General features: G+C 38.3%; 11 protein-coding genes and 1 pseudogene across 11 annotated transcripts; 4 read left to right on the forward strand and 8 right to left on the reverse strand.

Annotated features, from left to right (window-relative positions):
* Positions 1-13,165: 13,165 nt before the first annotated feature.
* Positions 13,166-14,622, reverse strand: LOC126785778 (GDSL esterase/lipase At1g29660-like). The gene is made up of 4 exons (XM_050511416.1): positions 14,619-14,622; positions 13,988-14,176; positions 13,541-13,665; positions 13,166-13,450 (listed from the first exon to the last, which is right to left on the reverse strand). Exons 1-4 carry the CDS (start codon positions 14,620-14,622, stop codon positions 13,166-13,168), a joined length of 603 nt encoding a protein of 200 aa, XP_050367373.1.
* A 15,544-nt stretch (positions 14,623-30,166) lies between these two features.
* Positions 30,167-32,439, reverse strand: LOC126788595 (GDSL esterase/lipase At4g18970-like). The gene is made up of 5 exons (XM_050514602.1): positions 32,162-32,439; positions 31,214-31,338; positions 30,878-31,123; positions 30,552-30,795; positions 30,167-30,452 (listed from the first exon to the last, which is right to left on the reverse strand). The coding sequence occupies exons 1-5, from the start codon at positions 32,409-32,411 to the stop codon at positions 30,211-30,213; spliced, it is 1,107 nt and encodes a 368-aa protein (XP_050370559.1). The 5' UTR covers positions 32,412-32,439; the 3' UTR covers positions 30,167-30,210.
* A 5,916-nt stretch (positions 32,440-38,355) lies between these two features.
* On the reverse strand, positions 38,356-45,110 carry LOC126785782 (GDSL esterase/lipase At1g29670-like; annotated as a pseudogene).
* Positions 45,111-49,104: 3,994 nt separating this feature from the next.
* On the reverse strand, positions 49,105-51,597 carry LOC126785785 (GDSL esterase/lipase At1g29670-like). The gene is made up of 5 exons (XM_050511425.1): positions 51,336-51,597; positions 50,294-50,418; positions 49,897-50,187; positions 49,547-49,790; positions 49,105-49,346 (listed from the first exon to the last, which is right to left on the reverse strand). Exons 1-5 carry the CDS (start codon positions 51,595-51,597, stop codon positions 49,105-49,107), a joined length of 1,164 nt encoding a protein of 387 aa, XP_050367382.1.
* Positions 51,598-52,861: 1,264 nt separating this feature from the next.
* LOC126788611 (GDSL esterase/lipase At5g45670-like) lies at positions 52,862-55,493 on the reverse strand. Its single transcript, XM_050514620.1, has 5 exons — positions 55,250-55,493; positions 54,276-54,400; positions 53,812-54,057; positions 53,358-53,613; positions 52,862-53,150 (listed from the first exon to the last, which is right to left on the reverse strand). Exons 1-5 carry the CDS (start codon positions 55,488-55,490, stop codon positions 52,927-52,929), a joined length of 1,092 nt encoding a protein of 363 aa, XP_050370577.1. The 5' UTR covers positions 55,491-55,493; the 3' UTR covers positions 52,862-52,926.
* Positions 55,494-58,886: 3,393 nt separating this feature from the next.
* On the reverse strand, positions 58,887-60,230 carry LOC126788608 (uncharacterized). The gene is made up of 2 exons (XM_050514618.1): positions 59,755-60,230; positions 58,887-59,244 (listed from the first exon to the last, which is right to left on the reverse strand). Exons 1-2 carry the CDS (start codon positions 60,223-60,225, stop codon positions 59,074-59,076), a joined length of 642 nt encoding a protein of 213 aa, XP_050370575.1. The 5' UTR covers positions 60,226-60,230; the 3' UTR covers positions 58,887-59,073.
* A 4,601-nt stretch (positions 60,231-64,831) lies between these two features.
* Positions 64,832-73,697, forward strand: LOC126788587 (alpha,alpha-trehalose-phosphate synthase [UDP-forming] 1-like). Its single transcript, XM_050514591.1, has 18 exons — positions 64,832-64,955; positions 65,646-66,033; positions 66,268-66,365; positions 66,591-66,979; positions 67,312-67,426; positions 67,556-67,657; positions 68,284-68,434; positions 68,783-68,871; positions 69,493-69,541; positions 70,012-70,112; positions 70,593-70,780; positions 71,169-71,286; positions 71,606-71,782; positions 71,863-71,985; positions 72,064-72,151; positions 72,285-72,415; positions 72,506-72,604; positions 72,955-73,697. Exons 2-18 carry the CDS (start codon positions 65,667-65,669, stop codon positions 73,501-73,503), a joined length of 2,934 nt encoding a protein of 977 aa, XP_050370548.1. The 5' UTR covers positions 64,832-64,955; positions 65,646-65,666; the 3' UTR covers positions 73,504-73,697.
* A 4,501-nt stretch (positions 73,698-78,198) lies between these two features.
* Positions 78,199-84,279, forward strand: LOC126788589 (subtilisin-like protease SBT5.6). The gene is made up of 9 exons (XM_050514593.1): positions 78,199-78,431; positions 78,530-78,722; positions 78,809-79,000; positions 79,408-79,519; positions 81,797-82,358; positions 82,450-82,550; positions 82,666-83,023; positions 83,153-83,366; positions 83,595-84,279. Exons 1-9 carry the CDS (start codon positions 78,360-78,362, stop codon positions 84,131-84,133), a joined length of 2,343 nt encoding a protein of 780 aa, XP_050370550.1. The 5' UTR covers positions 78,199-78,359; the 3' UTR covers positions 84,134-84,279.
* Positions 84,280-84,485: 206 nt separating this feature from the next.
* LOC126788602 (pentatricopeptide repeat-containing protein At4g18975, chloroplastic) lies at positions 84,486-87,355 on the reverse strand. Its single transcript, XM_050514608.1, is given in 8 exon segments — positions 84,486-84,939; positions 85,077-85,289; positions 85,782-85,925; positions 86,088-86,102; positions 86,104-86,185; positions 86,377-86,498; positions 86,602-86,673; positions 86,761-87,355. Coding segments are annotated over 8 exon segments (900 nt in total). The 5' UTR covers positions 86,812-87,355; the 3' UTR covers positions 84,486-84,738.
* A 290-nt stretch (positions 87,356-87,645) lies between these two features.
* Positions 87,646-91,446, forward strand: LOC126788597 (SH3 domain-containing protein 3). The gene is made up of 10 exons (XM_050514604.1): positions 87,646-87,838; positions 87,997-88,119; positions 88,578-88,647; positions 88,774-88,919; positions 89,352-89,453; positions 89,527-89,724; positions 89,817-89,879; positions 89,968-90,057; positions 90,560-90,634; positions 91,074-91,446. The coding sequence occupies exons 1-10, from the start codon at positions 87,779-87,781 to the stop codon at positions 91,194-91,196; spliced, it is 1,050 nt and encodes a 349-aa protein (XP_050370561.1). The 5' UTR covers positions 87,646-87,778; the 3' UTR covers positions 91,197-91,446.
* Positions 91,447-99,325: 7,879 nt separating this feature from the next.
* LOC126785810 (alpha,alpha-trehalose-phosphate synthase [UDP-forming] 1-like) lies at positions 99,326-107,612 on the forward strand. The gene is made up of 19 exons (XM_050511461.1): positions 99,326-100,075; positions 100,142-100,461; positions 100,841-101,088; positions 101,223-101,320; positions 101,539-101,921; positions 102,382-102,496; positions 102,627-102,728; positions 103,222-103,372; positions 103,726-103,814; positions 104,184-104,232; positions 104,756-104,856; positions 105,337-105,524; positions 105,703-105,820; positions 105,954-106,130; positions 106,210-106,332; positions 106,406-106,493; positions 106,642-106,748; positions 106,850-106,945; positions 107,332-107,612. The coding sequence occupies exons 1-19, from the start codon at positions 99,326-99,328 to the stop codon at positions 107,446-107,448; spliced, it is 3,420 nt and encodes a 1,139-aa protein (XP_050367418.1). The 3' UTR covers positions 107,449-107,612.
* Positions 107,613-108,453: 841 nt separating this feature from the next.
* LOC126785813 (uncharacterized J domain-containing protein C17A3.05c-like) lies at positions 108,454-109,205 on the reverse strand. Its single transcript, XM_050511464.1, has 2 exons — positions 108,585-109,205; positions 108,454-108,471 (listed from the first exon to the last, which is right to left on the reverse strand). The coding sequence occupies exons 1-2, from the start codon at positions 109,203-109,205 to the stop codon at positions 108,454-108,456; spliced, it is 639 nt and encodes a 212-aa protein (XP_050367421.1).
* Positions 109,206-117,514: the final 8,309 nt, after the last annotated feature.

The raw sequence follows: 117,514 nt of genomic DNA on the forward strand, positions 1-117,514 counted from the left end.
GCGGTTTCCGGCCGACTTTAGACGAGCTGTGTCACGACCCCAAAATTTCGAATATGAAACTCAAATTTCGAAGTCATGAAATGTAACGACCCCAAAATTTCAAGCATAAAAACTCAAAATTTCAAAGTCGTGAAACACTAAAACAATCTCAATGAATCGAAATCATTTTAAATGCCACAGCGGATCATTACTGAGTTCACAATACAACTCAAACAAACCAATTATCACAAACCAAATTTATAATCCAACATTACATAAAAATAGAAATGTAATAATCCTCACAATCTCACACAAAACCCACAAATAAATCCTCACAAGTTCTCACACAAATCCACAATAAAAACCTCACCACAAGCAGGATAATGAACAACTTCGAGTCTTCAGAGTTATCCCTCGATTTCCACTAATCAACACCTGCAGAATTATCCCCTACACCATTGAATTGGTGCACCGGGATTGTAAACACAAACCCGGTAAGCTTTACAGCTCGTATGAGTAAAATGAAGATATAACTCACATATCAATATATACGAAAATCCACCAATCAACAAATATAAATGCACTAATGAGTCAATGGACGACCCATCTGTTTGTCCCAAAAATATATGAAAATGAAAGTGCTCATGAAAAATTGGGCAACCCATCTGTTTACCCAAATACATTTATAATACGGGTACTAACGAACGCTGGTACACCTCTGTTACCCCTCACGTAGTACACCGCCGATATTGGGCAACCTCCTGCTACCCAACATCCAAAAATCTGAGTACTCATGAGCCGATAACACATCTGTTATCTCACATGCAGTACTCCGGCATACAGACTAGAGCTCTAACTGTATCGTAACTTTCGCCCGGCCAAAGGCTAGATTCCGACATGCCAAACACGTCCAAAGACTGGTCCGAAGACATAAACACGTCCGAAGACAAAAACTCGTCTGAAGACAAAACGTTTTAACAAACACCATGTTAAAATCACATACAATAATCATCACCTCATATTGTACAAATCAAATCACATGCTCGATATATAAATCTCGTGATCAAACTATATATATATGTACCTATTTACCATTTATACAATATATATATAACCCACTATATCATATACATGTCATATTCCATTCTTAAAAATTCTGCAAAAATCTTGAATCTCTGCAAGGGTAGATTCGTAAATATGTGAGATTTTACTCACCTTATCAACTCGAGTGTAATTCCACAATTTCTGAAGATAATTCATTTCCTTGATTTATCGATCACCTTGAAAAGATAAGAAAAGAATTTAGAATCGTTTCGTAAACCTTAAATGCCGAAACAGTAATAATAAGTTATTGTTCAGCAATTTCTGGTTTTACGGATTTACTGTTCACGGGGTTACAGATACACATCAATTAAGTATCCATGTATGTGTATATAATGTTTACGTATTTTTATACGTACGAATACTATTTAAATGTAAATATTGTCTCAGTAAATAATAATTACTGAATTACTCTTCTGAATTTACTTTTTATATTTATTGAAAGTAATTTACATTTACATTTATCGTACGTAAATAAAATTTACATTTACCGACGTAAATTCACATTTTTATATTCACCGTCGTAAAAATAAAATTTTCAATTTACTGTTTGAAATTAATGTTCACGCGCCGCCGCACGTGGCGGCGCGTGGGGTGCACGCGCCACCTATGGCAGGCAGCGCGTGACGCTCATTGTGGCAGCGCATGGGGCACACGCGCCGAGCCTAGGGCCGGCGCGTAGCACGCCACCGCCGCCCCCAAAACCTTCCTCTCCTCCTCCTCTTCCTTCCCACGGCCTCACGCCGCCCTAGCCTCCTCCATGCTACCTTACGCGCCGCCTAAGGCGGCGACATCTCCCCTAAACACTCCTCCGATCTCCTCCAATACGAATCAAATAACCACAAAAATCACATCAAAGCATCACAACAATCAACCTAGGCTAACCCTCACCTCAAACAAGCTTTTGGACCGTCGGATCGTCGCCGGAGAGCTTGAGATGTCGTCGGTGAAATTGCAGAACCTTGGCGTCGTTGGTGGAGCTCCGTTCCTGCGTGCGAGGGTGCGTCGACCTAGGGGTCGACTGAGGAGGGCCGCGCGGTGCTTCCTGGGCCGGCGGTGCGCAACACGACGGGCTGGAGGCGGAGATCGCCAGTGAGGAAGTGAGATCGGGGAGGGAGAGGGGAAAAGAGAGAGAGAGAGGCGCACGGGGTGAAGAGAGAGAGAGAGTGAGTGAGGGGTTTCCAATTTTGGAAACCCTAAACTGATAAAATTCCTTTATATACTCGTTTCTAAAATCGGAAACTAACTTCCGACGTTAATAATTTTCATGTCCGACGTCCGATTAGAATGCGTGACATGTTCACAAACTCGTATCGACGAGCTCTACAACTTTTGTGAAGAAAGTTTTCGCAACCGAGCGACGGAATAAAAGTCGATATATACGTTGCGGAAACGTAACGTTTTTTCTAAATAAACGTTCCGAAAACGTTTTCGTTCTAGTTTCGTAATGTTGCAGGCAATCCAAATTTCATTTTAATGAATTTCACAACTTTATAGAAATTAAACAAACCAAAAATCGTTCCGAAAAATCGGGTTATTACATGCCCATTATCAGTCGGTGTACTGCATGAGGGTTAACAGATGAGTACCTGAGTCTCATAAGTACCCGTATTTAAAATGTAATTGGGTAAACAGAAAGGTTGCCCAATGTGTCATGTGTACTTATATTTTCAGATGTTATTAGATAACCAGATTGGCCGTCCAATGTTTTTCGAGTACATTTATTTTTAAATGTCATTGGTATTTTCTTTACCATGTGATGTGCGTTATACTATTGATTTACTCATACGAGCTGTAAAGCTTACCGGGTTTGTGTTTACAATCCCGGTGCCCTTATTCGATAGTGTAGGGAATAGTTCTGCAGGTGCGGATTAGCAGAATTGGAGGGCTTTCTCTGAAGATTGTCGAAGTTTATTTATTCTATTTGTGGTGAGGATTGAAAGGATGTTACATTTCCATTTGTTATAATACTTGAATTATAAACTGGTTTTGTAATAATCAAATCGATTGAGTCGTACTTTGAACTCAGTTTCGATACACTGTGACTATACGATGATTTCAATACATTTGAGATTGTTTTAGAGTTTTTCATTGTTTTGATTTTGAATTTTATCACTTGAAATTTCGGGGTTGTGAGAATTATATATTAAGCTGAACTAGGTGACTGACATCCATAGGATAATTATAGGTGGGTTCGATACTGGTGTATGTTCTGATTGCAGTGATTCGGTTCAATGCCTCAGTAGGGTGGAACGAGTCCCAGAACACATACTCACTCCTATTTTGGCATGGAGTTCCGGAACGAACACATTGTCCAACAATATTCACCGGACAACACCCAACGTTCAAAACCCTGAATCCTGTGATCATGGACATGAAGAAATAAGTAACAAGCTAGCTAGAAAGGGAGTTATCTGAAATAGAAGCACTTAAGGGTTTGTTTGGTAATAATGTTAATTAAAAGCTAGGGTTTAGCAAACAAAAGGTGCTAGTCGTGCTACTAGTTATAAAAGTGATTTGTAGAAAAGTGTTTTCTAAAACTCTAAGAGCCCCTCCAAAATGCCCTGAATCATGATAGAATGAGGATATTTGCTTGAGAATATATGTTCTTACCAGCAGAAGTAGGATCCCCTGAAGCCATTCCAGTACTGTTAACATAGATGAATTTTGCATTAGTCAACTTAGTGTTGAGCTGATCAACAAGATTTACAAGCTTTTGGTTTAAAAGCTGCGCCGCACTGTTCATCTGATCGACACATCCTGTGCCATTAGATTTTGAAATTGCATCAGGAGTGCAGCCTATTAGTCCCAGTCCAACCAAGGCAACCTTCCTAGCTCCATACTTGTTGTACAAAGTCTTCAAAAACAATACCAATCCAACAATCAGGATCTACAAATTTAAATACTAGTTTTCTAGTCTTGAAAAAGTGGATTATGGAAAGTTGAATTGCTAACCAGAATTTGGCGAGTATATTGGTCAATAATGTCACAACCCTAAAATTTCGAGCTTAAAAACTCAAAATTTTAAAATCGTTAAACACAAAATAATCTCAATGATGATGAAATCATTTCAATGTCACAGCGGATCACCTCTGAGTTTAAAATATAACTCAGTCAAGCCGATTATTACAAACCAAATGATTATTCAACATATAACAAATGAAATTGTATAATCCTCTCAACAACCTCACAAATAAAATCACACCAAATCTCACACACAATGCACGCTGGAACCTCACCACGACTGGATGCGATCGACTTCGAGTCTTCGGAGTCGTCACCCGATCACCACTACTCAGCACCTGTGGAAGTATCCCCTACACCATTGATATTGGTGCACCGGGATTGCAACACAAACCCGGTAAGCTTTACAGCTCGTATGAGTAAAATATTAAAATAACTCTCGTCTCATAAAAGACACAACTCCACATCAACACAGTATAATGAAAATCATGAGAAAACGAGCAACCCATCTGGTTACTCTAATACTTTCACAAAATGGTAACTAATGAGCGCTGGTACACATCTGTTACCCCTCACTTAGTATACCGCTGATGTTGGGTAACCACCCGCCACCCAACATCCACAACAAGCTGAGTACCCATGAGCAGATAACCACCCGTTACCTTCATGCAGTACTATGGCAGACAGACTAGAGCTCTAACTGTATCGTAACTTTCGCCCGGCCAAAGGCTAGGTTCCGACTTGCCTCACATGTAAAATAATCTCACATCATATTGTACCACACATCACGTCCGAAGACAAATCACAATATTTCACATTTTCCGTGATAAAATCATGTACAATAATCACTCATCATATTGTACTTTTTAAAACTTTCACAATATATCATAATAAAAATCATAACAGTATATTATATAGCAAACTATATATATTCGTATTTATTTACCATTTATACAATATATACATAGTCCACTATATCATATACATGTCATATTTCATAAACACCTGAAAAATTACGTACGATAATCTCACATCATATCGTACCATTAAAATCACACATGCACAATTTTTCTGTCACCGAAATGACTATTTTTAATGAATTAATAACAGTATGTAATTTAATGAACTATATATATATATATGTATTTATTACCATTATACTATATATATACGTAGTCCACTAAGTTATATACATGTTGTAATTCATTAAATAAACACACTTGCAAAAATGTTGAATCACCACGAGGGTAGATTCGTAATTCAGTGAGATTTTACTCACCTTAAAATCCGACTGCGTCTTCCACACACTTGTGAAGAATCACCGCCACTCCCACCACACCAAAACCGCCAAGTACCTAATCATACCGAGATCACAACTCAATATCCCTTGTAGTGAAAATAAAGAATAAGGTTTTTCACCCCAAATGTCGTTAAACTCGAGTTAAACCTCCCAAATGTACTTAACTGAATACATTAACGTCATTAGGTCAGGGAGTGAATCGACTGAGTATCGAAACTGCTCACTGACCATAACAATTTAAACTCTGTAACGCTACTGTTTCCGTAATAATGACTCAATCGTGATAAGTACATGATAATTGGCGTTCGCAATATTCTCATGGCACTACTAAGACTCGATACCACGTGTGATGACACATCGCTGCCTAAAATTACACATCCTAGGCATTTCACAACAACTACCCATCAACAATGTACAAAAATAGCTATTGATACCTTAGGCCACAACATCTTGATCGGAACTGCCATTACAAGGTGCACTCTCACTTCTACCATACAAGGCTCAATCTCCAGGGACGCATTGCTTAGCCAAAGTGACAGGCAAATTCGAATCAAGTCCACCACTGCTCAAATGCACTGCTCAGCCATGGTGAGGTCGAATTGGACTGCTTCACTGCCATTGGAAGGTTTATTGGGAGGGGGAGGACATCATGGACCTACTGCCACACCAATGAAGGCCGGGAATCAAGTCAGAAGGCTGCCAAAATCGCCGAAACTCCCTGCAGCAACCAAACCGATTCCAAGGTAACATCAATTCTTCCGAGCTTCGATTCTCTCAATCCGACATGAAATGGCACAAGCCAACGCCACAGCAAGTCTCGCACGACGGTGAAGAAGAGAACGTGACCGGTGAAGGAGCTTGAATCGCCGGGAATGAAACCGGGTTGAAACCGGGTCATCGGGTCACTGTCAAGCCTTCGGTTCGCACCACCTGAAGCGGAGCGATACCAACCATCACCACGAGGCGCGGCGCACAGGCGAGACGAGACGATCTGGGTTGGTCGCGCGGTCGGGGGACGCCGGACGGCACCAGAAATCTCGGGTCGGGTTGGCTCGGGTCCGGGTCGGGTCAGTCTTCAGACTTTGACTCTGAAGGAGGCGCGCGCGAGGGGAAGGAGAGAGACTAAGTGTGTTTAGCCATTTAATGAAACCCTAACAGGAAAGTTTCTATTTATACATCCCCATTTTCGGAACTCAAACTTCCCTTGAACGTAACTTCCTCATGCGATCTTCAAATAATGCATACCGCGTGTCTACGAACTCGTATTGACGAGCTCTACGACTTTCATGAAAGAGGTTTTCACAAACGAGCGACAGAGTAAAAGTTGATTTTTACGACGCGGAAACGTAACGTTTTTCTAAATAAACGTTTCGATAACGTTTCCGTTTTCGATTTACCGCTTCGCTAAGCAAACAAAAATTAGTTTAAATAAATTTCACAAATTCATGAACTTAAAAACAATCCAACATTCGCTCCGAAAAATCGGGTTATTACATTCTACCCCCCTTAAAGGAATTTCGTCCCGAAATTCAAGTTCACTCGACAACCACTGTGGATATCTTGTCTTCCTATTCGACTCTAGCTCCAAGGTTGCATCACCTTCATCATGATGGCTCACTAACACCTTGACTAGTTCTACTTCCTTCCCACGAAGCTTCTTTGTGGATCTACCCAGAACACGATCCGGCTCAATAACAAAAGTGATATTTCCCTTCACCTCAATGGTGCTATGAACGATCACATGCGACTCATATGGTCCCTACTTTCCCAACATAGAAATGTGGAAAGCGTTGTGAATTCCCGACATGATAGTTGGCAAGGCTAGTCGGTATGCTAGTTTTCCCCCTCCTCGAGAATCTCAAAGGCCCATCATACATAGGAGCCCACTTTTCTTTCTTGCCAAATCTCACTACACCTAACTTCGGTTCAACAGATAGGTGATCGACATGGTCTACCTTAAGAGTCTCATAAGGTGCCATACCGATGCTGGAACAGTAACTGTTGTTGTAAGCAACTCAATCGATTCCCAAATGATCTTCCCAGCTACCTATAATATACAGCCTATAAGCTCTCAGCATATCCTCAATTGCCTCAACTTTCTTCCAAACAAACAGTCTGTCACGTGTTCTAACATTAACAGCCACATGTGAGTCACCAAACTATAATGATGTTCTCGGTAGAGATGTCAACATACCCCTTTGTCTAATTCACCACTCTCTTGCGGTTATCAGACAATTCTCGAGTCATGAGCTTGCCCCTCACCACTAAGCATGGTCAAAAACTCTCGACATCTAACACGAGTCTAAATCAATGTTTAACACATGCTTACTACTTGCATCACACACATCGGTTTTCAAGGTAATCATACTTTTACCCACAACAGTACCGTTATGACTTCACCTCAACGCATAGCTAGGACCATGAACCTACCATTCCTTTCAAACCACAAAACAATCTGCTTCCATAATCGTCTTATTAAAACCATCAAAAGTTGTCGTGCATGATACCCACCTAAGTACCATATTTGTATCGGCTACACGGTAAAGAAGTCTTAACTCATCAAGTCCACGACCACCACAGAACACCACCTTGGACTAAGAATTACTCTCGATCAGTACACCAGAGTATAGATTAACATACTCACATGGCAGTAGAGAACCTCTACCGCCACTCCAAGAGTGATGCGTCATGCATCCTACCACCCTCATCAAAACTTACCGTCGAAAATTTATTTCAGCTTCTTGCTTCTATGAGTGGTGTGCCACAATTTACGAGTCAGACTAAGGAGGTATTTATCCCCCAACGGTGGGACATGAAAATTAAGTGAATTTACAGTGCAAAATCCAATAAGACACAACCGAGATATACTTTACCCCCTGGTTCATACCTGCCTCAAATTCCTGACATACGGTCCCACGCAAACGCCCCAGTGGCATCATCTAACGTATTGGTTTCCCCCACCGTTGTAGTACTAATAAGTTCTGAAATTAATTCAACAACAGAAGCCGGTTATTGGGTCCACTGTCTCCTCAAAATCAACCCAAAAATGGTTGCTACATCACCACTCTAAACAGTTGTTTCTTTACTTTCATTAAGAACTCTCATGGCCAACACATTCGGCCAACATACTTCTCTGCAAGCAGCAATATAATTGATTACTCTTTTTTGTAAAATTTATCCCTTGTTGAACACTTAAATCAACTTCGCCTTATCAAACAATAAACAATCGGATGCATAGAGGGAAAAGAACCTCTAAGTCTCCAACACTAACACCACTTGCACTTGAAAAGAAAATTTGATTCTCCACTATTTCTTTACCAGTTGGAAGGTGCTTGTCACGAAAAATTCGTCAAAACACCATTAAGCTAAGGTCATCTCATACCTTACCTTCAATAGAGTTACTTCATCGCCATTGCGTCTCATTTGTACTTGTGGTATTGTGAAGTTCCAATCCCCAACACCACAATAATTAAATCCTGGAAGATCAGTGTTCTCATTTAAATGCTCATCTAGCAAATAATTAATTCATATCGCCACATTGAGATTTCTCCATCACCTTATATTTCTTGCTCACCCAAGAACAATGCGTAACATCAATTATCTATAGCCGAACCAAAACAAGTTTGGAATGTCACATCAACAAAATGTGAATCTCATTTCAATAATTGTATTACCACTTATGGACGTATCATACGCCCTACCACTCTGTTACCAATATCGTTAGAGATGCTAGTCACGAAAATTTTCGTTAACCAACTCCAACCTATGATCTACACATCTTTTACGTGAACATAATATATCAACCTTGTTAGGCTTCAACTTAGATTAGTTGCATAACTAAAACCTAGTCCTCAACATTTAAACACTGAACATCCCTCAACATAGGGTCAACGCTCTCTATCAAGACTCCTTGACAGTTCTCTGCCCTGATAGGAAACTATATACTCAAACCTGTTAGCATTCCAGTATCTGGATCGCATATCAAACTCAGAGAGTATTGTAGCCTCTCTAAACTGATCGCACCAGTCATTAAGTCTTTGAATTCATTTGTCCCATCCATACGACGTCTTCGTTATAGGTGCTATAACACAGTATCTCCGGAAACGTCTCACTTTACTCAGACATCACAACGATGTCTGTGATAGCTACTTCAGATCCACATACTCAACATATGCTATGACTTAAGCTCTCATGGCATTATCCGACTCGAGTCAGAGATACGAAACTCTGGTTTCCTGGGTCTACGAAAGAACCCACCATGTCAAAACAATCAATCACCGCGTACTGCGGCCTCAACCAATCGATTCCTCAGATCACATCATAGTGTGGTCCGGAATCACTATCAAATAAGCAGAGAACTCTCTACTTCCAATCACAATAGGATAAGCCTTTCATTGTCTCCAATTCGAGGAACACTCCAAACGCGAAGTGACACATAATGAGTTTCTCATAGATGTAGGAATCAATCCTAACATCTCCTCTACCGAACTAACAATAAAAGAGTGTTGATATCATCTTCTTCTCTTTCTCAAAGTACTCAATCATCTCAAAGTAGATTCCAATGTTCTCGATCTAGTGGTCCGCTACCACATGATCCAAGCCTCCACAAAATAACGGCGATGACAGACTATTAAAATCCTTGATCAACTTAACACACGACTATCGTCGTCTCTAACGACAGCAGCAGGGTCAACCTGTTCTGCCCGTGGAGCAGCTTCCTGGTAAAGGTTCTCCATATTGCGGACTCGGCATGCAACCCTACCTCGGCCGCGACCTCTCGTCCGTCCTCGGCCCTGTTCACGGCCCTTTTTTCCAAATTCATCACCATTCAACAATTAACACTCAATCATACATGTGAAGTCTCGAATTCGACAAAATAGATCCAACCAATATCAATCATGAAATTTCAGAAGAAGGTAAATCATCGGAGTATCGTCACAATACTCTCTACAGGACCAAACCATAAGGTATGGCTCCTAACACTCTTGCGTACCCGACGACATATCAATACCGAGGAGCATGTGATGGGTGCCCGCCTGCAGTCGGATCATCGCTCCCGGATGGTATAGATAATCGCCAAATACGCAACTAGGCTCTGATACAAACTGTCACAACCCTAAAATTTCGAGCTTAAAAACTCAAAAATTTAGAATCGTTAAACACAAAATAATCTCAATGATGATGAAATCATTTCAATGTCACAGCGGATCACCTCTGAGTTTAAAATATAACTCAGTCAAGCCGATTATTACAAACCAAATGATTATTCAACATATAACAAATGAAATTGTATAATCCTCTCAACAACCTCACAAATAAAATCACACCAAATCTCACACACAATGCACGCTGGAACCTCACCACGACTGGATGCGATCGACTTCGAGTCTTCGGAGTCGTCACCCGATCACCACTACTCAGCACCTGTGGAAGTATCCCCTACACCATTGATATTGGTGCACCGGATTGCAACACAAACCCGGTAAGCTTTACAGCTCGTATGAGTAAAATATTAAAATAACTCTCGTCTCATAAAAGACACAACTCCACATCAACACAGGTATAATGAAAATCATGAGAAAACGAGCAACCCATCTGGTTACTCTAATACTTTCACAAAATGGTAACTAATGAGCGCTGGTACACATCTGTTACCCCTCACTTAGTATACCGCTGATGTTGGGTAACCACCCGCCACCCAACATCCACAACAAGCTGAGTACCCATGAGCAGATAACCACCCGTTACCTTCATGCAGTACTATGGCAGACAGACTAGAGCTCTAACTGTATCGTAACTTTCGCCCGGCCAAAGGCTAGGTTCCGACTTGCCTCACATGTAAAATAATCTCACATCATATTGTACCACACATCACGTCCGAAGACAAATCACAATATTTCACATTTTCCGTGATAAAATCATGTACAATAATCACTCATCATATTGTACTTTTTAAAACTTTCACAATATATCATAATAAAAATCATAACAGTATATTATATAGCAAACTATATATATTCGTATTTATTTACCATTTATACAATATATACATAGTCCACTATATCATATACATGTCATATTTCATAAACACCTGAAAAATTACGTACGATAATCTCACATCATATCGTACCATTAAAATCACACATGCACAATTTTTCTGTCACCGAAATGACTATTTTTAATGAATTAATAACAGTATGTAATTTAATGAACTATATATATATATATGTATTTATTACCATTATACTATATATATACGTAGTCCACTAAGTTATATACATGTTGTAATTCATTAAATAAACACACTTGCAAAAATGTTGAATCACCACGAGGGTAGATTCGTAATTCAGTGAGATTTTACTCACCTTAAAATCCGACTGCGTCTTCCACACACTTGTGAAGAATCACCGCCACTCCCACCACACCAAAACCGCCAAGTACCTAATCATACCGAGATCACAACTCAATATCCCTTGTAGTGAAAATAAAGAATAAGGTTTTTCACCCCAAATGTCGTTAAACTCGAGTTAAACCTCCCAAATGTACTTAACTGAATACATTAACGTCATTAGGTCAGGGAGTGAATCGACTGAGTATCGAAACTGCTCACTGACCATAACAATTTAAACTCTGTAACGCTACTGTTTCCGTAATAATGACTCAATCGTGATAAGTACATGATAATTGGCGTTCGCAATATTCTCATGGCACTACTAAGACTCGATACCACGTGTGATGACACATCGCTGCCTAAAATTACACATCCTAGGCATTTCACAACAACTACCCATCAACAATGTACAAAAATAGCTATTGATACCTTAGGCCACAACATCTTGATCGGAACTGCCATTACAAGGTGCACTCTCACTTCTACCATACAAGGCTCAATCTCCAGGGACGCATTGCTTAGCCAAAGTGACAGGCAAATTCGAATCAAGTCCACCACTGCTCAAATGCACTGCTCAGCCATGGTGAGGTCGAATTGGACTGCTTCACTGCCATTGGAAGGTTTATTGGGAGGGGGAGGACATCATGGACCTACTGCCACACCAATGAAGGCCGGGAATCAAGTCAGAAGGCTGCCAAAATCGCCGAAACTCCCTGCAGCAACCAAACCGATTCCAAGGTAACATCAATTCTTCCGAGCTTCGATTCTCTCAATCCGACATGAAATGGCACAAGCCAACGCCACAGCAAGTCTCGCACGACGGTGAAGAAGAGAACGTGACCGGTGAAGGAGCTTGAATCGCCGGGAATGAAACCGGGTTGAAACCGGGTCATCGGGTCACTGTCAAGCCTTCGGTTCGCACCACCTGAAGCGGAGCGATACCAACCATCACCACGAGGCGCGGCGCACAGGCGAGACGAGACGATCTGGGTTGGTCGCGCGGTCGGGGGACGCCGGACGGCACCAGAAATCTCGGGTCGGGTTGGCTCGGGTCCGGGTCGGGTCAGTCTTCAGACTTTGACTCTGAAGGAGGCGCGCGCGAGGGGAAGGAGAGAGACTAAGTGTGTTTAGCCATTTAATGAAACCCTAACAGGAAAGTTTCTATTTATACATCCCCATTTTCGGAACTCAAACTTCCCTTGAACGTAACTTCCTCATGCGATCTTCAAATAATGCATACCGCGTGTCTACGAACTCGTATTGACGAGCTCTACGACTTTCATGAAAGAGGTTTTCACAAACGAGCGACAGAGTAAAAGTTGATTTTTACGACGCGGAAACGTAACGTTTTTCTAAATAAACGTTTCGATAACGTTTCCGTTTTCGATTTACCGCTTCGCTAAGCAAACAAAAATTAGTTTAAATAAATTTCACAAATTTATGAACTTAAAAACAATCCAACATTCGCTCCGAAAAATCGGGTTATTACAAATAAGAACTGAAGCATACTGTTCAGGGGTATATCTTCTACTGGTGGGATAAAACTGAGGCATGAAGTAATTGTTAATGTAATCATTGTTGCCCATTCCGACTGAGTATAGGCATTTGTTCAAGTACTGCATTGTTTGCTGTTTATTTGTTCGAAGTATCGAAGCGATGCGCAAGATTGTGATTTGGTGATTACGTAACTGCTGATCCAAGCTGATGTGACCACCCTACAAGCACAGAACAATATTACTGTAGTAACTATCAAGTGCAATATCGATCTGCATATGTAACTAAGTCTTGTACGTGGGAATAATTACCACAATGTAGCCAGTTTCTGCACGAATCCCTGCGGCCCCGGATGCATAATTGAGACCTTCAACAATGTCCCGTCCTTTGGTAGTTGCAAATGGTAGAATGGGAGTCTCAAAACCTAGGAATTCAGCTGCAACATACACGCATGTTTTGATAAATTAGCCTCGCATTTTGCATGTCTTGCAAACAAATCAACTATAAATTAAATTATATAAATAGTAGTATATAAGATGTATACACATATACATCTCCATTACTATAACTAGAATATATGATAATATAGCTATCAGTCTATATAGATCAACAATATACCTCTAGCTTAAAGGCTCAAATGCACTAAAAAGACTAATAATAAGTAAATCAGGTACTGAAAAAGCAACTACGTTCTAATAGAGAGTTTACACACTAAAAACAATGTAGAAATTAAGAGATGGAATGAGAGGGAATAAAACCTAGTATATCAACAGCAGTTTTGCCATTGCAAAATCTTCCTGTTGGTACTCCACCAGGATAATCAATTCCATACGGCGGGTAGTTCACTTTGGCCAAAGTCGCGAGGAGGTTGTTATTGCCGTTATCGGCCAATGAATCACCGAAAATGAAGAAGCAGGGTACTTGTGGAGCTCCACGAACACAAGATTCTGATATTGAAACCAACAAAACAGCAATCACTATCAATCATTTCAGTGTATTTTTAGCCATTACAAAGAATAGTTGCAAAGAATAGCTAGGAGCTAGCTAGCTAGGTGTTATCAGAACAATGATACAAACTTGCAATGAAGATGAAGGCATGAAGGAGTTTATATAGAGATGGCTTCGAAATATTGGTGACATATGAAGCCAAAGTAGGGGAATGCAAGTGAATTGATTGCCGTCAAGATTGATAACCATTTGGCCATTAAAAACTTGGTAACGTTGCTTTCTTTTTAATTTCTTTGAATGTGTCTTGATGTATACGTATGTAATTCGTTGACTTATTTCATAGCTAGAATTAATCAATACTTTAATTTGTAGGTAATCAATAAAACAAATACGAATGTATGGAGGGTCATGGGTTTTGAGATTGCAGGTTTTAAGGAGTACCCATCATCCAGCCAGCATTGAGCTCATTTCGTGATATGATTTTATCCCCAACCTCCTCATTGCACGATATGACTTCGACTTGCAAAGAAATTTTAAATTCTTTTCCATATATTAATTCTTTCGCTTTGTATGAGACTTTGATCGTAGGTGAGAAGTGAGCACAAATATATATAATGACTATATATAAGTTGCGTTTGGGGGAGGTGAATGTGGTGTTTGGTAAACACCTTAACAACCAACTTGTCTTATAAGTCGCGACTTTTTGTAGGCAAAAAACATAAGTAATCCAAACCCTCCTTTTACTTATAAGTCACGCGCTACTGTAGCGATAGTTTAATCAACTTTTGGAAATACCAATGGGTACCCCTGTGAGCTTCAAGGAATTACGACCTAACTTGTTTTATCACAAGAGATCAAAAGTCGTCCTCCCTGTCTTTCTCCTTCTCTCTTTCTCTCCGCCCATCACCACCTCCACCTTTGCACTCCACGATGGCCAACATCGAGTTTGGTAAGTATTTTTTTTTTAATTTATGTATCAAGAAACCTGAAATTAAACTGTGTTTTGATTTGGGTTGGATTAGATTTTGAGGGTTTTGGAATATCTCTTGATCTGGATTGCCGTCAAGAGTGAGGATATGATTTCAGATATGATTTCAAGCAAGTTAGATACCAATCATCTCATTCACCTATTGCTGCCCCAAATCATGTGATACTGGAACTCATATTTTGGTTTATATTATGTCCTAATTTACAGATTGGTGGTGAAGTATATGATATGCTATCCGTTATTTTATTTTTATTTTTAATTTTTTTCGCCATCTTGATCGATTTTGCTTATATATGGGGTTCTTTGTGGTGTTTTGAGGGATTCAGATCGTGAATTTGTAGATTTTGGGGTTTTTCATTGATATGAACTTACCTAACTAGTTGGTTTCTAATCTTACATTTCCGCAACGTGAGAATCGATTTTTACTCCGTCGCTCGTTTGTGAAAACTTCCTTCACGAAAGTTGTAGACCTCGTCGATACGAGTTCGTAGACACGTCACGCGTTCTAATCGGACGTCGTATGTGAAAGTTATTAACGACGGAAGTAGTTTCCGATTTTGGAAATGGGTATAAAAGGGAATTTGATGGAGCTAGGGTTTCTGTTTTCGGAAACCCTCACCCCGCCTCCTTTCTCTCTCTCTCTCTCTCTCTCTCTCTCTCTCTCTCTCTCTCTCTCTCTCTCTCTCTCTCTCTCTCTCTCTCTCTCTCTCTCTCTCTCTCTCTCTCTCTCTCTCTCTCTCTCTCTCTCTCTCTCTCCCCGATATCACCCCTCTCCCTCAAATCTTCACCTCCGGCAATCTCACCGGCCAGAGCGTCGTGGCTCACACAACCCCGCTCGATAGCTTCGCCAGGACCACCGCATCCAACCCTGAGCTCGACGCCCTGCGTCTCGCCGCTCCTCACACGAACCGAGCACAGACGGTCCAAGCTCTCCGACGAGCTCCTATGCTTCCAAGGCAGGAAATAGGTAAGGGTTTGATTAAATTGGTTGTTGTGATAATTGTTTGTGTGATTTTGGTTGTATTGGGTGGATTTGAGGAGGATGTAGAGGGGAGAATACCGCCGCCTTAGGCGGCGCGTGTGGGTGCGTGAAGGAGGCAGGAGGCGGCGTGAGGTCGTAGGAGGAAGAGGGGAAGGAGAAGAGAGGATTTAGGGGCGGCGGTGGCGTGCTACGCGGCGGTTTTAGAGTCGGCGTGTGGGCCCCACGCGCTGCCACAGTTAGTGTCGTGTGAGCGCCACGCTCGGCCACTAGCGGCGGCGCGTGAACACTGAATTCAAAACATTAATTTTGTAGAATTTATTTTTACGTGCGGTAAATGTAAAAGTGATTTACGTACATTAAATGTGAATTTATTTTACGTACGGTAAATATAAATGTAAATGTAAATTACGTACAGTAAATGTAAAAGTAATTTTAGAAGGGTAAATCGTAATTATTATGTACTGAGACAGTATTTACGATGGAATAGTATGCATACGTACATAAATACATAAACAGTATATACTCGTACAAGAATATGTAATTAATATGTATTTATACAGTAATTCATGAATAGTAATTTTGTGAACAGTAACTTCTTAAAACCAGAAATTGCTTAACAGTACAACATTATTACTGTTTCGGTATTTAAGGCTTTACGTAACGATTCTAAATTCACTTCTTATCTATTTTAGGAGATCGATACATCACGTAAAGGATTTACTTTCGGAATCGTGGAAATTACGCTCAAGATTATAAGGTGAGTAAAATCTCACAGTGACGAATCTACCCTTGCGGAGATTCATGATTACGCTTAATTAAAATTAATGAACTATGATATGTATAAGATATAGTGGATGTGTGTATGTGTATAATTGGTAAAATAGGTACATATATACGGTTTGCTATATTATATACTTTCATAAATTTCGTTTGCGAATAAGTTCATTTGGTGTTGAGATTTATTTATTGAGCATGTTGATTCGATTTGTACAATATAATGTGATGATTATTATATGCGGTTTTAACATTGAGTTTTGTTAAAACTTTTTTGTCTTCGGACGTGTTTCTTGTCTTCGGACGTGTTTTTTGTCTTCAGACGTGTTTATGTCTTCGAACGTGTTTTTTTTTTGTCTTCGGACGTGTTGGCATGTCGGAACCTAGCCTTACCCGGGCGAAAGTTACGATACAGTTAGAGTTCTAGTGTGTCTGCCAGGTACTGCATAAGAGGTAACAAATGGGTTATCGGCTTATGAGTACCCATATTTTGGATATTGGGTAGCAGGTGGTTGCCCAATGTCAGTGGCGTACTATCATGAGGGGTAACAGAGGTGTACCAGCGCTCATGTGTACCCGTATTATAAATGCATTTGGGTAGACAGAGGGGTTGCCCAATTTCTCATGAGCATATACATTTTCATTTTATTAGACAACCAGATAGGTCGTCTAATGACTCATGAGTGCATTTATGATTGATGTTTTGTGGAGTTTCGTATATATTTTTATGCGAGTTATATTGTTGTTTTAATCATACGAGCTGCAAAGCTTACCGGGTTTGTGTTTACAATCCCGGTGCACCTATTCGATGGTGTAAGGGATAATTCCGCAAGAGTGGATTAGCGGAAATCGACGGATAACTCTGAAGACTTGAAGTTGTTTTTATCCTATCTTGTGGTGAGGATTTTGTGAGGATTTTTACATTTCCATTTGATATAATGTTGAATTATAAATTTGGTTTGTAATAATCAATTTGTCTGAGTTGTACTATGAACTCAGTAATGATCCGCTGTAACATTAAAATGATTTCGATTTATTGAAATTGTTTTAGAGTTTTCATGACTTCGGAATTTGAGTTTCATACTCGAAATTTTGGGGTCGTGACATTTTTGATAGAATTATATCATCATATACATGGAGCTGAAGGCTTGTCTGTAAATGAACAGGTGAAGAAAATTATGGGGACCTTACACTACTTCTCTAAATGTACGTAGGATTGAAAGAGTATAAGATGACTCTAAATTTATAATTACTTATTAATCTTGTTATAGAAATTACTTATCCTACCTATTGCCTTTACTGCTCAAAATAGATTTAGCCTATGTGTTCCTCTCAAATCTGATTTGGATTGCTTATGAATGTAACTTTTGTTGTCTAATTGTGTATAGTTGTGGCAGGATCACTACCATGAATTAGCTAATAGTGACTACCGAGACATGGAAAATAAGCTAATGGTGAGACTTGCAATTGGAGTTGAATAAATATGCCTTTATGGCTGCTTTGTATCTATTATCCAGTGCTTTAGTGAATGATGACCCAAGTAGCCATATATTTGCTGGAACTCAAAATAGATAGAAATGTTTATAGACATATCTCACAGTGTGTATGTTGCAAGTATTTATGGAGCTATGAATTTGTTTGAAAGAAAGCACCTTTGGTTGCATGCGTTTATCTATATATGTTCTTGGTCTTGCTTTGTCTGTTGTGAGACTTCAGACTTTAAGAAGTGTTCATAAGGAATGTTCCTGCTCATTTCAACAAATAAAAACACTAAAATCTAAAGCATTTCTAATTGTTTTTTCCCATACAATGCAGGTTTGCCCCATCTGTCTTACTAATCCGAAAAACATGGTCATTGGTTGTGAGTTATACTTCAGTTGAGTGAAAGCTGGATCAACTGCTTGTGTACTGGGGCACAAAATTTAGAATTAGATCAGAGTTCCGGCCATTGTTCTCTTTGATGTCCAAATTGTATTGTATTAGCAAATAAATAAATAAAATTGTATTGATTTATATTGTTTCCACTAATATATACAATTAGCAAAGAAATAACACAAAATATATTCTAAAAATGAATTGATGTCCAAATTGGTCATTTTACAAATAAAAGCACAAGACAGTTTAAGTTATCAAACACTCTACACATCTTATGCCAGAGAAAGTTACTTGTAATAACCCCAATTTTACGAACAATATTAGTTTGATTCGAACTCTATAAAATTTCGAATTTTAATTAGAATGAATGTGTTTGGTTGCAATGTTATTAAACGAGAAACGGAAACGTTCTCGGAACGTTTAAATTCTAAAAACGTTACATTTCCGTAACGTTTATATCGACGTTTATTCCGTCGATCTGTTGCGAAAACTTCATTCACGAAAGTTGTAGAGCGCGTCGATACGAGTTCGTGGATATGTGACGCGTTCTAATCGGACGACGTACGTAAAAGTTATTAACGATCGAAGTTGTTTCCGATTTTGGAAACAAGTATATAAGGACATTTTGGAGATTAGGGTTTCCATAATTAGAAAACCCTATCTCTCTTCACTTCCGCCTCCCTCCTTCCTTTCCCCCTCTCTCTCTCTCGGATCTCTCTCTTCTCTTTCTCCTTCTTCTTCCTTCCCGAGTTTCCTTCCTCTCATCTCTCTCTCTCGGTTCCTTCTCCTCCCTCTCCCTCTCGACCCCGAGCTCCTCCCTCACCCTCTAGACTCGCAACCCTCTCTTCTTCTCTCTCTCCCGACTCTCCCTACCCTTTGAAACTCTCACCGATCCGCCGCCTTCCGAGCAACGTGGCCCTCACCGCCGGCCTAGGAGGCACCGCGCCTACCCCTGCAAGCAACCCCAAGGAGGACGCACCCACTCGAGTCGTGCCGGAGCTCCACGGATCGCTCCAAGTTTCTGCGTTCTCCACCACCGTGTCAAGCCGAACTCCGGTGGTTTTCGAGCTCCGATCGAGGTGAGGATAGCCTAGGTTTGTTGATGAGATGTTGTTGTTGAATTTTGGTGTGTTGTTGTGATGTTTTGGTGGAGATCGGAGGTCGGAGAGGATGGAGGGGTACCGCCGCCTTAGGCGGCGCGTGTGAGGAAGTGGGAGGGTCTAGGGGCGGCGTGAGGCCGTGGCGGAGAAGAGGGGAGAAAAAGGGAGAGAAATGGGGCGGCGGTGGCGTGTTACGCGCCGTCCCTGGGCTCGGCGCGTGTGCCCCACGCGCGGCCTGCCGGCGGGTGGCGCGTGTACCCCACGCGCTGCCACGTGCGGTGGTGCGACAGTGTTTTCCGATAGGGGTATTTTGGTAATTTACTGAAATGTAAATGTAAATTTTATTTACTACGGTAAATGTAATTAATTTTTACCTTCGGTAAATGTAATTATAAATTACTTTCAGTAAATGTAAAAAGTAATTTGTAAAAGGGTAATTTCGTAAATTTTATTTACTGAGATTGTATTTACATTTAAATCGTACGTATACGTACAGAAATACGTATTAATATTTATACGTACAGAAATACGTATTAATATTTATACGTACAGAAATACGTATTAATATTTATACGTACAGAATTACGTATTATTATTTATACGTACAGAAATACGTATTTAATATTTATACGTACAGAAATACGTATTTAATATTTATACGTACAGAAATACGTACATAATAATTATACGTACAGAAATACGTATATATTATTTATACGTACAGAAATACGTATATAGTATTTATACGTACAGAAATACGTATAAATCGTATATTTGTACAGTAACCGTGAATAGTGAACAGTAATTTCGTATAAACCAAAATTGCTGAACAGTAACAGTATATTACTGTTTTGGCATTTAAAGGTTTACGAAGCGATTCTAAATGCTTGTTTTATCTTTTTAAGGTGATCGCTAAATCGAGGAAAGGGATTATTATCGGAAATTGAGGAATTACGCTCAAGTCAATAAGGTGAGTAAAATCTCACTGAATTACGAATCTACCCTCGTGGTGATTCAACATTTTTGCAAGTGTGTTTATTTAATGAATTACAACATGTATATAACTTAGTGGACTACGTATATATAGTATAATGGTAATAAATACATATATATATATAGTTCATTAAATTACATACTGTTATTAATTCATTAAAAATAGTCATCTCGGTGACAGAAAAATTGTGCATGTGTGATTTTAATGGTACGATATGATGTGAGATTATCGTACGTAATTTTCAGGTGTTTATGAAATATGACATGTATAGGATATAGTGGACTATGTATATATTGTATAAATGGTAAATAAGTACGAATATATATAGTTTGCTATATAATATACTGTTATGATTTTTATTGTGGATATATCATGAAAGTTTTAAAACGTACAATATGATGAGTGATTATTGTACATGATTTTATCACGAAAAATGTGAACTATTGTGATTTGTCTTCGGACGTGATGTGTGGTACAATATGATGTGAGATTATTGTACATGTGATTTTATCACGGAAAATGTGAAATATTGTGATTTGTCTTCGGACGTGATGTGTGGTACAATATGATGTGAGATTATTGTACATGTGAGGCAAGTCGGAACCTAGCCTTTGGCCGGGCGAAAGTTACGATACAGTTAGAGCTCTAGTCTGTCTGCCATAGTACTGCATGAGGTAACGGGTGGTTATCTGATCATGGGTACTCAGCTTGTTTTGGATGTTGGGTGGCGGGTGGTTACCCAACATCAGCGGTATACTAAGTGAGGGGTAACAGATGTGTACCAGCGCTCATTAGTTACCATTTTGTGAAAGTATTAGAGTAACCAGATGGGTTGCTCGTTTTCTCATGATTTTCATTATACTGTGTTGATGTGGAGTTGTGTCTTTTATGAGACGAGAGTTATTTTCATATTTTACTCATACGAGCTGTAAAGCTTACCGGGTTTGTGTTGCAATCCCGGTGCACCAATTTCAATGGTGTAGGGGATACTTCCGCAGGTGCTGAGTAGTAGTGATTGAGTGACGACTCCGAAGACTCGAAGTCGATCGCATCCAGTCGTGGTGAGGTTCCAGCGTGGATTTTGTGTGAGAGTTGGTGTGATTTTATTTGTGAGGTTGTTGTGAGGATTATACAATTCCATTGGTTATATGTTGAATTATCATTTGGGTTTGTAATAATCGGCTTGACTGAGTTATATTTTAAACTCAGATGTGAACCGCTGCGACATTAAAATGATTTCGATTTCATTGAGATTATTTTTGTGTTTAACGATTTTAAGATTTTGAGTTTTGAAGCTCGAAATTTTGGGGTCGTTACAGTTGGTATCAGAGCCTAAGTGCGTATTTGGCGATTATCAATACCATCCAGGAGCGATGATCCGACTGCAGGCGGGCTCCCATCACATGCTCCTCGGTATAGATATGTTGTCGGGTACGCGAGAGTGTTAGGAGCCATACCTTATGGTTTGGTCATGTAGAGAGTATTGTGACGATACTCCGATGATTCACCTTCTTCTGAAATTTCATGATTGATATTGGTTGGATCTATTTTGTCGAATTCGAGACTTCACATGTATGACTGAGTGTTGATTGTTGAATGGTGATGAAATTGGAAAATGGCCGTGGACAGGACCGAGGACAGACGAGAGGTCGAGGCCGAGTTAGGGCTGCAGACCGAGTCCGCAAAGTGGAGAACCTTTTGAGTAGGCTGCTCCACTGGAAAGACAAGTTGATCTTGTTGCTATCGTTAGAGACGATAGTCGTGTGTTGAGGTTGATCAAGGACATGAGTGAGCTGCTAGTGCTGCCATTTCATGACGCTTGGATCATATGGTAGCGGACCATTGGTTCGGAGTATTGGGACCTACGTGGTGATGATTGAGTACTCTGAGTTAGAAAAGAGGATGATAGCCATATTCATTTATTGACAGTTGGCAGTGGAGGGGTTAGGAGTGATTCCTACGCCTATGGGAAACTCTTTATGTGTCATTTCACTTTTGGAGTGTTCCTCGAAATTGGAGACAATGAAAGGCTTATCCTCTTATGATCGGAAGTAAAGAGTTCTCTGCTTACTTGATACTGATTCCGGACCACACTGTGATGTGATCTGAGGGATCGATTGGTTGAGGCCGCAGTACTCGGTGATAAGGTGATCTGAGGAATCGATTGGTTGAGGCTGTAATACGCGGTGATTGATTGTTTTGACATGGTGGGTTCTTTCGTAGACTCAGGAAACCAGAGTTTCGTATCTCTGACTCGAGTCGGATAATGCCATGAGAGTTTGAGTCATAGCATATGTTGAGTATGGGGATCTGAAGTAGCTATCACAAACATCGTTGTGATGTCTGAGTAAAGTGAGACGTTTCCGGAGATACAGTGTTGTAGCACCTATAACGAAGACGCCGTATGGATGGGACAAATGAATTCAAAGACTTAATGACTGGCGTGATCAGTTTAGAGAGGCTACAATACTCTCTGAGTTTGACATGCGATCCAGATACTGGAATGCTAACATGTTTGAGTATATAGTTTCCTATCAGGACAGAGAACTGTCAAGGAGACTTGATGGAGAGCGTTGACCCTATGTTGAGGGATGTTCAGTGTTTAAATGTTGAGGACTAGATTTTAGTTATGCAACTAATCTAGAGATGTGGAGACCATAGGTTGGAGGTGGTTAACGAAAATTTTCGTGACTAGCATCTTTAACGCTATTGGTAACAGAGTGGTAGGGCGTATGATACGTCCATAAAGTGGTAATACAATTATTGAATTGAGATTCACTTTTTGTCGACGTGACATTCCAAACTTGTTTTGGGTTCGACTATAGACAATTGATGTTACGCATTGTTCTTGGCTAAGCGAGAAATATAAGGTGATGGAGAAATCTCAATGTGGCGATATGAATTAATTATTTTGCTAGATGAGCATTTAATTGAGAATGCCGATCTTTCAGGATTTAAATATTTTGGTGTTGGGGATTGGAACTTCACAATGCCACAGGTCCAAATGAGACGCAATGGCGGTGAAGTGACTCTATCGAAGTTAAGGTATGAGATGACCTTAGCTTAATGATGTTTTAACGATTTGGTCGTGACAAATACCGTCTAACTGGTAAAGAAATGGTTGGGGACTAAATTTTCTTTTCAAGTGCAAGTGGTGTTAGTATGGGAAGACTTAGATGCCCTTCTTCCTTCTATGCATCAGATTTTTATTGTTGGATAAGGTGAAGTTGACTGAAGTGTTCAACAGGGGATAATTCTACGATAAAGAGTAATCAATTATATTACTGTTCGCAGAGAAGTTATGTTGGCCGAATGTGTCGGCCATGAAAGTTCTTAATGAAAGTAAAGAAACAACTGTTTAGAGTGGTGGTGTAGCAACCATTTTGGGTTGATTTTGGAGGAGACAATAGACCCAATAACCAGCTTCTGTTGTTGAATTAATTGCAGAACTTTTTAGTACTACGACGGTGGGGGAAATCAATATGTTAGATGATGCCACTGGGGCGTTGGTGTGGGACCGTATGTCATGAATTGGAGGCATGTATGAACCAGGGGGTAAAGTATATCTCGGTCGCGGTCTTGTAGGATTTTGCGCTGTAAATTCGCTTAATTTTCATGTTTCACCGTTGTGGGATAAATACCACCTTGGTCTGACTTGTAAATTGTGGCACACCACTCAGGGAAGCAAGAAGCTGAAATTAATTCTCGACGGTAAGTTTTGATGAGAGGGGTAGAATGCGTGATGCATCTCTCCCTTGTGGTGGTGGTAGAATTTTCTACAACCTTTTGCGTATATTAGTCAATTCTCTGGTGAACTGTTTGAGAGTAATTCTTAGTCCAAGGTGGTGATTCTGTGGTGGTGGTGGTGAACTCGATGAGTTAAGATTTCCTTATCGTGTTGCCGATACAAATAGGGTACTTGGGTGGGTATCATGCACGACAGTTACCATTCCAGCATCGGCATGGTACCCTATGAGGCACTTTATGGTAGGCCATGTCGACCTCTGATCTGATGGGCCGAAGTTGGTGATGAGGCACTGATGGGCCCAGAGGTGGTTCAAGGAACCACGGAGAAGATCTCGAATATTCGAGATAGAATCTGGACCGCTTAGAGTAGACAGAAGAGCTATGCAGACCTGAAGAGGAGACATGTGGAGTTGAGATCGGTGACCATGTGTTCTTGAAGGTTTCGCCTATGAGAGGTGTAGTGAGATTTGGCAAGAAGGGAAAGTTGGCTCCGAGGTACGTTGGACCCTTTGAAATACTTGAGAAGGTGGGCGAACTAGCTTATCGACTAGCCTTGCCTACTAGCATGTCAGGTGTACACAACGTCTTCCACATTTCCATGCTGAGGAAGTATGTACCAGATGAGTCACATGTGATTGATCATAACACCATTGAGGTGAAGGAAAATGCTACATTTGTTGTCGAACCGGTTCGTATTTTGGATAGGTCTACAAAGGAGCTTCGGAGGAAAGACGTGGAGCTAGTCAAGGTATTGTGGAGTCACCATGATGAGAGTGATGCATCTTGGGAGCTAGAGTCAGACATGATGACCAGATATCCACAGTTGTTTGTTGAGTGAGCTTGAATTTCGGGACGAAATTCCTTTAAGGGGGGTAGATTGTAATAACCCCAATTTTACGAACAATATTAGTTTGATTCGAACTCTATAAAATTTCGAATTTTAATTAGAATGAATGTGTTTGGTTGCAATGTTATTAAACGAGAAACGGAAACGTTCTCGGAACGTTTAAATTCTAAAAACGTTACATTTCCGTAACGTTTATATCGACGTTTATTCCGTCGATCTGTTGCGAAAACTTCATTCACGAAAGTTGTAGAGCGCGTCGATACGAGTTCGTGGATATGTGACGCGTTCTAATCGGACGACGTACGTAAAAGTTATTAACGATCGAAGTTGTTTCCGATTTTGGAAACAAGTATATAAGGACATTTTGGAGATTAGGGTTTCCATAATTAGAAAACCCTATCTCTCTTCACTTCCGCCTCCCTCCTTCCTTTCCCCCTCTCTCTCTCTCGGATCTCTCTCTTCTCTTTCTCCTTCTTCTTCCTTCCCGAGTTTCCTTCCTCTCATCTCTCTCTCTCGGTTCCTTCTCCTCCCTCTCCCTCTCGACCCCGAGCTCCTCCCTCACCCTCTAGACTCGCAACCCTCTCTTCTTCTCTCTCTCCCGACTCTCCCTACCCTTTGAAACTCTCACCGATCCGCCGCCTTCCGAGCAACGTGGCCCTCACCGCCGGCCTAGGAGGCACCGCGCCTACCCCTGCAAGCAACCCCAAGGAGGACGCACCCACTCGAGTCGTGCCGGAGCTCCACGGATCGCTCCAAGTTTCTGCGTTCTCCACCACCGTGTCAAGCCGAACTCCGGTGGTTTTCGAGCTCCGATCGAGGTGAGGATAGCCTAGGTTTGTTGATGAGATGTTGTTGTTGAATTTTGGTGTGTTGTTGTGATGTTTTGGTGGAGATCGGAGGTCGGAGAGGATGGAGGGGTACCGCCGCCTTAGGCGGCGCGTGTGAGGAAGTGGGAGGGTCTAGGGGCGGCGTGAGGCCGTGGCGGAGAAGAGGGGAGAAAAAGGGAGAGAAATGGGGCGGCGGTGGCGTGTTACGCGCCGTCCCTGGGCTCGGCGCGTGTGCCCCACGCGCGGCCTGCCGGCGGGTGGCGCGTGTACCCCACGCGCTGCCACGTGCGGTGGTGCGACAGTGTTTTCCGATAGGGGTATTTTGGTAATTTACTGAAATGTAAATGTAAATTTTATTTACTACGGTAAATGTAATTAATTTTTACCTTCGGTAAATGTAATTATAAATTACTTTCAGTAAATGTAAAAAGTAATTTGTAAAAGGGTAATTTCGTAAATTTTATTTACTGAGATTGTATTTACATTTAAATCGTACGTATACGTACAGAAATACGTATTAATATTTATACGTACAGAAATACGTATTAATATTTATACGTACAGAAATACGTATTAATATTTATACGTACAGAATTACGTATTATTATTTATACGTACAGAAATACGTATTTAATATTTATACGTACAGAAATACGTATTTAATATTTATACGTACAGAAATACGTACATAATAATTATACGTACAGAAATACGTATATATTATTTATACGTACAGAAATACGTATATAGTATTTATACGTACAGAAATACGTATAAATCGTATATTTGTACAGTAACCGTGAATAGTGAACAGTAATTTCGTATAAACCAAAATTGCTGAACAGTAACAGTATATTACTGTTTTGGCATTTAAAGGTTTACGAAGCGATTCTAAATGCTTGTTTTATCTTTTTAAGGTGATCGCTAAATCGAGGAAAGGGATTATTATCGGAAATTGAGGAATTACGCTCAAGTCAATAAGGTGAGTAAAATCTCACTGAATTACGAATCTACCCTCGTGGTGATTCAACATTTTTGCAAGTGTGTTTATTTAATGAATTACAACATGTATATAACTTAGTGGACTACGTATATATAGTATAATGGTAATAAATACATATATATATATAGTTCATTAAATTACATACTGTTATTAATTCATTAAAAATAGTCATCTCGGTGACAGAAAAATTGTGCATGTGTGATTTTAATGGTACGATATGATGTGAGATTATCGTACGTAATTTTCAGGTGTTTATGAAATATGACATGTATAGGATATAGTGGACTATGTATATATTGTATAAATGGTAAATAAGTACGAATATATATAGTTTGCTATATAATATACTGTTATGATTTTTATTGTGGATATATCATGAAAGTTTTAAAACGTACAATATGATGAGTGATTATTGTACATGATTTTATCACGAAAAATGTGAACTATTGTGATTTGTCTTCGGACGTGATGTGTGGTACAATATGATGTGAGATTATTGTACATGTGATTTTATCACGGAAAATGTGAAATATTGTGATTTGTCTTCGGACGTGATGTGTGGTACAATATGATGTGAGATTATTGTACATGTGAGGCAAGTCGGAACCTAGCCTTTGGCCGGGCGAAAGTTACGATACAGTTAGAGCTCTAGTCTGTCTGCCATAGTACTGCATGAGGTAACGGGTGGTTATCTGATCATGGGTACTCAGCTTGTTTTGGATGTTGGGTGGCGGGTGGTTACCCAACATCAGCGGTATACTAAGTGAGGGGTAACAGATGTGTACCAGCGCTCATTAGTTACCATTTTGTGAAAGTATTAGAGTAACCAGATGGGTTGCTCGTTTTCTCATGATTTTCATTATACTGTGTTGATGTGGAGTTGTGTCTTTTATGAGACGAGAGTTATTTTCATATTTTACTCATACGAGCTGTAAAGCTTACCGGGTTTGTGTTGCAATCCCGGTGCACCAATTTCAATGGTGTAGGGGATACTTCCGCAGGTGCTGAGTAGTAGTGATTGAGTGACGACTCCGAAGACTCGAAGTCGATCGCATCCAGTCGTGGTGAGGTTCCAGCGTGGATTTTGTGTGAGAGTTGGTGTGATTTTATTTGTGAGGTTGTTGTGAGGATTATACAATTCCATTGGTTATATGTTGAATTATCATTTGGGTTTGTAATAATCGGCTTGACTGAGTTATATTTTAAACTCAGATGTGAACCGCTGCGACATTAAAATGATTTCGATTTCATTGAGATTATTTTTGTGTTTAACGATTTTAAGATTTTGAGTTTTGAAGCTCGAAATTTTGGGGTCGTTACATTACTTATAAAAAGTCAGTTTACCAAACACTCAGCTACTTTATTTATAAGGAGCTTATTCTCATAAATAAGTATAAGTCAGTTTTTCTTATAAGTCACAACTGCGCCAAACTCAACCATAAGCCATAAGTTTCCATACTCTTCCAAAACACTGTTCAAAGTACTGTTACAGTTTACTATTCACAGTTACTGTTACAGACCACTATTCATGCGACGGTACTATTCACAGTCACTATTCATGCGGCGTTACTGTTCACCGACCGTCACCAATCATCACCAAATTTCACCACCACCACAACCTAAACAACATTTTCAACAACTTCCTAGTTGACACAAAGTTCTAAATCCGAGCCTAAACAGTCCAAACACCGAAGAACATATATTCGGCACTATTCACAAACCCTAGAAAATTGAAATTTTGATTCGGGTACTTACACTTCGATTTGGCTCGATTCCTTTTGTGGGAATGTTGCTGGGACTGAGATAAGCAAAACCCCCCAAGAATCTCGAGCCATGGTGGCCGGAGGAGGCGGCGCCGCCACAGCAGTAACTTCCGGCGGTTCCTACACCGTGTGTGGTTGTCGCCGGAGTGCAAGGCATAGCCCAAAAGATGGAGCTCGTCGAGCCCGTCAGTTTGATAGGTGGCACGACACGAGGCGACGTCGGATGGTGGAGAAATCGGCCGGAGAAGTTTTTTTTGGGTCGGGTGAACAGTACCGAGCTCGGGTGAACAGTAACCCGAGCTGATTTTTAGAAAAATCTGATTTTTAATCTCCTTTCCTTCCTTTTATACTATTTCCAAAATCGGAAACGAACTTCCGACGTTAATAACTTTCGCGTCCGACGTCCGATTCGAACGTGTGACGTGTCCACGAACTCGTATCGATGAGCTCTACGACTTTCGTGAAGGAAGTTTTCGCAACCGAGCGGCGGAATAAAAGTCGATCTATACGTTGCGGTAACGTTACGTTTTCTAATTAAACGATCTGAGAACGTTTCCGTTTTCGTTTCGAAATGTCGCAAACCTCCAATTTTCGTCTTGAATTAATTTCACAAGTTTAACACTTTGAAAATACTCGATATTTAGTTTCTAAAAATTCGGGTTATTACAGTGTGAGTTGTCTAAGTCCAAGTCTGTTTTAGCCCGTGATCCAGATCGACTTGGATTAAAGCCCATCATTTTCAACTTTACAGAAAATCTTCCATATGACGACATGGCAGTCATGGCTTCAATCAGTTCAATGTTAGTTTCCTTTAACTTGATTCCACATTCTCAAGTGAGTCAAGTCCGACATTACATTGAACCATATGAATGACATGATTGTCAGAAAAGTTTTGCTCCTAATTGTCACATAATTAGGGTTGATATTTGAAACATTAATGTAGCTTACATGCTTTTTATGTAGTTTTTGAAACAAACATTATTATTGCATTACGTACTCATTCTGGTGAAACCTTAATTACTCTTGATGCAAGTCATGTAACCCTTGAAAAAAAAAAGATGGTTAAAAACAGCTTTGATCGGCCGGGAAGAAATTCCCAGTACAATTTTATTTTCATAGACTCGATCAAATATCTACATCTCTGCCACCAGAGGATTGAATTCTAGTTCAACTAGGCGACTAATATCCATTGGATAAGTGTCGGCAGACTCATAAGAACTGTAGCTTTTGTTGGCACTAATCTGATTAAAAGCATCAGTAGGATGATACCCATCCCAAAAGACATACTCACTCCTATCTTCGCATGGAGTTGAGCCTGCCTCACACAGGCCGCCGCTGTTAATTGTACAGCACCCGGCATTCGATACAGTGAATCCTGCAATAACATACCAAATAGAGTTTATCATTTCTTCCTGCACTTCTTGTAATAAGTAATAACAGTAGAAGATCGAAGATTCAATGGTTATGAACATACCAAGTGCTGTAGTATTGACTGAACCGATTTCATAGTTGTTAATGTAGACGAACTTTGCGTCAGTCAAATTGTCATTGAGCTGATCAACAAGAGATACAAGCTCTTTGTTGAAAAGTTGGGCTGCATAGTTGAGATCTGCAGAACATGATCCATTGGTGCCATAGTTAGCGATTGCAGCAGGAGTGCAGCCTATTAGTCCCAGTCCACCCAAAACAACCTTCTTTGCTCCAAACTCGTACAATTTCTGAATTCGAAAATAAGAAATATCGTAAGCGCCTAATCGATAATCGATGGATCTTGTTGTTCATCCATTACGTAAAAGTTACCATTATTTGCCGAGAATATTCTTCAATAAGCACTACGGCATATTCCTCGAGTGTATATTCTTGACTCGTGTTATAGTACAGAGGTAAAAAGTAATTGTTAATGTAGTCATTGCTGCCCATTGCGACTGAATATAAGCACTTGTTCAAGTAGTTTTCAGCCAAACTTTTCTTTCCTAGTATGTTGGTGATTCGGGATACTGTTTTCTTGTGGTTCACTAACTGTAAACCCATGCTAAGTACTGTGCCCTGCAGCACAAGAAAGCACACATTTTAATTATATATACCTGTGCCAAATTCAAATTAGTTCATTAGTTTCCTTATGTAATATATAGATACCGCTGTCATCCCGGTTTCTCTTCGAATTCCTGATGCACCGGATGCGTAGTTTACACCGCGGAGTATGGTGGAGCCATTAGCATAAGCAAATGGTATGATGTAGTTTTCAAATCCCAGAAGTTCAGCTACAAGAAGAAGATGATCAGTTAGCTTGCAATGAAGAAGAAGATGCAAGATTATTATTCTCAGCTGTACTTAAAAAAAACAATTAGTTAAAGATGGTTATCATTGAAGCCGAAAAAAATTAACTTACATATGTTTTACTATTTCGATTCATGCAAGTATCGATCATGTATAAATGTACTTAATTAACGTCAAATACCATCGATATGATACTTGCTACCGCTCATCGGATTACATGCAGAATTTCTTGTATAGCTCGTAAACGTGATTTGTATGTATGAATAGCTCACTATTATTCCATGCACAAATTCAGTCCAAAGTCCCACCAATTATGCAAAGGCTTACATTATTCAATATTGAACTCTACATTCTTCAAGATATTAACCATTTAACTGAACCCCAAAACGGCAATTTACTACCTTATGTATGTAATGCGTTAACAATATATATATCACATTAATACATATGTTCATCAAACTAAAGGACCAGAAAATGGGGGACTAGATTTATTCTCCTGCTACCTTTTGAACAAACTGTTATAGGGTCGGGTATGAAATAGTCCAACTATATATGTATATAAAAGAAATGAGATCATTTAGAGGCACGTCGTTGTAGCTATAGGACCCAAAATAGTTGGGCAGTTCTGGAATGAGTAAACAATGTTTATCAAACCAAAAGAACCCCAAAATATGGAGAAGGTTGAGTATCATGTTATATATCCAGCTATTCGTATTAAGGACAAAGCTTGCAATCTATATATATACTGTATGATCAATTCAATGACAAGTAATGAAGGCAAAGAATTAATTAAGTAGAGGAGCATACTTATTATATCAACGGTGGTGCGACCGTTGCAAAACCTTCCGGTTGGTCCATAAGGAAAGTCGATACCATATGGCTCGTAATTGACCTTAGCCGTAGTATTAAGCACATTATTGTTGCCACTATCAGCAAGAGAGTCGCCAAAAATGAAGAAGCACGGGACTTGTGGTTTCCCAAGAACAAAGGAGGATTTTTGCATACTTAGTAGGCAAGACAGGTAAACCACCACCCAAAGCTTCATCGCAGAAGCCATTGAAACAACAGAAAACCCCCAGGTTGATTGAAAGTATAAAATAAAGCTTGAGGGAGGCTTGGACTAGCAGGCTTAATTTTAAAAGACGTTCAGGGTGTTGGTACTTATAGAAGAAATTTCCCACGAGCCACTGTTGGCTAACCTAATCTTCAGACAAGATTGGTGGACAAGAAAGGTAGCTATCTTCGTTCTCCAGAGAAAGTTCTCTATGGTGGCTGTATTCATAAATTGACAGAATCATTCGCCAAAAAACGAATGGGATGACTGAGACGGAAACTATTTGACTTATGTACAATGGCGGATCCATGATTTAAAGTCTGTGTGGACTTGAAAATTTTACTTAAAAAATTTTATTGTAATGTCGATATTGAATAAAATGTATACATAATCTTTTTACATCTGTGAAAATTTAAGAACCATCTTAAACTCTGCATGATATATAGCTAAGTTAAAATATATTTTTTCAAACTATTTATATTTAGTGAGAAAATAATTTTTTTTATTGAATAAGACTATTGAGACAAACGTAAGAGGAAACTATCATTAATAATTTATTATGACTTATTCTATTAGAGCTAACCTAAAAAACCAAGGTTAAATTATAAATGGATTCAAAAATCCACAAAAGAGGAAACCCACTGTTCAAATTTAGATGATTGAGGGTATAAACTAGAAAACATTGAGAAATAAAGAATAAAAAAAGATAAAAATATATGAGAATGGGAATTGAACTTAGGTGGGTTAAAAAAGTAACAAGCTGACAATTTGTTCAACTACCTATCATATACACATACTAACGAGTTTTGAATTATAATCTCGGTTGGGTTTGAGCCCTACAAAGTCATAGGCTAGCTCCGCGCCTGCTTCTGTAGGATATAGTGAAATTAAACTATATATGTCAGATTCCATTTTTGGAACCCCAGGTGCAAAAAAGTTTTTCTTCATCGATTCAGAAAATATTGGTATGAAAACATAAAGAGGATGATCAATCACTATTTATCTTAAATGACGAATTCCAGAGTCTAGTATCATTTCGTGTGGAATCTCGGTGTATGATATAGATTAGAAGGAGAAACACATAGTGACCCATTAAATTCTTTCAACAAATCATGTAAAAAGTTTGTCGACAAAAAAAATATCATGAAGAAAACGTTTAGTAAACTAGTTAAACTTAGAGCCACATATATCCGTGACGGGCAAGTGACCCCAGTCGATACTATTATTTCATCAAGTTTGAGAGGCTGGGGCTTTTATGAAGGTTGTCCTCAAATCAACAACCTTCGATCATTGCGCGGTCATTGTCCGGTCAGGCATGCTCAACATTTTTTTTTTGTACAAACTAGACCTACAAAGAAAAGAACAACAGAAACTAGCCAGATAACTAGTTTTAAAGCTCATATTCTTAACAACTCCTAAAGTATCATCAATGATAGCTTTAGCAACGCCAGTTGGAGAGTTGTTCAAAATAATGGAGATTTATGGAATAAAATCTATCAGAGGAAGTACTTAAAATCTAGCTCTTTGTTGCAAGAGAATTATAAAAAACCTTCCAACTGCTCTAGCACTCGGAATAGTGTGGTCTCTGTTACTGAACTGCTTAGAAAGGGGCTTAAATGGAGAATTGGTAATGGATGCACTACTAATATTTGGATGCATAATTGGTCTCCTTGTGGTGTTCTTAAGAGATTTGCTTTACAAGATATTTTCTATTGATCTTGGTGCTAAAGTGAAGGAGTTTTGGACAAAGGGTTGTTGGAATGAAGAGATGTTGCTAAGTTACTTGCCTTCTAATGTGGTTACTTTTATTACCATAATTCCTATTGCTATTAATGATGCCCATGATAAAGTCATTTGAGGTGGTACTTCTTTTGGGAATTTTTCAGTAAAATCTACTTGTCTGATGAGCATCAATTTCAAAATTATTCTTAGGGAAAAATCTGGTATATGCATATTCCTCCCAAACTAAAAATTTTCATGTGGACCTCTGTGTCAAGCAAGCTCTTTACTAATGTTCAGAGATGTCATAGAAGGCTCACTACAATCTCTTCATGTAAGCACTACAATGGGGTTCCTGAAACTATGCTGCACTTATTTCGAGACTGCCCTAAAGCTCAGCTGATCTGGAATTCCTTTAATATTCCTTCTAACATGTTGAATGCCTTTGTGCTTGATTGGAATGGCTGGCTTTTTGGTAATATGCTTGAGAACATGTGCCATATGCATAATATGAATTGGAATGTTTTTTTTTTGTGTACTCTTGTTGGTTTATTTGGAAATAGAGGTGTAAAAGCATTTTTGATAATGATTTTCACTACCCTTTCTGACCTGCTGAGATTATTACAAGCTATGCTGAAGAGTGGAATAGAGCTATGTGAAAGCCTTCAATCTATACTTCTAGAAATATGGAAGCTCTTGCCTGGATTAAACCTACTTCTTGTAATACTCCGAATTTTCGGATTTGATTCGTATAAATTCTTGTAGATTATTAAACTTGGAATTTGAATAAAACTCGCATTTTTCGTTTTTCTCATCGATGTCAGACGAAACGGAACCGATCTTAGAAATTTTAATTGAAAAACGTTACGTTTTCTGTGACTCGAGAAAACTTCCTTCATGAAAGTATTAGAGCCCATCGATACGAGTTCGTGGACATACCACACACCTTAATCGGACTTCGTATGTGAAAGTTATTATCGACGGAAGTTGGTTTCCGAATTTGGAAATATTTAAAATGAATTTTTTTGGAAAACCTAATTTCCAAAAAAGGAAACAGCCCCCCCCCCCCCCCCCCCCCCCCGGGCAGCTCTCTCTCCCTCCCCTCGACCCCGACCCTCCCTCATAAACCCACCTCCGTCGATCTCTCACCTCCGGATACCGTGGCCCTCACCGCCGGTCCCAAAGCCACCGCACGGTCTGCAGCTCCGACCCTTGGACGCGACACGCCGCCTCTCGCCACCTTGAAGCCCGATCGGCGATTGGAAGTTTTTGCAGTTTTCACCACTATCCAAGCTCCGTCTCCGCCAATTGGACGCGAGAGCTCGGCACTAGCTTCTTTTCGCCGATCCTCAGCTCCGGTTCCATATGCAGGTGATTGGGAGCTCAAATCGCGCCGCCACTTCGTCCTCCATGAATTCAACCACCGTCGGCATCTTGAGCGTCTCCGGCGACTTCCCGGCGGTTCTAGGATTTGATATAGATACGAAAACATCTCTCTCCGTGTGATCTACATTTTTTGCTGTTGATTGTGGTATGATTTGATGAAGTTTGGACAGAGGAGGAGGTGGGGCGTGTGCCGCTGCCTAGGGCGGCGCATGGGAGGAATTGGGGTGGCGGAGAGACATTGTTTAGCCGTGGAAGTGAGCAGGTGAGGAGTGGAGTGAGTTTTGGTGGTCGCAGGCAAGCCATGTACGGGGACTGAGGTGGTGCGTGAGCACCACGCGCACCCAATGTGGGCGGCGCGTGGGGCATCATGTGCGGCGGCGCCTGAACAGTAAAATATAAACAATAATTTATGAACATTATATTGTAAAATAGTAATTTCTGAACATTAAACAGTAAATTCTGAACAGTAGATTGTAACCAGTAAATTCTGAACAGTATATTGTAACCAATAATTTCTAAACAGTAAATTGTAAAACAGTACTTTCTTAACAGTACATCGTGAACAGTACTTTATGAAAACAGTGTTTAACGGTAACGAAACGTCGCCTGTGATTTTGCGTATCGTTTATCTAAGCACTTTATCATGCTATTAGGTGACCGACAAAATGAGTGAGGGAATCACTTTCAGTGTCATGGAAGTTGCACGCAGGTAATAAAATGAGTAAATCTCACTATGAGGAGTCTACCCTTAGCGGTGACTCATATTTACGATTTCTTAAAAAAAGATTGAACTATAATATGTATATAATATAGTGGGTTGTGTATGTGTATAAAATGGTAAATACGATACATATATATGGGTTGTCATATTATATACTGTTACGTTTTTATTTCTAAATGATGTTATACTGTGGCAACTATATTTATATTATTAAACAAGAGTCGTTTAGTTGTAGTACAATAAACATGTGTTGATTGTTATATTATACGCGGTTTTAACTTTGAGTCTTGTTAAAACGTTTTTATGTCTTCGGACGTGTTGGCAGTATCGGAACGAAGCCTTGGCCGGGTGACAGTTACGATTCAGTTAGAGCTATAGTCTGTCTGCTGGTGTACTGCATGAGGGATAACAGATGGTTGCATGGGTCTCATGAGTACCCATATTTTTGAGATATTGGGTAACATATGGGTTGCCGAGGGGTAACAGATGAGTACATGGGTCTCATGGGTATCCGTATTATAAATATAATTTTGGTAAACATATGGGTTGCCCAATGTCTCATGAGTACATATATTTTCAGATATTATTAGACATCCAAATGGGCCGTTCTGTGTCTTATGAGTGCATTTATATTTATATGTCATCTGTATTTTCTTTTATATATGATGTGTGTTATACTGTTGGTTTACTCATACGAGCTGCAAAGCTTACCGGGTTTGTTTTTACAATCTCGGTGCACCTATTCGATGGTGTAGGGGATAGTTCTGCATGTATGGATTAGCAGAATCGACGAACTACTCTGAAGACTTCGAAGTTTCTTTATTTATTTCGTGGTGAGGATTGTGAGGATTTTACATTTCCATTTGAAAAAAAATGCTTGAATTTTAAATTGGTTTTGTCATAATCCATTCGACTAAGTTGTACTATGAACTCAGTAATGATACGTTGTGACGATAAGATAATTTTGATTTATTTGAGATTGTTTTTGAGTTTTCATGACTTCGAATTCAAATTTTTATCATTTGAAATTCGGGGTCGTGACATCCACCGTCCAGTACTTAGGTAATAACGTATAGATCACATATGCCATTTTTCAGCCAATTTGGTTATCGTTAAGTCACTCAAAACTGTGTTTTTCTATTATACACATGAACGGTTTAAGTTCGGCAGATTTAATCTATTCATTGATTTAACTTAGTTAGATACCTTTACGATTACCAAATTGGCTGAAATTTTACAGAGGTGATCTATACGTTATTACCTAAGGATTGGACGGTGGAGATGTGAAAACGCGATAAAAAAGTTGATAAAAAATAAAAATCCGTTCCTTAGCTTAATGTATGGACCTCCGCACCTGAAAACCTCCGTGTGTATATATATATATATATATATATATATATATATATATATAGTCCCTATCCAGAGTGAAGGTTCATTCTGAAGTTTTAGAGTGAAGTTCCAATTTTGGCACAGTTTTCGGTCAAATTTTTTCACCATAAGCGATTCAATATTTAGTTATGCTATTCAAGATCATCTCTACAAAATTTCATCTAATTCGGACATCGTTAAGGTATTGAAATTAGATTAAATCAATGAATGAATTAAAACTGTTCAACGTGAACCGTTAGTGTAAATCTCAATTTTGAAAGCTCAAATCATTGTCAAATTGGATGAAACTTTATAGAAATGATCTTGAATAGCATAACTAAATATTGAATCGCTTATGGTGAAAAAATTTGACCGAAAAGTGTGCCAAAATTGGAACTTCACTCTGAAACTTCAGAGTGAATCTTCACTCTGGATAGAGACTATATATATATATATATATATATATATATATATAAACGCGCGTGATATCTACATTTACATATTTTGCACATGTAATTGATTAGTTAGAATTAACTTTTGTAACAAAAGTAGAGGACAATTAACCTTGAAGTAGAGAAATAAACATAAACTAGCTGGCGTTTACTCATAAGAGAAATAGAATGATCTTGATTATGATACATTATCATATATCAACTGCATGATGACAATTAGTCGGAAAAAAAAATACGATGACAAAGAGAGCTGAAACAACTAAACGCGTGCTTCATTCGAAAATATTGTTTTGCAAGGATTTTAGGTAGCTCGAGTTGTCGGCTTATTTATGTGTAGCTGAACAAGGTGATTGATATCCATTGGATAAGTGTCTCCAAGGGTAAAAGCATTGTATGATCTGATTGCAGTGATTCGGTTTAAGGCTTCAGTGGGATGAAATCCGTCCCAGAACACTTACTCTGTCCTGTTCTTGCATATGATCAACTTTACATTGACCAACTCCATTTACCGCACAACATCCAATATTCGAAACTGTGAAGCCTGAAATGAACGACTTCGTTCATTTCAGGCTTCACAGTTTCGAATATACACTTCGTTCATTTCAGGCTTCACAATTTCGAATATTGGATGTTGTGCGGTAAATGGAGTTGGTCAATATATATATATATATTTATTTATTTATTTATTTATTGTGCTACTTGTTTGTTTTTCTGCTTCTATTCTTAAGATTTTAGGAATTTACTTCTATCTACTGGGTTTCTGGGTTTCCTTCTTCTCCAACCAAACAGTAAGTTTTCCAGATCCAAACACTAAGTCCCAAGTGAGGCATGAGCGGATGTGGCATGAGCGGATGTGGCATGAGCGGAGCAGAGAAGAGTGTTACTCTTAGGTCTAAGTATTCTGAAGTCAATTCTCTACCATTTTAAGTCTAGTACCAGATCCCTTCCACCTAGCACAATGAGCAGACTTTTCAGATCCAATTCAGTCTCCTCTCGAGGGTCTAGTTTCTCCTTGAATAGGATCCCGGACATTGTTAATAAAGAACAGATCGAATACCAGTCAAATGATAATATTGACCCTAATAATTGGAACATACCTAAAGTACCTACAAGTGAAATTTATAGGAAAAATGGAATCTTGCAGCCTTTAAAGGAGAACACCACATTAAATCAGTAGAACAAGTTTATGCCTTAAGTAAGCAATATGAAATCTACCAACTTCTCAGTCCAAATTCAATTAAAAAACATCAGAAAGATGGTCACCATTTCCTCCATATCGGCTTAGTTCAAATTGGTATTAAGCCTCTAACAAGGCTTGGTCTTAATGCCTTCATTCTCTTATGCTTAAGAGATGCAAGATTTACCAACTTCACTGACAGTACCCTTGGTTTAATCGAATCAAGTCTTTTTAATGGACCAATTCACTTCAATTGTTTCCCAGATTTTTCAATCAGCCTAAGTGATCCTCATATTTTAAAGACATTAACTTTAAACATTAAGACCTCAGGATACAATATCCTTGAAGGGACCCAACCTCTTGCTTTAATCTACCGAATCCATTACAAAGTTACTGGCACAAATATGAATTTTCAAGCTATTAATAGAAGTCCTAAGAGCCAAACCTTGTTGATTCAAAGCAGTCAAAATAATGCATACATCACTGTCCCGCAAACTATCAGATGGTCGGATGTCCATCTTCCGGCTGAATGGTCTCTTACCAATGAATATCAACCAACAAATACTCAACGTAATCTTTCTGATTTAGATTCTATCCGTTAATACAATGATGGAACTATAAGAATTAATTTCCAAAATTCAAGAATTAGCAAAACACCAAGAATTCAAGAAATAGGAAGTTCCTCTAGGTATTCTTTTACAACTGCCAGGCAATCATTTGCCGGATCAACCACTGCATATATATATATATATATATATATATATATATATATAGTTGCTATCTAAAGTGAAGCTTCATTCTGGAATTACAGAGTGAACTTCCAATTTTGACACACTTTTCGGTCAAATGTTTTCACTATAAACGATTCAATATTTAGGTATGCTATTCAAGATCATCTATACAAAATTCCATCTAATTCGGACATCGTTAAGGTATTGAAATTAGATTAAATCAATGAATGAATTAAAATTGTTCAACGTGAACCGTTCGTGTAAATCTCAATTTTGAAAGCTCAAACCATTGTCAAATTGGATAAAACTTTGTAGAGATGATCTTGAATACCATACGTAAATATTGAATCGCTTATGGTGAAAAATTTTGACCGAAAAGTGTGTCAAAATTGGAACTTCACTCTGGATAAGGATATATATATTCACCTTTACACATCTTAATTTTAAGTGAAATACCAGAAAACGTTTGTACGTAAGTCATATAATTAACTCAAACTATATATGATATATCGATCAGTTAGATACATGCACACTATGAGCTTGTTGTTTTACATAATTTGATAACATAACATATCAAATAGATACTTTTGTTAATATAGATGAATTTTGCATCTGTCAAATTGCTGTTGAGCTTATCTACAAGTGATACAAGCCTTTGATTAAACTGTTGCTCTGCAATGTTCAATGTGTCTACACATGCTGACCCATTTGTGCCATAGGAAGAAACTGCACTTGGCGTGCAGCCAATTAGTCCCAGTCCACCCAAAGCTACCTTCCTTGCTCCATACTTGTACAACTCTTTACAAACACAATAAGAACCAACAATAAGCAGTATAATTCACCTGTCTGTGACATTTAAAGAAAGACGTACGCGTTAGTACTTTAATTATTTTTAACGATTACTAATTACCAGTATTTCCCAAGAATATTGGTTGATGAGAACTTCAGCATATTGCTCAGTGGTATATTTCTTGTTGGTGTGATAATAATGGGGCACGAAGTAATTGTTGATGTAGTCATTGCTGCCCAATCCAACTGAATATAAGCACTTGTTTAAGTGCTTTGGAGCTATCTCTTATTCCCAATTATATAAACTGAATATAATTTAACTGTGCCCATGCCGATCCTTTCAGCACCCTGCAAAATAATCTCTTATATATATTGTTTGGACAAATGAAATGTACCAAAAATTTAAAAAACAGAGTTAGTAATTGATGAAGTGTTGAAGAAGTAATTAGATATATACCAATCGCTTGCCAGTTTCTTTTCGAATTCCTGCCGCACCACAAGCATACTTCACGCCTTTTAGTATGTCGGAGCCATTAACGTACAAAAGCAAATGGTGGGATGTAGTTGTCAAAGCCTAGAAGTTCAGCTGTGATAAATGAGAAAATCTTCCATTAGCACATAATAAGTGAAATTAATTAACTATATGTGTGACGAATGCAGCAGTTTGATATTGGCAAATTAAATCAAACAGGTACCAATTAATAGGAACAAGGTTTTTGATGTCATGTTAGAGAATTACTTAACAGTTAATACCAACCAACATAATTAAGGCAAAATTAAGAACATGCAGGCATGTTAGACCAAGATAACAAACGATAATGGCAGGATCAAACTGTACGTACGTAAAACCCCTTTACTCAATTACTCCTGTACGTACTAAGAACAAATTAGAGGTGGGCATAAAAAACGGAAATCCTGATCCCGTCCCGATCCTAAAATTCATAGGAACGGGACGGGACGGAGGTCTAAAAACGTTTGTCCCGTCCCGATCCCGTCCCGCTTCATAATAGTGGGATGGGACGTGGGATGAATAATTTCTATCCCGCTTCGTCCCGTACCACCTTTAATGAAAACTTAAAAATTCTTATATATTTATATCAAAATGAAACTAATTTATATTCTTAATAACTCTAAAATTATATCAACTCAAATAATAATGGTAAATTATAATATTTTGAATATAATATATATTTTTTTGTTACAATTTTATTATTAAATGTTACTTTGTTATGAAAAAAATAAAAATATATGTTTTTATTTAACTTCATAGAAATGTGGAATTTGTCCCGTCCCGTCCCGATCCCGTCCCGATTCAAAAAAGTGGGACGGGACGTGGAATGAGTCCCGTCCCGTCCCGTCCCATCCCGTCCCGTGCACACCCCTGTTCAATCAGTAAGTCTGATATATACCCAAGTACCCAACTACTACAAGCTAGAGCTTAACAACGTATAATTTTATGATAGATGCATGTCAATCCCCACTGTAAACGGTATACGAAAGAGTGATGAGAGCTTTCAAACCTCAAACCACAAAAGGTTTCATGTTGATAAATTAATGCTAACATAACTATTTATCCAGCAGACGGGCCCAAAATTGACGAGATATCCAGCTACCCTAATGAAAGCACAACTGCCATGGTTCGAGACTGTCAACTTAACTTAGAGGACGCACACTTCGACCGGAAAGACTGAATTGAAGTTATGACTTGGTGTTGGTGACGTAATGTAGAGCCATGCATGCTCTCAAGAAAAAAGACCAACAAATTACTTAAATTAATGTGAATTCGAAGAAGATAATGCTATCCACTCGCGCAGCTATACCCTAGCCTATTGAAACCACAAACAGAAATCTATCTCTAAAGTATCGAACTGTGCATGAGTTAAACAAGAGTTACATACAGAGAACATCGACGGTGGTTCGACCGTTGCTGAATCTTCCGGTTGATGCGCCACCAGGGAAGTCGATACCATAAGGCTGGTAATTGACTTTAGTGTAATACCCCGAATTTCCGGGTTTAAATTCATATAATTCTTGTAGATTATTAAATTTGGAATTTGAGTAAAAATCGCATTTTTTGCTTTCTCGTCGATGTCAGGAGAAACGAAACTGATCTCGGAAATTTAAATTGAAAAACGTTATGTTTTCTGTGACTTGAGAGTTGAGAGTTGACTTTTATTCCGTCGTTCGTCTCTGAAAACTTTTTTCACGGAAGTTGTAGAGCTCGTCGATACGAGTTCGTGGACTCGCGACACACCTAAATCGGATGTCGTATGTGAAAGTTATTATCAATGGAAGTTGGTTTCCAATTTTGGAAGGCTATAAAATGACTCTTTTTGGAAACTTAAAAAAAAAATCAGAATTCCCCCCGAGCTTCTCTCTCCTCTCCCCCGATCTAATTTTTCTCAGCCAACTTCTCCACCGGCGATCTCCTTCCTCCGGCCACCGTGCACGACATCGTTGGTGTCGTTGGAATCGCATGACCGGGAAGCTCCGACCCATTACAGCAGCGACCCACCTCGTGCCGTGACGCGTCGCCACTGAGGGAGAGCAACTGCTGCATCGACAAAATCGGCGTCGCCGGCAACGCTGGAGCTCGAGGCCACGACATCGAGTCCTCCTTCTTCCTCCTAGGCATGATTCCACCGGGGGTGAGGCTCGAATTGAGCCGCAGCTGCTCCGATCTTCAAATCTCAATCCGGGATCTTACGGTGGCGATTCCGGTGGTTTCCGGCCGGCTTGGGACGAACTAAAGGTATGGTTGTGTCTCTCTCCTTGTGATCTACATTTTTCATGTTGGGAGTTTGTTGATTGGAGGAGGTTTGGGCGGAGGTGATGGTGGAGCGCGTGTCGCCGTCTGTGGCGGCGCGTGGGAGTAGGTGAGGGTGGTAGGGGATCAGCTATCGATCTAGGACGGTGTAGGAGGAGAAATGGCGGAGTTTTGGGGGCTGCGTGAACAGTAATTTTGTGAACAATGTTTTAACGATAATAAATCGTCGCCTGTGATTTTACGTATCGTTTTTCTAAGCACTTTATCTTGCTATTAGGTGACCGATGAAACGAGTGAGGTAATCACTTTCGGTGTCTTGCAAGTTGCACGGAGGAAATAAGGTGAGTAAATCTCACTATGACAAGTCTAGTCTTAGCGGTGACTCATATTTACGATTTCTTAAACAGAGTGAACTGTGACATCTATATAAGATAGTGGGTTATGTATGTGTACAAAAATGGTAAATATGATACATATATATGGGTTGCTATATTATATAATGTTACGGTTTTTATTTCCAAATGAGATTATATTGTGATGACTATATTTATATTGTTGTGCAAGAGTCGCTTGGTTGTAGTACAATAAACATGTGTTGATTGTTATATTGTACGTGGTTTTAACAATGAGTCTTGTTGAAACGTTTTCTGGTCTTCGGACGTTGTTGGCAGTAATCGGAACCAAGCTTTGGCCGGGTGTCAATTACGATCAGTTAGAGCTCTGGTCTGTCTGCCGGTGTACTGCATGAAGGATAACAAATGGATTGACTGGGTCTCATGAGTACCCATGTTTTGAGTGATATTGGGTAGAATATGGGTTGCCAAGTATCTGTCAGTGTATTGCATGAGGGGTAACATATGGATACCTGGGTCTCATGAGTACCCGTGTTTTTAAATGATATTGGGTAAACAGATGGGTTGTCCAATGTCTCATGAGTACACATATTTTAAATAATATTGGACAACCAGATGGGTCATCCAGTGTCTCATGAGTACTCTTGTCTTTAAATATTTTCTGTCATATTTCCTTTGTATGCGATGTATGTTATATTATTGGTTTACTCATACGGGTTGAAAAGCTTACGGGGTTTGTGTTTACAATCCCGGTGCACCTATTCAATGGTGTATGTGATAGTTCTGCAGGTGTGGATTGACAGATTCGGAGGGCTTATTCTGAAGATTGCTAAAGTTTATTTCTTCTATTTGTGGTGAGGATTGAGTGATTTTTACATTTCCATTTGTTATAATACTTGAGGTATAAATTTATTATGTATTATTCAAGTCGTACTATGAACTCAATTTCAATACACTGTTACTATAAGATGATTTTAATATATTTGTAATTGTTTTAGAGTTTTCATGAATTCGAATTCAAATTTTTATCATTCGAAATTTCAGAATCGTGACATTTAGCCAAAGTATCAAGCACGCTGTTGTTGCCATTATCAGCCAGTGAGTTTCCAAAAATGAAGAAACAAGCCAACAAGGTACTTGTGGGCCTTGTGGCTTTCCATTAACAGAAGAAGAATGCAGTTGCATGCTGAAAAACCAAGACAGAGCAATCACCATGAAAAGCTTCATCCCAGAAGCCATTGTAGTAATAGAAGATAAAGAACCCGACTCCGATGATCTACAATGATGACCCTTAAAGCATCATATCATTCAAGATTAAGAAACCATTAGGCTTTAAAAGTTTCTGAGTTTGCTTATGTCTACATTTGACAATTTGGTGTATTGGACATGTGTTTTTGATTTAATCTCCTGGTCCTTGGTTCGAATCTTGCATCTATACATATATATTTTTACAATAGTAAGACTAAAGGAAGGAGATTCATGTTTAAACTCCCAGATTATGTCCTCCATTTTTTTTGTTAAGACTAAAAGATAAAAAAGTTATACTTCCTCACACACTAATTATATCAAATGTTTTCTTTAAATTATGAATATCACACATTTAAATTATCTTCAATAAAAATTACCATCATAGCTAAGATTTACATATATTTTAAATCTTTTTTTTTTGCACCAGTGAACTTAGATTTCTGACTTCACCATTGCTCGGTGGGTGTTTTTTATAGGACCAGAGCAGTCTGAGCCGCCGTGTAGGGACTATCGCCGATGGCCCGGTTCCTCATCTAGAGTTGTGACCCCATTTTATATGCGTGCACGGCGGAGCGATATTGGGGCAAGTGGCCGGGTCTCTTGCTCGACTATTATAAAGTTAAAACACAGCCTGTTGTATAAGTATTGTATACAGGTATCGGGTTCGAGATCTTTTATCAACAACGTACTTGAATTTTGTTTCTTGTTGATTGTAACTGTAACGACCCCAAAATTTCGAGCTTAAAAACTCAAAATTCTAAAGTCGTTAAACACAAAATAATCTCAAATAAATCGATATCATTAAAGTGTAACAGCGGATCAATTCTGAGTTCTCAATACAACTCAGACAACCAATTATTACAACCCAAATTTATAATCCATACATAAAATGGAAATGTAATAATCCTCACAAATCACTCACAAATCTCACAAATAAAATTACACAACTTCTCACACACAAATCCACGCTAAAACCTCACCACAAGTAGGATACGAACGACTTCGAGCCTCTGTAGTCGTCACTCAACCTCCACTAATCAGCACCTGTAGAATTATCCCCTACACCATCGAATTGGTGCACCGGGATTGTAAACACAAACCCGGTAAGCTTATAGCTCGTATGAGTAAAATCAAAATATAATTCGCATATCAAAATATACGAAAGATCACAAACAACAAATATAAATGCCCTCATGAGTCATTGGTCAGCCCATCTGGTTGACCCAAAGAAATATGAAATGAAACGCTCACGAGAAAATTAAGTAACCCTTCTGGTTACCCAATGCATTTATAATACGGGTACCAAGAACGCTGGTACACATCTGTTACCCCTCTCGTAATACACCGCTGATATTGGATAGCCACCCGCTACCCAACATCCAAAATAAACTGAGTACCCATGAGCAGATAACCACCCGTTACCTCACATGCAGTACTAAGGCAGACAGACTAGAGCTCTAACTGTATCGTAACTTTCGCCCGGCCAAAGGCTAGGTTTCGACTTGCCAAACACGTACAATAATCTCACATCATATTGTACCAAAAATCAGGTCCGAAGACAATTCACATTTTAACAATCTCAATGTTAAAAATCACGTACAATAATCTCACATCATATTGTACAATTCAAATCACATGCTCAATATAATCACAATAAAATCATAACAGTATATTATATAGCAAACTATATATATTCGTACTTATTTACCATTTATACAATACATATATAGTCCACTATGTCTTATACATGTCATATTTCACCACACATGCTCAATACACAAACTTCCGTCATCGAAATGACCATTTCTAATGAATTAATAACAGTATATAATATAATGAATTATATATATATGTACTTATTACCATTATACAGTATATATGTAATCCACTAAATTGTATACATGTTGTAATTCATTATTAAATACTCTTGCAAAATCTTGAATCACCGCGAGGGTAGATTCGTAAATATGTGAGATTTTACTCACCTTATTGACTTGAGCGTAATCCCACAATTCCCGAAGATAATTCATTTCCTTGATTTAACGATCACCTTGAAAAGATAAGAAAAGAATTTAGAATCGTTTTGTAAACCTTTAAATGCCGAAACAATAATAATCGGTTACTGTTAAGCAATTTTCGGTTTTACGAAATTATTGTTCAGTGTCACTGTTCACTGTTACTATTCACGGTTACTGTACAAATATACAATTAATACGTATTTCTGTACGTATAAATATTATATACGTATTTCTGTACGTATAAAATGTTAATACGTATTTATGTACGTATAAATATTATATACGTATAAATATTAATACGTATTTTTGTACGTATAAATATTAATACGTATTTTTGTACGTATAAATATTAATACGTATTTTTGTACGTATAAATATTAATACGTATTTTTGTACGTATAAATATTATAGACGTATTTCTGTACGTATAAATATTAATACGTATTTTTGTACGTATACGTACTATTTAAATGTAAATACAATCTCAGTAAATAAAATTTACTAATTACCTTTTACAAATTACTTTTTACATTTACTGAAAGTAATTTATATTTACATTTATTGAAGGTAAAATTTAATTACATTTACCGTAGTAAATAAAATTTACATTTACATTTAAGTAAATTACCAAAATACCCCTATCGGAAAACACTGTCACACCGCCGCACGTGGCGGCGCGTGGGGTACACGCGCCACCCGCCGGCAGCCGCGCGTGGGGCCCACGCGCCGACGCCAACGAGGGTGCATATGACGCCACCGCCACCCTAAAACCATCCTCCTTTCTCCCCTCTTCCTCCCCACGGTCACAGACCACCTCCTACACCTCCCACGCTCTCCCACGCGCCGCCTCTAGGCGGCGGTACCCTCTCCTCCGTCCTCCCTTCGATTCACTCCAAAAAATTCTAAAAATCATCACAACGATCACACAATACATCTCTAACATGACTCTCACCTCGATTCGATGGTGGTGAGCTCGCTTCTAGCTCGGTGGTGGCTGAGAAGCTCGGCGCGGCGATTTGCAGTTGGCGACGTCGGGCGTCCTCACGGCGGCGAGGCTCGAGCTGGTGAGCTGAAGAGTGGTTGCAGGGGTCCTTGCGGTGTCGAAGAGATGGGCGGTGTGTGTCACAGCAGCCTAGGGAAGCAGATCGCACGGAGGCGATTTCTGAGGTGAAGGAGAGTGAGTTCCGGGTGAGAGGGAGAGGAAGAAAGTGAATCGGTGAGAGGGAGAGGGAGAAGTGAATCAGTGAGAGGGAGAGGGAGAGAGTGATCAGTGAGAGGGAGGGACTCGGGGAGAGCACGATAGGTGAGAGAGAGAACCGAGAGAGAGAGATGATGGAGGCGGAGGGAAGGGAAGAAGAATGGGTTTCCAATTATGGGAACCCTAGCTGAAAATTTCCTTTTATACCCCCCTCTAAAATCGGAAACTAACTTCCGTCGTCAATAACTTTTACATACGACGTCCGTTTCAAATGCGTCACATACTTACGAACTCGTATCGACGAGCTCTACAACTTTCGTGAAGGAAGTTTTCGCAAACGCTCAACAGAATAAAAGTCGATATAAACGTTACGGAAATGTAACGTTTTTCGAATTAAACGTTCCAAGAACGTTTCCGTTTCTCGTTTAATAACATCACAACAAAACACATTCATTCTAATTAAAATTCGAATTATATAGAATTAAATCAAACTAATATTGTTTGAAATTTAGGGTTATTACAGTAACACTACTATTTGATAGAGTCTATAATTTTTAGATAGATGGAAATCAAGTTAATTATTCTACGTCCAAATTTGCGAGTTAATTCATTAAATTGTTATCATCATGCATTAGAAATAAAAATTATGATCATCCTAAAACAAAAAAACATGCGTTGAGTTTATGATGTATAACGATGACAAACTCATGAGCACAAACAAAATCGCCTCATAGGCTCCTATACATTTGCTTGCAAATTTAAATGACTTCTAAGAAGTAAAGAATTTAGGCTCAAGTTTTAGCTGAACAAGATGACTAATGTCCATTGGATAAGTGTCGGAGGGGCTGAAAGCATTGTATGATCTGATTGCAGTGAGTCGGTTCGCGGCTTCAGTAGGATGGAATCCGTCCCAAAACACATACTCACTCCTATTCTGGCAGGGAATTCCGTCAATTTTACATTGACCGACTTCATTTACCTCACAACACCCAACATTCGCAATTTTAAATCCTGCAAACATAACAAAAGTTCATTTTTACATAATACATATTTAATGATGAAATGAAAGTAGGAAACCAGGGTTTATTAGTAATAGAGTACAAAAGTATTTGAAAATGAAAACGTGAAACATGTTATGATGTCAAAATAAATGAACACTCGGAGCTTATTTTAATGGTTTGACTGCATGTATAATATGTCGAACAACATACCAGCAGCTGCAGGGTCTCCGGTACCCATTCCAAAGCTGTTAATATAGATGAACTTCGCGTCTGTAAAATTTTTGTTCAGCTGATCGACAAGTGATACAAGCTTTTGGTTAAACTGTTGAGCTGCACTGTTCATTATATCTAAACATGCAGATCCATTTTTGCCGGCAGAAATTGCAGTTGGTGTGCAACCTATTATTCCGACTCCAACCAAAACCACCTTCCTTGCTCCAAAATTGTACAACTTCTATAGAAACAAATAATATTTTAAAAATTGGTTGTTAGTTTAATTGTAGTCACCTCATGACATCTATTAATTGGGGTATATATCTATAGTTGCTGAATATATTTACCTTTATTTGCTCAGAATATTGTGTGATAAGAGCTTCAGCATATTGCTCAGTGGTAAAACTTTTACTGGTGTTATAGTGCTGAGGCAGGAAGTAATTGTTGATGAAGTCATTACTACCCATTCCAATTGAATATAAGCACTGGTTTAAGTGTCTTTTGGCCAACCACTGTTTTATACTTGAATAGTATGACCTCTGTAAACGGTTAGCTCCCCTGTCTCCAAGTATATCAGCAATTCGGGAGATTGTAATCTCATGATTCTTTAACTGTCCGTCCAAGCTGATTCTTGCACCCTGCAAAGTAGTAACAACAAATATGATATATGCATCTACAATTCAAAGTGAACCAAATGCATGCAGATGTCATGAAGAGTTAATTAAGTATCAAGTTTTTATATACCAATTGACTCCCAGTTTCTTCGCGAATTCCTGCTGCACCAGAAGCGTAGTTCACTCCTTTGAGTATGTCAGAGCTATTAAGCAGAGCAAATGGAGGGATGAAGTTGTTAAAACCCAAAAGTTGCGCTGCAATTGGAAAATGTTATTAGCATATTCAAGTGTTATATTTGTGTTTACTGCACAGTTTAACATAGATAAATGCAAAATAAAAATTATGTTGAATTTCTCATAAATTATGGTAACAAAAGATGATGTAAAAGGCATGCATGTGCTAGCTAGATAACACTTCTACTATTTAAATGTCATGTAATTCATCTATTCCAAGCTAGGAAGTTCAATCTAAAGTTTATTTAATTTGTTAAAATCAATCTAGAAGTTAAGGTAAAAGCTAGCGGCTAGCCATATATACTTGAATGACCAATGTCCATTACGGGTCCTGTGTATGGCAATTCAGTGAATAATATGGCCAAGGGCAATGACTAATTTCAGTGAATAATTGACTGAAGCTCACATTAGCTATATATATTGAAACTCATTGGGGTGCCAAGGGCAAGGTGCCCCATAAGGTAGCTATGTACATTGGTGCACAATCGACCTTTGTTTCACATGCATTAGTCTTTAACCAGTAAACCCTACTGATATATACCTACGAACATTTGTCATTTGCAGCATATATGGCCTCTATATATGACCCCTTAGGTCGATCCCCACTCACGAATAATTTCGAAATGCGGAATGCTCTTTATAATTATGGCATTTTCAAATTATGACTGATGCAGGACGAATCAATGCCAAATATTAATTAAAAGGATGAATGCTTTAACGGCCAAAATCATTCATAGCAACCAAAGGATTCCCGTAGTGGAGGACAAGATTATTTAGGAACACACAAATTAAGCATACTTTACCCCACCAATTCAGACTGTTGAAATGAGATTAGCATTAGAACTAATTACTAAGAAACAGAGAGACTCAAAACCAAATCTACAAGACCGTAACGTCCTGTGTATATAAATGATGGCGATTAAAGAAGAGGTCCATACATAATATGTCAACCGTGGATCGACCGTTGCTAAATCTTCCGGTTGCACCACCGGGGAAGTCGATACCATACGGCTTGTAGTTAACTTTGGCTAAAGAATCAAGCAAGTTGTTGTTGCCGCTGTCAGCCTGCGAGTCTCCGAAAATGAAGAAACAAGGTACCTGTTGTGCTCCATGAACAGAAGAAGAATGTTGTTGCACGCTTAAAACCCAATATAGAGCAATCACCATTACCTCCAATGGTTTCACTTGATGAAAAGCCATTCCGATGACAGAAAACAGAGAATAGAAAGCCCCAGTTTAGCTTAGGCGATAATAATCTAAAGCATATAATCAATTATGATCGATTAAGAAGCTGATGGCAGAGGATGAAAGCCGATCGAGGTGGGCATTTTATGGGCTACGAGATGATGATAAATTTGTCATTAGCTCGTTTTGGCAAGACATAACTTTCATATTTCGTTGGTGAAGAAAGACATTAGTTTTATTTCGACAAATGGGTTACCTTCAAATTGTGGCACAATTGAAAACAAAGGACAACAGAAAAAGAGATCGACGAATGAAATTATAGTTTCACATTCGTCCAATATATCCGTATACCTGACTAGCTTTGTCATCTTTCTTAATGTTCATATTCGCCTCTTTCAAAATAAGAGGTATAGAATCAACCGAAAAAACAAAGATGTACAGAGTTCTGTCGTTCAAATCATATGGGGTAACCTTATGAGGCAGTGTAATTTTCTTAGGCACCTACGTGTATATAATATTTATATTTATAAATATGACAATAAATTTGTTGTTATTGTGGTAAAACAAATGATTATTTAAATAATTGTAATTAATTATAGTTAATTACTTCACTTACAATATTTGACAAGTTTTTGAATAAAATGTTGTAAATATGGTAAATTTTTTATTGATATGTAAATGTGTAAATGAATATGATAATTTTGTTATCAATGTCGTAATTTAATTCAATTAAATTGTTGTCAATATAGTAATTTTGTTCAATTAGTTGTAAATCATTGTATTTCAACATGTATGATGAACCTATTATATTTTTTTTAAAGAAATTTGGAACCCATGCATGATGAAATTAGTTATATATATTCACTGAGACTATAATGCGAATGTGTAGAATGCATGTATGACAACAATACGTATGGGTAAGAAGTGATCAATAATTGACGATACACAACAAGCAATGAGTTGAAATAGTTTCAACACTAGCTGGAAAAGATGCATGCCTTATTTTGACCTCTAACAATAATGCTATGCAACGATAAGACGTATATATCCAAAACCCGGCCAGCCTATCAACTCTTATATATAGAACACTGAACGACGAGACTCATCATAAAGTATAAAACAAGAACATAATTGAGAAAAAGTTGGTGCATACTTGCTTTTTTGAACCAACACTCTATTAGGTATACTCGTTTAATTAGATTGATACAAACAAACATGAACATAAACACATAACTATTTGGACGGTTCCAAAACTCTTAAACATGACTTCTCCAATGATTCAGCTGCAAGATACATAGTTGGTAACTAGAAGCCAGAAACAACGTAGTTTGATACTTTGATTTACTAGAGCGCAGCAAGGCCGGCTATATCAACTGGGTAAGCATCGGAGGCACGAACAGCGCTGTATGATCTTCTCCCGATCACAGTATTTCCAGCTTCAGTGGGATGGAATGCATCCCAGAACAGATACTCGTCACGATTTGCACAAGGTGTTTGGTAAGGAAGACATGTGATTTGGCCATTGTTCCTTCCCACCCCGCAGCATCCTGTATTTACATTCGAAAATCCTGTAATGAAAAAAGAAAAATAGGATTAGTGACGTACTTTTAGTTTACTTGTGAGTGTCCTAGACCAGTAATTTGTGCTGGTCAGTCATTTGTGCTGTGGACATGAACGATTCATGTGATCGCTTCTTGTATCGCACAATTATAGAGTTACTATGAGAAATTTAATTGGCCAAATGTTTCCAAGATTGAATGAGGATGTCCATTTACCAAATTGTGCCGGGTTGTTTACTATGTCCTCGAAAATGGCGTAGGAGTCTATGAAGATAAATCTTCCATCCGGGAAATTAGTGTTGAACTCATTGGCGAGGGCCTTGAGTTTGCCATTGAAGATTTGGTTCGCAGAGTTAATCTTTTCTACGCATGTTTTGCCATCCGGACTATTTTGAGCCAATTCACTTGGGCTGCAACCTACTTGACCAATTCCAAACAACACAACCTTCCTTGCACCGTAATTGTACAAAATCTGCATATTCAATACCAACAACATAACTGTTTAGTTCGTATACGTAGATATTTATCTCAAGATAATATGTACAAAGCACTTATATACGTAAATACATTTCCAGCCTAGCGAGCAAAGGGTGTTACCAGACTGCTCATACTACTTCAGAATAATACCATTAAGGACAGAAATTAAAGAAGGGGGAGGAAATCGACTAACCCGTAGTTGCTGGCTATAATCCTGAATAAGAGAAGTAGCATATTCCTCTGGGGTAAATTGGTTTCCAGTGTTGTAGTATTGGGGCATGAAATAGTTGTTAAGATAGTCATTGCTGCCTAATCCGATAGAGTATATGCATTTGCCCAGATAATTAGCAGCTGTGTCCTCATCGCCCAGCAAGTTAACCACTTGGGAAACTGTGTTTTGGTAATTCCTTACCTGACCACTGAACGCGATCCGACCTCCCTACAATATTCAAAACAGAGAATCATTATACATAAGGACGTTCCCTCTTGTCACACAGTATGTTATGCTGTTAGAAATGTCAATCAATTTGACCACTCTCGATCGACTCTCGTTTAAATCGTACGCGAACGTGTGGTGCCAAATTGAGTCTCCAACATAACGTGTATGATAAATGACTTAGTGCTGTAGTGAATTGATGTATGAAGAGTTGTAATTACCAGTTGGCGTCCAGTTTCCTCTCTAATTCCGGCAGCTGCAGAAGCAAAGTTTACTCCTCTGAGTATCTGCTGGCCTGTGGCAGTTGCATAGGGTGGAATGTAATCATCGAAACCCAAAAGCTCAGCTGCAAATCATTATGTAAAGGACACTTGATGGTCAGTACTATCCCTGCTTAATGAATCTGCAGTAGTTCTACGGTTCTACCAATTAAGTCATAACTGTTGGACTATCTACACATGCATGCAGTATATGAGTATATATATCTTATTCTTCTACCGAATGAAATGAATTATTTGGCCATTTTCATTATTGGGTGAAGTTTTGCGGTGAGGCTTGAAAGAAACCGATGGAAAGCTCCCAAAATAGGTTCACTCTTTAATATTGTCATAAATATAATGATGTACGTATACAGGTTACTTACCTGAGAGACTAAACTGACTACAAATCTTAGATGTTGTCCCATCATGGGCATGTATATATCCACCGACCAAAGAATTTTTTGTAAACAAAAGATGTCCTCAAGTACGTCCAAGTCTTCTTTAGCATAAGAAGATGGACTGATGGAGCAGAAAAAAGAAAAGATAAAAAAGGTGAAAAATTAAGGGAAATTCCTACCCGGCCAGCGTAGTTTTAGCAATTCACCAGCAGATGGATTGCACGAAAAATTACTATCAGGGTAGTAAGAATGTACGGTGCACATGATCAATTATATAGAACAACCGGGCACGCATGTATGTCTACTACAATATGTGAAAAAATCGGTCTAGGGGAACTGCTAATCAGAATTATGTATGAGATAGCTAAACTTGTTTTCGATAAATGAGAATGGCTATCTCTGACTCCCTTAACACAACCAAACTAATAAACCACCTTTTCTATTGACTTGGACAATAGAACATTCCAAATAATATGATAAATTTGGAGAGCAAACAGGCATGTGAATAATGTTGGCGAGAGTGAGAGATTAGCTTACCAACAACATCAACAGTTGTTTTCCCATTGGAAAACCTTCCTGTTGGGCCGCCGAAGTCGATCCCATACGGCAAGTAATCAGCTCTAGCTATGGACTGAAGCTGGTTATTGTTGCCATTATCAACCAAAGAATCCCCAAATATGAAGTAGCAAGGCACTTGTGGCTCAGCTCTTGCCGCAATATTGCACCACCCCAAGTTCAACACCAAAACCACCCCACACACCACCCACATTTTCACCATAATGCCCAAATGATAAGAAATCAAAGGGTACTGGAACCTAAGAAGTAAAAAGAACTCTGATCAAGTAGCCAGATGCTAGAAGAAGCAGCTAAAGAGGGAATGTATAAATGGTGGAACCTCAAGGATAATGGTGCTGGTTTTGGGTCTGTGAGGAGCTTAAAGGCGACGATGATGAGTATATATACTGAGAAAAGCAATGGCATTTGATGGCCTGGCTTTTACAGTTGAGGAGTTTGTTCAAATGCATTAATTTCACGCGGATATAATGTGAGAAACTGTAATGTATGGGAAGCCAAGGTCGGCTCTGACGCCTCTCTCGTCCCTCACTCTCTCTCTCTCTCTCTCTGCTCTAAATCTCTTGTAAAGTTTAAGTCGATTTTGCATCCCAAGACCTCATAAGTCTTTGCATTTGATTCGAAATGTTGTCCAGCCAATATCTTGACCTGCCGGTTCTGCTTAGAAATAATTCAATGGCGATCAAAATTGTAGCAGTTATAAACTTATAGTTAAGTTAATTAGCATGGCAAAGGCACGTCAATCTAAGAACTCTTGTTTTAGGTACGAGATGCATGCAGACTTTCGCATTTGCTTGCTCTAGTACTTGTTCAGAGACTTACCAATACATATGAAGATGTTAGGATCAACGTATGCCAAGTTTACGTACAATAAAACACAGCCTCGATCATCATACTTATCTAATTATTTCCATGCAGATTGACGTACGTTTAATCTGAACAAGGAACATGTATTCATGAGATAATTGATGGAGATCATGATGCATGACTGGGTGAAAACTTATGGTTGACATGTATTCTGAATGAAACATGAACCCTATAGCTAGCTAGTTAGTAACTTAGTAATGCCGCGCGCTCATTGTAATACCATGTTAATTACACTGGTTTCGGACTAGGTGAAACTTAGGGTTTGACTGCATGCATGGTTCACTGGCAACCTTGTTGTATATAGATTTTGCTCTAGTACGTGGTCCTCAGCTCATTCAACCTGTTCAGATTGTGTAGACTTTGTCTCCATTTAGTTTATTGCAGAACTGATTCATGAAGTGAATTAAAATATACAGAGCTAATATTATGATCTTGGAATGGGGTCATGGGAAAAAGATCAAATTAAAGGGATCAGGTTTTTGACAGTAACATGTCTACCAAGATTGCAAGAACATGCATGATGTAGCTACAGAGGTAGAAAATTTAGCAACCAACACATGCCATTTATTGTGGAAGGTGAGCAACTTCATTGTCCGTGCCATTGAGGTCATTGCATACCCACCTAGCTGTAGGCGTTGAAGTTGAACTCCAATGTATACGACGACCCCATGCCCCTAGCTACCATTATTGACAAGAAAAATGAAAAGCAATATGGTAAGAAGGAGAAGATTGTCTGCAGTAAAACTGGAAGTTGTCGATTGAGCATTATTTGTCGGTGGTTTTCCAGTGGTATGATCTACTGTTTCCTGCGGAGACCAATTCCACCAACAACAGCAAAAAGCTACCAACGAAAGGAGCAAACTTGCCGGGTTTGGCTACTGTGCAGCGCTGCATACCATACATACTGAATCGGACGGTGGATAGAGAGTGTCTTGAAATGCACGTGGGTATGTGAGGTATATAGACGGTGGATTAGGGCCGATGAAATTTTCCCAAACTTGCCCTAGAAGGAAAACGATCGAGTAAGCTAGGGTTTAGTCTTACGAGCTCGTCCAAACTCGCAAAATATTAGTAAATGAACATATTTAATGAAAGACAAGATTGATCGAGTCCGAACTAATATAGAGTAAAAATGATCTACCTCGATTGATATATGTCGTGAGTCAACTCCACATTTGTGTCTAGTAAACTAGTCCACTCCAAATTCCGTACTTAAGAATGGTGGATTGCCTCAAGTCCTCAACCATTTGCGATCGACCTAACCAATTTCAATGTACAACTGGATACAAGATACCGAAAATATCGATAATTTCTTGTGGGGCGATTCATCATGTTTGAAATAATGAATAAAGAGCGCGATATCCATGCAAGAATGCATTGGCATATAGGTGCATGCCAAACTGCCAGCGAAAACTAATATATGTCGACCATCTTGATTACCGGAATATTCTCATACTTAAACTGAAAAGATACATGATGGACTCATGGAGAGTTTTAGCCTTTTGGGTTGAAACCTATCACTACACTTTTAATTTACCACAGTTCCACTTTAATAAGACTTGAACTGGCAACCGTTATGTGCACCTATAAACAAACTTATAATACATCTAACCAATATGGGAAATCACGTAACAAAATTAGATCCATGCATGCATGTTTTACAGCTTCTACACCAAGACCTATAGCAATCTGATGAACTAAGCTTCAACAAAAAGCTAGTTAGGAAGTTGGTGATGGACTGATGGTAGATCCAATGGAGTCATAGATAATAGCTTTAAATAGGTTACTATCTAATCTAATTATATCTTAATTTATTTTAATGTAATTATTTGAATGATACGTGCACTTATCGTACTGATCGAGTGTTTCTTTCTATTCGGAAACAAATCATGAGACGCAAATGTCTTATACACAATCAAACTATCAAGTATATACGTTGGAACTGAAGCTCCAATTAGTCCAATACAAAGTGTAAGATCTTGCGAATGCAATAGCGAAGATTTGCATTGAATGATCGAGTATGACGCATCGATTTAATCAGCACCGAGATCCTTGCTCATTTCATAATTTTCAGAGCTTCCCTCCAGTGGAATTCTGGGCCAATCTAATAAGAAAAGGATTGGATGACATAATGATAGCATTAATAAGCACGTGATTTTTTTAGCACAAGCTATACCAATTAAGTATTTTTGGTCGAATTCAGTGAGTAAATTGAAGTTAGGGTGGTTGATGATGAGGAGGTACTTAGCTAGCTAAGGTCATATATATGAAAATGACATAGCAATAGTATATACGCTAGGATATATATGGTTTTCTTCAATTTCATCACCCACCACATGACCTATTTAAGAGCATGACCAGCTGTGCCTGTGTGAGTCTAGACCAAGTCTTATTCAAAGCTTCGATGTCCCTAAACCAAGTCTTATTCAAAGCTTCAATGGCAAAAGCTTGCATTTTGAGCAGCTGGGCCCAGATGCACTTCAAAATGTCTGATCATGCAATTGCCACACCATGATTGATGGTATTGTTGCTGAAATTGAGAAGGCATGAACACGATTAGTAGTTACATATTTCTGGCTTAAACAACCTAGCTTGTGATTCTATTACCTGTTTCATATCTTTTCCTTGTCTTTGTTATGATTGTTGGAGTGCAACTAAATCTTCTTTTTTCTTTGGTTACTTGAATCGTTATAAGCTTATAAAACAATTTACGGTAAAACTTTTGAGTAAAAAACGGGGTCATGAACTATATTGTCGCGCTCAAATCTATTGTCATGAGCAAATTTAAGGGAAAGAGAATAACAGACCACTAGTGAGCTACAAGTCTACAACATAGTCATACAAACATTCAAAGGTTCAAACTCGTACAACAACAAACTACAAAATCGGACAATTTCTTAGCACCTTGGAGTAGAGGGATGTCAAAGCTCTTGGTGCTTAGAACTAGAGGCGGAACCGTACTGTATTCCCAAATCTCTAAGGATTTGAAGCACACCTCGGAAGTCATTGCTGCCCAATTCAAGACAGTCCCTCAATAGCTCGCCCTGTACGACCTCTGTCTGAACTGCCTTTACTACTTCTCTCAACGTCCCCTGCCAACACCAAAGTGACCAAACCCCAATTAGTGGATTGAAGAAACTAGTCAAACTATACACTCAAAATAAATATCTCTTAACGAACAAATGATCACATCTTAAAAATTGAGTTGACATACCAAAATGTTCATAGGTAAGATTAAGTTAAGTCTTTCTGCAGTACCAAACTAAAATTTTGTTAGTTTCAACATTATTTGCTACATGTGACTTTTTTAACATTTCGGGTTACACAAATGATCTATTTCGCTTCTATCAGAAATTCAGAATACACAGATTATCAATTTCGCTGACATTTACACGAATTATATTTAGTTCTCTAAGTTATAGTATATCAAAACATTTCACAACCTTATGCTGTGGGTAAAATTTCTTTTCCTACCAGTAGAAACATGTTTTTTGTTTTTTCGAGAATGTAGAAACATGTTAACTAAAACACAAGTGATAACTAAAAATATTCACAAGAACACTTGGTTAAGTAATGGGTTGAAATAGCAAAACGGTGCGTACCGACTGACTGAAGACTCTGAGGAGCCGACGCAGCAGCGAACTAGAGACTCTGAAGACATTTCGGTAATTTTGCCCGATCCACGCGGCTCTCTCGGAGTCCGATTTCTTCTGAGTCAACTCACCGAGCCACCCCATCAACTCGCTCGCCTCCGACGCGGCGCCGTACATCTCCGTGTACGGCATCTCCCGCCACGAGTAGTTCTTGACGTAGTCCCACCCTGCCGACCACATGAACCCCCAGACGCCCAGGCCCAGCCCGCTTTCCATTTTCGCCGCGATGTTCCGAGCCCGGTCCGAACCGGCGCGGTCGCCGCGGGAGGCGCGTAGGTTGGCCACGCGCGACATGAGCGAGTGGGAGAGGGAGAAGAGGTTGCGGTATTGGGTGTAGGGGAGGGATTGAGACGGCGGCGGTGTGATCAGGAGGAGAAGGGTGAGGAGTAGAATCGCCGGCGACGGCGTCGTTTTTGCCATTTTGATCGTCGTTTTGAAAGTATGCTATGACTTTTGGAGTTCAGGTGTAATTTGGAGGGCCGGTTGTGGGCTCAAACGGGCTTTGCATCAATTGGGCTGAAGATTTTATTTTGGCTTCAAAATCTGGGGTGAAGATTTTATTTTAAATGAAATTGAATGCGTTCAAATTGTCATCTCATTTATATTTATACCCTAATAAGTAATAACAGAAGATGACTTGCTAACTATTTCTAAAATGTACCATTTTAACCTTTAAAGATTAAAAAATATTAGTACTTTAGTACTCATAAAATAAGGAGGGATATAATAGTAACTTGCAAAATACATATATAATTCAAAACAAAAAAGATCTAAATAGTTTCCACTTATATCTCCAAGTAATCACTCATATCTCTAGATAACCACATTATGCGGGCTCAGATCCTCTACTCATGTTACTTTACCTCATATGGTCTCGTATTTCAATCTTGGTTGTTTGTTTTAATCTCGTGGTCAAGATTTATGTTACTGTCCTTTTATTGTCATTTAGAGATGCAAGTGATTAACTCTCTCTCTCTCTCACCCCGCAACTCTTCTCCGTAAACAAAATCCTTAGCTTCTTCCTCTCATCTCTTTACCATCAACAGAATTGAAAGAAGCATAGTCCTTATTAGAACTACACCACCAGCAACGGAAATTAGAGCTTGGTTTTTGGGGCCATAATGAGTTCTAGATTTAATTGAGGGGTTGTGCTCCAAGTTTATGGAATCAATTTTTTTGGACGTTGGTTATCTAAAGTAAATTCGACAATTTCATCCTCCATGCCATGATTTGAGCGATCAAGTTTCTGATTCTTTCGGAAAAGAACAAGAATTTTAGGGATGAAATAATTAACCCTAAACCCCCATATTCAAGACAGAAGCTCTATTAATTTCCAAGAAAAAAATTGAAACCTTCATACGGGTTCGTTCTTCGATAATATGGCATTGCGGCCAATTTTGTATACATGTTTGGTGCGTTTAATTGTCTAATTAAAATGGTTTGTTGAAACATGTGAGGATATGAAATTAATTTGTTCAAGGAGGATATGAAGGAGACGAGTTGCGACATAGAGAACTTATATTCTACTTTTTTAAGTAATGAATTGAAAATGATATAAATGAATCGTGACCGCGAGATTGAAATAGACGGACAATATTAAAATATGAGGCAATATGAGGTAATTTAATATGAGGAGAGGATCCGAGTCCACATTATTATAAACTATAGCTTAGATACAAGCTTTCTAAAACACATCCCAAATAGTCGGTATATTGTGTTTTCAGAGTTTGAAAGATTTGTGCTAGCCTACAACCAGACAGATTATACGTACCATTTTTCACCATCTATAAACAGAACAAGAAGTTGTGGTAGTAGCCACGAAGATGGTATGCATTGATAAAATCCACTCATTCCAGACTATTCAATGGTAACCTGCATGTGAAACACAACACACAGGGTGTAATCGAAATCTCCAGGATCCCAAATGGGGAATCTTAGTCCGTGAGACTGCTTCAACTCGGTCCACAGAATGACCCTATACCACTACAGAAGCATAATATGCGGCAAATGTTCTTTGAGCCCCCAAACCCATTTTAATCTGGGCACCCAACTGGATTTGGGAACCCTATCAGCCATCAACTTGAGGTTCATCGCCATCACCTAGAAGTCTTCCTTTGCCGCACTAGTAGGATTCGCTGCTGACATTGTCGATGATCGTTTCCAAACAATATTGATCAATTGAGGCCTTCCTTGATCACACATTGATACTATGCCTCTGATCCGAAGTCGTATAAGTTTGCATCTATCACCAACAACCAAATTGGTGAAATCCAATAGGCCCTAATCCTCCATGGATCCACCTTGAGATGAGCTCGGCGCGGCCGATTCATATATCCCAATATCGCTCCCATTAAACTCCGGGTAGGCAAGATGTGGTGGTTGCCATGAGCAATCGGCGGATGAAAGGAGATCAGACTGATAATCTAGGTTCGGATTATACTAAGGGTTTTACCTTATAATTTTTCTTTGCCTTGTCGAGAAAAAATAAAGCAACGAGAATTGTTCAAGAACACAAATCAATGAGATGACATTAGATGAGGTTATCTCCAATTCATCATCCCTCTACCACCCTTTACTGGTTATAGTTTCTGTGGTTTGAGAGTTAAGATTTATTTCTGGACGGTGATGAACTGATGATGATAGATACAAGTCTGTAGGAAAGAGCCGTCTCAAGATATTTGGAGGCCTGTGCGAGATTGAAACCACGGTCCTAGTATTTGATAAAATCTTACATAAATAGATATTAGTTGTAAAATATTAATGCAAATTTACAACTAATAAACTAAATAGATACAATTTGTTTTTTAATTGATTTGAGTCTAATCATATATCAATCTCTCATTTCTTTAACAACAAACTATGATAATTTTCTTCTTAACAAAATATTTTACAAACGATAGGCGAAAAAAAATATGAAAAACAGATCAAGGATAAATAGTGTATCTACCCAACGAATCAAGAAAAAAGGATGAAGGAAAATATGAAAAAATGATGAGGGGTATTTGGACAAATGTATCTACTATGTACCAATTAAAGAAAAAGATGAGGAATGAAATATCATCTAAAATAATGAAAAAAAAAATGAAGCAAAAATGCAATGATGTGAATTGAACCCTTAAAGGTGGAAGGTTGCAAGTCAGTGACCATCAATTGTCAACAATGAGGCCTTTTTGTAAGATTAATAAATGTACTAGGTGTATATATAAAGTCCTAAAAAATGAGGGGCCATGTGCCGTTGCTCCTCTTGCACATGCTAAGAGCCGGCCTTGCTGTAGGAGATTGGGATTTGATTGGTTTACTAATGAAGTATATTGGAAAATGCTTATGTTGTGGATTTGTGGTCCAATATGAAGCATAACCTCATATTATATATGAATCCAGCTTGAATGCATGATAGATGGAAACCTATTGAGTTTGAGCAGGAATAGAGGTTTAAGAAACTAAATCTATTCATTTTCGTAATGTCACGTAGAAAGATAGTAGCTTCGGAACGGTATTGGACAATGAACAATGATCGAGATGACACCCAATTAAAAGAAGCTTAACTGGTAAGTAGTCTAACGCTATTTTTTTTTCAATTACTTAAAGAATCCTTCATCCGACCCTCTTTGAGGACTGATGATGATTAACCTGCGAGTCTGAAAGACCTCTGAATGGAGTGAATAACTCTCTCAACACCCAGTGCTGCATCCACAAGGCCGCAGACCCAAGACCTTGCTTAAGCTACATTAGCTCTGATCGTAATTGGTAAGTGTTGGTAAGTAGTCTAACGCTATTGAATGTACATAATTTATATATATCGTGATTATCGTAATTTGATAAGAGAAAACACCGAGATTATGGAAAAAACTTAATTTAAATATATGGGATAGCTTTCGTTTTTACAGCGACAACTAGAGAATATCTTTGTCAAGTGTCATTTATAGGCATATGGCTAAAATCATTTCTGGATTAAGAATGCACGACGTGTCCGTGTACTAGTGTTAATTGAAAAGCGGATGATAATGACCTGAGATAATAGGTTAATCTTCCAATTTTACACGTTGAAATCGTGAGACCACTAAAGCATGATATTTGTATAAACACTTGGCTCATTCTTTTTTAGCTTTGTAATTTATGTTTTAGCTAGGGAATGTTTTACTTTATAAAGTAACAAAATAACGTCAAGCTAATGAAATTTTGATTCGGTTTATGTAATCTTTTCTTATTTTTGACGAAATCATTAGAGAACGCTAATATATATAGCTTGATGTTTTTGATAAGATGGATAAGGCCACCAGAATTACTCATCGATTATCATTCGACAACCATTAGTTTATTTTCCTTGGTCTTAAGAGATTGATGGTGACCATTAGTACCAACATCATTTATATACATGTGGAGGTAAATTGTCAACTACAAATCCCCACTTAATTCTCAATCTATAATGAAACAATCCTTAGAAACTGAACAAAACACTAACTTCCTGCCTTAAAACAAGAGGGGGGTGTTGGACCAAAAAATGGTTTATACTTTATACCAAAACTCTTGACAAAAGGTACAACCCAAAAATATACATGAGAGAAAAAGGCTGAGGGGTCTCTATATGAATCATACACACACAAAAGAGATACCACACACAATTTGGTGCCAACTCAGAGTGCAGCAGTGTTCACAGTGCCCTATATAAAGTGAGCTTCCAAATTATTTTTAGTATATAATGCTTGGTGTTATCTGCATGGCCAGAAGAAACAAGCAATTGTCTCTGCCACTTCTCCCTTTTTCGTTTCGGTGACTACACCTCTTCTCCCTCTCTCATTTTTATTTCTTTAAAATCTTCCCACATAAAATCCAATATCTTCTTCATCACAATCTGATCATCATCAACATTTTTGTGTTGAGATTTTTCTGCATCTTTTTGGTGACCACAGCTAGCGCCCCCCCCCCCCCCCCAAATATCGGTTTCTTTTGCCAACTTGGCTCTCTGCCTCTCTCTCTCTCTCTCACCTATCCATTTATAAACCTCTTCTTCTTCTACAAGAACCAAAATCAAGCACAAAAAAAGGGTCTCGGAGCTTATTGGGACCAGTGTCAAGTTTTCATCTTTGATAAAGTTTTGGTCTTGGGGCTCTTGAATGTGAAGCTCCCATCATCAGAGATCTGCATTCTGCGTAAGACTCACTCTTTTGGGTTTCTCCATTGATCAATTTTCTGCTTGGGTTCTTTTTTTCTTAATGTTCATAGTTTGCAACATTGTGTGTTCTTTTTCTTTTCTTGGGTTTGTTTATGTTTTATTGTTCTTGTCGTGACATGGGTTTTTCATGTTTTTGGGTTTTTTTTGTTTTTTGCTTCAAGAATGATGTTAAAGTTTGGTACTTTACTGTGGAGAAGTATGACTATGATATTGAATGTTGAAGCTTTTAGGAATTAGGATGGATCATGAAGCTTTTGCCTATTGAGTTTGTTGAATTCTGGATGATGGGGCATAGTTTAACTTCCTTGTTTCATTTACTTTTTTACATTCTTGATTTTTACTGTGTACTGGTGTTCGTTAGAAGTGTTAGTTTCACTGTATCTGAATTACTGCTGTATCTTCTTCTGCTGCAATTTTGCTATTTCTTGGTTCAGAACTGTATCCTGATGTATGATGTTTCCCACACAAACAAATAGTAACAAGGGTTGGATTGGAAAATGGTTAGAAATAGGCGATGCATGAAGTGGTTTCACTTTAAAATTATATTGTAAGTTGAAGTGGTCTGAGTGTAAGTAATCTGCTGGAGCTTGTAGCTTGAGAGTTATGTACACTGTCAATGAATAGATGAATATGGTAGGAATGACTTATAACACTATGCAAATTGCAGCCTTTTCTGCAGGACAATCATATGCCAGGAAACAAGTATAACTGCAATCCTCTCACACCCAGAAGTAGATTGGAAAGACTTCTCAGGGAAAGAGAGCTAAGGAGATCGAATCTTGCTTCGCAATCAAATGAAGAAGCAAGACATGCAGAACTGAGTGATTACTTTCTTACTGACGGCGAGAATTTAGCCCTATCTGGTGATGAAGACAGTACAGATGGGGTTGCAGCAGCTAGAGCTTTCGGTGATGGATATGAACGGCAAGAGGGACGACCTTCTAAACAACGGTTATTGGTTGTCGCCAACAGGTTACCTGTCTCCGCAGTTAGGAAGGGTGAAGACTCATGGCAGCTTGAGATAAGTGTAGGAGGGCTAGTGAGTGCACTTTTAGGTAAAGGATAGTTCATCTTGCCTGATCCTTTGTTTCAGTACATCCTGTGTTTTTGTTTTAATGGCCCTTTTATGTGCGCATGATAAGGTATATGATTTGTTCCTTTGGCATCAGATGAGGTATATATGTTGTTGACATAATATGTTTTTCTTCATTCCACCCAAATTACAAAAAGAAAGTGTGCTAATATTTCTCATTTGAATGGTGAATTAACCCCGTGTTGTTTTCTTGAAGGTGTTAAGGAGTTTGATGCCAGATGGATTGGTTGGGCTGGTGTAAATGTACCCGATAGTGTTGGACAAAAGGCACTGACAAAGGCTTTAGCTGAAAAGGTTAAAGTCTCTTAGTTATTTCTTGAATTTTTACAGAACATTAGCTTGTAAGCTGGCCATTAATTATTATATATATCGATAATGATCCAGTCATACACATAATCCCCCATCTTCATACTTTGAAAAACAGAAACAACACTGGCATGCATGCACACACCACTTACAATTTGTCTGATTATGTATTAAACTGTTAAAGGAGAAATAATTAAACTTTATTTATTGCAGAGGTGCATCCCAGTGTTTCTTGATGAAGAAATTGTTCATCAATATTACAATGGCTACTGTAACAATATGCTGTGGCCTCTTTTCCACTATCTTGGACTTCCACAAGAAGACCGCCTTGCAACCACCCGGAGTTTTCAATCTCAGTTTGATGCTTATAAGAAGGCAAACCAAATGTTTGCTGATGTTGTTAACAAACACTACGAGGATGGAGATGTCGTATGGTGCCATGATTACCACCTAATGTTTCTTCCTAAATGTCTAAAAGAACATAATATCAGGATGAAAGTTGGCTGGTTTCTCCATACACCTTTTCCATCATCAGAAATACATAGGACACTGCCATCTCGATCAGAACTTTTGAGATCGGTTCTTGCTGCTGATTTGGTTGGGTATGTTGTTTTTAATGTTTTTAATTTTTTTGAAATATTTCTGCTGCGTACTCTGCAATATAATTATATGACTAAATATGTAAAAGCTCTCCAGCTCTGGTCTTGGAAATGTGACTGAGATGTGGTGGTAAAACTGTTGTGGTGGTGACATCTAAGGCCAAGTCTCTAAAGGACCTAGAATGTAGATTTAATTTATCATCATGTTAATCACGCCCTTTCTAATCCTAGTTAAGGAATTGCCAGAGTCTGTTGTGAATATATCCTATAAGTTACCATCTGATGTTATACCTTGGGAGCTTATAGATTCTGATGAGTGGAGTTTTCATTTCCAGATTTCATACATATGATTATGCAAGGCACTTTGTTAGTGCTTGTACTCGTATCCTGGGTTTAGAGGGCACACCTGAAGGAGTCGAGGATCAAGGAAAGCTGACTCGTGTAGCTGCGGTATGTCATTTTCAATCCCGTAATTTTTTATCTGTTTATCAGCATTTTTTTTCATGTTTCTTTTTCAATCAAGAATTGCTTTATTTGGTCAATTCTCATGTTGCCTTTTCCTTTCGCTTTGAAAATTAGTTTCCAATTGGGATTGATTCGGACCGATTTATTCGAGCTCTAGAACTCCCTCAAGTCCAGGAGCACATGAAAGAATTGAAGGAAAGATTTGCAGGCAGAATGGTAAGAACTGATTACATTATAAGACCTGACAGCACCTTTTGGCATTTGGTCATATATATTTTACATTTAAACTCCTATGTTGATCTAAGTAGTAAGTTCTGCACTGTAGTTGTTAGAATGCTTGTCGATGTGCTATTGTTTAGATATGAATGCAAGTTCAATTCCTTCATCTCTATAATCACCGTAAATTATATCACTGAGAGACTAATCACACGTACAATTGGCTACTCTCTCTCTCTCTCTCTCACACACACACACACACACACACAATATTATCTGATTGCCCGTAAAGGCGTAAACTAAAATCAATCTGTTTTCATGATGGATTCCCCTGCATCTCTCTCACTCTTTTATATAGCTTTGAATTTTACTTTGTTTGCCACTTTGTCTGTACTGAACTGCTCTATTAATAGTTTGTTTTTATTAGAATCAGGTAAAGCATCTCCAACCATGTAAAATTTTGTCTCTAGATGTTGTTAATTTCATTGGTGAAGTTTTGAGTTGTTGATTCACATATTCAGGGTTCTATTCTTCAGATGAATTGCTTCTATGTTAAGTTCCCGTTTTATTCTCTTTTACTATTTTATTAATTTCTCAAATACATTTTGCAATTCAACTGTGGACAGGTAATGTTAGGCGTTGATCGCCTTGATATGATTAAGGGAATTCCTCAAAAGATCTTGGCATTTGAAAAGTTCCTTGAGGAAAATCCAAATTGGCGTGATAAAGTAGTCTTGCTGCAAATTGCTGTGCCAACAAGAACCGACGTGCCTGAGTGTATGTTCCTTTCCTCATATATGTACCCTAAACTAGAATCATATTCGTCAGTGGTAGTCTATCTTTCTTCGTTTCAATCGCAGTACTTGCTTGACATAGAAGATGAACAGTATAGCTTCCAATTATGTTCCCTTACTTTTTTCCAGTCAGGTTTTTGGTTGATCGTATAATAAGTTTGTTCGTTTGGTCAGAATTGCAAAATCTTTTTATTTGGCATATAGCAATACTCTTGAAGTCTTTCCTCTAATTTCTCCAATTCATTTATTCCATTATGTAATACTCAATGATCTACTGTCACTCCCAGAATGTAATATATATTTTCCTTTATGATGTGGTTTCCACTCACAGACCAGAAGCTCACCAGCCAGGTTCATGAGATTGTAGGACGCATTAATGGGAGATTTGGGACTCTTACTGCTGTTCCAATACATCATCTGGTTAGTGTTTATCCTCTTGACCTTTTGTTTTGATTCCATTATATTAAGCTATTTCACAATAATTTATGTACGACTGAATGAAAGAGTTTGTTAATTGATCAAATGGGATTTAAACTATAAAGTTGTGTAAGTAAGCATTTTGGATGCGAGATTTGGAAGTTCAATACAGATAATAGTGTGCCTACAAAGTGAATTACAAGAGTCCTGCTATCTTGCTATAATCAATAGAGTCCTGCTATCTTGCTATAATCAATCTTGAAGGCATGAATAAGCCTCTCTGAACTTGCTTACTTGCTGATGAGGACATGTAATATATGATGGTTGCTTGTGACAAACTGACAATTGCTGGAATACTGGGAGTAGCTTTCAATTTTTTTAATTTGTAAATTGTTTAGAGCTGAAGTCCAAAGTCCAAACCCAGCCTTTGCTTTGGCAATAACATAGACACATAATCATCATAGTAAGATGTTTGCATCATGCATGCTTACTTATCGTTAAAAATTGTTCTCTGTTATATATACATATATAGGACTGTGTACCATAGCTTCTTTATTAATATTATGGGTTATTGCTACTGATACATATATGTGAAGATTTCTTATACAACTTCCTCATTTACAGGACCGATCTCTTGACTTTCATGCATTATGTGCACTATATGCTGTTACAGGTACTTATTTTTCAGATTAATACGCACAACATTAATATTATTGTCTTTAATGATGATCCTGAAATGTTGAAGCTTTTGATAACCTTCTTCAACTTCAATATGAGTTGGATAATATTATCCTTTTTTTTAATCGTCTATGGCTAGTCATAGGCCCATAGCCAGCAAAAAACAAAAACTGTTTTTGTCAAAGGACACATAAAAACTACTGTTCCATTTTCGGTTGATAAATTATATTAGATTTCAGTGAAGGATCAGTTGTTCATGGTTAAATTAGCATATCACCTCTTCAGAAAAGACATCTTTACATGCATGTTCTTCTGGAACGAATTTCAAATGGAGAAGGCCAATTGCAATGGGATATATAATTGGAAATGGAAACAATCTTCCTGGCCACTTGCATATATATATGTTTACTGTATCATAAATAAGAAGCTGTGTGTAATGAGTTTGCATTTAAACACTATTTTCAGATGTGGCACTTGTTACATCTTTGAGGGATGGGATGAATCTTGTGAGCTACGAGTTTGTTGCTTGTCAAGCATCCAAGAAAGGGGTTCTCATTTTAAGCGAGGTAATCAAAACTCTCATGTGCAGTTCTAATATTACATATCATATATTTTTTCATCAAACTATGTAAAATGTGTCAAAAAAGTTGGTTGCTTTGAGCTTAAAATGTGTACTTTTGTATTTTCCTCATTCAATTATGTAAAATGCAATAATTAGGGGAAAAATAGAGTAAAACCAACACTAGATTTTTGTTTGATTTCTGCTCAAGGGACAATGTTATAAATGAGATATCTGGATACATGTTTTAATTTGAAAAGGCAGAAAACAGTTCAGAGAAAATTGACCAAAGATGAAGTTTCTGTGAAGGAGGGGGAGGGTATGGACATTAACGGAAAACAAAACTAATTTAGAGCTTCTTTTAGATATCAAAAAGTCATCTACTAGCATAAAGTGGACATTAAACATATCAAGTTGCAGTCACTCTAATCATTATGTTAGTTCATTAAATTGTGAAATCTGTTCTAATTATTCAGTTCTTATTTAGTTTGCAGGGGCAGCACAGTCCCTTGGTGCTGGTGCTATATTGGTGAACCCATGGAACATCACAGAAGTCGCAGCTTCCATAGGTTATGCTTTGAATATGCCCGCTGATGAAAGAGAAAAGCGTCACCATCATAACTTCATGCATGTGACAACTCACACATCTCAAGAGTGGGCTGCAACCTTTGTAAGGTACTGATCATATCACGGTCCTAAAGTCATCTAGGTTGTTATACACTTATACCACGACTCATGTTCGTGTATCTCGTTGTGAAGAAATTCACTATTCTAAGCTCTGCTGAGAGTTCATGAGTCTCCAAGTTTAGCCAAAATAAACTGCTTTGTGAAAACTAATTTTGACACTTCTTTTCCTTGCAGTGATCCAGTTATATTTGTAATTGGATCCACCAAATAATTAATTTCAAAAATTTAATCAGGAGGAGGTTTACACACTGCAAAATTCAGATTAAGGGATATAGATGTCTAATATAGCTGTTCTGCTATCTCATAGCTTTTTCACTTTGTTTTCTTCCCCCTTTCTTCAGGGTCATGCTCAATGGTGAATTTTTCTTTTTTGTAGTGAACTCAATGATACTATTGTTGAAGCTCAACTAAGGACAAGACAAATTCCTCCATTACTTCCTATCAAGGGATCAGTTGATTGCTATTTTCAATCAAACAATCGATTGCTAATACTGGTATGCTATTTTTTTATATAAGAAGATTTTATTTTGATACTTGCATAGACGACATAGATATATGTCCATATATATAATGTATCTGAAACTTCTCTATAAGAAATCCATTCCTCGAGCAAACTTGATGTCGACATGTATGAGTTCAGACCGTTTATACAATGTTGTCAGCGAATACCTTTTTTTTTATCTATTAAGAAATTTCTGTTGAATGTTTCAAAATTGGACTCCTACTTGAAATTGCTGAAACAATTAAAATTTACAGTTTCTTGGTTTCACCTTACAGTTCTCATCATCTTCATTGTCTCTCTCTCCATTACAGGGATTTAATGCCACTTTAACTGAACCAAAGGATACCCTTGGGAGAGGGGGAGGTCAGATTAGAGAAATGGAACTCAAATTGCACCCAGATCTCAAGGAACCTTTGAAAAAGCTTTGTAATGACTCAAAGACAACAATTGTTGTCATTAGTGGAAGTGACCGAAACGTCTTGGACTATGTACAGTAGCCTTCCATCGGCAATGCTTTATTTCTAGCATCTTGAATGTTAAGTGTTGGGACTGATAATTTTATTTACAGAACTTTGGCGACTACAACATGTGGTTGGCAGCAGAAAATGGGATGTTCTTGCGTCTTACAACAGGAGAATGGATGACAACTATGCCAGAGAATTTAAATATGGATTGGGTTGACAGCGTAAAGGTATGCATTATAATGCATACTCTTCCGGTTGACTTTTGTATCCAAGTTCAAATTTCTGACATCTGACCATGATTTCAGCATGTTTTTGAGTATTTCACTGAAAGAACCCCGAGATCTCATTTTGAGCTTCGTGAAACTTCACTTGTATGGAACTATAAATATGCAGGTAGCACAAAGCTTCTAGTTTTTTCCTGCTTATTGTAGTTTCTCTTACTCTCAGTTAATGATACTGCATTGCTGCTGCAGTTTTGATTTATACATTATATCTATTAACTGCCTCAGTATGTCCATATTATTAGATGTTGAGTTTGGGAGACTCCAAGCCAGGGATCTGCTGCAGCATCTTTGGACAGGCCCAATCTCAAATGCATCTGTCGATGTCGTCCAGGGTGGTCGGTCTGTGGAGGTTCGAGCTGTTGGTGTTACAAAGGTAAGTTATTCGAACTAGATTTAACTCCTGGATTCTATGTTTTGGATCTACTACTATAACATTCTATATTCTGTTCCCATGTTTGAGCAGGGTGCAGCTATTGACCGTATCTTGGGAGAGATTGTTCATAACAAAGGCATGAAGACACCAATTGATTATGTTTTATGTATTGGCCACTTTCTACCAAAGGTGTGTTTCTTCTTTTTCTTGTCAGCTAAGTCGTCTCCATGGAGATGAGTTTTCAACAGTGAGCGTTTTGATTGGAAAGTTTTGCATATGATTTCCATGTGCGTCGTTTTGACACTTTCCTTCATACTGCCCAAAGTTATAGAGTCGCTTATTAACACTTTTTTAGAACATGCTAAACAATAATTGAAGGCTATAAAGATGTTTCATTATGCCTATGTGTTGTTGCTCCAGAAGCTATGATATAAAAAAGATTAGCTTTTGGAGATAGTATCAAAATTATAGCATGCATAATTGAGTTCTTGAGTTTGATGATTGATATGTTATGTAATACCATGGACTGACTTTTGTAGGACGAGGATCTCTATACATTCTTCGAACCAGAGCTTCCTTCTGAGGTACCAATCCAAAGTATTCCTCGACCCACGTCAGTCCCAACTCCTGTCAACCCGTCTTTGCCCAAGATTTCAACGGGTAAAAGTAATTCTAAGGGATCCCGCCTTAAGAAGCAACGGTCATTGTCAACTATAGAAAAGAGAGCTAATATTGGAATTGTGAATGCTTGGAGGCCAACATTAATGCGTGATAGAATGTCTCTGCATGAAGGTTCTTCTGTGCTTGACCTCAAGGGTGACAACTACTTCTCTTGTGCTGTTGGGAGAAAGCGATCCAGTGCAAGATATCTCCTTCAATCCTCCGACGATGTTGTTACACTTCTAAAAGAGTTTGCTGAAGGTAGAGAACCAATGCCTGTCGACTCAGAACTTGAACCAGTGCCTCTTGATTCTGAAGGTGGAACAATGCCGCGCGACTCAATTGGTGGAGCAGGGTCTCTCGACTTACTAGGTGCAGCAGTGCCTGGCAACTCAGAAGGCGGAGAACAAAGCATTGAAAATGTCTAGACCTCATCATATTTCTGTGACAAGGGTCATAAAGATTTCTTTCACAAGTACATACAAAATCCATGAAAAATTTCAGACCCACGGGACTTGGTTTTGTAGGTAGAAGAAAACCAAAAATTGCACATAAGAGATGTTCAGAACTTCAGGTCACCTTGTTCAGTACATTTTACCCAAAGAAACAAAGAGAAGAGCTTAAATCACAATGCTCAAAATTTTGCCTTCTTATTGTATGGTTGCTTTAATTTTTCTCATTGCAAAATTATTATTCTGCACAGTAGCGGCCTTTAGACTCAAATCTCTTTCAAACTTTTTTTCCCATCGTCTTTGACTATGGAGAAGGCTAAGGTTTTCAAGTCACTTTCAACTTTTCAAGCAAGTACCTAAGACTACCAAGTAATGGAATATTTTGATAGCACAACTCCATAGTGGAGTAGCCCATAATTTGACATTCTTGATATGGACATACGGTGTCGTTTTCGGATTGTATTGCATACTACCACAATTATCTTTCACTCTATTATTATCTAAGGATATTGTCATGCAGATGAAATAATTAAATTAAAAAGCTGTGTATAGTTAGAAAAGTATCGTATGATGTTGGAACTTGGATAAAGTGAGCAAATGAGCAGGGGCAAGAAGAAATGTGATGCAAGGGGATCACTAAATTCAGACTCAATCTCTATTATGCATTCAAGTTGCAAAGTTAGTTCGTGAAATCTTATATATAAATTAAAAGTTAGTTCGTGATAAAGTTCATTTATTTTATTCTGTTGAAGAAATATTATATACAGTTAGAAAAGTATTTTATGGTGTTTGAACTTAGAAAAGGTGTAACAAAATAAACAGCAAGTAATGAGTGGTGGCAAGAAGGATCCATTGTGATGCAAGGTGATCACTAAATTCATGATCTCTATCATGCATCAAGTAGCAAAGTTAGCTTGTGACATGAACTTTATAACCCACTCCTTCTAAGAAAGCAATATTCTTCAAGTATCGTATTGGAATGAGATTGAACTCATAAATCATGGTTTTCTATGTATAAACGTAGATTGGATTCCCAAGTTGCATATTATTATTCGGTATGCAGTATGCTGTTTACGTAGGCGCATAACCAATTAAAGAGGGATGGTATGCGGAAGAGGAAATGACCACGCATATATATAGAATAGGGCAGAGCTAGTAATGCATGGAAGAATTAGTTTGTAATTCACAATGTGACATGTATGCAACCATGAGTCAATGGACATTCGAAGTAGGCAATGTTGTGACAGAGCCGAAATCCTATTCTGCATGCCTTTGAAACTGAGACTTAGAATGAAATTGGTGGTCCTCTTAAGTCCCAAATACAGCTGCCCCTAAATAAACTAGTTCATCGAGTTGTATTATGGAATTCGAAAAAAAAAACAAATTGAGTTGTATTGCTTTCATGATCTTTTTAAATCTCTACTTTAGTTTATAAATTTATGGAGAGCGTGAATGCGTACAAACGATGCAATTAGTTTCAAATTCACAAGTCTCTTATTGATAGGTTGTTGACGTTTTATAGAAGGAACTACAATCAAATACAAATTGTAATAACCCTCATTTTTTTTTTCAAACAATTTTTGAGTGTGATTGGAATTCTATAAAATTGTGGAATTTAAATAGAATGAATGTGGTTGGTTACGACGTTATGAAACGAGTAACGGATACGTTTTCGGAACGTTTAATTCGAAAAACGTTACGTTTCCGCAACGTATATATCGACTTTTATTCCGTCGCTCGGTTGCGGAAACTTCCTTCACAAAAGTCGTAGGGCTCGTCGATACGAGTTCATGGATATATGACGCGTTGTAATCAGACGTAGTACGTAAAAGTTATTAACGATAGAAGTTGTTTCCGATTTTGGAAATTAGTATATAAAGGATGTTTTATCAGCTAGGGTTTCCAAAAGTGGAAACCCCTCACTCTCTCTCTTCTCTCCGCCTCCCTCGGCTCTCTCTCCCCGATTCTCCTTCCCTCTCTCTCCCTCCCCGATCTCCGCCCTCAGTCCTTCGTGGCTTGCACCGCCGCTCTCTACGGCCTTGCGAGCTCCCCTGCAAGTGACCCCGAGTTCCCCGCACCGTGCCTCGCTGCCACGAGCTTCGACGACAAACCAGAGCTTGGAGGTTACCGCCGCATCACGCATCGTCACCGGCAAAGCTAGGGCACGGGGACTAGCTCACTGTCGCCGCCTCTCCTACTTGGCACCACCTGCAACCAAGCAAGGCGCAGATCGAGACATCATCACGCCCTCGGCTCGACCTCCACCTTCGCAGGGTTCTAGCTCCTCCGGTGACGTCACAATGACTCCAGGGAACGATTGAGGTAAGGGATCGATTGATTGAGTGATTGTGATTGAAAAATTGTTGGTTGTTTGTGATTTTGTGGAGATCGGAGATAGGAGATGAGGGTGGACTACCGCCGCATTAAGCGGCGCGTGTGGAAGTGTGGGGTGGCGTAGGGGCGGCCTAGGATCGAAGGGAGGAAGAGGGGAGAAAGGAAGATGGTTTTGGGGTGGCGGTGGTGTCATACGCGCATTTGATGGTGTCGGCGCGTGTGCCCCACGCGCTGCCACAGTGAGTGGCGCGTGAGCGCCACGCGCGGCCTGCCGGAGGTGGCGCGTGCACCCCACGCGCCGCCACGTGCGGCGGCGTGAACAGTGATTCCGAGAAGGGTAATTTTGTAATTTATTTTTACGTACGGTAAATGTAAATTTAAATTACTTTCAGTAAAGATAAAAAGTAATTTTGGAAGGGTAATACGGTAATTATTATTTACTGAAACATTACGTACATTTGAATAGTAATTATACGTACAGAAATACATAAACAGTATGTACTCGTACAACGATACGTATTGGTTATGTATTTGTACATTAGTACTGTGAATAGTAATCGTGAACAGTAACAGTGATTAGTACTATGAATAGTAACAGTACGTGAACAGTAACACTGAATAGTGACGGTGAACAGTAAATTCGTAAAACCGAAAATTGCTGAACAGTAACCGATTATTACTGTTTCGGCATTTAAAGGTTTACGAAATGTTTCTAAATTCTTTTCTTATCTTTTCAAGGTGATTGATAAATCAAGGAAATGAATTATCTTCGGAAATTGTGGAATTACGCTCGAGTCGATAAGGTGAGTAAAATCTCACATATTTACGAATCTACCCTTGCGGTGTTCTAAGATATTTGCAAGAGTTTTTAATATTGAAATACGACATGTATACAATATAATGGATTCTATATATATTGTATAAATGGTAATAAGTACATATATATATAATTTGCTATATTATATACTGTTATGAATTCATCTGAATTAGGTCAATTCGATGACAAGCATGTGAGTTTAATATGGAGTTTGTTAAACGTTTTGTCTTCGGACGTGTTTATAAATTATGACATGTATAAGATATAATGGATTATATATATATCGTATAAATGGTAAATAAATACATATATATATATATATAGTTTGCTATATAATATACTGTTATGATTTTATTGTGATGATGTCATTTTGATGACAAGATATTTCGAGCATGTGATTTTGATTTGTACAATATGATGTGAGATTATTGTACGTGATTTTAACATTGAGACTGTTAAAATGTGATTTGTCTTCGGACCTGATGTTTGGTACAATATGATGTGAGATTATTGTACGTGTTTGGCAAGTCGAAACCTAGCCTTTGGCCGGGCGAAAGTTACGATACAGTTAGAGCTCTAGTCTGTCTGCCGTAGTACTGCATGTGAGGTAACGGGTGGTTATCTGCTCATGGGTACTCAGATTGTTTTGGATGTTGGGTAGCGGGTGGCTATCCAATATCAGCGGTGTATTACGAGAGGGGTAACAGATGTGTACCAGCGTTCTTGGTACCCGTAATATAAATGCATTTGGGTAACCAGATGAGTTACTTAATTTCTCATGAGCGTTTTATTTCATATTTCTTTGGGACGACCAGATGGGCCGTCCATTAACTCATGAGTGCATTTATATTTGTTGATTTCTGGATTTTCGTATATATTGAAATGCGAATTATATTTTCATTTTACTCATACGAGCTGTAAAGCTTACCGGGTTTGTGTTTACAATCCCGGTGCACCAAATCGATGGTGTAGGGGATAATTCTGCAGGTGTTGATTAGTGGAGATTGAGTGACGACTCCGGAGGCTCAAAGTCGTTCGTATCCTGCTTGTGGTGAGGTTTTTAGCGTGGATTTGTGTGTGAGAATTTGAGTGGAGTTATTTGTGAGTTTTGTGAGAGTTTGTGAGGATTATTACCATTCCATCTTATGTATTGTTGAATTATAAATTTGGGTTGTAATAATTGGTTTTCTGAGTTGTATTAAGAACTCAGAATTGATCCGCTGTGACATTTTAAATGATTTCGACTTCATTGAGATTATTTGGTGTTTAACGACTTTAAAATTTTGAGTTTTTAAGCTCGAAATTTTGGGGTCGTTACACAAATAGACTGAATTAATTACAAAGAAAAATAAATTTAAACAAATATGATTCTAAAAAGGAAGTTAAAAGTAAAAGGTCAATCAACCTCTAGGGTCAACTGCGTTATTCAATGACAGTGAGAACGTATCTATAAATATACATACCATGTATGTATTCTCACACACACATATCAGATACTAGAGATACGATACTTGTATCAAGGTCCCTACCCTAAGAATCTTGCGGGACCGTTCTGGAATCTGATATTCCGAATATCATAGATAAGAGTTTCGTTTTTGATTATTCTCTAAACTTATATAAACACCCCATTTAAGATCAAATTTATGCAGTAGTATTGTAATCGTATATCAGATCACCACCAATGAAGCCAGTTTTCTTCATCATCATCTCTCTCCTTCTCCTTCCTCTCTTGGCCTCGTGCTCAGAGCATAAGGTACGCTGATACATACATATTCTTCTAGCTTTGGAAATATTCGTTTTCTATAAACTCTGATTAATTATATGCGTTTGTATCGTGGTTATCATATGTAGGTGTACATAGTATATTTTGGGGAGCACAGTGGAAAGAAAACACTGCATGAGATTGAGGACATCCACCACTCATATTTACTATCTGTGAAAGAAACTGAGGAACATGCCAGGGCTTCACTGCTTTACAGTTACAAGCACAGCATCAATGGTTTCGCAGCAGTTCTCTCTGAGGATGAAGCTTCTAGGTTATCTGGTAAAGTAATCAATAGCTTCTTCTCCCCATCCTCCTCCATCTCTATACTTTTCTCTAATAGTTGCAGAATGGTGATCTCTGAACAGAACTGGAAGAAGTTGTATCGGTATGGCCGAGCCACCCAAGAAAGTACACCATGCACACAACAAGGTCATGGCAGTTTGTGGGGATTGAAGAAGAGGAAGAGGGGAATTACTGGAAACACAATCAGATGGGAGGAGACTTCTTATCCAAAGCAGGTTTTGGCAAGAACATCATTGTTGGAGTCCTTGATAGTGGTACGTAATAAACAAAACCATATACAAAGTTACAAACCACATAATTGCATATAATCACTTCACTCCAAATAGTACTCTTGTTTCACATGTGACGCCACTCCAATCATTTTTGTATTTGATCTAAAGGTGCTGTATTCTTGTAGTTACTAGGCATCCTGCGCGCTGTCTTACTAACAGTAAATGGGGATGATTGGTCTTCGTTGATTTCAGTTGTTGCTTGGCACGAAAAAAAAAAACAACTTTCATTCGAGCAAAACATACTATAAGTCTATAATGAAAGTAGATTTATATCCATAATCTAATAATATAACATGCCGTCCAAATGTGGTGCCGTAAAGAAATTATCAGTTTATCACTATGTACATATGTGATGTGATATTGGTTGGTGGTATACAAAATGCTGTCAGGTGTATGGCCAGAATCAAAGAGCTTCCGTGATGTAGGAATGGGGCCCGTTCCAAAATCATGGAGGGGAATCTGCCAAACTGGAGTTGGCTTTAATTCATCCCACTGCAATAGGTAACCTTAAATCTCTTTCGTTCTTAATCTTCCTTATATTCATTATATTTCAAAGATTAAAAATCACTCCACATCTGTTCATTCTTGTTCTCCTTTCTCACTTAGTTATATAAATGTGTAGTCATTTTGCTGCTTGGGTAGTTGTGTTTTGGGAAAACATGTGAATTGATTTAAGTATGAATCTGTAACACAGAGTACTAGAAGATTAGGCAGTTTCGTATGAACTTCAAAATATAATTTATTTCTTGGGACCATGGGCGATTTCTTTTCTAACTAGCTAGATCTTCTCTTGGGAAAATACTTGATATGCTGCCAGTTTCTGACATTAGGGTTTCTAGTGTCAAACAATGTTTGCCTAGACAAGGATAGCTAGACCCACAACCACATGACATAACACATGAGAATGATGAGATAGGCTAACTGGCTAACTGGCTAACAATAAGGACATGAGGAACCAATGGTAATGTCAAGATCGAAACACCAATAGTAAAGTAACCTCTCCAACATGGCATTGCATCTCAAATCACATTCTCTGTAATGACCCAAACGTACTGCTTACTACAAGTGCTAGAGATATACTCATAGTCCTCACCAAATTTATTTGCAAATTTAATAATGTAAATTTGCATGTTTTTATGTTTATGCATGTTTTAAATCTACATGCTTCTAAACTAATGCTCACCACATGTACTTACTAGCTTGCTCGATTAGAAAGCATGTTCAGACTACTTCGATCTTGATTCCTTGAGCTAGAGTCTTTATAGAGGTGGTGGCTTAATGATTCCTGCGAGAATTTTCAATTTACGTAAATTTTTCACTTTAATCTTAAAACATATACCGTGAGTTTTAATATTTAGGTGTTAGGCTCATACACTTTATGTTTTAATGAAAATATAAATGGACCAAAGTTTATGACATTTCGTAGAATTTAAGATTGAGAGACGAAAGATTTCATAAATCAGTTAAGCTATGAAATTTCTTCAGAGCTGCTTGTTAATTCATAACATCAGTACGATATTTCCTAAATGTAAATCTCACCCCCCATGTGAGATTTGGGCCTTGGGGTATACAATTTATCGAAACTAGAACCGTCAGTTCGGGGAATCTAAATTATGAACCGGGGATGACCTAGAGAAGTTTATGTATCAACTTTGATTTGATTTAATATTTTATCTAGTCTAGATAAGAAAAAGAGGGTTTGATTGGTACACTATTCAAACTTGATTGAACCAAGGAAAAAAAAAATTATCGTACAGAATTGACGCCCTACACATTTTGTTCTTTTCTGGATGGCTGCTATGGTTGTTTGTGATTATTAAGTCGACTGAAACGTAAAGTATTTGTGACCATGCATCGATGATATCCCAAGATGAAGCATTAGTCTATTTCAATCAAGCAAAGCCAGTAGGTGATCCATCTATTTGACAATTTGTTTCTTGGCTTCTTTTGGTTTCTTTATCTTGTGAACTTCTGTGGTCTTCTCTGATGCCTCTGTAGCAGCAGCCATTTGAAATTATGCAAACAACCATTTGAGATTGTGCAACAGCCAATGCATTTGAAATAATGCAACTCTTGTGAACTTCAATTCATTGGTCTTGCCTCGTGCCATCTGAAACTAAAATAATGCAACAGCCTTTTGAAATAATGCAACATTTCTTAATCTTCTGATTATTCTTCCTATTATTGTAGCAGGCATCTGTCATTGGACGTATCTCTGATGCAGCCTTCTCAATTATTTTCCTTTTTCAGAGCCCCCTAATTCTTAGTGGACGGTTGCTTAGCTTCATATGTGCCCTATATTACTTGGCTAACCCTTACTAATTAGTACATGATTAAATTGAAACCATTAGTGTTACTGCCCAACTCATTGGTGCCGTTTGGATAAGTAGTTACTTACCTGCGAGGGCAAACTCGCTACCACATAAACAGATAAACTGTAGGTTAGGCAAAATAGACATCACTGGTATCATGATCGATCTTGTTGTGGCAACTAATTACTGATTAGTAACTAAGAACAAACTCATTAGCACCTAAGAACGTACAAGTGGTAGTGCACTTGTTTATGATAGGTATGGAGCAACTAGCTCGCTCAAGACTTTATTTTCTGAACAACTTCTATATAAAGTTCTTAAGAAGTTAATATTACGTCATTATTTACTCAAAATTGTTCAGGGATCGACATTTTCGTTAATAGATTCTACGTAGTGATTGTTCTATTTTAGGGAATTTTGCTATTGTCTTACTGAGTCTGTGATGATGGTTTCTTTGATCTTATAGGAAGCTGATTGGAGCTCGTTACTACCTCAAAGGGTTTGAGCAACACTACGGTCCTCTTAATGTCTCAGATGATTCTCGATCACCGCGTGACATGGATGGCCACGGAACCCACACGAGCTCAACCGTGGCTGGTCGAGTCGTTCCCAATGCCGCTGCTCTGGGCGGGTTCGCTCGCGGCTCTGCCTCCGGTGGTGCCCCATTGGCACACATTGCCGTGTACAAGGTGTGCTGGGCTATACCAGGTGCATCCAAGGCTGAGGGAAACACATGCTTTGAGGCGGACATGTTTGCAGCCATGGATGACGCCATAGCTGACGGTGTGGATGTGATGAGCCTATCAATCGGGACATCTCAACCTGTGAAGTTGACCGAGGACGGTATTGCTCTTGGAGCATTGCATGCAGCTAAGAAGAACATTGTGGTGGCTTGTAGTGCTGGAAACGCAGGCCCTGCCCCATCTACTCTATCAAACCCAGCTCCATGGATCTTCACTGTTGGTGCCAGCAGCTTGGACCGAGCGTTTATGTCACCTGTTGTGCTTGGAAATGGCTTGAGCATTGAGGTACTTTACTATAATTTCACCCCGAGCATAATAAAATGGTAATTGTAAAATGCTTGTTAGTTAACTCTTTTGATTGAATTAACATTTTAAGGGAGAAACAGTGACCCCAAGCAAGCTGGAAGAGAATAAGATGTACCCTTTAGTATATGCAGGGGATGTTGTCAACCCTGGTGTAGCCCAAAATCTGACAGGGTAAGATGTCTTCACTTTAATATTTAGTCTCTATTTCTTTAGAGATCATTGATAGTTAATCACTGGTTAATTGAATACTACAATAATGAACTGTAAAACTCAATGTGGCATGCAGACAATGCCTCGCGGGTTCTCTTTCTCCTGAAAAAGTTAAGGGAAAGATAGTGTTCTGCGTGAGAGGTGCTGGGATGAGAGTTTCAAAAGGCATGGAAGTGAAAAGGGCTGGTGGTGTTGGTTTTATTTTAGGAAACAGCAAAGCAAATGGAGGTGAAATTTCGGTTGATCCTCATGTCATTCCTGCCACTGCGTTGTCATATAGCAATGCCAATAGGCTTATGGAATACATCAAATCTACTAAAGATCCAAAAGCAACTATCATACCAGCAAGGACAGTGTTGCATACAAAACCAGCTCCATTTATGACTGCTTTCACTAGTAGAGGCCCGAGTGTCATTGATCCTAACATTCTCAAGGTACATGTTTCACTCGATTTATTTATTGCAAGGCTGTCAATTTTGAAAATGCGCGCACATTCAACTTGCTTTACTTGTATGAAAAGTACTAATTGGTGCCGAAAATCTGCCTCTTTTGTTTCATCTCAGCCTGATATCACAGCTCCTGGACTAAATATATTGGCAGCATGGACTGAGGCTGAAGCCCCTACCAAGTTGTCAATGGATCAACGAGTGGCTCAGTATACCATCGAGTCTGGAACTTCAATGTCTTGTCCTCACGTTGCTGCGGCTGCAGCACTTCTTAAGGCCATCCACCCTGACTGGAGCAGTGCTGCCATAAAATCTGCTCTAATGACCACAGGTAAATTATAGTACTAACTTCCATTTGATTGTTACATCGATCACTAGTTTCTTTGATCAAGTAGAACATAGAACTGATGGACTTACTGTACCTGTATGCTTACTGCAATACATCAAATTATTAATCTTCTATGGTCTGAAAGATATCTAGCATGTCATGTTGTCAAATTCACATGTATACATTTTCCTCAAAAGATTTTATGTATCCTGATTTTTGTTGTTCCTGCAGCGGGGATAAGAAACAACGTAGGTATGCCATTGAACGATGAATCCGGCGGTGCTGCAACCCCTTTTGCATATGGTGCTGGCCACTTCCGGCCTACCAAGGCAGCAGACCCTGGCCTTGTGTATGATGCCTCATATGGAGACTATCTTCTCTACTTCTGCAGTATGGGAGTTAAGAACTTTGATCCAACATTCAAGTGTCCAATATCACCACCAGCGGCAGTCAACCTGAACTATCCTTCCATTGCAATCCCGAAACTGAATGGCACCATAACGATTAAGAGGACAGTCACAAATGTTGGTAACCCCAAAAGCGTCTACTTCTTTACTTCCAAACCGCCTTTGGGCATCTCGGTTAAGGCCTCTCCAAGTATATTGTTCTTTGATCGTGTTGGCCAGAAGAAGAGCTTCACCGTTACTGTCAAAGCAAGGACAGAGATGCTTAACGATAACCCGTTGAAAGATGAGTATGCATTTGGCTGGTACACTTGGACTGATGGACCTCATACTGTTAGGAGTCCAATTGCAGTTTCTTTAGCATAGAACTAAAAGAGTTCACTCTTACAATTCGTCGTTGGGGTTCGCTCTACTGAAAGTTATAGGATAGAACTATGGGACTCTTTGCAACTTAATTGATCAAGGGGTTTTATCAAGATGTATTTTACCATATTTAGAGTTGCAACAATAAAGAAAAGTTTCATCACACTATAATTGTCTACTTAGAGAGACACAACAATGCCAAGCCAAGCCATGACACTGCAGAATCAAAGTACCTATAAACTCCAAATCATATTTCCCTCCAGTCGCACAGTAGAGACCACACCTCCATAAGTTTCTATGCCTTACAACCAAACACCGGGCCAATAAATACTGAGAAGGGTCAATCACAACCAAATAATCCACAAAACAAAGGTGTATCTAACAAACTCTCAATACATCGTTATAAATATATATACAGGATCCTTCTATCTAACAACAGATTCCTACTCTGATATCTACGAGTGGATCTTATCCAGTGTCTGTACATGTCTGCAAAGCTTTATGGGATATAGAAAGGGAAATCTGTAAATAATCATAACATTTATCATCTCTTAACATTTAAGAGCATGCTTACAGGTGGAACCTGAATTTTCTGCCATTTCATTTGGTTAGGATGTCATCGTCATCCATGCATTAGTTCTCACTTTGACCCTTTCACCCTCGAAGTGAATATACTTCCATTTACACCCATATCTTCTCAAAACAAGTTTCCTTTTGTCTTCTTGGCCCAGCACCTGAAAAGCGCGCGCCACTCTCTTAACAGTATCTTCATCTGGTTTTACACTCAACTCCTCCATATCTGCGAATACCTGATATACCAAGAAGAGATTAAATCCTAGCATCAACACTATTTTATAATCATAATCACATGTCCCCATCTGTTTCAACTTTCAACAGTATAAATATGAACTAGAAAAAAGGGAGTGCAAAAACTTCTTACTATTACCTCTATTATCTTATCTTCCATTTCATGATGATCATACAACGAGATCATCCTAGAAAAAAGCCGCTTTGAGATAGAGCATGTATGTGTATGCAGAATCATATTCCACAGAGATTCAGCCTCATCCGGCCTATGATCCATATCAAATGCCAGTAGAAGGGTGTCATATGTTTCCAATGTCACTCCTTGACCTTTGCTTAGCATCCACTTTGCCACCTGACCAGCACTAATGTTAGCCATAAATAACTTATTTTGGGTCTTCACAAGAATTAAAATTTACTCCATGTCCATTAATCATTGACTTAACCTTCTTCTAATCAAACAAGATACCCTATTAATAGTTCTGTGTACAAATAAAATTCTATTCGAAAAAAAAGAAAAAGAAAAAAAGAGAGATCTAAACAACTCATCAAGTGGCTATTAAACTACAAGAATCCTTAACAAGGCATCCTTGAAGAGCTACAAAAATGTCAAGCCTCCTCTGTTGTTTCATGTCAAATAGGATTTTTCTATTGAAGGGTTAGGTTAAATAAGAAACAGGATAATTTGTCAATCATATGCAATTGGAATTTTGAACATTAGATTCCAATGGACCAGGTTTATAGCTATACCACATGTATTGATAAGATATAACTGTTTCAAAGGTGAAATTTCCACCATCATAAAGAAGCATTATAAACTACTTTAAACAATCTGCTAGCGTCATACTTGAATTACACGCATCCACTGACTCCTCTTCCTTAGAATCTTCAAAGCCTTAGCTGCTGCAATCAGTGGGAATTCTATCTCCCAGGCTGTCCATTTATCTAATGCTCCAAAGATAGCTTCTTTCTCATTGGGAAGATCAGAAACCTGTCATTTTAACTATAATGAGGCAAAGGACTGGAAACATAATCATAACTTTTTCTCGTTGTTTTGGAACGGAAAAAAACTCTACTATTACATTCCATAAAAGAAGCATATGAAGGTTATAAAGCTTATACATAAAAAATCAAGATGAGGAAAGAGACTAACAATTCTAATAAGATTTGAGTGCCTTTTGTCCAGACCCAGCTGCGTCTTTTTTCTTCCATAAGTGGTGCTCATTCCTGCCCGCCTTCTTGATTATTTTCCTACACACCATGCAAAAGACTCCCTATTAAAAGCTTAATACAACCAAAAGAGCAATACCTACATATATGACACTCAGTAACTAATTACCGGTTTAGAAAAAAAAACTTGGTGAAGAAACAGTGGTTTAATTATTGAATAGAACATTGACAATCAGAGATTATAGTTGCACAGACCGAGAGGGAAAACCCACTTCTCGATTGCTTTTGAAGCAGTTACAGTTAGTTTGCTTTGCTTCTGGGAGCGCTCCACATCGAGCGTCTTTGAACTCAACGCATAATGTAAAGAACTCCTCACCAAGAGAAATGAGGAGAACTGCAATTGAAAATTTCACAATTTTAAAGGCAGATGATAAATTTAGGACAACTTTGTTCTTCTTACACTTCCAATTAGGATAGTGGACAACAGAGCCTGTTACCTTCAGCCAGACAGCAGGTCTGCAATTAAAGAAACCAAACCCGCGTGACAAAGCAGCTTCAGTTGGCTTGATCTAATAAGCAATCCAAGAAGTCAGCTATAACACACAGCATCATGACGTGGCCTCAGAGAGCAGTTCAACAAAGTGTGAATCACTCACCTGATTAATTCCTGACTGGAAACAAATGGAGCTTCCACCATGCGCAAACATTTATAGTTTTATACTTACCAAAAACCAGGAACGCTCAAGAGAATGACATTGAAGAGCGCTACAACTTCCGTCCATGTGCAGGAACACACTCGTAATTGCAACAAACCGTTTAAATGTCAAAACTCAAAAATGAGAAACACAATTCACACAAACATTTGAATCATATTTCTTAACAGCATAAGCACCTCATATCAACTGTCATCCATATAAATCAAAACTGGGAGTTCAAAAACTCCAAATGACAATCTAGTTGAGCAAATTTCAATTGGGTGAGAGAAAGAACCCCAACATGTAAAAAATCTCAAGCACAAGTTGAAGAGAAAAAAAAAACCAATCTATTTACTGTTTCTGCATAAAGATACAAGCTAATACAAGATATAGAATAGTTTCCCGAACATCAGATGCTCTGTTGAGCACTGAAGGGTTCAGCATACAAATAACATGCTTTCAGTTCCTAATACTTCAACAGCGCATACATAACTCAGCAAATTGCCAAAACTGAGGCTGTTCATTTGGTGAAGAAACATGGGTTCAGTTTAGTTTGATCAAAAAGATGAATCAAAAATGAGATTCAAGAGCGCATACCTTAAGGTTTTGAAAGAACCAAGCTGTGGTTTTTAAGTGTTGTAAGCTATGGAAGCCACAACTAGCAGATCGGTATAAAACTATAGATGTTGGAGGCGAAATAAACATCTTTCAATCAATGTCCATCCGACGGTCATAATGTCAAGCCAAACATACACCTGCGAGCACACAATCCTTCCCCTGAAACAGAGTAGCTCCTCAAAAATATATCACAACTCACAACTGAACACACAACCCAGGCCCCAGCAACAAGTGACCAAAACGCTGAAACACTTGAGAGTTTCAGATCCCCAAAGCTACAAGTTCCATAGGTTCCCTCACTTTTTGACCAATCCGGCGTCGTTTTGAAGTCTGCTGATCTGAAACAGAGGCTGAAAGAAAGATGGATGCTTTGAGAAAACAAGCCAGTAAGCTCAGGGAGCAGGTCGCTAAGCAGCAACATGTATATTATCTATCTATGACCACCCCATTTCTCCATTTTTGTTTTACAAGTGATTTCAATGGCACCCATTTGAAGTTTCAATTCAAAATCACATCTTTTTGTTCATTTCTTAATGTTGAGGTTAAGCTTTGGATTGTTATTTTGATTTGCAATTTCAGGCTGTGATAAAGCAATTTGGTGGGACTGGTTATGAGAGCTCAGATGTAATGGTGATAGATGAGGTTGAGATGCAGAGGCATCAACAGCTTGAGAAACTGTATAGGTCTACTCGTGCAGGAAAGGTATATATATCAAGTTTGTTTACATTGTAGATTTAGACTTCAAAGCTATGGCTAAAAACAATTGTACTAGTCAATGTGGTGATAGTTATGAGTGAATTGATCCTTGTCGATGTCACTTTCCATTTATATCAGTCACCTTTTGGTTTGGAAAGTATGATCTGGCTTGGACTATGGTGCTATGTTAGCATGATAGGAGATGCCAATAGGAAAAATGTCAGAGATAGAAATTAGCAATGGTGTCAATTACTTGAAGCAGGATGAAAGTAATTTAATGTTTGCATTGAAAACACATATCGATAATGAAACCTGCGGCATTACTGTAAGTGACTGTTTTACTATCTTGGTTCACAAGTTTGTAACATCACAGCCATTTTAAACTAAAATGTTTTGTATTCATTTTGTTTAGTGCAAACTTTATTCTGTCTGTTAAACTGATTCTTAAGTTTTGTTCTTCTCAGGATTTTCAGAAAGAAATTGTAAAAGCCGCAGAAGCATTGACAGCAATAGGATATAAGCATATTGAAGCAGGTAGAATTTATTAGATTCAATGACATTACGTGATATGATTGCTTATTTGAATTAAGTTTGCAAATATAATATGCTTGGCTTCCTAATTGTGTTCATTACTATTTATAATCTTTTCGTGGTAGTCAGGGACCAAGTTGTCTGAGGATTGTAGCAGATATGGTGCTGAAAATGTCCATGATAAAATTTTAGCTAAAGGTGCATCTATATACGGTGATGCTCGTAAGCATGTGGAAAAGGAACAAGAAGACTTGAATAAGTTGTTATCTTCACAGGTGTGTATACCTTAAGCAAATATACTTACCATTAATCATTAATATCATATGTATTCCATAGTTGGGAGTACAATTATCTGTAATTCTGAACTCAAACATTTCATTCTAATATTATCTTCTTTCTTCTTTTTTATGTCATGTTTCTTTATATCTGGTGATTATTGGTTAGACTAATAGCATACAAAAGTGATTATTGAGTCTCCAGTCAAAGTTAATGCACAAGTAATGGACGATCAAAGCATCAGAGCAATTTTTGTTTTCTGTGAAGTTCACTACATGGTTTGACATGATTCCAGGCCTTAACTTTTCTGTTTGGAAGACACTCATAATGGAAGCATATAAATACCACTAGATGGATTTAAGTAGAATAATTCATAAGCTATTTTAGAGTTCATCATTCTAGTTTTTTAATTTATTTTGTTTTGTTTTTAGGTTTTAGATCCGTTAAGAGCGATGATACTTGGTGCTCCTTTGGAAGATGCTCGCCACCTTGCACAACGTTATAGTCGAATGCGGCAGGAAGCAGAAACACAGGTAACATGGCATTCCATGCTATCTCGCTTCAAAGATATTTATCTTGTGGCCACTCACCCCAAAATGCATACAGGCGGTTGAAGTGTCCAGAAGGCAAGCACGAGTAAGAGAAATTCCCAACCCAGAAAATGTTGGAAAGCTGCATGCGGCAGAAACAAAGATGAAAGAAATAAAAGCAAATATGGCAATTCTGGGTATAGAAGCTTCAGCTGCATTGGCTGCTGTGGAAGCACAGCAGCAAAGACTAACTTTTCAGAGGCTTGTTGCACTGGTATGAATATTATTTGAAATTATGAATTACTATGTTAAAGATTACAATGGTTATGCAATGTGATACCCATATTAAAGCTTAGTTCTGTTAAGGTCGAAGGAGAAAAGAATTATCATCTCAGAGTGGCTTCCATTCTTGGTGAGGTTGAAGCTGAGGTAAGTTCCACTCTTAATTATCTTCACAGCAACTCTATTATCCATCTAAACAAAAGAAACTTATCCCAAGACCTGAATTTTGTGGCAGATGGTCTCAGAGAAACAGCGTAAAGAGTCTGCTCCGCCTGTGATTCCCCAAGAGAGCTTCTCGGAGAAAACAATGTTCTTCTTGGCAGAAGTATGCTACTGTTCAGTAAACTTATAGATGTCATCTTTATTAATAGGAAGAAGAGTTATCTATCCAATTAATAGTTCTTCTTGGCCGAAGCATGCTACGAGATTGGTGATGTGCTGTACATTGCAGGGGTCATATGGTAATAGAGAATCTTAAGAATGGAAGAAGAGAAAACATAGACATACATGAAAAATGGAACCATTTTTAGATCAATGTAAAGGATTTATGATAAAAAGCTTCTTAAGAATAGTTTTCACTCACGTGTCAGTGGGTTGTGGCTAGTCATCTTAACATAAATTCTGTAAATGCCCTGCCAGAAAATTAGAAGGGGCACATCTTAATCGGTTCAAAGGGAGATTCAAGCTGCTGCAGATATTAACTTATTTGAAGTCTTTCTGTATGCCATTAGATATACAAAGTTACAAACGTACATGTTGTAACCACTCTTGAACTGACTCCCTGAGCCTGTCAGCTTTATATAAAAATTTTATTTCACTTCATTCAGGCAACTCATTCTTTCACTGCTGCATCGGAGAAGGAACTAAGCTTGTCAGTGGGTGACTATGTTGTTGTGCGGAAGGTAATCTCCTTTAGATCACTTTTTAATTGGTGATTATAGTGTTAATTTACATTTGTGGATTTTTGTCATGCCAATACTGATAAGGTGTGAAAGGATATTTCTTCCACCATATTCTGAGATATATTGGGGTTTAGCAAATCTGTAGAAATAAGAAAATTGATTTTATTGAAATTGCATTTAAATGTTTTCAGATGAGTACTAACAATCTAGCACTAGTGAAGCCTCTCTGGGTTAGAAGCATCTCTTGATGCGTCAATTATGCGAGTTGCATGAGAGACCTGTGTCTTCTGGCAAGTTGTATTGTAAAGTAACAGCCAACTATATTGCAAGCATATGCTATTCAGATACCCTGCAGCAAATTTAGAGTACTTGTTCTAAATTTTGTTCCATCTGGCCTAATCTTTGGTTTTCACTGTTGTGAAAAAAATTGTTAAACCAGGTGAGCCCATCAGGATGGTCAGAAGGAGAGTGCAAAGGTAAAGGAGGGTGGTTTCCATCAGCATATGTGGAGAAGCGTCAACGGATTCCATCCAGTGATGATCTTTCTTCGGAAGTTTACTGATGGCAGCCTTTTGTTGATGGTTTGTTTTGTTTTCACCATATTTGTTTCTATCTATAAGTCCGACAAAATTCACTAGTGTTTCCCTGCAGTGTTGCCTCCATCACTGTGTAGTAGACATGAATGTTCATATTGAGGCATTATGTAGTACGGATACTTTTGTTTGTTCATAGCTTCTGCAGATGTTAGACAGATTTTGAGGCATTGTAAACACAAGTAATACTATTGATATAAGGTTCTTCATTCACATGTATTTTTTGTGCTATACCACTAAAGATGCAGAAGTGATTGTCCTATCGATCGGCGATGATTACTCTATCCCATTTGGTACCATGAGTCATATTATCCTCATAACATTTCTGCATAATACATGGACATATTCTTCTTTTTTTACCCAACAAGACTTCTTTAGCTCTTCCAAAAAAAATACTTTAGAAATATTGTAGTTCTACTGCTTGGAGCTGATCAGAAGAAACTATATTGAATCCTTTACACTGAAGCATAGAGATATAATAGTCAATCCACTATCAAAACAAATCCGCATGTACTGTTGAATACGAGGATCAAAGAAAAAGAAAATGAGGGTTCAAAGCCATCATCGACCTGCTGCTAAACCATCACCCAATCCTGCGACAAACCAAAGTTAAAACTCTTAGCTTGAGCTGAAAAACAAATATGGCAGACTAATAGTACAAACATGAATACGACACTCACCTCAATATCTTTATGATCGTCTATTCCTGATTCCCGATTACCTTCGTCACCTTCAACTCGTGGTTGCTGATCGGTGGTAGCCTGAGCAGGAGGAGGAGGTGGTGGTGGTCTGCGTTTAAAATACTGACCTAGCCTTACCATCCACGACCAGATTTTCAATCGGTCCCTTCTGCGTAATTTATAGAAGATATCTAAGTAAGAACTGAACCTCTTCCACGTATCGCTTCCCGATCTTGATTCCGGGAAAACCATGGGGGCTATAACAAAGATGAACAAACCAAGCGCAAACAAATAACTCTGGTCACAATACTCGTTCTTAGTTGATGATGGCTCAGGGGTTGGTGGTGGTTCAGAGGGCTGGTCTTCTAGTCTTAGAGAAGAGTCGAACTTCTTCCGGGATTTCGGATCACGGAGTATCTCATAGGATGCGTTGAGACGTTGGAACTCATCGTTGGCATTAGGATCGTTTGGTCTTTTGTCTGGGTGCAACTCCAGCGCCTTTGCTCTGTACGCCTTTGTTATCTCCTTCTCCTCAAGCTTAGCGCCTTCCTCACCGGACATTAAACCAAGAACCTGATAGTGATCTACGACTACTTTCTTCTTCTCCATGTTGAGGTAGCAAGTCTAACTTGATTAACTGCAAATATGCACAATGCACGAGTTAAAGAACCCTAGCGCTAGCGCAGCCTCCGATCTCATAAATATGGTAGTTTAGTAGGACTATTACTCTATCCATGACTTTGTGCCGTGATGTTTTTCTTTTGGAAATTAATGAAATATTTCATAAATAATGGGTGAAAGTGTAAAACCTAATGAAGGAACCCAACAATGCGTATACTTGGGAAATTTGTTTCCCATAGAGATAGGGTAATAGAGGTCAGGGTAACCCTAAAATTAACGAATAGACCTTTTTTTTTACGGTGAAATAGTTAATGTAACATTTTGGGTAGTGAAATTCATAAACAATAATTTATGTACCTTGCACAATAGCATGTCTACCCTCTGAGAACGACTGAAAAATGCAGTTTGGACCAAGAATGCTCAGGTAATTGCTATGACTATGTATTTGTTAGGCTGCTCTTAACAGTGGCATGACTAGAATTTAGATCTTGGGGGGTCGAGATATCAAACAAGATATAGTATCAATGTTAGTTTTAGCAAGTCTTACGTACGTTACGTACCCGACACACGTTATTAAGTTTTATTAATAAAACAATTGATTTCTTCTAAAAAAATTAATAAAAACAATTGAATAAATCAGCTCTCACTAATAATTAGTTGCACATAATTTGAGCAACATTTATGTATTTCTTCCTATGAATCTGGTGTAGTTAGTACACAACTACACATTAAGTACTATTTGTTCTAAATTATCATCTTTGAATATTCCTTTCTTGTTATTGGTTTTGAACTTTTGATAGGGGGGTTCAGTAAGGGAATTACCATAACTTTCATCAATTGTATAAGGATTATGGGAAGATGATAAATGCATAGCTGATAAAATTATTATATATACCCGCTACAGATCTCATGTGACGTACCTTCTTAATGTTATTGATCCATTTTTTATTGTGATTGTTTTTGATTGATTCTTATATGTAAATAATTTTTTGCCATTTTCACCGCATGCATGGTATAATTACCATGACGTAATATAATTGATTTGGTACACCACATGTCGGGTACACATAATAATTACTCTGCCTAACTTGTATGTAGTTCTGTCAATGGCTCTTAATATGTATCTACTATGTGATGCATATGCCTACATGGTCCAGTCTCCTGAGCTCAATGAACCAAAGCCGAAGAATGACCTGCAACAATTCATTCACATGGAGGAAAACAAATTTGCCGACTACCATTTATTTGCCCACCTTTCTAAAACTCATGTCATGTGTCAAATTGTTATTATCTAAATATGAATTGAGAAAAGACACATGACATGAGTTTAGAACGATAAATACAAGATAAACAAATAAAAAATGACCGGTAAATTTGATTCCTTACATAGAGCATTGGCGCTTGTTGAGCTGTCAAAAGAACAATTTTGGCCTTACCCACGAGACGTGTGTCAAGCGTCTGGACTCTTCGATTCAAACAATTGTAACCGTTCTTTCTTTTCACACCAACAACTTGTTACAATTACCATTGTCAAGACTCAAGAATCAAATACCATTTTCTGTTCTCTTCTTCTTTCCGATTTCAGCGTTTTACATATAGCCATTACTGTCTGTGCATGATTGGCATGAGGTCTTTTACTCTATCACTAACTAACTTTGTATACAATTAGTATTGTATCTACGTATGCCAATGAGCACTATAATCTCTTCCGTTAATGAAACCATTATTTCTCAAAATTAACCAATGTGCTTCATTTGTCGTCTGTGTCGTTTTTCTAGACCAGTAATCCAGCTGCGGTTCATTTGTCGTTGGCGTCGTTTTGGGGAGCGTGACCCCACTGCTTGGTAGGCAGTACGTCATCCCAGTCAATTATAATGCCTGGCATGCATGCACGCACATATCACTATTGTCAAAAAAAAAAATGCACGCACATATCACTACGTGTTAAAGTATAATCACTATCTAACTAGTATATAGAAACATTACAAGGACATTTAAAAAAAAAAAACACTACAAGGACACATATTAACAAAGTAGAAATACTCCACATTATAGCTATTCTAATTTCGAAGTTTATTGGAAGCCAAACAACAACTGTGGTACGTACCATGAAATTCTTTTCGTCTTGCATTGGTACTGTAGATCCTCGAGTCATTTTCTCGATTTGTAATACAAGTTAAAGATCTATAAGCTCCTTCCGGCTTTTCTTGCATCGACTTAATTATTGACTGGACGGCGACTTAATTCTTGACTACGGTAAGGGATCATGGATTTCCCATAGACCATAGTAGACGCTAAATTCTCTCTCTCCTCCCTCTTCCTCTCTACTCTTCTCTCTAAAATTTTACTAGCTAAATTCTCTCACATCAGTCACTAGCTACTCTCCTTCTTCAACAGTAATCTTTTAACAGTCTTCGTCACCTTCTTCAATTCCTCTCTCATGTTCCTTGCGCTTCACCTTTATTCGTACTTGCAGATCATCTCCTTTACTATACAATCCGAAAGATTACTGAGTAGTTAAAATTATACTCATCAAAAAAGCCTTCAATCTTCTATTTTCTTGTGGAGTTGATTTTTATCCAAATGCTCAGTGTTTCTGAATGGAAAACAGTTATTTCTGTCATTTATGCCACTTTTTTTTCTGATTTAAAACTTATGCAGGTATCTTGATCGTCGCAAGCGATTGACAATTTCCATGGATGCAGCATTTGGAATGGAATATTTGCACTCAAAGAATATTGTACATTTTGACCTGAAGTGTGACAACTTGCTTGTGAGCTTAAAAGATCCTCAACGAAGGCGGCCACGACGAAACGAAGATGCCGACTGTTGAAAACACCGACGAGGACGTCGGAAGCGATAACGCTTTAGGAGCCGGCGACGAAGAAACGAAGATACCGACGGTTGATAATACAGACGAGGAAGACGTCGGCGACAACGTTGTAGGTGCCGACGACGAGGATTACTGTTTCTCTCCGTCCTCGCGTCCAAGTATGACGCGTGCGTCGCCGGATTTCCCGTCATTTCCGAGACGGTCGATGAGTTGGCGGACGAGCTAGGGTAGCTCGTTTACGTTCTTTGAGAACTAGCTGAGAGTTTGTCATAGGGAATTCAATAAAGGATCAGTTAGCTTTTGAAGATGTATTACATCAGAATTATAAGTTGCATATGTTGCCCTTGACTTTGATGATAAAATATGTGATGTAATGCCATCAGATGTATTCTTTTTAAGGTTGCTTTATTTCTATCATTGCAAAAAATGGTTCTGCGTTTCCCATCTTCTTTCTTCCTCCTGTCGAGCGTCAAATCTCATGTGTGCGGGCGATTGCGCAAGTGCAGCAAGGCAACTTAGCTAAAAGCATTCATTAAACTCTACAACGCCTGAGGCAGTGAGGATTCAATTCTGGCCAACAAGTCGATTATCGTAATCAAACTGTGTACTTCTGTGATGTTGTTCCCTCCTCTGTTTAACGAAATTTGGCATATCTTGGTATTACACATAAATCTACAATCCTATATACCTTTTTTTCTAGACAAAACTACTGGTTGATACCTAGGTGTGAAGTGTGAACAATATAAGTCCAGGGAAAGTTGCTGAAAGTTGTATGGAGTGATTGAAGTTTGTTCTCTCCATCTCTTATATAGTTATATAGATGTGTAAAACAAGCACAAACTCTTATGTGTCTTGTTTAGCTTTTCCTCCATAACTGGAATGTTTGAAACTGTTAAGACACTAAACTTGAATGTTTGAAACTGTTAAGACACTTGAAGAAATCTTTTAAGGCAAGTTTTATGTTTAGATTTCCCAAACATTTGAGGAGTCATTTAGAGCAATTGGCCAACTTATATCGCAAACAGTTTTAGCATCTCATATATCATCCTAACATAGCACCACAGTTAAATGGAGTTTATGGAATCTAAGAATTCTCATGTGTCCAAGCCAAATCATTCCCAACCAAGGCAAAAGGTTAAAGGTGACTGATATAAATGGAAAGCGGAATCAACATAGATCAATTCACGTACTCATAATTTCACCCAAAGTTTTGAAGTCGAAATTTGCACTGTGATTAACAAACTTGATGTATACCTTTTCTGCACGAGTAGACCTATACTAGTAGGAATGTGTTGTTAGAACAAGGATGATGTAGATATATTAATACGATTTTTTGAATGCTTGCCCCTGCTTTCACCTTTGTCAAATACACACACCTTACATTTCTGGATTAATTGGTTGTGAACTTGTGATACATGACCTTTTTGTCGATATTTAGTGGCCAGTTTTTTTAAATGGATATATTGATGTGACGTTTTCAGGTCTTACTTTTCGATTCTGGAGTGCGTGTCATGGGGCTAAAGAGTGTAGTATACGAAGATTACGTGGAATTGGCAAATGCAAACCGGTTAATCTACAATATATCAATGTATGTTATGTATCTCACATCCGACGGTTAACAATATATATTATATTTCTGACCCCACTCACAAAATAATATCGACCGTCGGATATGTGATATATAACATACATTGATGTATATTAGAATTTTTCTATACAAACTACATATTTGTGTGACCGAGTAAGCTCATGCATTACAAACTACATGCAAACATTTTAATTAATCTTGTGAATAGATGCTTAAAAAGTTATTAAGCCATCAATGATAGTTGATTAACAAGAACACACATGTATTATACAAACATTTTTATCTTGTGAATTACAATTTGGGGTCTGAAATCCATTCACCCCAAATTAATAAAAGATTGGTAGATTTTAGAGGGAAATTCTATCATTGTGTGTGGTGTATGGACCGTTTTGCCCTTCCAAATACATGTCACACCATTGGTTCAACGAAACACTAACGAATGCGCAACATTTTTAAACGGTAATTTGTGTAGCATTTTAGGTAGCAAAAATTCATAAGTACTAGAAAATACATTTCACAATGAAAACTCATTTGAGAAAAACTGAAAAATATTGCATTTTTGGACTAAGAATGCTCAGGTAATTGCTAATTTGTTATCTCCTATTGAATCTATAGCTTCTGTGTACATGTTGCTAATCAAGTAATTAAAGTGTTAAGTATAAGAAAACGAATTACATGATTTTACATCTCTTCATCCCAATAAATGTGTAGCGATCTTGAGGGAACAGAAGATTACAACATCCCATCCCCACCTGCAACAATTCCTTCACACTGGAGCGTATGAGCTTGCTGAGCTGTCAGAAGAACAATATTGACCTTACCTCGCAAGACCTTCAATTGAAACCGTTCTCTCTCTCTCTCTCTCTCTCTCTCTCTCTCCTTCTTTTCACAGCAACAACTCGTTAATTACAGTCACCAAAAGAATCTAATTAATTACCCATTTGATCTTCGTCTTCTTCTTCTTTCCAATATCGGGGTTTTACTTTCAGCCATTACTGCACAGATTCAAGCTTCCATGAAAGGAGCACTGTGCTTTATTTGTCGTCCGAGTCGTTCGGGGAGAGTGGGGTCCACAGTGGGGTCATTTGGTTGGGTAGTTAGTCAATTATGAGTTTATGAATCCGTGGCCAAGATTGATCCAAACGGAATATTCCCCCATGCAAGCACATATTATATCACTACGTGTTACTGTTAAATCACTAGCTAACTGGCTGCTCGTTACAAGATTAACGTCCCAGTTAATTGTTACTGATTAGCCAACCCTAAGCTCCTAAGTCTTACCCCAATGAAACATAATTAACACATATTTCTACTGCCAAAAGATAAATATAGCAAAGCTCAGAGAATATGAAACAAGAGAAATATTGGAAGCAAGGTACAATGTATCTGCTAGCTATTAAACCATCGCCCATTCCTGCAGCAAAAACCAAACCTGTACCCCAAAAATGAAACTCGATCGAGCCGTTCGATTCGTCGATCAAAAAAGCAATACAAAGATAAGTTGGATAACTAAAATTAATCGAATTATCGGAATGAAGTTTTAGATCGATCAAGGTACAATTAACCCCTAATTAATCAAGCTCCTCCAATCATTCCTACTTGGTGAGTCGGTGATAGTACGTTCAGGAGTTCGTATTTATTTCAAGTTTTGTACATACGCGTTGATCATCAAAAAAATCTTAGTACACACTCATTAGAGCCTTACACTTGTAATACAAGTTCGATAAGCTTGTTCCATCTTTTCTTGCATTGATCAATGGGGTGGAGTTTTGAAGTACATTTGTTCCAAACAAATTAAACTTAGACGATGACCTGCTTATTACTTGTTTGCTGCAAATTTAACATGCATGTATATCGAATATTAGGTAGCACAAAATTGTGACATCATAAATGTATGTAGCGAGTATAGTTAGTATGCATACATATTTAAGCCATCTAAATAAAATGTATGGCGCACAGTGGTACTATTACTTCAGGCCGGTCTTCAACATCAGCTAGCTAGCTAGAAATTAATCCTGGATTAGCTAAGAAGATTAACTATAGTTTCCATAATTCTCCCCCGAGTTTCTCATTTTATGTAACAAATGGAAATAAAAAGAAGAAGATGCCATGACTCATTGACTGTAACAGAATATGGGAATCTAGTGACCGTCTCTCTCTCCTCCCTCTCTCTCTCTCTCTCTCTCTCTCTAACCGAATTTGTTTGTTAGAAAAGTGAATTAACCTCCACACTCTCTGCTCTTCTCTCACAAATTTTACTACCTACATTCTCTCACTTCAGTCGTTACTATTCTCCTTCAACAGTAGTATTCTACATTCTTCGTCACCTTCTCCCTCCTTCCCTCACGCACACCTCTCCCCTCACTTTTCAACGCCATGCAAGAAGACGGCGACGGCGACGAGAAGAAAACACAGGCCGTTTACAACGCCGGCGAAACAAGTCCAGAGGTACCGCCCCCGGGGTTCGAATTCGTGGACAAAGACGACGGCGGAAATCCAGAAGGCTCGACCGGAGAGAAGAAGGACGCAGACGCCGACGACGATAAGAAAACACCGACCGTTGATGACGCAGGCGAGGACGGAATACCAACCGAAGACGAAGCCGGCAGGGGTAGCCCGGGGTCCTCGGAGTTCGAATTCGTAGAGAAAGAAGACGCCGGAATTCCAGAAGGCTCGACCGGAGAGAAGAACGGCGTCGACGAGGAAGGCATGGCGGCATTATTGTTCCCGGATTGGGTGTTCGTGCAACCCGAAGCTGAAAACGACGCGTCGTTTCTCTCCTATCTTGGCAGAGTGGCCGATATGAAGTATGATGAGCTCTCTCGAAATCATCCGCTGATCATGAACATGCTTGTTCAGATGGGTAAGGAATTGGGATATCCCATTCAAGGAGTTTTTGAGCTGCCTACTCTCTACCGGAACCTACGTGATCTCGCCAAAAAACCAAATAAAGAGGCGTTGAATGAGCTTAGACGGTCTGCAGAGACCGTCGGATCCGCCGTGTGTGGCTTCGCACTGATCTGTTTAGCGCGGTGGGAATTTTCAGTGATGAAAGGCCTCATTTACGTTTTGAAGCGAGGTTTGATGGAGGCCCCATTGATGAAGGGCCCCAAGCAAAAAGTGAAGGTATATTTATTTAATTTACATATTTATTTTTAAAGTTAATTGTGAGAGTTGTGACGTGTTTCTCAGGCACTCGAGATATGGGAGACGGTGAAGACCTTGACCGGCTTGACCGACGTGAAGCGAGAGCGGTTCTCCGTCAATGATCTATCCGACGAGGACATCCGAACAATTTTCCGAAGGCACGCCGCGCTGACACAAGGGGCTAAAGTGGCTAAGGCCGACTGGGTGCACTGTCCTCCGGTGAGCTCTGAAGGAGAGACCGTCGTCGGTCCGCGTGGTCATGTCTTCTGGCTCGATAAAACGTCCGCGGAGGCCAACCATGAGGATTGGGGAAGCTTGGTTCGGCCGGGCTTTGCCTTCTCGACTACGGAGGAGTTGTGGAGGAGGTTTGTGATTCTTCTCATCCTCTTTTGTCCTTTTTTCTTCATATTTGCTCTGTTGTGTTTGTAATGTCTGATTTTGGTGATTGTTGAAAGTAGGACATTTGGTTATTTCTGTTGGAGTTGGGGTTTTAGGCATTTAGGTGGTACTGCTATTTGTGCTTGGGGTTTAAGGGATACTGCTATGTGGATTTTTGGTATTGAATCTACCTGATATCTTTTCACAGTAGTTGAGTTACTGCAGATTTTATGGGTGATGAAATGATTGGAAATGAGTCGAAACATATACTATAAAATGCTGGATTTGACACATGATGAGGTTTCACTTTGAATTGTCTTTAAATTTGAAGTGCTTAAGAGTTGATCTACACGTTGCTAATGGCAGGCTATTCTCGAAATGGCTACCGAGGGGAGAGCTAAGGAGAACAATTCTTGCTGCACAAAGAAATGAACACAGTGCCAATGGTGTTGCAGCAGCAAGAGCTTTTGCGGATGTATGTGAAGGGCAAGAGGGACAACCTTCTAAACAACGATTATTGATTGTAGCCAACAGATTACCTGTCTCTGCAGTTAGGAAGGGTGAACACTCATGGCAGCTTGAGATGATTTCAGGATGGCTGACTGCACTTTTAGGTAAAGCAGAGTCTCTTTTTTAGGTATATAGGTTGTGGTATCATTTGTTTTTCTTCATTCTAATCCCAAAACAAAGGTGTGTTAATTTTTTTTTATCCAAATGCTCAATTAACTCCTGTGTTATTTTCTTGAAGGTCTGAAAGAGTTTGATGCCAGATTGATTGGTTGGGCTGGAGTGAATGTACCTGATGGTATTGAAAAAAAAGCACTGACTGAAGCTTTAGCTGAAAAGGTTAAAATGTCTTAGTTTCGTCTTGGTTATTTTTACAGAACTGGAGCTTATAAGCTGGCCATTTATTACTGCAAAATATTGATAATGATTCACTCCCATTCATGTCCCCCTACCTCAAAACACAGACACACTGGCATTCAGTGCACACACCACACACAATTTGTATGATTATGCACTTGACTGTTAAAGGAGAAAACACTAAACATTATTTATTGCAGAGGTGCATCCCAGTGTTTCTTGATGAAGAAATTTTTGATCAACACAATGTTTATGGTAACAACTTGTGGCCTCTTTCCCATCATCTTCGACTTCCACAAGAAGACCGCCTTGCAACCACCGACAGTTTCCAATCCCACTTTGATGCTTATAAGAAGGCCAACCAAATGTTTGCTGATGTTGTTAACGAACACTACGAGGATGGAGATGTCATTTGGTGCCATGATAGCCACCTAATGCTTCTTCCTAAATGTCTCAAAGAACATAATAGCAACATGAAAGTTGGCTGGTTTCTCCATACACCTTTTCCATCATCAGAAATATATAGGACAATATCATCTCGATCAGAACTTCTGAGATCTGTTCTCGCTGCTGATTTGGTCGGGTATGTTGGTTTTTTGTTAATCTGTTGCATACTCTGTGATATAATTAACTGTGTAAAGGCTCTCCAGCTCTGATCTTGGAAATGTGACTAAGATATGTGGTAAAACTGTTGTAGTGGTGACATCTAAGGCGAAGTCGCTAAAGGAGCTAGAATGTAGATTCAACTTATCATTATGTTAATCATATTTAAGGAATTGAAAGAAGTCGATGTGAACTATAGTTGACAGATTCTTTTTGTCATGAATCCAAATATCACTTACTCTTATCCGGAAAAGCTATAGCCCTTATACACCATAGCAGGATAATGTTATTGAGCCTATTTTTCCTGCTTATGAACACAGTAAGCTTTTATTACATGACAATGTTGTCCATAGTCTGTTGTGAATATGTTTTATAAGTTACCATCTGGTGTTGTACCTTATGAGCTTATAGATTCTGATCAGTAGACTTTTCATTTCCAGATTTCATACATATGATGATGCAGAACATTTTATTAGTGCGTGTACTCATATTCTGGGTTCAGAGGGTACATCTCAAGGAGTAGAGGATCAAGGAAAGCTCACTCGTGTAGCTGCGGTATGTCACTTTTTTAGTCCCTCAAATTTTTATCTGTTTATCAGCATATAATGTTTATTTTTATCTTTATCAAGAGTTGCTTTACTTGGTCAATTCTCATGTTGCTCATTTCTTTTCGCTTTGAATTCAGTTTTCAATTGGGATAGACTCCGACCAATTTATGCAAGCTCTAGAACTCCCTAGAGTCCAGGAACGCATGAAAGAATTTAAGGAAAAATATGCTGGCAGAAAGGTAAGAACTGCTTTCATTTTAAGACGTGACAGCACCTTTTGGTATTTGGTTATGTGTCATTTACGTTTAACCCCCTATGTTAATCTAAGTAGTGAGTTCTGCACTGTAGTTGTAGCGTGCTTCTTGATATGCTATTGTTTAGATATGATTGCAAACACAACGTCCTTTTGTATTATGTTTCAACAATGTAATCTGTATCACTGATAGACTAATCACAAGTTCAATTGGCTACTCTCTCTCTCTCTCTCTCTCTCTCTCTCTCTCTCTCTTACAAGTACTAAAGTGCTCTCTCTTAATAGTTTTCTTTTATTAGAGTCAGGTAATGCATCTCTAATTAGGATTTAGGTTGTCGTTTCACAGGTTTGTAAATCTATCGTTCAGAGAAATTGCTTCTATGGCAATGGTTCCCGTGTTGAGTACATATTCTTCCTTTATTCCCTTTTACTATTTTATTTAATTTTCCAAATACTTTTTCCAATTCAACTGTTGATAGGTAATCTTGGGTATTGATCGCCTTGATATGAATAAGGAATTACCTCAAAAGATCTTGGCATTTGAAAAGTTCCTCGAGGAAAATCCAAATTGGCGTGATAAAGTAGTCTTGCTACAAATTGCTGTACCGACAAGAACCGATGTGCCTGAGTGTATGTTCCTTTTCCTCAAATATGTACCCTAAACTAGAATTGTATTCATCAGTGGTAGTCTATCTTTCTTCTTTTGTACTGTAGTACTTGTTTGACATAGACAAAGGGCAGCATGCTTCCAATTTGGTTCCCTTGCTTTTAACAAGTCAGTTTTATTGTTGATCACATTATAAATTTGTTCTTATGATCCGAATTGAAAAGTCTTTTCATTGGGATATAGCGATACTCTTGAAGTCTTTCCTCTAGTTTCTCCCATTCATGAATTTTATCATTTAATAGTTCAATCTCTGTGATCTACTATAACTCCCAGAATCTAATATATATCTTTCTATATGATGTGGTTTCACTCACAGACCAGAAGCTCACTAGCCAGGTCCATGAGATTGTAGGACGCATTAATGGGAAATTTGGGACTCTCACTGCGGTTCCAATGTATCATCTGGTTTGTTTTTATCCTCTTGACCTTTTGTTTTGATTCTGTTAGATTAAGCTGCTTCACAATAGTTTATGAACTCAGAAAAAGACCATGTTAATTGACTAAATGGAATTTAAACTAGAAAAAATGTTTTAAAATAGTATTCTGGATGTGAGATATGGAAATTCAATACAGAAAATAGTGTTCCTACAATAGAATGTTTGCATCATGCATGCTTAGTTGCTTACTTATCATTAAAAACCGATTTTTCTGATTTCATGTGTGTGTGTATTAGGATTTGTGTACTATAGCATCATTATTAATATTATGGATTATTGCTAGAATGCTAGTGATACATATACGTGAAGATTTCTTATACAACTTCTTCATTTACAGGACCAATCTCTTGACTTTCACGAATTATGTGCACTGTACGCTGTTACAGGTACTTATTTTTTCAGGTTTTTCACTCACAGCATTAATTTTTATTTTCTTCAATGATGATCCTGAAATGCTGAAGCTTTAGATAACTCTCGGCTTCAATATGAGTTGGATAATATATTCTAGTTTTTCATCGTTTATGGCTAATCAAGGCCACCAAAAATTGAAATGTTTTTGACAAACGACACAAAGACTACTGTCCCATTTTTGGGTGATAATTTTTATTAGAATTCAGTAAAGGAGTAGTTACTAATGGTTAAATAGCATATCACCTCCTCAGAAAAGATGTATTTACATGTATGTTCTTCTGAACCGATCTTCAAATGGAGAAGGCCAGTTATAGTGGGTTAAAATTGGAATTGGGAACAACCTTCCTGTCCTCATGCATTAATGTTGTCCTCTTTACATATTTAACCACTTTATCTTGCAATCAGTATGAAAGATTTGCTCAGGATACTATATTTTTCTTTACATTCTCTTTTAGTATAATAAATAAGAAGCTAACTTGCAATTGAACGCTATTTCAGATGTAGCGCTAGTTACATCTTCGAGGGATGGGATGAATCTTGTGAGCTACGAGTTTGTTGCTTGTCAAGCTTCAAAGAAAGGGGTTGTTGTTTTAAGCGAGGTAATTCAAACTCTCATGTGCAGTTCTGATTACATATCATGCGTTTTCCTCATTGAACTTTGTAAAATGCTTCAAGAAAGTTGGTTGCTTTGAGCTTGTATTTTGTCTACTTTTGTCTTTTCTCGTCCAATTTGTAAAATTACAATAATTAGGAAAAAGAAAAACAGTAAAACCAACTCTACTTTTTTTGTTTGATTTCTGCACACAGGACTATAATAAATATGAGATATCTGGATATATGTTGTATATGAAAAGACAACAAAATTTCAGAGAAACTTGGCCAAAGAAAAATAACTGTGAGGGAGAGGTAGGGTACGGACATTAACAGAAGAAAACAGTTTTTGAGCTTCTTGTTTAGGGTATCAAAAGGTCATCTACTTGTATAAAGTGCGGACATTAAAGATATTAAGTCGCAGTCTGTCTAATTATTATGTTTCATTGCTATGCCAGATCTGTTCTAATTATTCAGTTCATTTTTAGTTTGTAGGTGCAGCAAAGTATATTGATGCTGGTGCTATATTGGTGAATCCATGGAACATCACAGAAGTTGCAGCTTCCATAGATTATGCTTTGAACATGCCAGCTGATGAAAGAGAAAAGCGTCACCATCATAACTTCATGCATGTGACAACTCACACATCTCAAGAGTGGGCTGCAACCTTTGTAAGGTACTGATCATATATTGAAAATTATCTAGGTTGTTATACATTTATACCATGACTCATTTTTCATATTTCTCATTGTGAACAATTTCACTGTTCTTTTTGTCAAATTGATGCTCTGGTGAGAGTTCATAGTTCTCCAAGTTTAGCCAAATAACTGCTTTGTGAAAACTGATATTGGCAGTGAACTCAATAGTACTATTGCTGAAGCTCAATCAAGGACGAAACAAGCCCCTCCATTACTTACTACCAAAGGATTAGTTGAGGATTACTTTCCATCAAACAATCGATTGCTTATACTGGTATGCTATATTTTCATACTCAGTAGTTTATCAGTTCAACTTGAAATTGCTAGAACAATTCAGGAGGAAGGAGTCTGTTGGTTTCAATTTATAGTCTCTCATTATGTTCATTGTCTCTCTTCCTCCATTACAGGGATTTAATGCCGCTTTAACTGAACCAAAGGACAGCCTTGGGAGAAGGGGAGGTCAGGTTAGAGAAATGGAGCTCAAGTTGCACCCAGATCTAAAGGAACCTTTGGAAAAGCTTTGTAATGACTCAAAGACAACAATTGCTATCCTTAGTGGAAGTGGCCAAAACGTCTTGGACTATGTACAGTAGTCTTCATTCAGATAAGTTTTATTTCTAGGATCTTGCATGTTTGCATTGGGACTAATAATTTCTTATACAGGACTTTGGTGACTACAACATGTGGTTAGCAGCAGAAACTGGGATGTGCTTGCGTCTTACAACGGGAGAGTGGATGACGACTATGCCAGAGAATTTAAAAATGGATTTGGTTGAGAACGTAAAGGTTTGTATTATAATGCATTCTATTCTGGTTGACTTCTGTATTTAATTTCAAATTTCTGACATCTGTTTTTCAGCATGTTTTTGAGTATTTTTCAGAGGGAACCCCAACATCTCAATTTGAGCGTTGTGAAACTTCACTTGTATGGAACTACAAAGATGCAGGTAGCACATCAATTATTTGTTTTCTTCTTATTGCAGTATTTCTCACGTTTAATTAACGGTAGTGCATTACAAAGATACATACATTATATATATAGTACATTATATGTATACATATATATTAACTGCCATCAGTATGCTATGGTATCAGGTGTTAAGTTCAGGAATCTCCAAGCCAGGGATGTGCTGCAGCATCTTTGGGCAGGCCCAATCCCAAATGCATCTGTCGATGTTGTCCAGGGTGGTCAGTCTGTGGAGGTTAGAACAGTAAATGTAACAAAGATATATTATTCTAGCTAGATTCTATGTTTTGGATCTATCACAGTAACATTATGTTTTTTGTTCCCATGTTCGAGCAGCAGGGTGCAGATTTCTTGGGAGAAGTTGTTCTAAATAACAAGGGCATGAAGGCGCCAATTGATTATGTTTTATGTATTGGCCGCTTTCTACCAAAGGTGTGTTTCTTCTTGACTTAACTTAGTTGACATCTTCATAGCGAGAAGCTTCAACAGTAGCATTTTGCATATATTTTTCATGTGCATCTTTTTAACACTTCCCTTCATACTGCCATAGTTATAGTGTTTGTTAACACTCGTTACACAATAATTGAAGGCTAAGAGTTTATTCTGTATGTTCTTTGTGTTTTTCCCCCCAGAATTGATATAATGAAGAAGTCCTGCATGTGTTTGTTCCTACTTTGAAAATTGCTCAGTTCTTACAATATCAATTAGCTTTTCAGAGTACTATCTGAATTATTAGGATGCATACACATGCCAATACATTCTAGATGTTGACTTTAATGATGGATATGTAATGTCATGCCATTGATGAATTGTTGTAGGTTGACGACCTTAAATCGACTGACGACGTCCACACTCCTGTAAAAGGGCTAGATGAAGGTGGAGAACCAAAGGATGCCGACTCAGAAGGTGGTAAACAAAGCACGGAGAATATCTAGATGAAATTTATGGCTTGAACAATTTCAGACCCGCAGGACTTTGTTTTGTATTTTGTAGGAAGAAAACCAAAAATTGCACTTACAGTGGCTCAAAATAATGATGCTCAGAATTTTGCCGAATATTGTTATTGTTTGGTTGCTTTATTTTCTTTTTTCTCTTTGCAAAATGATCATTCTGCATGGTACGTCAAGATTTCCCATCTTGGCTCAATCTGCTTCAAAATTTTCCATCTTGCTTCCTTCATTAACTACGAAGGTAATGATTTCAAGTCTCAAGCAATTAAGCAATCTAGCATCTTGAATAGTAGGGTTTTAACATTTCATATGTTTGGTTCATTGTTTTCTGTTCGGAGGCCCTCTTTTTTCCATCGTCTCATAGGAGGTGCGTACAGCTTTGAGATAGAAAGATCACTCTTCAATCTTCATGCCTGTTAACACATCTCAATTTTTTTTGTTTTGTTTTTTTTTACCATATTGAGTTAGCAGGTCTAACTTAAATACTTAATGCCTTGATGGATAAGATTCATAAGAACCCTACCTCCTAGTGTAATTTAGGGGGACTCCGAGTCTCCAAGTCATACTCTCTTAACAATACTCCTACAGGGTATATATGAGTTATCAACCCCCCGAGAGCGAAGGAGATCACAGATGATGTTTAAAACCTTGTAGCAAATTATCAAGCCTAGAGACTAGAGAAGCCAATTTGTGGCAAACTCTTTAGTATTTGGAAAATAGATCGAGTGCCTAGTGTGGCCTCTTGAGTTCTTGTTTTCGACATTGAAAACTATGGACGCCCCGTGGCTCCTCTATCTAATTAAGTTCGTTTTTTCATTAAAAAAACATAAACGTGCATGCGCAATGAAAGGATGAACGGTAGAAAATTGTAGAAGTTCATTAGCAATTCGTATCCGCAGGAAATCTGCTGTCAGATCCAACAGTCAGGGAGTACATAGAGAGCAAGCAAACCTACAAAACTGTAGTCATCATCTGTATATCGAACTGGTGCTAAACCATCACCCAGTCCTACGACAAAACAAAAAAACAAAATTAAAGCTTGAACTGATAGATGGAAAAAGCGAGATATTAACTAGTTAAAGATAGAATAGTTAAAGAAAGATATAACAGACGAGGCTAACCTCAAGATCTTCATGATCGTCTCCATGTGATTCTGATCCTTGATTGGTGGCCTGAGTAGGACTAGGACGATTGCGTTTGAAACAATTGTATGCACGAACCACGCCACGAACCACCATCATCCAGACATTATCCACTTGTTGACGACGATCTAGTTCTTGCATAGTAACAAATAAACACGCCAACCTGATGAGAACGCCAGCGCGTATTCTCCCAACCGGAAAAATCATTGGGCCAATAATAAAGATGTAGTTTAATAAAAGAAACAAATCGTCATGATGGCTCTGTCTCTCATACCATTCAGAAAAAGTCTCTTCCCCTTCTGGTTCATCAGAGGTTTTCTTCTTTGGTTCAGATGAGGGCTTGCTATCGAGTCTTAAAAGAGAAGCGTCGAACTCTTTCCGAGATTTTGGATCAATGAGTATCGCATAGGAAGACTGGAGCCTCTGAAACTTGTCCTTGGCATTGGGATCGTTTGGCCTCTTGTCCGGATGCAACTGCAAAGCCTTTGCCTTATACGCCTTCTTAATCGTTATCTCGTTAAGCTTGGTGCCTTCCTTACCCGACGGTAGACCAAGAACCCTGTAGTGATCCCTTACCACTTTCTTCTTCTCCTTCTCCATATGGTTGATCTCTGACCCCTACCCTGCCGCGCCTTTTATTACTTGCTGGGAAAAGACGACCCTGAGATCGATAAATCCTTGTTTGTAGTTTGTAAACTAGAACCCTAATTGGATAAGGTCTCAAATTGATATAAAAAAAAATCTCAAAACCAATAATAAATATTGATTCTTATTTTTATTTTATTTTTAATATTGTCACCAACTGTCACCGAATTCCACTCCAAAATTGATACTATCCTAGTCTTTATAGAGAAATTTTGAAAAATGATCCGTTTTATGCACCTAAATTGATTTTTGACCTTCTTTTTCTAAACTAATGAAAAATGACCATATTTATGGAGGAAAAGTCTTAACTATCCTTGCTAGACCTCTAATTTCTTTAGTCATTTGTTTAAGTTTGAATCATCAGTCATCAAGATGAACTAGTCAATGATCCATATTCCCAATGTAATTGATTGAAAGTGGTTGGTTAATCTCACAGTCAAATAATGGATAAAACCCAGTAACAAACCAAATAACGAGAAGGCTAAGAACCCTAAAGCCTATCATTCCTTGCTAACTCTTCATAGTTGTTGATCCTTCATCTTGCACCGATCATTTTATCTCTCCTTAATAAGCCTTCTTTTACTTTCTTCAGAATTATTGCAAATTTTTGTAGACTCACAAGTATTGTATTATCATTTGATTATCTAAAAGTGAAACTATATACTGTACTTGTGGATCGACTGGAAAAATAACATACCAAATATTTTTCTGTTTCATCAGATATATTGCTCATGCTATATCCTATAATTTTTTAGATAAAATGTATTCCAAATTTACAGTATTAGTACGATTAATCTCAATCCAAATTTCAGTTTTTCGATTAATTTGATTACTTATTGAATATGACTTGATTTGAGGTGTTATGTTCTATCACTTCATCAACTTTGATTATTGATCCAGGGGATGCAATATTCTTGAGATGGTCAACCAGCCCTAGCACAATTAATGGTAGAAGCCGCTCCATTTTTCTTACCATTGTAGTTGCAACTCCCCGGTTATTGTAGTAGTTATCATAAGAGAGCGAGCGACGATAGAGGGTTATGAGAGAGAAGAAAAGTTATATTTGTTTAGAGGTTTTATTTTAGTTGAATATTTGATTATAGTTGATAAGAAAATTTAGCGAGGGTATTCATGATTTTCCTCCCTAAATTTGGTCAGTTTTCATTAGTTTATAAAAATATGGTCAAAAATCATTTTAGGGGCCTAAAACAGGTCATTTTCCAATTTTTTTCGTCTTTATACCAAAAAACATGGATCTAACATGAGCCGGTCCTCATCAAGCTTTATATATGCCTTCCTCACCAGGACTCCATATATAGTGTGAGTACAAAATATTTGGCAGTTATGGGTAGATTACTTATGCGTAACTTAGGCCCTAGTTATAATATGTAACCACTTAACTGTCGCTCCTGCTCCTCTATTATGTAGAATGAACATGGGGTTGCGGGATGTCAACATTTATCCCAGGCAATAAAAAGTTTTCGAAGTGAATTCTCCTGCATTATCCAGTCTAATAGACTTGATTGGATGGTCAAGGTGGTGAGCCTTGAGCTTTGAGCAAAGAGCTTCAAAAAAGTAACATTCAGCTCTTTGTTCATTAAGAGTCCATGACACTTCATCTTAATATCCATACCTTTATTAAGTTAACGCGCTTCGTGGTCTGGAGACACTTGAATTAGGTTAAAACCAATCAATTCAGGATCTTTATCTACATCTCTTAACTTAGTCCAAACAGAGATGATATGTGACCACAAGCTGCAAATTCAGTTGTTTTAGAAACCACCTAACTGACAAGGTATTATGAGAACAAACCGTCTCATATTTGATTTCAGGGTGTTTTTTTCAGAGAGTTTGCGCATTAGTTGAGTCTAAACTCTTCTCTTTCTCACTACGCCTAACAAAGGTATAACCGATAGAATTTACATGTACGGTGTTGGCACTACCTGACCAATGACCTATCTCTTTGTTAAATCTGGATCCTACGGCTTTCCAAGAGGCTGTGGCGACGACGTGGGTCGATCATCACTATCAATTCCTACCGATAACACTTTCCATGTAGGCCAATCTACAATGTTAGAATTTTGCTTCAACAGAGTATGTATGGTTCGACATCAAACTAATTCAACATCGTCATTCTTCGAGATCTCTTATTTGGATTAGTATTGACATTGAGGCGTCTCCTAATGATAACCATCATCCAAGAAAACAGACGAGTGAGTATCATTGATAATAGATCAAGTTGTGCCATAACTCGCATTCAGCAAGTATTATCGAACCAAATGGTCTCTTCACACTTACGTGAGAGCCACAGCCTAGTGACACAATCTACCACATTTGTGGAGTGACCATGTCACCAACAAAGAGTGCCTATATGTCCATCTGTCGGACATTAATCCTTACATACATAATTACAACATGTATCTCTAATTTCGTCACTTTTATTTATATGACTATTAGGAACATGATGAGGTTCAATGGGACAAACCACGATAAAACTAAGTCGTTGAACTTGAAAAATTTGTTCTTCTCTCCCCCTAACGATAGGGAGATTGGATCATCAAAAGTGACTAAACGAGATTGCATGTTAAGGTCTTTATAAGCGGACATAGGTGGAAGTTCATGTATTATTTAAAGACAAAATTCAACATCAAATCACTCATCATTATGTGCTTGTGGAGGCATAATTTGACACATAAAATATCTGACGATAAACCGTTAACATAATCCGTTAACAAACATGCATATCGTTAGACTTGAAACACTAACATGCATATCATTATAACCATAACTTCAATGATGGTGATATATATGGATACCGTAAAACAAGACACGCTACAAGCCGTAGCTTATGCTTCATAAAAAACTCTTTGGTTTATCGTGTGAAGCATGAAACTGATCAATATATATAGGTCCCAATATAGACACGCTACATCATTAACCAATACCGAACCTCTGTTTTACATTTCCTTAAATGCTTCACTAACTTTCCGAACCCCGAATGCTATGAAATTTTAGGAGCAAGGGGTGTTAGGAATCCAATGCCACTGACTTCACTGCCTTATCCGGTTGGAAAGGTGTTACGACCTTGAATTTCGAACGATAAAAATTTGAATTCGAAGCCATGAAAACTCTAAAAAAATCTCAAATATACTGAAATCATCTTATAGTAACATTGTATCAAAACTGAGTTCACAGTACGACTCAGTCGACTTGAATAATACATAACCAGTTTATACATCAAGTATCATAACAAATGGAAATGTAAAATTCACTAAATCCTCACCACAAACAGAAGAAAGAAATCTTCAGAGTAAGCCCTTCGAATCTACTAATCCCCACCTGCAAAACTATCTCCTACACCATTGAATTGGTGCATCAGGATTGTAAACACAAACCCAGTAAATTTTTTAGCTCGTATGAGTAAACCAATATTATAACATACATCGTATGCAAATGAAATATAACTAGTAACATTTAAATACAAGTGTACTCATGAGACACTGGACAGTCATCTAGTTGCCAAATATTATTTTAAAATATGTGTACTCATGAGACATTAAGCAACCCATTTGTTACCAAATATCATTTAAAAACATGAGTACTCATGAGACCCAGGTACCCATATGTTACCCCTAATACAGTACACTGGCAGACACTGGGCAACTCATATGTTACCCAATATCATTCTACAACATGGGTACTCATGAGACCCAGGTAACCCATCTGTTACCCCTCATGCAGTACACCGGCAGACAGACTAGAGCTCTAACTGATTGTAACCGACACTGAGCCAAAGTTTGGTTCCGATTTAATGCCAACAACGTCCGAAGACTAGAAAACGTTTTACAAGACTCAATGTTAAAACACGTACAATATAACAATTCACACATGTTTATGTACTACAACGAAGTGAATCTTGCACAACAATATAAATATATTCACTCCAATAATTAGTTATACCGGAAGGTACGTTATTTCCCTTCCGGTCCCATTCACCACAATTAATCAAAAACAATACAATCAATTTGAAATAAAAACCGTAACATTATATAATATAACAACCCATATATATAAATCGTATTTACCATTGTTGTACACATACACAACCCATTATATTATATAGATGTCACAGTTCACTCTTTTTAAGAAATCGTAAATATGAGTCACCGCTAAGGATAGACGTGTCATAGTGAGATTTACTCACCTTATTTTGCAACTTCTACGACACCGAATTGATTCCTCACTCGTTTCGTCGGTCACCTAATAACATGACAACGTGCTTAGAAAAATGATACGTAAAATCTCAGGTGACTATTCATTACAGTTGAAACATTGTTCATAAAATACTGTTCACGCGTCGCCACAAACGACCGCGCGTAGCGCTCACTTAGGGCTGCAATTACTCGTGGTGGCGTCAGAGGGTGGATAGGGGTGTGGATCGTGTGCTCGCATCGGCGGAGGGCTGGAACCCGTCGCTGCTGGGCTCGGTGAAGTTCGACGATACTTCACGACGACGCTGGAGCTCGTGCCATGCTCGGTGGAACGTCACATCAGGCTGCTAAGCACCTTGGAGCCGGCGGTGAGGAACACCTCCCTCGGGGGAGAGAGATCGAAGGTGGAAGCCGAGAGAGAGAGAGGAGAGCTCGGGTGAGAGGGAGAGAAAACGAGAGAGAAGAGAGAGAAAGTGCGAAAGGGAGGCGGGCTGAAGGGAGAGAGAAGGGGTTTCCAATAATGGAAACCCTAATCTGAAAAATGTCTATTTATACTCGTTTCCAAAATCGGAAACTAACTTCCGACGTTAATAACTTTCGCGTCCGACGTCCGAATCAAACGCGTGACGTGTCTATGAACTCGTATCGACGAACTCCACAGTAGCCACGCGTGACCTCACACGCAGCCCCCAAACCCCACCATTTCTCTTCCTACACCGTCCTAGGTCGATAGCCTAGCCCGTACCGTCCTCACTTAATCCCACGTGCCCCCACAGACGGCAACACGCGCACCACCACAACCTCCGCCAAAACCTCCTCAAATCGACAAATTCCCAACATCAAAAAGTTGATTACATGGTGGAGATCGTAACCATACCTTTAATTCACTCCAATTTGGCCAGAAATAGCCAGAATCGCTGCCGCAAGATCCCAGATCGGGATTTGAAGATCGAGAGTGAAGCGGCTTGATTCGAGCCTCACCGTCGGTGGAATTGTGTTGAGGAGGAGGAGGGAGGACCTGCGACGGTCGCCTCGTGCCCTGCTCTCACCGGCGACGTCGAGTCGACGAAGCCGTCATTGTGCTTCGTTGGGCGTGGTAGAAACGCAACACGGGGTGGGTCGCCACCACCACCTGTCGATGCAGCCCCGCCGTGTGATTCCAAAGACACCGGCGGTGTCGAGCACGGCGGTCGGAGGAGGGAGATCGCCGGCATGGAAGATTCGGCAGCGATGGAGGCTCGGGTCGGGGTGGGGCCGACTTGAGTTTCTATTTTTGGCTTTCTGATTTTTGTTTCCATTATACATTTTTTAACTCATAGATTACGTCTCCATTATTTTGGAGAAATTATATTGATCCATATAACATCTTGCTCAAAAGAATAGCCTATACAAGTCATTGATTCATTATTTTGAATCATAAGTATCGTGAAAGAATACAATTCACATTTTGACTCTTGAGATGCGCTCCGTCATTAAAAGCGATACATAAGAACTCTTTCACAATGAGTTTATAGGTGATACAAGTTGGTACAAGTATTGTCTTCAAGTAGCTTATCGTCTCGCCAGTATATAGGCATTATATTGAGTATCATGTAGATTCATGATCATCTTTATACGCATCTGAATAGGGAGAATCATCATTTTTATTCATTGATAAGAGAGTCTTTATAGATGCATTGCATTGTGTATCCCGTAGATTCATGGATTATATACTATTCCTTATCTTGACTAATTTATAGAAGATTACGGAGAGTAATTCTCCTACAACACTTTTCATTTATATTTTTAAATATTATGACGAACTGTCACCGAATCGGAGTGGAGAACAAAATTGTAATAATGCGTGTCACAAAATCTAGATAGCTCCCTTCATTAGAAGTATGATCCAGAGTCGATCCGCATTATTCCATTATATCTCTGCTTGAAATTGGTAATTAAGTTGATGATTTCCCTTTTCATTCGACATGCATGCATGCGCGCATGATCATATTACAAAGAGAAAAATCACGTACAGATTACAGAGCAGATCGACCAGATCGAAGGGGATCGAAGAAAACATGCATTAAAAGCACTACGATACGTTTTACGTGCACACATATATTAATAACATCAGTACCAGTTTAGAGTGCGCGCTGTTGTGAATCTAGCTAAGGATCCAATGACTGGCTCTGTATGGATCTAGGATGAGCTGAGCCCTTTGGAACTTAGCCAGTAATTAACTGCAGAAAACCTTTGCTCTGCATGCCTTTTGATTTAATTTGGTTCTCATCAAGCTTTCTGCCTTCCTCATCACCAGATGGCAGAAGCTACCTTCCTCGATCACCAGATGATTTGTCAAGAACCCGTAGATCACTAGACAGCTTTCTCCATATTGCTCTTCTTAGAATTTTGACCTGAATCCGATTCTTCATCTCCATATTAATTTCCATGAGATATTTTAAAAATTAACCCATGTTGAGCGTTCAGAATGATTTTTAACCTCAATGTAAAAAAATGTTGAAAATGACCAAATAGAGAGACCAAAAGTTTTTCATGCCCCTTGTAATTTCTATGACCTACTACATCTCCATCATTCTTTCTTGCGACAACAAATTAACCTCGCTACCTTTCAAACATAATAAGTAGCCTTTACAGATTTTATATGGGTAATATATTGAGCAACAACAAAAAAATTTATACAATGAAAGGGGAAGAAGAAGAGCAAAATTTGGATCTAGGATTTATCTCTTTTTGGTCATTGTTAAGTCCATAGAGAAGGATGTGTTAGCAAAATCCCCACATTCAATCATCAAGAATCTGGTCATCTATACCACTTTCTTTTATTTTTCTTTGTTATAGAAAAGAAGGAATTCGTCATCTGTTCAAGTAACCATGGAACTTCCCTTGAATCATATTTATAGTCTCCGATCATCTTATCATCCTCGATTATATCAATTCAAAAAAGTGTTTGTAGAGTAAACATTGAAATTGCTAGATTGTGATTAATAAGGTTTATATAGGAGCTTACATGACTTTTCATATCCTCAAATTGACATTTTTCAACAAAAATTACAAATAAGATACAAATCAACTCGGTGACCATAAAAAGGTTATTTGTCAAAATTTCTCCGAAAACACATACGTATATAGATGACGATCATATGGATCATACTCGTCTAAAACTTTAGCAAAGAAATCTAAACACTTAATAAAAATCTTAAAATACCAATCTAATGGACTCATAATATCGTAGTCTTCCTGTGATTTTGTTTCTTTATTGGTGCTAGCCTGATTAGGATTGCCATCTCGAACCATCATCGAATGGAGTTCTTTCAATTTTTGACGTCTGCGTAGTTCTTCAAAAGCAAGGTGATAACAAAGTATCGTCGCTACACTTTTGAATTTGGTTTCCACATTTCTTGCAGCTGGAAAAGCCAACGGAGTAGCAACATAGATAAGGTAACCTAACACAATCAATATACTCTTTTGGTCATTTGTGAGAACAAGTCCTGTACGGAAAGAGTCGTCAAACCGTTTCCTGGCTTCTGGATCCTTCAGTATGGAATAGGAAGAGCTGAGCCTTTGGAACTTGCCCAGTAAATGCAAAACCTTTGCTCTGTATGCCTTTCTTATCTGGTTCTCATCAAGCTTTCTGCCTTCCTCACCAGAAGGTAAGTCAAGAACCCTGTAGTGATCTACGACAACTTTCGTCTTCTCCATATTGCTCCCGCTAAAATTCTTCTTACGGAAGTACTTCTTTGTTCGCCTACGTCTTCGGGCTGTAAGACAAGAATATAAGAACAGGAACGAGAATACAAGAATCTATTGAGATGTTTTCAATACCTGACTTGCTCTATTGGCTAAATAAATGAAGAGTACGTACTAGTGGTACCACCACCACCTATGTCTTTTATAAACAATCTGATAATCTGATTTTATACGAAGTTGCAAACCTATTCCGAATCACAAAAGAAACCGTTACGAAGTAGAAAAAGAATTCAAAACTCCTATTGTAATAAGGATTAATAATAAATCCTTATCCAACGGCTCACTGTGGAATAAAATCCTAATTAA

This window comes from Argentina anserina, chromosome 3, assembly GCF_933775445.1.
Source record: "Argentina anserina chromosome 3, drPotAnse1.1, whole genome shotgun sequence".
NCBI classification, from domain to species: Eukaryota; Viridiplantae; Streptophyta; class Magnoliopsida; order Rosales; family Rosaceae; genus Argentina; species Argentina anserina.

What these genes read in the sequence shown, in the direction of transcription:
- LOC126785810 (XM_050511461.1), top strand. Translation starts at nt 99,326, where the DNA reads ATGCAAGAAGACGGCGACGGCGACGAGAAGAAAACACAGGCCGTTTAC. An exon ending in TGGGCTGCAACCTTTGTAAG is followed by an intron (nt 105,525 to 105,702) that starts GTACTGATCATA and finishes TGATATTGGCAG; the next exon opens with TGAACTCAATAGTACTATTG. An exon ending in ATTTGGTTGAGAACGTAAAG is followed by an intron (nt 106,333 to 106,405) that starts GTTTGTATTATA and finishes TCTGTTTTTCAG; the next exon opens with CATGTTTTTGAGTATTTTTC.
- LOC126788608 (XM_050514618.1), bottom strand. Translation starts at nt 60,225, where the DNA reads ATGGCAAAAACGACGCCGTCGCCGGCGATTCTACTCCTCACCCTTCTC. An exon ending in TCAGAGTCTTCAGTCAGTCG is followed by an intron (nt 59,245 to 59,754) that starts GTACGCACCGTT and finishes TGGTGTTGGCAG; the next exon opens with GGGACGTTGAGAGAAGTAGT.
- LOC126785785 (XM_050511425.1), bottom strand. Translation starts at nt 51,597, where the DNA reads ATGGCTTTTCATCAAGTGAAACCATTGGAGGTAATGGTGATTGCTCTA. An exon ending in ATCCACGGTTGACATATTAT is followed by an intron (nt 50,419 to 51,335) that starts GTATGGACCTCT and finishes TTCCAATTGCAG; the next exon opens with CGCAACTTTTGGGTTTTAAC. An exon ending in CGGAGACCCTGCAGCTGCTG is followed by an intron (nt 49,347 to 49,546) that starts GTATGTTGTTCG and finishes TTATGTTTGCAG; the next exon opens with GATTTAAAATTGCGAATGTT.
- LOC126785813 (XM_050511464.1), bottom strand. Translation starts at nt 109,205, where the DNA reads ATGGAGAAGGAGAAGAAGAAAGTGGTAAGGGATCACTACAGGGTTCTT.
- LOC126788589 (XM_050514593.1), top strand. Translation starts at nt 78,360, where the DNA reads ATGAAGCCAGTTTTCTTCATCATCATCTCTCTCCTTCTCCTTCCTCTC. An exon ending in TGAAGCTTCTAGGTTATCTG is followed by an intron (nt 78,723 to 78,808) that starts GTAAAGTAATCA and finishes ATCTCTGAACAG; the next exon opens with AACTGGAAGAAGTTGTATCG. An exon ending in GTAGCCCAAAATCTGACAGG is followed by an intron (nt 82,551 to 82,665) that starts GTAAGATGTCTT and finishes TGTGGCATGCAG; the next exon opens with ACAATGCCTCGCGGGTTCTC.
- LOC126788595 (XM_050514602.1), bottom strand. Translation starts at nt 32,411, where the DNA reads ATGGCTTCTGCGATGAAGCTTTGGGTGGTGGTTTACCTGTCTTGCCTA. An exon ending in AATATTCTCGGCAAATAATG is followed by an intron (nt 30,796 to 30,877) that starts GTAACTTTTACG and finishes TTTCGAATTCAG; the next exon opens with AAATTGTACGAGTTTGGAGC. An exon ending in AGTCAATACTACAGCACTTG is followed by an intron (nt 30,453 to 30,551) that starts GTATGTTCATAA and finishes ATGTTATTGCAG; the next exon opens with GATTCACTGTATCGAATGCC.
- LOC126788611 (XM_050514620.1), bottom strand. Translation starts at nt 55,490, where the DNA reads ATGGTGAAAATGTGGGTGGTGTGTGGGGTGGTTTTGGTGTTGAACTTG. An exon ending in AACAACTGTTGATGTTGTTG is followed by an intron (nt 54,401 to 55,249) that starts GTAAGCTAATCT and finishes AATGATTTGCAG; the next exon opens with CTGAGCTTTTGGGTTTCGAT. An exon ending in AAACAACCCGGCACAATTTG is followed by an intron (nt 53,151 to 53,357) that starts GTAAATGGACAT and finishes TTTTCATTACAG; the next exon opens with GATTTTCGAATGTAAATACA.
- LOC126788587 (XM_050514591.1), top strand. Translation starts at nt 65,667, where the DNA reads ATGCCAGGAAACAAGTATAACTGCAATCCTCTCACACCCAGAAGTAGA. An exon ending in CAAAGGCTTTAGCTGAAAAG is followed by an intron (nt 66,366 to 66,590) that starts GTTAAAGTCTCT and finishes TATTTATTGCAG; the next exon opens with AGGTGCATCCCAGTGTTTCT. An exon ending in TTGGCCACTTTCTACCAAAG is followed by an intron (nt 72,605 to 72,954) that starts GTGTGTTTCTTC and finishes TGACTTTTGTAG; the next exon opens with GACGAGGATCTCTATACATT.
- LOC126788597 (XM_050514604.1), top strand. Translation starts at nt 87,779, where the DNA reads ATGGATGCTTTGAGAAAACAAGCCAGTAAGCTCAGGGAGCAGGTCGCT. An exon ending in ATATAAGCATATTGAAGCAG is followed by an intron (nt 88,648 to 88,773) that starts GTAGAATTTATT and finishes CGTGGTAGTCAG; the next exon opens with GGACCAAGTTGTCTGAGGAT. An exon ending in TTCAGAGGCTTGTTGCACTG is followed by an intron (nt 89,725 to 89,816) that starts GTATGAATATTA and finishes AGTTCTGTTAAG; the next exon opens with GTCGAAGGAGAAAAGAATTA.
- LOC126785778 (XM_050511416.1), bottom strand. An exon ending in AACTGCTGTTGATATACTAG is followed by an intron (nt 13,666 to 13,987) that starts GTTTTATTCCCT and finishes TGTATGTTGCAG; the next exon opens with CTGAATTCCTAGGTTTTGAG. An exon ending in CAGAAACTGGCTACATTGTG is followed by an intron (nt 13,451 to 13,540) that starts GTAATTATTCCC and finishes CTGTGCTTGTAG; the next exon opens with GGTGGTCACATCAGCTTGGA.